Consider the following 121,896-nt stretch of genomic DNA (forward strand, 5'->3'; position numbering starts at 1 on the left):
CCGCTGCCTCAGCAGAGCTAAGGCCATCTCAGCGGACAGCTCCCACCCTGGCTCCGCCCTGTTTGACCTGTTGCCCTCTGGGAGGCGCTACAGGCAAATGAAGACCAGGGCAAACAGACTCAAAAACAGTTTCTTTCCCAAAGCCATCGCCGCCCTCAACTCCAACCGGCACTGATGACACTTTCCTCCATGCACTATCCGCACTACTGTTTCCTATTATTCATTTACTTTCCTATTATTCATTTCCTTATTGTATCCCTCCTTGGTTTGTGGTGCTCCTAAGGACGGGGACACCGGGGCATCCTTCTTCTTCTGCTGATAATTTGACTTGTACTTTTATCTACCTCTCATGCACTGAATGGAGGCCTCCAATTTCATTGTACTATGTAGAATGACAATAAAGGTTTTCCGATTCTGATTCTGATCTTTTAGCTGAGACCACAGTGCTGAGGTGCAAGGCCCAGTTTGCACGGCACCGTCAGTCTGACCGGGTAATTACAGACTGTGGTGCCCAGTTCGACTGCGAAACGTTCAGGAGGTTTGCAAGAGACTGGGACTTTGACCATGTCAAATCCCCTCCCAGGTACCCAAAATCGAATGGGAAGGCTGAGTCAGCCGTGAAGATAGTTAAGAGCCTGTGCAAGAGGGCAGCAAGGGCGGGGACTGAGCCTTGGGTGGCCATCTTGCAGTGGAGGAATACGCCTACGGAAGGCATGCTGAGCAGCCCCGCACAGAGGCTGATGGCTCGCAGACTGAGAACGGCACTCCCGGTTGCTGACACACTCTTGGAGCCGAGTGTGGTGGTGGGGGTTCCAGACAGGCTGCGAGTAAAAACCAGACAGCCAAACTCTGGTATGACAAATCGGCTAGAGATCTGCCTGAGTTGTGTATTGGACAGAACGTAAGGATGAAGCCCCTGCCTGGGGACAGGATGGGCAGGTGGCGAAGAGGAGTGTGCTTACGGCTGGTGGGCCCCAGGTCATACCTGTACCGCCGTAACAGGGTGGATGTGCGACCTGCGGAGAGTAACGCTGCAATGCCTGGGCAGCACGGAGTGCAGCACAACAGCCCACCAGCTGACCAACCCGGGGATCCACCTGACGACGCGATTGACACTAATGATGACACTGACACAGTTGCCCAGGAGGTCACACTGCAGGGGCAGAGTGATGTCCACCAGCCTCAGAATGGATCGCCTCTACATACACCTGTGCCAGGGCGCAGGACGCCCAGTGGCAGGCTTGTAAGAGTGCCGAAGAGACTGGACTTGTGAGCTGTGTAGGTACTGTGGGGCCTTGAGGTCAATTAGGTTGTTGACGGAAACAAATGTGTAAAAAAAAAGAAAAAAAAAAGAAACATGTTGTACACTGTTCTTTGAAATGTGAGTTAGGAGTTGTTTGTTCGCTGATACGTAAAAAAAAGAGGAGGAGACATATTGTTGGAATTTAGATTTGATCTGCATGTATAAATTACCATCTATAAAAGGGGAGATGTTAGAGATGTTATGCTGGGTTGTGTGACGTCATGAGGGACGGCCGCCAGTTGAATACAGACACAGACTTGAGCACCAGCTGTCGTGCTGGGTCTCATTCATATCATTACATATATACACACAAACAAAGATTCTTCGATTAGCAACGCATGCACAATTAGCAAGTGGCTGACCAGGCCTTGCGCTAACTGACCAGTGGTTTGGCAATCCTATTTACAATGCACTTCATAATTAATATTGGTCAATTTCCCACAGCACAGCTGAATGTGCCGTGGCACAGTGGTTGGAAAACACTAGAGGATGTCAAAGCCTGAATGTCAAGGAATATTCAAAATTTTATTGAAACACACACACGCGTGGCCTCCCTTGGAGGAGGCTCTGACCGTGCATCCCTGGTACTGAGCATGTGTACATCAAGATTTCCATCTGCTGCAGTCACATTGAACTCCTGGTGGTGAGCCTGCATCCTTATTATCTGCCCAGGAAGTTTGGACAAGCCATTTCCGTTCTTGTTTACATTCCTCCGCGTGGCGACACCAGAGTAGCGTGTGATATCATCCACTCGGCGGTTGCTGACCACGGTTGCTGACCTGACAAAACACCCTGATGCGCTGCTGCTGATTTCTGGGGACTTTAATCATGTGACCTTGAACAAGACTCTTACCTGCCTTTACCCAGTATGTGGATTGTTACACCAGGGGAAATAAGACAATCGACTTGCTGTATGCAAACGTTGAGGATGCATACAGTGCCACCCCTCTGCCTGCACTTGGGAGGGTAGATCACAACTTGGTCCTGCTTCAGCCGTGCTACAAGACTAAACTGAGGAGCTTTCCGAAGACCACTCGCCTCTTCAGGAAGCGGTCTGCTTTGAGACTACCGACTGGGATGTGTTGCTGGGGCCAGGCATTGAGGACCTTGAGGAGGCTATTGAGGCTATTGAGGCAGGCTATTGAGGATGCATGCTCTCTCACCTGGACATCAACTTCTGCACGGATGCTGTGGTTCCAGTACAGACAGTGCACTGCTATGCCAACAACAAGCCATGGATTACAAGTGGTATCAAGGGCATCCTGAATCGAAAGAAGCAGGCCTGCAAGGACGGTAATAAGCAGGAGCTCAAGCGAGTGCAGAAGGAGCTCAGGGCCCAGCTCAAGGTGGCGAGGTCACTCTACAGGAAGAAGTTGGAACAGAATCTGCAGCGGAACAGCATGAAGGCGATGTGGGACGGGATGAGGCTGATCACCGGGTGTGGTCCAAGGCAAAGTGTCACCGCTAGTGGCGGTGTGGAGAAGGCGAATCAGCTGAATGACTTTTTTTAACAGATTCAACAACACCTGCTTGTCTTCGCCCTTGCTCCCGCCACCCCCTTCTGCTCCCTAGTCTGCCCTTCTGCCCAGGGTGACGGCAGCTCAAGTAAGCCCCGGTAAGGCTGCTGGTCCAGACGGTGTTTCTCCTCGTCTGCTGAGGGCCTGCGCTCTGGAGCTGTGTGACCCTCTCCAGCGTGTTTTTAACATCAGTCTGGAGAAAGGTGCGGTGCCTCAGCTGTGGAAAACATCGTGAATCATCCCTTTCCCCAAGAAACCGCGACCTACGGAGCTAAATGACTTTAGGCCAATTGCGCTGACGTCTTACGTGATGAAGACTCTGGAGTGTGTGCTGCTTCACCACCTTAGGCCTCATGTTCGCCATGCTCTCGATCCTTTACAATTTGCATATCGAAAAGGTGGGGGTAGAGGATGCTGTTGCCTATATGCTGCATCTCTCTCTCTCTCTTTCTCTCTCTCATCTGGAGAAGGGAAAGGGGGCTGTGAGGATTACCTTCGTGGATTTCTCCAGCACCTTTAACACCATTCAGCCTGCGCTCCTGGATGACAAGTTGTTGATGGGCGTGAGGTCACTCCTGAGGGCATGGATCATGGACTACCTGACGGCTAGGCCTTAGTATGTGCGCTTGGGTGGCTGTGAGTCAGGCATGATGAGGACCAGCGTGGGAAGACCGCGGGAAACGGTGCTCTTTGCTTTCCTGTTTACCCCGTACACCTCTGACTTCCAGTTCTGCCATGTGCAGAAGTTTGGGGACGATACTGCTATCGTTGGCTGTATTAGAGATGGATGGGAAGAGGAGTACATGGGCCTCGTCCAGCGCTTTGCTCATCGGTGGGGCTCCAACCACCTGCACCTCAACACCACCAAGTCCAAGGAAATGGTGGTGGACTTCAGGATGCCCAGGCCTTGTCCTGAGTCTGTGACTATCAACGGGGACTATGTGGAGATAGTGCAGACCTATAAATATCTTGGTGTTGTTGGATGACAAACTCAACTGGTCTGCTAATGTGGACGCTTTATGCAAGAAAGGACAATCCCGGCTGTACTTTCTCAGGCGGTTGGCATCCTTCGCTGTCTGCCGGGTGATGCTGCGGATGTTTATTTCCTCTGTTTTGATGAGCACCCAATTCTCTGGGGTGGCATGCTCGGGGGGTGGTGTCAAGAAGAGGTATGCCTCTCGCCTGGACAAACTAGTGCGGAAGGCGGCTTCTGTTGTGGGCACGGAGCTACCTTATCTGGTGTCTGTGGCAGATTAGCGGGTGTTGGCTAGGATGGTCCATAAAAGATTTCCCCGAACACCCACTGTACAGCACCGTCACTGGGCGGATGAGCAAATTCAGTGACTGGCTGCTGACACCGTCTTGCTCCACTGAGAGGCTGAGGGGTTCATTCCTTCCCTATGCCTTTAGACTTTTTAACTCGTCGTCGGGGTTGGGGGCGCGCTCACCATCGTGACATTGTTTATTGTTTATTTAAGACATTACTTATTAATCTATTTATTTGATCTATTTATTTATTATTTGATGTATTTATTATTCATTAATATTAAGTTATCTTCTGTTGTCGATGTATTGTCTATCTCAGGTATGGGCAAACTACGGCCCGCGGGCCACATTAGGCTTTTTAATCCGGCCCGCCGAACTCTTCCAAATTATAGTAAAAACCTCCTTTTTTTTTCCCCCTTTGCCTGCAATGCCCACGTTGGCGCACTCAAAACACATGTTGGAGTGGCGCGTATTTCTCTTTATTTCACTTTAATTTTCACTTCATTTCACGTCACCATTAAGCCCTTCTGTAAAAATGAGCGAACCAAAGAGAAGGAAAGTGGACAGCGAATGCCGAGTGTTTAATAAGGAGTGGACATCAAAATACTTCTTCACTGAAGTCCGATCAACGGCTGTATGTCTGATATGCCAAGAAGCTGTTGCGGTTTTCAAAGAGTACAATATCAGCCGTCACTTTGCCACAAAGCATGCAAACTATGCTAGCAAGCAGTCAACACAAGAACGGGCGGCTACTGCTCAGAGGTTGGCAGCTAATTTACAGAGTCAACAGAAGTTTTTTCACCGACAAACTGCAATTCAAGAGTCAAGTACCAAGGCAAGTTATTTGCTGGCATTCAAATTAGCAAAGGCTAGTAAGCCTTTCTCCGAAGGCAAGTTTTTGAAAGAGTGCATGGTAGAGACAGCAGGCCTCTTGTGTCCGGAGAGCAAAGCCAAGTTTGAAAAAATAAGTTTAGCACGCAGGACAGTGACTCGCCGCGTGGAACTGATTGACGAAGATATAGTCAGCGAGTTAAACAAAAAGGCGGAGTCCTTTAAGTTATATTCACTAGCACTGGATGAAAGTAACGACATAAAAGACACTGCTCAGCTCCTAATTTTTATCCGAGGGATTAACGACAGTTTTGAGATAACGGAGGAGCTTTTGAGCATGGAATCACTGAAAGGGAAAACGCGAGGAGAGGACTTATCTAAACAGGTGTCTGCTGTCATCGAGAGAATGAAGCTACCTTGGAGTAAACTTACCAATGTCACCACGGATGGATCGCCAAATTTAACTGGAAAAAACATCGGGCTGCTGAAAAGAATCCAGGATAAAGTGAAAGAAGAAAACCCTGACCAGGATGTTATTTTACTTCACTGCATCATTCATCAGGAATCTCTGTGTAAGTCTGTATTGCATCTTAATCACGTCGTGGATCCAGTTGTAAAACTTGTTAACTTCATACGAGCAAGGGGACTTAATCATCATCAGTTCATTACGTTCCTGGAAGGAACTAATGCAGATCACCAGGACCTACTTTACCACTCTCGCGTCCGCTGGTTAAGTTTGGGGAAAGTGTTTCAACGAGTCTGGGAGCTCAAAGATGAGATTTGCTCATTTTTAAATTTAATGGGGAAATCCGAAGAATTTCCCGAGCTGAGCGACACAAACTGGCTTTGTGACTTTGCGTTTGCTGTGGACATATTTTCACACATGAATGAGCTGAACGAAAAGCTTCAGGGGAAAGATCAGTTTGCGCACGACATGTACACAAATGTGGGAGCCTTCAAATCCAAGCTGGTTTTATTCTCCAGGCAAATGTCAAACAAATCTTTCGCACATTTCCCCACACTAGCCGTGCAGAAAGAGGCTGCTCTAAATGCGAAGAAATACTGCAAATCACTGGACGATCTGCACAGAGAATTTTGCCGTCGGTTCTGTGATTTTGAAAAAATTGACAAGTCACTTCAACTGGTGTCCTGTCCCCTGTCACAAGACCCCGAATCAGCACCGCAGGAGCTGCAATTGGAACTGATCGATCTTCAGTCTGACTCCGTCTTAAAGGAGAAGTTCAAGTCTCTTAAACTGAATGACTTTTACGCTTCACTTAAAGAGACCGCGTTTCCAAACCTCCGGAGGTCGGCGCAGAAGATGCTGGTGTTGTTTGGCTCGACCTACGTGTGTGAGCAGACGTTTAGCGTCATGAAAATCAACAAAGCCCATCACAGATCCAAGTTAACTGACCAACACCTCAGATCTGTCCTGAGAATTGCCACAACAAAACTAACTCCAGACTTTGATGCACTGGCAAAAAAGGGAGACCAACAACACTGTTCCCACTGAAATAGTGAGTTTTTCTGCTGTGTTATGAAAAAATGCATATGGAAAGTTTGGAAGTGCGTCTTTTAATTAAGAGCAATGCGCATTTACGCACAGCAGCGGTACAGTAGCTTAATTAACATGCCGCACATCGCTCTTAATTTAAATTTAAATTTTCAGCTGCAGGTAGGATATTTAATACAGCCTATGTCTGTGTGCTTGGCAACGATACACATGTACTGTGCACGTGAAGGCGAGGGCGTCCGTGGCGAGTTTGTAGAGCGCGCGGTCAGGACAATCCATCCATGATTTTGCGGAGTTTAACACAAGTAGTATTTCGTTGTGTAATAATATGTTTTGAATGTTGAAAGTGATTCCATTTTTCAATAAATGTTGATTTCTTTAACTTTGCACCTTCGATTGAAACTTATTAAAAACAGACGCAATCTTGATAAATCACAGTGCGTATGTTATTTTGATCTATTTACATTTCCTCCTCACAGTATCTGCGAAATAGTATGTAAATGCCATATCTTGCATATTCCTTGAGACAAATTTATTAATTGATAAGGGCTATTTTTCACATTTGAAAGACAGTTAATAAATTGGGTTCTAGTGTTCTTACTGTGCTATGAGGTTTGCACACACTACATTTAATGCTTTAGTATATTCCGCCCAAACACTCCCTCCAAATGCACCTGGCCCGGCCCCTCAGTCAAATTTTAAAACCAATGTGGCCCGCGAGTCAAAAAGTTTGCCCACCCCTGGTCTATCTGGATATCTATCTGTGTGTTTCAGTATCTAACTGCTGGTTCCTGAATTTCCCCCCCGGGATCAATAAAGTATCTATCTATCTATCTATCTATCTATCTATCTATCTATCTATCTATCTATCTATCTATCTATCTATCTATCTATCTATCTATCTATCTATCTATCTATCTATCTATCTATCTATCTATCTATCTATCTATCTATCTATCTATCTATCTATCTATCTATCTATGGGATTTAACAGCTCCATATACAATAGGCTGACCAGACGTCCTCTTTTCCCCGGACATGTCCTACTTTTCAGCCCCAAAAATCTGTCCGAGGGGAATTTCAAAAACTGTCCGGGATTTTGTTCGACTGCCTCACATATACAGTACATTGTCAACAGAATTGCCACTCCACTGCTAGCGAGTGGAGACAATGCCGAAACGAAAATGCATCTTTACGGAGGAAAAAAAAAAAATGTGTGTGCTTTCGCCAGGGTCGTGATGCATATGAAGCTAGGTGCGTAACGTGTAAGACAGGCACCCCCCACCCCCACTTCCTCCCCCCCAAAAAAATCTCCGCAACGCCGCCCCCACGGGCATCCTCGAAACATCCGTGAAAATATGAGAAGGTGTCCTCTTTTTCAGTAACCCAAATCTGGTCACCCAATAAAAAAAACGTTATTTGTTTCACAAATACACAGCTTTAAAACTGTTGAATTTTGGACAATACAGATGAAGCTCAATTTTACGCGCTTCCATTCTTCGCGACTTTATGTCTAATGCGATTTGGTCATGGACCCCAAAGTTTTCCGTTGTAAATACATTTTCAAGTAGTATTTTAAATGGATGATATAAAGACCGTATAAAGCAAAATGACGAGAGCGTAAACATTACAGCTAGCGATTTAATTTCCATGGCCTTTCAATTTCCATGGCCTTTTAATTTAAAGGCGTTTGATAAGTAGTCGGGCTGTTTGATCTTCATGACTGCTTCATTACAGTGTTACGGATAGCTAGGACAGTATATGATTCGGAAAAGGGGAAGGTCGCCAGAACAAAATAATCACAAAATAAAGCTTATCTTTCGACCAAAACGGCTTTCTTCCTGCAGACTTTGAGGCCTCTGCATGTCAGCCAACGTTTGAGTTGTTCCACACTATTTTTGGCAATAAAACCGTGTAGGATTTCGCTCATGGGACGTCGTCCTCCTCCAAAATGATGCATGCAGCTGTTGTCGCCATTCCAACGTTTGTCCGACCCGCTGAATGAGGAAACGTGACGTCATTTGAGATCCACCCCATAGGTGGCCTTCCGTCCGCTTCACATAGAATCACAATTACCGTAATTGCCGGACTATGAGCCGCACTGGATTATAAACCGCACCAGCTAAAATTCAGGGATATTTCAGTTTTTTTCTTACATAAGCCGCACAGGACTATAAGCCGCACGTGCACACAAGTTTTTTACAAAGAAAGACAGTACATAGAAAGGTTTTTTAACGTTTTAATAACATACTTGAACATGTCTTTCTAAACGTTGCCTGTGATGTACCGCAGCAACGCGGAAGTGTGCACGCGAGTTATTAGCAAAGAAAGACTGGACACAGTAAGTTTTTCTAAAGCTTTAATAACATACCTTAACATTTCTTTCCAAACACTGCATGTGACGCGGCAGTAATACCGCAGCGACACGGAAGTAACACAGCAAAGTCACTGAGACGCGGCGGTAACACAGCAGCAACACAGCAGCAACACGGTAGCACAGCAGTAACAGGGCTGGTTAAAAAAAAACATACCGTAAAAGTAAATAAAGAGACGTCTTCATCTTCCACCTGTGCACTGAAACCATCGAAGTCTTCCTCCTTAGTGTCCGATTGGAATAGCGTTACATATCCTTCGCCTCACACTTTCTCAGTCTCTCTTTCGTCGTCGCTTTTATGCATTTCTTCGAGTGTGATGAGGGTCTGTTCATTCTAATCTTATTCATGCACGAAGAGCTAAATTACATCAAACTAGCGACACGTATAGCTTAAAAGCGGCATCATATGCATTTCTTTTGTCCCTCATAATGACGGTTTGTGTATAAAAGCTTCCTTTCAGTAATGTCCGTCTTGATCGCGTTCTGCGTGATGCGCGAGACGATCAAAACACAAACTAGCACGTCTTCTTCGGCGCATTATCTCTTCTTCGTCTGTCTCGCTCTTGCTTCCTGTAGAGCGCCCCCTGGAGACCGGAGGCCGTTAAAATCCATAAGTACGCTCCAGAGACAGAGACGCAACATAATGTCATCAACATCGACTGCCTTTGGCTTAAAAGCGGCATCATATGCATTTCTTTTGTCTCCCATGATGACAGTTTGTGTATAAAGGCTTCCTTTCAGTAATGTCCGTCTTGATCGCGTTCTGCGTGATGCGCGAAATGTAAACACAAACTAGCGCGTCTTCTTCGGCGCATTATTTCTTCTTCGCCTGTCTCGCTCTTGCTTCCTGCTAGAGCGCCCCCTGGAGGCCGAAGGCCGTAAAATCCATAAGTACGCCGCGCCGCCGTTTAAGGTTCAAAGTAACCTTCTGAATAAAATGCATTAAAAGCTCACATTCATTACAACTTGTTTTTGGTGAGCAAAACGTCAGAAGAATTGAATTTAAATGCTGACTGATTGGGTTTTAATACAATGCAGATGGTCCAAACAGCGCCACTGCTTTGTGTAATCTCTGAGTCACATGGCAGAGTAAGAGAAAGGGTTTAGAGCACCGGTGTCAAACTCAAGGCCCGGGGGCCAGATACGGCCCGCCACATCATTCTATGTGGCCCACGAAGACAAATTGTGCATCAAATTTGTGTCATTACTAGAATTGCAAATTGTCTTCACTTTTAATATCTTTTTTTTTTTAATATTTGACCAGTTTTTACTCGTCTGATTTGAAAACGAGTTATTTGTCAGTTTGTTTTGTAGCTTTTACTGTATATAATAGTGTTAAGAGTAAAAGTGATCAAGTCATCACAAAAATCACGAAAAAAATCTTATATAAGCCGCACCTGACTATTAGCCGCAGGGTCCAAAATTTTGGAAAAAAGTCGCGGCTTATAGTCCGGAAATTACGGTACTGATTCAGTCCGCCTAATATTGTCATCTGCATATACCTTCTCTTTTAATAAAATTTCAACAGACTTCGATGTCGAGGGGAACATTCATGGCAACGAACGTCGAAATAACCCCTTAGCCTGCCCAACAACATGGCTGACGTAAATTAGCGTGACCAAGGACCCCTTCAGCTGCTTATAAACATGCCTTTCTAAAAGAAAAAAAACAAGACTTTCCATACAATGCGCTTTTGGGGTTAACGAAATTCCCAAATTCTAAACTCCAAAATGTATGTAAAATTGAGCTTTAGCTTTACAATGAAGTTAATGGAGTTACGATCTTTAAAATGTGCTACCAAGATTGTTTCTCAAACTTAATGATTGATATGTTCGATACTTCAGTTGTTTGAAGTACTGAATTTGTATCATAGCAGAAAGAAAGGCTGTACGTCTATCAATTGCAGGTTTACACAATGAGCATGTGAGGCGCACAGTGACAGTGTCTGCACAGTAAAAGAAAATTAATACTGTACATCAGTTCCATAACTGGTTAGCACATCCACCTCACAGTTCAGAGGATGCAGGTTCGATTCCACCTCCGGTGTGTGGAGTTTGCATGTTCTGCCTGTGCCTGCATGGATTTTCTCCGGTCACTTCGGTTTCCTCCCAGATCCCAAAAACATGCATGGTAGGCTGATTGGGCACTCCAAATTGCCCATGGGTGTGCGTGCGGATGGTTGTTCGTCTCTGTGTGCCCTGCGATTGGCTGGCAACCGGTTCAGAATGTCCCCTGCCGACTGCCTGATGACAGCTGGGATAGGCTCCAACATGCCCGTGACCCCCGTGGAGAGAAGTAGTTCTCAGACGTAGGTCCGGCGGGCGCCCGGACCTACACCAGACGGTCACCGAGCAAGTGGAGCGGGATGGTGAGCGCCGCAGCGAAGCGAAGCGAAGCGAAGCGAAGCGGCGCGTGCCCCCATACCTGACCTGACCCCTGGAGAGACACGTGGTACGGACAATGGATGGATGGATCAGTTCCATATTGACAGGTCACACACCAATATATATCATGGTAGGCAAATTACAGCTGTGAAACCACTGACACAGTATATATGGGAAACACTGAAGCTTTAATCTCTTAATTTACAGATCTGATCACAAAATTAACATAATATGCAAAATACAGATGGATCTGATATAACTCATTTGATTGGTGAAAAGTGTCGTGCCTGCAACCCCAGAAATGTTTTGATATCCAATACATCATGCCACTTGGATCAGGTTTGTGTTGACTTTTTATCTCTGGTAATACATGAAGCTGTTGGCACAGTCTGCTTGACTAGACTATGTGCAAGAGAGAAAGAAGGGCACTATTACATCTTGCTATAATGATAAAAATGTGATTCACCCACAGGTCAGAACTTTAAAAGTGTCACTGTGTGTGTTTGCACATTTTTTATTGTACTGTACGTGTGCAAGAAAGTGTAAAAGGGGTCAGCTTTTTAAAAGGTTTTTAAAGGATTTGGAGGAGTGAAGGTCAGGTGATGGAGAAAGCGTGAACAGCACAGCTCTCTCACCCCATCTCTTCAACCTGCACTTCTTCTCTGCTGCCCATGAAAGTTTCATGGTAGAATTAGGTTGTTGACTCATCTTGCACCTCCGTGCTCATAGTATTGACAGGCTGCCGCCAGTGAAATGCAAGGTGGGCCAGAATAGTCACTGAGTATACAGTCATTCCTTCACTCAGTCTCTCTTTTTTTCATTATCCTTTTGCTCTACAGCAGCCAACAGCATCAGAAGTGTTTTAACAGAGCTTTAATGGCCTCTGCCCCAAACCTCACCTCCAGCATGCATTTACTCAAACACTCACTCGCACGCACGCACGCACGCACGCACGCACGCACACCATAGGTTAGAAATAGCTTGCTCATAGTGGAAAAAAAAAGAGTAAAGGCTTGCTTGAATATGCTGCTGAACAGAAAAAGGGAGTAAAGGCTTATTGGGCTGATGGAGAATGACCTGCTATACTTTTCTCACCTTCCTTCGCTATAATACTACATACGCAAACGAACTAAAGTGATCAGCCTTCCCGAATAATTTTTTTTTTCCTCACATTCTTTGTGGGCCAAATTTTATTTTGTTACAGATGTATTTGTATTCTTAGACATACAATGAAGCTAAAGGTTTGCTGAATATATTGCTGAACAGAAAACAATTGTAAAGGCTTAATGGGCTGATGGAGAATGACCTGCTATACTTTTCTCACGTCGCTTCACTATTCTACTACATACGCCAACGAACTAAAGTGATCAGCCTTCCCGTATAACGTTTTTTTTTCCCCCACACATTCCTCAAAAATTCTTGGACCAAATTTTATTTTCTTACAGATTTGTATTTTTGGACATACATGCATACTCAGAATGTGTGGATGGATTTATATTCAATATTTTTAATTTTATCTTAAAATCATTCTCTCTCTCTCTCTCTCCCCTTTTCTCAGACACACACTCACACACACACACACACACACAAGCACACACACACACACACACACACACCGACACACACACAAGCACACACACAAGCACACACACACACACAAACACACACACACTCATACATGGACGCCCACATAGATGAATAAATAAATTATATACAAACCAAATTTCGACTTCCGACTTTTCTGTAATGTAATTAAAAAAAACAAAAATGTAATACATTCTGGATTCATTACAAATCAACTGGAATGTTGCAAGCCTTTTATTATTTTAATATTGCTGATTCTGGCTTACAGCTTAAGAAAACTCAAAAATCCTATCTCAAAAAATTAGAACATTTCCTCAGACCAAGTAAAAAAAATAAGATTTATAACAGCAAAACAAATTCAAACATTTGAAAATGTCCATTAATGCACTCAGGACTTGGTTGGGAATCCTTTTGCGCGGGTTACTGCATCAATATAGCGTGGCATGTAGTCAATCAGCCTGTGGCATTGCTGAGGTGTTATGGATGCCCAGGATGCTTCAATAGCGGCCTTTAGCTCATTTGCATTGTTGGGTCTGGTGTCTTTCAGCTTCTTCTTCACAATACCCCACAATTTCTCTATGGGGTTCAGGTCAGGGGTATTGGCAGGCCAATCGAGGACAGTAATGCCATGGTCAGTACACCATTTACTGGTGGTTTTGGCACTGTGGGCAGGAGTCAGATCATGCTGGAAAATGAAATCATCATCTCCATAGAGCTTTTCAGCAGACGGAAGCATGAAGTGCTCTAAAATCTCTTGATACACATCTGCATTTACTCTGGACTTGATGAAACACAGTGGACCAACACCAGCAGCTGACATGGCTCCCCAAACCATCGCTGACTGTGGGAACTTCACACTGGATTTCAAGCAACTTGGATTTTGCTCCTCTCCAGCCTTTCTCCAGACTCTGGTGCTTTGACTTCCAAATGAAATACAAAACTTGCTTTCGTTTGAAAAGAGGACTTTGGACCACTCTGCAACTGTCTAGTGCTTCTTTTCCATAGCCAAGTCAGACGCTTCAGAATTGACTTGACGATGGGAATACGGCTATTGTAGCCCATTTCCCGGACATGTCTGTGAACAGTGGCTTTTGATACCTGGACTCCAGCTTCAGTCCACTGTCTTTGAAGCTCCCCCAAATTCTGGAAGCGAGTCTTTTTCACAATGCTGTTAGGGCTGCGGTCATCTCGCTTGGTTGAGCAGCGTTTCCTGCCACATTTCCCCCTTCCAACAGACTTTTTGTGGATGTGCTTTGAAACTGCACTCGGTGAACAGCTTGCTCTTTGAGAAATTTCTTTTTGTGTCTTACCCTCCTGATGGAGGGTGTCAATGATGGTCCTCTGGACAGCAGTCAGATCAGCAGTCTTCCCCATACTTGTGATTTAGTTTACTGAACCAAGCTGAGTGTTTTTCAAGGCTCAGGAAACCCTTGCAGGTGTTTCGAGTTAATTAGACGATTCAAGTGATTAGTTGAATACCCTACTAGTATACTTATTTCATGATATTCTACTATTTTGAGATACGATATTTGAGTTTTCTTAAGCTGTATGCCATAATTAGCAATATTAAAATAATAAAAGGCTTGCAATATTTCAGTTGATTTGTAATGAATCCAGAATGTATGACATTTTTGTTTTTTTAATTGCATTACAGAAAATAAAGAACTTTATCACAATATTCTAATTTTCTGAGACAGTCCTGTATGTACACGAATGTGAAACAGAAAGTGGTATCGCCTGAAAACGGCCATCAAAATAAAGCACCCTACCTCAAATCAAAGCACGACTGAATAACATAACATGGAAAATTCTTAACACATACTGTAAGTATGTATTTAGAACAGCTTTTATTATTATAACATTTTTTATAACGAGGTACAAGTGTGCATACTGTAAATACGTTTTTAGAACAATTTTATTATTATCACAATTTTTCTATAACAAGGTACAACACTGTAAATATGTTTTTAGAACTCTTATTATTATAACAACTGTTTTTATAAAAAGGTACAAGTGTAAGCATTGCAACTGTGTGGGCACTCCCTGCCTTCTGCTGGGGTGTGGGCAACTTTCATGCCATAATTAGAAGTTTTATTTTGAATTTAAATGTATTTTTTAATTTGTAAAAAAAATCCGTGATGTAGTGAAACTGCGATAAACAAACCACCATGTAGCGAGGGATTACTGTAATCAAAGCCTATAGGCTTACATGTACAGAGTCCAGCTTGAAAATAGAGAACATATTTTAGAAAATGAGTGCAGCAGGAATTTGGATTCGATTGTATGAAAAAGAAAGCGTTTACAAATACGTTTCATGTCTTTGAATGAGAAACAGCTTGAAGACAGGTCCAATCAAGTTGTCCCTCTCGTCTAATCAGCCCCCTCACCCACTAACCGCTTCCAATTCATTGCTCTTATTTATTCATGTATGTGCCTTCTTATTTTTACTTTTTGTATTGTTTACTTGAATGTGTAATATGTCTTGTCACCGTGGGATAGTAGGAAACGAAATTTCGATCTCTTTGTATGTCTTGGCATGTGATGAAATTGACAATAAAGTAGACTTTGACTTTTTCTTGTTTTAATGTTTTTTTCTGGTTTGTCACATTTTTCTTGTTTGTCTAGTACTTTTTCTGGTGTGACATTAATCTTGTTTGCCTGCCTTATTTTTGTTTATCACCTTTTTTGTGTGTATGCTCTCTTATTTGCATTTGATTTTTCTTATTTCTATGCCATTTTGTTTGCAATTTGTGTTTGGAATTTACACTTTCTCGTTTTTCTCCTTTCACGTGTCACATTTTTCTTGTTTGCCTGTTTTTTCTTTTGTCACCTTTTTTGTCTGTATGCTCTCTCATTTGCATGTGTTTTTTCTTGTTTGCATGCTTTTTTGTTTGCAATTTGTGTTTGGGATTTGCACTTCAGGACTATCGTATGAAATTCTACATTTCCCCTAATAAAATACCCACAAAGAAAACAAAAATAGTTGTTTTAATCTCTAATTTCTACATATTTTGACCAATTCAAACCTTTCCAATTTTCAACTGTTCAGCTTATATCAGCCAACAACAATAATTGCCACGTACCAAAAGCAAAGTTTTCCTCTATTAAAATACACACCCAAAAATCCAAAATGATTGTTTTTTGGAGTTTTTTTCTCCTTTAATTTCTTCTTTCTTTTTGACCGATTCAAACCTTTTAAACTTAAAACTGGTCAGCGTATCCTTACCATGCTAAAAATGTCCACTTACCAAAGGTTTTACATTTTCACTTTTTAGTACCCACAAAAAGGGAAAACATTTGCTTTATTAATTTTGTTTTGTCATCTACAATTCCTGCATTTTTTTGGCCGATTCAAACCATTCCAACTGTGAACGGTTCAGTTTATCGGTACCATTGCCAAAAAATCACATTGGCAAAACTTTTCACTTTTAAAGACCCATAATCATACAATTACCATTTTGGCCCGAATATAAGACGATGTTTTTTGCATTGAAATAAGACTGAAAAAGTGGGGGTCATCTTATATTCGGGGTCTAGACATTATACCCATTTTCACTTTTGCGCTGCGGTAAGTCAAAGGTTGCTGTTATCGCTTGAGTATGTTGCTGTGATCGTGTGCGTCTTTGACACAAAGTGAGTACCGTAATTTTCGGACTATAAGTCGCGTTTTTTTTTTCATAGTTTGGGTTTGGGGGGGCGACATACTATACTCAGGAGCGACTTGTATGTGAATTTCTTCGCAAATTTTCAAAATTCAAAAATCCGTGATGGAGTGAAAGCGCGATAAACGAACCGCGATGTAGCAAGGGATTACTGTCATTTGACTTGCAAGTGACGTCAGCAGCGCGGCGGTTGTTTACATAAGGAAAAAAGAGTCTATCACGTGATGACAAAGATGACGAAGGGCCCCACGTTTGAAGGATTTAATGATTTGGAGTGACACAAGGTTTGAAAAACGTATTTATGTTATAGTTATTTGATATATTTTATTTCGTGTAGCAACTTGTATATGTTTTTATCGTTACAGTTCAGTAGTTGTTGGCTCGTTGAACTCTTGTTTTGTTAAATAAAGAGCCGTTTACCAAACCCACATGTTTCCTGGTATTTTGGTAACGCTACAATATAGTTGTATACTAGATCTGTGTGGCGCGCACGCGGCGTTGTTGACATAAAGGACGAGGAATTTGATTGATGGATTTAATGATTAGGAGTGACACAGATGGTTTGATAATATTGTTGTTGTATGATAGTTATTTGAAATATACTTTATATATCATATGGGTCTGTGGAATAATTAGAAATGCAACTTACGAGTCCGACGTCAGCGGCGCATATGTGGCACATAGGCGGCATTGTTTACATAAAGGACGATCGATGGATTTAATGAATTGGAGTGACACAGATGGTTTGATAATCGTGTCATTTATGTAATACTTATTTGAATAACTCTGAATTAAGGCCCATTCTCAGCTCCTCGTTTGTGTGTATGTCACGTTAGCATACCGTATTGTTTAACCTGTTGTTGCTGGTTCATGTCTGTTCTTGGTGTTGGATTTTGACAAATAAATTTGCCCCAAAAGTGCGACTTATACTCCGGTGCGACTTATTTATGTTTTTTTTCATGTTATTGTGCATTTTATGGCTACTGTGACATATATTCCGGAGCGACTTTTTTCACTGTATTGTGCATTTTATGGCTGGTGCGACTTATACTCCGTTGCGACTTATAGTCAGAAAATTACGGTATATACATTTCATTGTTTCTACTGTCCACTGTTGTACCGTTTGTCCGATCATGGTTTGCCTCGCATCGTACGAGTAGCTGTTACGCAGCGGCACGGCGATAAATGGTAGCCAGCAAATGTATTTTGTTGTCTCGATCGATGACTTCCGTTTGGTGTGTTGCTGAGAGTATTTCATTTATGGTTATTTATTATTATTCTTTTTGCCAATAATTCAGTAAAGCAATCAAAACTGAACCACGTCTTCCCTCCTGTGTTCTGACCGACACCTGGGGTTGAAAAGAGCGTAACCATCCGAGCCAACCCCCTATACAGTCCTCAGCCTCCCCAAAATAGCGGTAGCAGTTTGCATTAATTTAGTTCAAAAAATACGGTACTATATACCAGTGGTCCCCAACCACCGGGCCGCGGACCGGTACCGGTTTGTAGGTCACTTGGTACCGGGCCGCCAAGCAGCACAGAACATTTTTTTTATTTTATTTTTTATTGACGATCAATTAATTCAGGTCAAGATGCTCGTCCCGATCACTTGACATGTTTCCCCAGTCGAGCCTCCCCATTACATCCATCGGATGCCCACTCTGCATCCTGCATGCTAGCTAACGAGGCAATGAAGCCGACAAAACTGCTTCGGCACATGGTCGCCACAAAAGCGCTGAAAACCCTGCTTCCTTTTCCAACAACCTATCTTTGTGAAGCTGGATTTTCTGTGGTTAAAGCAACCAAAACAAAGCTGTGGAGCTGATTGGACATCAACACCACACTTCGGGTGTCTTTGTCTCCGATTACGCCTAGATGGGACCGGCTCGTTTCTGAGAAACAAGCTCAGTGCTCCCACTAATTCAACGTAATGGTGAGTTTTATGTCATTTATACTTGTTTTTATGCCAGTCGTATCATTTTATTTCATCGTATTCATATATTTATTATAAATGTATTATTTATTTATATAAATGTAATATTAGGCGAGGCCTTCACACTTGTTATTAGTGTGAAGATGAAGACCTTCACACTATTGTTATTCCTGTCCTTTATTAGTGTGAAGGTGAAGACCTTCACACTGTTGTTATTCGACAATTTTATTGTGTGAAGGCCATCGCCTTGACACATATGTTATTGTGCTTTATTATTATTGTGTGAAGGCGATGGCCTTCACACATATGTTATTGTGCTTTATTAGTGTGAAGGCGAAGGCCTTCACACTTATGTTATTCTACACCAGGGGTCACCAACACGGTGCCCGCGGGCACCAGGTCGCCCGTGAGGACCGCATGAGTCGCCCGCAGAACTGTTCTAAAATTAGCTCAAAATAGCGGCACTTGTCAGTGAGCTGCATCTATTTATTTTACAGTCAAACCTCGGCTTTCGAACGTCCCGGTTCTCGAAATAATTGGAATTCGAACCAAAAAAATTCGAGATATTTTTGCTTCGGTTGTCAAACAAAATTCGGAGGTCGAACCTCGCGAGATGAGCCGGGAAGACCCGAGAAAACCCGACCGCGCGGCCTGGATGCCGACTGAGTCCGTTGTTATTGTATTTTCGTTACTTTGAGGATTGTATTAACCCCTAATCATGCCTCCAAAGAAAGCAAGTGGAAGCAGTAAAGCCATCCTAAAACAAAAAGACGCTCTTAAAGCAATGCTACAGTGGGCGCCCGGCGTGCGGCGGTTGCGCGATCGGACCAAATTAAGAGCCCTGCGCAATGAGTTCCACTTAAATTTTGGAAAGTACATCAGGACTTTAAAAATATCTAGTAAATTTTTGCGACGGCTCTGTCACAATAATGCGACCAACGCGGTGCAGTTGCGCGGTCGGCGACGCGCTACGGTTGCGCGTTCGGCGGTGCGCTGCGGTTGCGCGATCGGACCAAATTAAGCTCCCTGCGCCCTGAGGTCCACTTAAAAGTTTTAAAGTACATCAGGACTTTAGAAATATTTTCTAAATTATAGCGACCTCTCTGTGACAATAATGCGACCAGGGCGGGGCAGTTGCGCGGTCGGCGACGCGCTACTGTTGCGCTTCGGCGGTGCGCTGCAGTTGCGCGATTGGACAAAATTAAGCTCCCTGCACACTTAGGTCCACTTAAATTTGGGGAAGTACATTAGGACTTTAAAAATATTTTCTAAATTTCAGCGACGGCTCTGTCACAATAATGCGACCTGCGCGGTGGGCGACGCGCGACGGTTGCGCGTTCGGCGGTGCGCTGCAGTTTCGCGATCCGACAAATATGCGCAAATGAAAAACTGCTTAAAAAAGGCGGGTTTTTTTTTGTCTTGAAACGGATTTAAAAAAAAAAAAACATTATTTGTAATGGGAAAACCAGATTCGGAATTCGACCAATTCGCTTCTCGAACCGCCTTCTGGAACGGATTGTGGTCAAAAACCAAGGTTTGACTGTATTTTTGCTATTCTTGTTAAAATCACACTTACATGTGAACTGGAAATGACAATAATAACACATAGTAAAAGCCAAATTAAGCAAATTGGCTATTTCAGAATTGTGTGTCAAACTGGTAGCCCTTTGCCTTAATCAGTACCCAGGAAGTAGCTCTCGGATTAAGAAAGGTTGGTGACCCATGTTCTACACCATTCACTTTATTAATGTGAAGGCGAAGTTTCAAGTTTAAAATTTGCGCAAAATTTCACAAAATTTCATTTTTCACTTACTGTTTCTACATTTTTCAACCGATTCAACCCATTCCAAAGAATTTATATCCTTCCAGTTTGAAATTCACATCATTTAGCACATTCAAATCACATTGGGGACATTCCCAAAGTTGCCAAATTAAAAAAATTCATGTTTTTACGTTTAAAATTTGTGCAAAATTTTGCAAAATTTCACAAAATTTTATTTTTCACCTCTAATTTCTACATTTTTCAACTCATTTAACTCGTTCCAAATTTCAACCGTTCATCTTTTGCCTACCTATTCCACACCTTCCCACTTACAAAAAATCCAAATTTAAAATTTTGAAATTCACACCAAATTTTCCAAAATTTAGTGTTTCACTTCTAATTTCTACATTTTTTAACCAATTCAACCCATTCCAACTTTATTCACTTTGTTCACCTTATGCTTACCATATTCACCCCCTTCACCCCCACTTCCACTATGCTTACACAATTCAACCCTTGACCCCCACTTCCAGTGTGACGGCCATCTTGGATTGACCCTGAAGTGCCTCTAAATGAACTCAGAATGAACTGGAAGTGCTCCAATTCTAACCGGAAGTGACCCCAACTAAACCGGAAGTGACCTTCACACATATGTTAATGTTGTACTTTATTATTGTGTGAAGGCGAAGGCCTTCACACTATTGTTATTGGACAATTTTATTCCCCCCACTTTTTTGACGCTTAACTAGTTCCACATACTTCAACCGATTCGCTCCGTTCCACTTTTAAGTTATTCCAAATATTCATGACACCGTTGCTTACATTTTTTTCATTCCAAAAAATTTCCCTCTTTACAAATTTCCGGCAAATTTTTCCCCATTCATTCTGAATGGCAGATTCAACATTTCACATTTACGTCGTTCCAGTTTGAAATTCACATCCTTTAGCACATTCAAATCACATTAGGTACATTGCAACATTGCCTAATTGATAAATGTCATGTTTTCACGTTTAAAATTTGTGCAAAATTTCGCAAAATTTCACAAAATTTCATTTTTCACCTCTAATTTCTACATTTTTCCACTGATTCAACCCGTTCCAACTTTCAACTTTTCATATTTTGCCTACCTATTCCACACCTTCCCACTTACTGAAAATTCAAAATTTTCAATTATGAAATTCACACCAAATTTTCCAAACTTTGTTTTTCCCTTCTAATTTCTACATGTTTTAACCGATTCAACCCATTTCAACTTTATTCACTTTGTTCACCTCATGCTTACCATATTCACCCCCTTCACCCCCACTTCCACCATGCTTACACAATTCACCCCTTCTCCCCCACTTACACAGTGTGGCGGCCATCTTGGATTGACCCTGAAGTGCCCCCGAATGAACTCAGAATCAACTAGAAGTGAACCAAAACAAACAGGAATTGCCCCAAAATGAACAGGAAGTGGCCCAATTTCACCAGGAAGTGAACCGGAAGTGCCCCAAATCAAACCAGAAGTGACCTAAATTGAACCGAAAGTGCCCCTAATAAACCGGAAGTGACATCAACTAAACGGGAAGTGAATCCAACTAAACCGGAAGTGCCCCAAATAAAATGGAAGTGAGCTCAACTAATCCAGAAGTGGCCCCAAACAAACCGGAAGAGCCCCAAATAAACCGGAAGTGACCTTAATTCAACCAGAAGTGTCCTAAATAAAACCAGAAGTCCCCTAAATTAAACATTTGCTCTAACTTTTACAACTTTTGTCCGATTCAACCTATTTCAACTTTAGAACTCCAAAGTGAACATCTTAAACCCGTAATTTTCGTTTTGTTCCAAATTAAAAAAAAATCGGGCATAATTTTTGTTTTCTAAATTCCCATTCATTCTCTATGGGGACTCAACATTTGCTCTGACTTCTACAGTTTTTGTCTGATTCAACCCGTTTCAACTTTTGAACTCCAAAGTGAACCTCTTGTACCCGTAGTTTTCGTTTTGTTCCAAATTTAAAAAAGTTTTGGCCCATTTTTTTTTAAATTCCCATTCATTCTCTATGGGGATTCAACATTTGCTTTAACTCCTAAAATTTTTTTCCGATTCAACCCATTTCAACATTTGAGCCCCAAAAGTGAACCTCCTGAACCCGTATATTCCATCTGAACCCGTAAATTTCATTTCGTTCAAAATTTCAAAAGTTTTTGCCGAAATCTTTTTTTTAAAATTCCCATTCATTCTCTATGGGGATTCAACATTTGCTCTAACTTCTACAATTTTTGTCCGATTCAACCCTTTCAACTTTTGAACTCCAAAGTGAACCTCTTGAACCTGTAGTTTTCGTTACGGGTTACGAGTAGCAATTGTATTGACAATGTACATGTATTATGTTTGAGGCAGTCCAAAAAAATCCCGGACGATTTTGAAATTCCCCCGGACATTTTTTTAGGGTTCAAAAGTAGGACATGTCCGGGAAAAAGAGGGTTAGGGTCTGGTCACCCTATACTATTACCACCACTACTACTACTACTACTACTACTCCTACTTCCACGACTACAACATAGTACACTTCTAAGTACAATTAAGGTTGATTTGCCCTCTACTTTCAAAATATGTGGACTGTTTCAAGCCATGCCACCTTTTACATGTTCTGCTCAATTCATTGTACAGGTATGTCATCCACATCATTCAAAATCATTTCAAATCAACTTTTCATTCAGTCTTCCTCCCTTCACATTTTCTCTAGAAATTGAATACTTTCATTTAATGGTGTATTCATTTATTAGTTTGATTCATTTAATTCCATATGTAATTAAAACTGAAACAATTATTTAATCAGTTAATGTCATTTTAATAAAGATTTATCCGTGTATTTTTTTAATCTAATTTTGGCACTTCCATTCGCCCATAGTTTATAACCCATCCATCCATCCATCCATCCATCCATCCATCCATCCATCCATCCATCCATCCATCCATCCATCCATTTTCTATACCTCTTGTCTCCACGGGGGTCGCGGGCATGCTGGAGCCTATCCCAGCAGTCATCGGGCAGTAGGCGGGGGACACCCTGAACCGGTTGCCCGCCGATCGTAGGGAACACAGAGATGCACAACCATCAGCACTCGCATTCACACCTAGGGGCAAGTTGGAGTGCTCAATTGGCCTCCCAAGCATGTTTTGGGGATGTGGGAGGTAACCGGAGTGCCTGGAGAAAACCTACGCAGGCACGGGGAGAACATGCAAACTCCACACAAGGAGGGTCGGGGGTGGAATCGAACCGGCACCCTCCTAACTGTGAGGTGGATGTGCTAACTAGTACCCCACCGAGCCGCCCTAGTTTATAACCATAAATTCAATATTTGGACCTCACGACACATTACAATATCTTGTACTGTTCAATAGCTAAATTATTTTTCTACTATGTGCCATTGTGCACTTACAAATTAATGTGTTATTCTTTCTGAAACTATTTGTACTGATACACACGTCAAAACAGCTAAACACATTTGAGATTAAACTATTAATTCTACGGATGAAAAAGTAAATTACAGGGTCAAGATTCTTGACATGCAAAATGCTTCTCTGACTTCATTTTACAGTGGGTATGAAACACACTCATTAAAGTGCCAAGTTTTTGTGATATAGAAATAATTTCTAAACTTTGTTCATCATTGTATTACCTGTGTAACTTGGTTGAATTTGTTTAGCATTACCTTGGCTTTTGAAATTAATTCTCAACTGTTATATTAGTATTGTTCGACAATAATACAAATGTGCAGCAGTGGTTCATATTATCACTGAGACATTTTCCAAACAATATCCCGATCACTCAGTCCTTCAATTGACTGGTGATCTAATGTGTTACCACTCTCATCAAAGGTTTCAGGGACAGACTTTATTGCCCAACATGATGACAAATATAAAAAAGCAAATAGGTGAATGAATGACAATTGTGCCTTCAGGAGAGGGGCCAGCATGCGGGCTAGCATGGATGAGAATCTTTGAATCTTTTCAGCCGTGCCATGATTTTTATGTTTTGTTGTGTATTTATTTTCCTGTTCCGCTCTAGTAATAATTCACCCCGTGGTTGCAGAAAATCATATCTAAAGCTCAAACTGAATATGAAAAACAGATGGACAGGCAGCTGCATGTGGACCTTGGAAAACCGGTCTGTGTAAACCATTACAAAAGCCTTCAGTGACACTCAACCAATACGCAAAGAACACAGTCTTCTCATCTTTTCTCCCCCTTTGCTTCCTCACCATCTCTATCTCGGGACCGGTTGCTTTTGATATCCCAAGTGGGTTTTTTCTCCTCCGTTTCCACACGTTGGCTGTCTGGTTCTTCATTCACTCCTTTGTTCAGATCCACATTTTATGACATCCAAAAATTAGTAATTATTTAACAACGCTTGTAAATACTTATGTAATATACTTTGTTTATAAGGAGAAATGTCCAATCCACAACACTTTAATAGTGTTATAATATACAACAGATTAACAAAATGATCTTTTACATATATTTTTCCCCAAAATAGTTATAGTTTTTGGCTATGCTTTATTTAATGCTCATTTTCACACATTTAATTGTAGATGGAGTAATGACTGATGGCGCATGAAGACCAGCCTGAAAAGTAACAATCATCTATTCATCCATCCATTTGAATCCACTTCAGGTTACAGGGTTAGCAACTTAAGTATGGAGGTTCGGACTACCTCCTCCCAACCAGCTCCAGCTAGCTAGCTATCTACGTCACAGGTGTCAAACTCAAGGCCCAGGGACCAGATACACATATTTTTATGTGGCCCGTGAAGACAAATTGTGCATCAAATTAACGTATTTGCCCGAATATAAGATGATGTTTTTGTGCATTGAAATAAGACTGAAAAAGTGGGGGTCGTCTTATATTCAGGGACTAGACATTATACCCATTTTCACTTGTGCGCAGCGGTAAGTTAAAGGTTGCTGGTATCGACTGAGTATGTTGCTGTGATCGTGTGCATCTTTGACACAAAGTGAGTATATATACTTCATTGTTAATACTGTTGTTTCGTTTGTCCGATCGCGGTTTGCTTCGTGTGCGCGCCGTTTGATTGACAGCTCCGGCACGCTCCTTTAAGTTTGCCTCGCTTCGTACGAGTAGCCGTTACTGTCTTATGTTTGGTGTGTTGCCGAGAGTATTTCATTTATGGTTACTTATTATATTTTTTTGCCGATAATTCAGTAAAGCAATCAAAACTGAAACACGTCTTCTTTCCTTTGTTCTGACCGACACCCGGAGGCAAAAAGAACATAACCATCCGAGCCAACCCCCTATACAGTCCTCAGGCTCCCCAACAATAGCGGTTGCAGTTCGTATTATTTTATTGCAATGTTTTTCCTTATTCAGATTTGTTTCAAGACTACAGTTAGACTTCACTTTGATGGTTAATGCAGTTATTGCAATTTTGTTGTTTTATCACAGTAGATTGGTTTATTTACATTTCAAAAACCAGAAGCCATTCATTTACAAATGTGATTGCACTTTAGTTTACATATTTAAATGTTCAGATATTAAGATGTGATAAACAGTATTTGCACGATTTGAATGAGGCAAAATAACATGCTTTTTCTCTCGAATATATTGTTATAATCATTTGTTTCAGATGTAATTATTTTCTGTATAAAAATTAAATTTGGTGTTCAAAAAGTCTTATTTCAAACTTGAGTCTTGAAAAAGAGGGGGTCATCTTATAATCGGGGTCGTCTTATATTCGGTCCAATACGGTACTAAAATTGCAAATTGTCTTCATTTTTAAAAATATTTTTTTACCAGGTTTTACTAGTCTGATTTGAAAATGAGTTATTTGTCATTTTGTTTTGTAGCTTATACGGTATATATTATGATGTGTTCATACATTTATTTGGGTTGACAGTCATATAGGCTCTCTGAAAGAAACTATGACTATGATGTGGCCCGCGAAGAAAATTAAATGAAAAATGACACCCCTGATCTACGGCATCCCACACCCCAGGTATCAACAATTGGTCTGGGGATTGCTGCCACCACAGGGACTCACCACATTACGGCTACAGCAACAGGTGAAGGCTTGGAACTCGCTTTTCTGGTTTATCAGAAGTGTGAATTGATGGTCCTTCTGAAAGAGGATTCTCTCAGACCTTCCCAGTGAAGCCAATCCTTTTAGGCCTCACAGGTTGCACTTACACCACATTCTGAGCCAACAAGCCACCAGATGGTTGATGGTTGCAACCCTCTCTTCATCCGAGTGTCCAAGACATGCGAGTCCAAATTTGTGCATGTTTGTGTATGTGTGTGCACTCTGCATTGTCAAAACCAAAGTGGCTATTTTAATAATGTTTTGATTTATTTCTTCTTTGAAGGATTCATATTACCTTGGGCAAAAGTGTGTTTGATAACCATCCATGCAATTGTACTCATAATAAGTAGTAATTATTAATAATTATATCAAGGATGGGCAACTTAACTGCTGGATACCGCCACTACTTTTAATTTGTGCTACTGGATGTTAAACATTATCTTCTGATTAGCCAAGGGATTCCAGCTGGGACTGGGTCTAACGTAAATTACTGCCATCTGGTGTTTACTGTGAATATTACATTACCAACTGTCCAAATGTCCATAGTTATTGTTTACCAACAACTCAGAATATGTAATTGTATCAAAATACGGAACATCTAATGCAACCACAATTGTCATGACAATGAATTTAAAAAAATATCACATACGTACCCCTTTCTTTTTGCTCGCTTGTTATCTGTTGCTGAGGGGCCGGAGTGTGGAGAAGTCTTGTTATCTAAGGAGTTTGGGGTTGGTCTTCATACCCTGTCTTTATGGCCCAACACTGAAGTCTTGTCTTGTGTATTATTTAGTGTCATCTACTGGTGACCCAATAGAATGCAATGACCTAAATACAAAGGGCATGCATTTTGAAGCACACACACTACGGTGCCACACATACTGTAGTCATGGATCCAGTCATTTTTCAAAGTCGCTATATTCGTCCTCTTCTGGGATCCAAGATGGCGGCGGGACATGTCAGTGAGGTGCGACCCATGTAATATAATTTTGAGATTAAGTGACCTACTGTTAGAGATTTGCTCACTCCAATTTATTTTGCAAGAACCACACGGGAGACAAGCAAGTCCTTTTAGACACCTGCAGGTGGAGAGTTCACTCGCTCAAGGAATGAAGTCTGAAACTCTCCCAACTGCAAGGACATATTTATTAAGAGAAAGAGTGGGGGCAAGAGTAGACTGAATAGGAAGCCCTTGTCCTCTAGTCTAAACATCTCAGGGGATGTTTTACGACCTTGTGATAAGGAGGACAAGGTAAGGTATTTATTACCTGTTGCATTCCAACATAATCCTATGATAAAGATAACCTGGAAAACCCTAACACCTACCATCACATACAAAAATGTTGATGTAATCGGACACATTTCTAGTCTACAGCATCTTCTATGTTTGTGCTTCAGCTACAGAAAGTTGATGTTTTTGACTTGTTTTGGTCATCTGAGTATTGTGACACTCTTTGCTGTGTTTTAGTCCATTTATGATATTGTATGTTCTGAAACGCGATTGGATGCGGAATTCTATGAAGCAAGTCTAAATAGTAAATATGAAATATTTCAAACATATTCAGAAATGATGCACATCATGATTTCACTTTCTCAAACTAATTAAATTTATTTCCAAGCCCTCCTCCCTAATTCTTCTCATAAAGTTAAGTCCCAATGATCATCGTCACACACACATCTGGGTGTGGTGAAATTTGTCCTCTGCATTTAACCCATCCCCATGTGATTTTGATCCATCCCCTGGGGGAGAGGGGAGCAGTGAGCAGCAGCGGAGCCGCGCTCGGGAATCATTTGGTGATCTAACCCCCCAATTCCAACCCTTAATGCTGAGTGCCAAGCAGGGAGGCAATGGGTCCCATTTTTAGAGTCTTTGGTATGACCCGGCCGGGGTTTGAACCCACAACCTTCCAGTCTCAGGGCGGACACTCTACTACTAGGCCACTGAGCTGGTCACATAACCCTTAAGACTCCATGTGGAAAGGGGAATAAAAGATGGAGAGCCGAGAGACTTGAGAAATTGCAACGAAAGGGTGTGACAGGGCAAACTTTGTTTATCTGACAGTGTACAGAAATAGCATAGGGTAAACACAAGCTTTCATGGGAAATCCCTCAAGTAGTTATGTATGCTACTATTACTATAATCACAGCTAAGACTTGATGGTTTACCCATTTTCTCTTCATAGGATAACCAACATAGCATTATTCATTGATAAACATGTTATGTCAACACACACTGAGGTGAGGTGTTGTCTTTCATGGTCTCTACCAGTTTTATTTTTTTACATTAACTAAATTACACAGCTGTGAAAGGAAACACATCTAGAAATTTATTGAAACAGACAAAAGTAAAAAACTAACTTTAACAAATAAATTAAATGTGAAAAATCAAATAAGACTGAATGCGTGTGTGTGCTTCCATCCTTTCATTATCTGTACCGATTGTTCCCACAGGGGATGCAGGCTGCAGTAGCCTATCCCAGGAGTCATCTTGCAGCAGGCGGGGGGACACTGAACTAGTTGCCACCCAATCGTAGGGCACACACACTCTGAACTGGTTGCCATCCAATCGTAGGGCACACATCCGCAAATGCACCCACGCCTATGGGCAATTTGGAGTGCTCAACCGGCCTAACAAAGCATGATTTTGGGATATAGGAGTTCTCAGGGGAAACCTACACAGGCACGGGGAAACTGCAAACTCCACACAGGGAGGGCCGGACGTGAATCGAACCGACGTCCCTGAACCGTGAGGCGGACGTGCTAACCAGAACTGTGCTGCCCTGGAAGATTTGCAATTGAATTTAATTTGTTCACCTGAAAAGAACAGCCTAAGGAGCTGTAACAACTACAAATTGCCACTAAAATTCATATGCACATTCCTCCTTGTGTCCACTTTTTCTTTTCCTTTCGGCTTTTCCCCTCAGGGGTCGCCACAGCAAACCATCTGTTTCCATGGTATGGAATGAACAGACTGGGTTCTCATCATGAGAAATTTTGGCAAATGTTTACGCCGGATGCCCTTCCTGATGCAACCCTCTGCATTTACCCGGGCTTGGGACCGGTGCAGGAAAGACACTGGCTGCATTCTCCTTGTGTCCACTTAAAGCTGTAAAATTAATTTGAAATCCGGTCAAAATAATACTTTTGATTTTGTGGAGATGATAAAAGGTTTTGCGCATGGGCGCTAACAGTAAATCCAAAATATAGTAAGTAAATCCAATGTATAGTGTACCGTGTTCATATTTTTAAAGGATGAAATGAAAGAGTGGGACCATGCGTTTGAATTTTGGTGGCAATTATTCACCATTTCAGATACTAGGTGATGACAGAATGTGAAAAATTAAGCCAGGAAACAATACACATTACAATTCTTGCCTCCCTCTTTTTATGTAGAAAGGCTGAGGTAAAAGAAAAAAAAAACAGGAAGCTGCATATCATGGAAAATATACTTTTTTTGCTTTTAAAATGATTTTCTTCTCTGCCAATCTGCCAATCCTGATCCCTCAACAGTGTGGAAAGGCCTGCAGAGCATCACGGGCTTCAAGAACCCAAGGCCTGCAAATCAGCTAAATAGGTTTTACTGCAGGTTTGAACGGTCCACACACACAACAGGACCTCCTGCATTACAATCAACATACACACCTACGCCCAAAACCCCCCTGTTCACACCTCAATCGTCGTTATCACCTACTCGCTCTCTTTCAGAAGCCGCGCCCCCACTCCAGATCCGCGAGGAGGAGGTGTGTCAGATGTTCCAAAGACAAAAGGTCAGAAAGGCACCAGGCCCAGACAGAGTGTCCCCCTCCTGCCTGAAAGTCTGTGCTGAACAACTGGCACCCACCTTTGCACGGCTCTTCAACCGTTCCCTGGAGCTATGTGAGATGTCCTCGTGCTTCAAAAGCTCCATCATCGTACATCGGCCAAGAAGCCCACCATCACAGGTTTGAATGATTATAGACCTGTCGCCCTGACATCTGTAGTCATGAAATCCTTTGAGAGGCTAGTGTTGAGCCCCCTGAAGGATATCACAGGCCCCCTGCTCGACCCCCTGCAGTTTGCCTACCGGGCAAACAGGTCGGTGGATGATGCGGTCAACATGGGACAGCACTACATCCTGCACCACCTAGACACCCCAGGAACGTACACCAGGATCCTGTTTGTGGACTTCAGCTTGGCGTTCAACATCATCGCTCCCAACATCCTCCACTAGAAGCTCATCCAGCTCGCGGTGCGTGCCTCTACCTGTCAGTGGATCACCAGCTTCCTGACCAACATGTGAGGCTGGGGCCCATCACATCCGACACCCGGACCACCAGCACCGGCACACCCCAGGGGTGTGTCCTCTCCCCACTGCTCTTCTCTCTCTACACTAACGATTGCTCCTCAGGCGACTCTTCTGTGAAGTATGCGGACGACACCAATCTCATCGGACTGATCCGGGACGGTGACGAGACTGCGTACAGACAGGAGGTGGAGCGGCTGGTCCACTGGTGCAGCCAAAACCACCTGGAGCTGAACTGTGGAGATGACAGTGGACTTCAGGAGAGACCCTTCACCACTTCCACCCCTCACTATCCTCAGTAATGCTATTCCCTCCACAGACACCTTCAAGTTCCTGGGATACACAATCTCTCGGGACCTGAAATGGACCGGCCACATAGACTCTGTCTGGAAGAAGGCCCAGCAGAGGCTGTACTTTCTGAGACAGCTCAGGAAGTTCAACCTGCCACAGGAGCTGCTGAAGACCTTCTACACTGCCATCATCCAGCCTATCCTCTGCACCTCCATCACTGTCTGATTTGGATCGGCCACCAAACAAGATAAGCACAGACTGCAACAGACAATCAGGACTGCGGAACAGATAATCGGGATCAACCTCCCATCTATCCAAGACTTGTACCTGTCCAGGACCAGGAAACGTGCAAGCAACATCTCTACAGACCCTTCTCACCCAGGTCACAGTCTGTTCGAACTGCTCCCCTGCAGACGGCGTTACAGAGCGCTGTACGCCAAAACCAGCAGACACAGACACAGCTTCTTTCCCCAGGCTGTCGCTCTGATGAACTCACACCACTCATAGCGTCTCAGAGACATCACTGGGCAATTATATCCTGTTCTCGCCACTTAAATCTTGTTAGTCACCTGAAGGTTGTTCGTCACTTAAATGTTGTACAGAGGCTGAGATCAACCAGAGTCAAATTCCTTGTTTGACATGCACAAACTTGGCCAATAAAGCTGATTCTGATTCCGATTCTTCTGGAGTCTCCAGGAGTGTAGATTACCACAGCAACTGAAATAAACAAGGGGGACACATTTGCAGTAGATATAATAGATACCCCTGAATAAGTAAATAAACAAATTATACTAACATGTCAATATAACAAAAGAGATGATAGCAGACTTCATGTTAAACATGAGAAACCCAGATCAATTTGACCGTGAACGTAGCCTGTCCCCCATGTCGAGTTAAAAACTCTCACGGCATGGGGGAGAAACGATCCCCTCATCCTTTCCATGGAGCAAGGGTGCCAACACCCTGAAGCTATTACTCCGCTCGGAGACGGTGCTGTACAGTGGGTGGACAGGGTTGTCCTTGATGGACAGCAGCCTGGCCAACACCTGTTGTTCTGCCACAGATGTCAGATTAGGCAGCTCCGCGCCCACAACAGAATGCGCCTTCCTCACTAGTTTGTCTCGGCGAGGCATCTCTCTTCTTGATGTTGCCCCCCCAGCATGCCACTGCAAAGAAGAGGGCGCTTGCCACAACAGGTTGATAAAATATCCGCAACATCACATTGCAAATGTTGAAGGATGCCAACCGCCTGAGGAGGTAGAGCTGTCCTTTTTTGCACAAAGCGTCCACGTGAGCAGATCAGTCGAGTTTGTCCTCCATCAAAACTCCAATATATTTACAGGTCTGCACCACCTCCACTCAGACTCCATTGATGGTCACAGGCTCCGGACGAGGCCTAGGCGTCCTGTAGTCCACCACCAATTTCCATAAAGCTTGATATTACTAAATAACAAATGAATCAATAATAAATAACAAATACATAAATAAATTGAGTAAAAATCATTAGATAAACAATAAATAGTGTCACGACGTGTCCGATTTTATGCTGTCATCACGGTGGGCTGCAGAGAAACATGATTTCAATTCTTTGTATTTCTGGAACATGTGAAGAATTGACAATGAAACTGACTTGGCTATTTATTCACAAATGAAGAAAAACTAATAGAAAATTAGAAAAAATACTATTTCGTGAAATTTTAAGGAACAATGTTATATTGGTCTGTCAATCATCGGTCTTTGTGTATTTGGAAAACTATTAATGTCGTTCACAATGGTCACACTGTTAGACTACAAGATAAATATTGTTCCATGCCCAAAAAACAATTGAAGGATGACAGAATATATCGCACATGCGGCAAGGCGGACAATAATTCTGACATGCCATACTTTAGTCGTTGTGAAGCGTCCCAGATGCCAGCCCACCAATCATTGAATGTCACAATTTAGTTAGACCTGATTTATTTACCAGCTAATTTTGTGAATCATTTACCCATCCAAATTATGTCAAATGTAGCAGAGATTCCCTAAATAGACACACAGATGCAAATAGCCTGTATAGGTCTATCCTTTTTCGGTGCAAAAAAAAAAATATTCCGCCAAAGCAGTGGTCACGGAGTTGCTTCTTGGTTATAATGGTGGTCCCTTGGACAAAACCAGTTGAGAACCCCTGTCTTATGACACATAATATTTCATAACTGTAAACAACGTTGTCTTCTTCTCTTCTCTATTTTTGGCAAGACAGTCCAGTATCCAGGGTCCATTAAGAACCTCTCTCTCCAAAGTTCACATTTAAGAGTATTTTATCAACTCCTTGTGGCTTGTGGGAGAAAAATGTTGGTTCTTAATGAGGTGAAATATTTACTTTTTTTCCAAAACCCAAAAGCAAATGTGTCACAATTCGTCCCCGGTTGCTTTACTATGTCTATATGTTACCATGGTTTCTGTTCGCGTCGACCCTCCCCTCCTGTGTTTCCTCAATCAATGTAATCACAGTCACCTGCCTCTTGTTACCTGTCTTGTATTTAAGTCCTGTCTGCCCCTCACTCCCCTGTCGGATCGTTGATGTCTTCTTATTTCTTGGTTCCTGTTTTTCTGTTCTGTCTGTTAGCCAACTCTGTCGGTCGGTCGGTCCCGTTGTTTTGTTAGGAAGTTATGTTAGTTTGCCGGTTCTGTTGGTCTTGTTCCCCTCATCCTACCTTCCAACTACCTTTTCCCTTAATAAACCCTGGTCCAAGCTGCATTTGGTCGCCCTGCTCCATTCCGATCCTGACAAAATGATCCGGAAGGAGGAAGCAGTATTCAAGGAAAGCACAGAACCAAATGGTCTCACATTGCTCATCTCATCTGAGGCTCATTTTATAGAATACATGGCTACAAGGATTTTATAGTGGCACTTGACCCTTTTATGTGATCATGTCTGCTATTTAGTCAGCATTAAAACAACATACTGGCTGACATAGTGTGCGACTGCATGAGGCCATGGGAATGACTCAGAGCAACCCATCACATACTACAAATATGTTCAAAAACTGTCAAAACCTTCATGAATTTTAATAAAGTAAATTCTCCATCACTTATTCCCACTTTCCTTGTTTTTTCCTCTACTTACTAGTCATAGTAGAATATTACTGATCTGCTTTTTGTTTTGGCTAGTTTTAATCATATATAAACAAATTATTCACATTTCTTTGGGATATGTGATGCTGTCCTTTGAGTGTTCTAATAGTTGAGCTTATGGTGTAGAGGTTTTTTTGGCAATGATGTTGGTATCATGGATGTTTGGGAAAAAACATCACTGCCAACAATTACTTCGAGACATGGGAAGTCCATCTTGAGTTTCTGAGTTTTTGCAATCTTATTATTATTTACTGGATTGTGTGACAACATAGACCAGAAGAGACCATAAACATACACTGTCAGACTTCGCTGCTGTCTAACATATTATTTTGGGACTATAAGGAAACGCATTTAAATTTAGCACTGAAAGAGAGAGTAGGCATAATAATCAAATCTCTTGTCACCAGAGTCCCAGTGCATGATGGTGCTCTGAAGGAAAAATTGTACCCAGTGGAGTGCTCCTATTTGTACATACCGTAAAGCAGAACTGAAACCTGTTTTCATTTACACAACCAATTCTATAAGATTATTTCAAAAACCACAAACTAATACTGATTTAACAGTATTAGTTTGTGGTTTTTAAACCATAATTCCAATGAAGTTGGGCCGTTGTGTAAAACATAAATAAGGACATAATACAATGATTTGCAAATCCTTTTCAACCGGTCTCAATTGCTCACTGCAAAAACAAAGAAATTAACTCATTTAATCCCAGCCATTCTGACCAGAGTATCACCTCAATCACAGCCGTTCTACTTAATTTTGACTGATTTTGACACACACACACACACACACACACACACACACACACACACACACACACACACACACACACACACACACACACACACACACACACACACACTCGCGCACGGACGAACACACTCTCTCTCTCTCTCTCTCTGTCTCTCTCTCTCTCTCTCTCTCTTTGTCTCTCGCTGCCCGCCCGCCTGCCTGCCTGCCTGCAGTTGGGTAGACAGTAATCCCTCGCTACATCGCGGTTCGTTTATCGCTGTTTCACTACATTGCGGATTTTTATACCCAAATCAAAAAAAAAAAATAAAGTAAAAAAAAAACCTTCTAAATTGAGGAATTATGGGACAAAACGTGTCCACATCCCAGCAGAAGGCAAGGAGTGCCCACACAATTGCAATGCGTACACTTGTATCCATCCATCCATCCATCCATCCATCCATCCATCCATCCATCCATCCATCCATCCATCCATCCATCCAGCTCATCCCGAGGGATCCTAAGGCGTTCCCAGGCCAGCTCAAAGACATAGTCTCTCCAGCGCATCCTGGGTCATTCACGGGGTCTCCGACCGGTGGGACATGCCCGGAACACCTCCCCAGGGAGGCGTCCAGGAGGCATCCTGATGAGATGCCCGAGCCACCTCATCTGGCTCCTCTCAACGTGGAGGAGCAGCAGCTCTACTCAAAGTCTCTCCCGGATGACCGAGCTTCTCACCTTATTTCTAAGGGAGAGCCCGGACACCCTGCGGCCGCTTGTATCCGGGACCTCGTTCTTTCGGTCACGACCCTTAGCTCGTGACCACAGGTGAGGGTAGGAGCGTAGATCGACTGGTAAATTGAGAGCTTTGCCTTTTGGCTCAGCTCTCTTTTCACCACGACGGGCCGGTACAGAGTCCGCATTACTGCCAACGCTGCACCAATCCGCCTGTCGATCTCGCGCTCCATCCTGCCCTCACTTGTGAACAAGACCCCAAGATACTTGAACTCCTTCACTTGGGGCAGGATCTCATTCCCGATCCGGAGAGGGCATTCCACCCTTTTCCGACCGAGGACCATGGACTCGGATTTGGAGGTGCTGACCCTCATCCCGACCGCTTCACACTCGGCTGCGAACCGCTCCAGTCAGAGCTGGAGATCACGGCTTGAAGAAGCCAACAGCACCACATCGTCTGCAGAAAGCAGTGACGCGATGCTGAGGTTCCCAAACCAGACACCCTCAACGCCTCGGCTGCGCCTAGAAATTCTGTCCATAAAAATTATGAACAGAATTGGTGACAAAGAGCAGCCTTGGCGGAGTCCAACCCTCACTGGGAACGAATCTGACTTACTGCCGGAAATACAGACCAAACTCTGGCATCGGTGATACAGGGACCGAACCGCCCTCATCAGTTGGCTTGGCACCCTGTACTCCCGAAGCACCCTCCACAGAACCTCCCGAGGGACACAGTCGAACGCCTTCTCCAAGGCCACAAAACACATGTGGACTGGTTGAGCGAACTCCCATGCCCCCTCGAGGATCCTGCCGAGGGTGTAGAGCTGGTCCACTGTTCCACGGCCAGGACGAAAGCCACACTGCTCCTCCTGAATCCGAGGTTCGACCTCCCGATGGACCCTCCTCTCCAGCACCCCCGAATAGACCTTATCAAGGAGGCTGAGGAGTGTGATTACCCTGTAATTGGAACACACCTCCGGTCCCCCTTCTTAAAGAGGGGAACCACCACCCCAGTCTGCCAATCCAGAGGCACTGTCCCCGATGTCCACGCAATGTTGTAGAGGCGTGTCAGCCATGACAGCCCCACAACATCTAGAGCCTTTAAGAACTCCGGGCGGATCTCACCCACCCTTAGGGCCTTGTCCCCCGAGGAGTTTTTTTTAACTACCTCAGTGACTTCGACCCCAGAGATTGAGGATCCTGCCGAGGGTGTAGAGCTGGTCCACTGTTTCACGGCCAGGACGAAAGCCACACTGCTCCTCCTGAACCCGAGGTTCGACCTCCCGACGGACACTCCTCTCCAGCACCCCAGAATAGACCTTATCAAGGAGGCTGAGGAGTGTGATTACCCTGTAATTGGAACACAGTGGGGTATAGAGGGCTCTGGAGAGAGATAGTACCTTTGATGGCTGACTGCTGATTCCCTTGGGATTGTCAGGCTCACTGGTTCTCCTCCATCTCCTAATCTCTCACACGTGGCTCCAAGCGCCATACCCCGGTCACTCGCTTCAGCAAGCGTGCCAAACCGTGTGAGGGGGTGATGTTAACACAACATCACTGGGCGAATCCCCCTAGTGGGGGCGAACGGCCAAGGCGGAAGAGGATCCAGGAGGAATCCAACGGCTATGTGTTCGGGACCAGGGCAAGCCTCCGAGTGGGAGGACATCGGCTGTGGTCTGGCGTGGAGAGGGATGGGCTCCGCCACGCGAGAATGCCCAAGACACACCGCAAGAGAGAACGACAGTTACAAAAAATTCCATACTGGCTCGGTCGTCGCCCGGGTTGAAAAGGACCGCCTCCTCCGTCGAAGGCTGTCAGGGTGGGAGTGGAAAATATGCTACTGATGGATCAAATAAGAGCATCCGTGCCAGGAACAACATCGTCATTGGCACATGGAATGTGTGGACCCTCAGGGGTATTGGGAAGTTGGAACAACTGGACCATGAAATGAAACGATACAGATGGAACATCTTAGGTCTATGCGAAGTGCGCTACAAGAATTTTGGAGAAAGAACCACACCAGAGAATCATACACTCTATTTTAGTGGCAGAGAAGACTGGCATGAACATGGAGTAAGGTTCCTTGTTAACAAAGAGATCACAGGGGCAGTAGTTGCATGCCGACCCATCAACAGCCGGATCATAACCATACGATTGAAATCACTGCCTTTCAACCTCACCATAATACAAGCGTATGCACCAACAACAGACCACCCAGATGAAGAAGTCGAAGACTTTTACCATCAACTACAAAAAGTAATTGACGAAACACAAAAAAAAGACATATTAGTCGTGCAGGGTGACTGGAATGGAAAGATACGAAAGGATGCCTTCGACAACTGGAAAAGTACATGTGGACCCTACTGTAATGACATCTCAAATGACAGAGGGCTGCGGCTTCTTGAATTTGCCAGCTTGAATGAACTTAAAATCATGAACACTCTGAGGCCACACAAGAAATCAAGAAGAATGACCTGGCTCAGCCCAGGAGGACTTTACCAAAGCCAAATTGACTATATTATGATTCAACAACGCTTCAAATCTAGTGTAAACATCGCAAGGACAAGAACATTCCCAGGAGCAGATATTGGAAGTCACCACAGCCTCGTAATGATGACCTTTTCCCTACGTCTGAAAAAGATCCAGAAAGCTGGGGGCACCAGACTAAAATTCAACCTAGAAAAGCTGAAAGATCCTACCATTTTGGAATCCTTCAAGGCCAACATCGGAGGAAAATTTGCACCACTACTCGCATTGAATGAAGATGTAGATGTAGAATCTTTAACACACTCCTTTACCTCAGCCATCACTGAAACAGCTAGTGACATTATCGGAAAACACCGCCCGAAGAAGAAACCATGGATAACTGACGAAATATTGGAGCTATGTGATAAACGCAGAGAGCTGAGATTGAAAAAGAACACAACAGAGGGCCTGACACAATACAGAAAGACCAACCTACGAGTTAGAAAAGAAATAAACCAAGCTAGAGAAGCGTGGATTGGAGACCAGTGCAAAGATATTGAAGACAGCCTACTCAAAAACAACAGTAAAAAGGCCTTCCAGACAACCAAAGACCTCACCTCCACAAAGCAATCAAGGACCACAATAATACAAGACTCCAAAGGGAATTGCTTAACCGAAGAAGCACAAGTGAGAAAGAGATGGACAGAATACTGCTCCGAACTATACACACATAAAATAAAAGGCAACCCAAAAGTCCTTACTGCCCCTGCAGCAACAAACAATCACAAGAACCCTATACTGCGAGAAGAAATAGTTACAGCAGTACAGTCACTAAAACCAGGAAAATCACCAGGCGTGGATAACATCACAGCGGAACTGATCAAGGCGGGGGGGTGACCCGATCATAGATGCACTTTTACTTATCTGCAACAAAATCTGGGCAACAGGCGAGTGGCCAACATCATGGACACAATCACTTATTATCACCCTTCTCAAAAAAGGCAACGTCCAGCTCTGCCAAAACTACCGCACTATCAGCCTCATCAGCCATCCCGGTAAGGTAATGCTAAAAGTTATATTAAGAGGACTAATGCCCCAAGCCGAAAAGATAATAGCAGAAGAATAGGCTGGATTCAGACCAGGTCACAGCACCACAGAACAAATATTCAATCTTCGGATACTGTGCGAAAAGTACCAGCAACACCAACAGGATCTTTACCACGTATTCATCGACTTTAAGAAGGCATTCGACCGTGTGTGGCATGAAGCGCTTTGGGCAACCATGAAACTCTATAACATCAATGAGAATATAATTGCAGTCATTGAGAACTTATACAAGACAGCCACAAGCGCGGTATACCTACAGAACAACATAGGAGAGTGGTTTAGGACAACAATAGGAGTGCGTCAAGGTTGCTTGCTATCCCCCATGCTCTTCAACATCTTCCTTGAAAGAATAATGACAGAGGCCCTTGAACAACATGAAGGCTCAGTGAGCATTGGAGGCAGAAAGATCACCAATCTCCGCTTTGCAGATGATATTGATGGTCTTGCCGGCGACGAACAAGAACTAGTCGACCTGATCCACCGATTAGAAGAGACAGCCACAGACTATGGCATGGAGATAAGTGCAGAAAAAACAAAACTAATGACCAACAACCCCAACGGATTCACCGGAGACATCAAGATTAACAACCAGACCCTAGAGGTAGTCAACAACTTTAAATACCTAGGTGCTGTGGTCTCAGATGAAGGATCTAAACCCGAAATACTTGCCAGGATTGCCCAAATGCAATGACCAAGCTGAAGACCATCTGGAACAACAAAAATATCTCTACCAGCTCGAAGATCAGACTAATGCGCTCCCTAGTAATCTCAATCTTTCTATATGCTTGTGAATCCTGGACCCTAACAGCAGACACTGAAAAGCGAATCAAGGCACTGGAAATGCGATGCTACAGAAGACTCTTTGGAATATCTTACAAAGACCACATCACAAACGAAGAGGTAAAATCATGTGTAAAGAGGGCAATCGGACCATACGTCGACCTACTAACGACAGTCAAAAGGCGGAAACTGGAATGGTACGGCCATGTCACAAGATCAACAGGACTTGCCAAGGCGATCCTGCAAGGCACAGTGAACGGAGGCAGAAAGAGAGGGAGACAGAAAAAGAGATGGGAGGACAACATAAAGGATTGGACAGGCCTAAAAACATACGAGCTATTGAGAACAGCGGAGAACAGAGAGGAGTGGAGAAAACTGACTGTCAAATCCTCAGCGGTGCCCCAACGGACAAAGGTCTAAGGGATTGGAAGTGGAAGTGGAACACAGTCCCCCTTCTTAAAGAGCGGAACCACCACCCCAGTCTGCCAATCCAGAGGCACTGTCCCCGATGTCCACACAATGTTGTAGAGGCGTGTCAGCCATGACAGTCCCACAACATCCAGGGCCTTTAAAAGCTCTGGGCAGATCTCATCCACCCCTGGGGCCTTGCCCCCGAGGAGTTTTTTTAACTACCTCAGTGACTTCGACCCCAGAGATTGGAGAGTCCGCCTCAGAGTCTCCAGGCCCTGCATCCACAATGGAAGGTGTGTCGGTGGAATCTTCGAAGTATTCTCCCCACCGACTCACAACGTCCCGAGTCGAGGTCAGCAGCACGCCATCTCCACTGTAAACAGTGTTGATGGTGCACTGCTTCCCGTTCCCGAGACGCCGGATGTTGGACCAGAATTTCCTCGAAGCCATCCGGATGTCGTTCTCCATGGCCTCGCCAAACTCCTCCCATGTCCGGGTTTTTGCCTCAGCAACCGCCGAAGCCGCGTTCCGCTTGGCCATCCGGTACCTGTCAGCTGCCTCCGGAGTCCCGCAGAACAAAACGGCCCGATAGGACTCCTTCTTCAGCTTGACGGCATCCCTTACCAGTGGGTTCGGGGATTGCCGCCACGACAGGCACCAACCACCTTACGGCCACAGCTCCGGTCGGCTGCCTCAACAATAGAGGCACGGAACATGGTCCACTCTGACTCAATATCCCCCGCCTCCTCCTGGACGTGGGAAAAGCTCTGCCGGAGGTGGGAGTTGAAGCTCTTCCAGACAGGGGATTCTGCCAGACGTTCCCAGCAGACCCTCACAGTGCGTTTGGGTCTGCCAGGTCAGACCGGCATCTTCCCCCACCATCGGAGCTAACCCACCACCAGGTGGTGATCAGTTGACATCCGTTGACAGCTCCGCCCCTCTCTTCACCCGAGTGTCCAAAACATGCGGCCGCAAGTCCGATGACACGACTACAAAGTCGATCATCAAACTGCGGCCTCGGGTGTCCTGGTGCCAAGTGCACACATGCACATGGATGCACATGGATGTTTGATGTCATGTTTGAACATGGTGTTCATTATTGACAATCAGTGTCGAGCACAGAAGTCCAATAGTAGAACACCACTCGGGTTCAGATTTGGGGGCCATTCCTCCCAATCACGCCCTTCCAGGTCTCACTGTCATTGCCCACGTGAGCATTGAAGTCACCCAGTAGATTGATGGAGTCCCCAGAAGGAGCGCTCTCTAGCACTTCTTCCAAGGATTCCAAAAAGGGTGGGTACTCTGAGCTGCTGTTTGGTGCATAGACACAAACAACAGTCAGGACCCGTCCCCCCACCCGCAGGTGGAGGGAGGCTACTCTCTTGTTCACCGGGGTGAACCCCAATGTGCATGCGCCCAGCTGGGGGGCAATAAGTATAACCACACCTGCTTGACCCGTCTCACCGTGGGCAACTCCAGAGTGGAAGAGAGTCCAACCCCTCTTGAGACCCCTTTGGCCCCTCCCGCAGGGGGTGAGCCCATGGGAAGGGGGACCCACGTTTCCAGTCCCCATGGGCGAAGGCCCTGCCACCAGACGCTCACCTTCGAGCCCCACCTCCAGGCCTGGCTCCAGAGGCGGGCCCCGGTGACCCGCGTCCGGGCGAGGGAAATCTGAGTCCATATATATTTTTCATCATAAGGTTTTTTTTGAGCCATGCTTTGTCTGGCCTAGGACCTTTTGCCATGGGTGACCCTACCAGGGGCATGAAGCCCCAGACAATATGGCTCCTAGGATCAGTGGGACACGCAAACCCCTCCACCACGGTAAGGTGACGACTCAGGAAGGGGACACTTGTACCATTTTAATAAAAAAGTTGTTATAATAAGAGTTCTACAAACATATTTACAGTGTTGTACCTTGTTATAGAAATATTGTTATCATAATGAAAGAGTTCTAAAAACATATTTACAGTATGTACACTTATACCTTGTTATAAAAAAAATTCTTAAAACATATTTACAGTATGTGTTAAGAATTCTCCATGTTATTTATGTTATTCAGTCGTGCTTTGATTTGAGGTAGGGTGATTTATTTTGAAGGCCGTTTTCAGGCGATACCACTTCCTGTTTTACGTTCGTGTACATATATCGGTTACGGTGGTACAGGGGTCATTGACGTAAGTGGGTCTCCTGACAAGAGAAATGAACGATCACATGTGTCTAACCTTTAGGAAAATGTAGTATTGCTCCAAATGTTCGTTTAAATCCCTTTAGAGGTCCGTTTTCGCGTGTTAGCACGATCGCGAATTGTCATCTTTCCGCTAACTCGTTAGCCTGCCCAGTACTTTTTGTTACACGCACACATGTATAATATTTATATTTTCAATATTTATACAAAAAGTTCTGAATGTTATTGATACTATTAATGTATTATTTACATGTTTGAAACAATTATTTAATGTTCTAATCATAAAATATGCACTTAAATGGTTTCATATACATTTATTGACACACAAAATGTACAGATAAAAAAATAAAAAAAAATATGTACAGATGAGAGGGTGACCGTACTTCGCTGATTTCACTTATCACTGGTGTTTTTTTTTAACCAATTGTCCGTGATAAACGAGGGATTATTGTATCAACAACAACCACAAATGTCGCCAGCTGGTCTGGGCCCAAGGTCATCTGAGTTGGACTGACAAAAAGTATACGAGTGTTCTGTGGTCAAGTTTACATTTCAAATTAATTTTGGAAATCATTGGGATGTTGTGTCCTTCGGTTGAGGAAAAGAGAAAAAGGACCATTCAGTATAATTTACTTTAAAAGAGTTAACGTTAAAACAGTTTACTTCAAAAATATACATTTAATTTACATTGTTAATAGCATGCAGCCGATTGTTAGTAGAAAAATCCACCACAGAGTTCCACATTTATTGAAAAGCTTGACACAGCTTAACAATTTATTGTAGATGTTTGATGCAGTGATGAATCTGCTGAAAGAAAGAACAAGATTCCCTACTATCACTAGACCAACAGCCACAGGCAAATTTGGAAGTCAGTTAATCTGGAAACCAGTTCATTTTAAACAACGGTCCTCTAGGGGTTAACAATAGAAAATTAGTTCCAGCTACATTAAGTGATAGTTTGGATGTCTTTAACCACAATGTTTATTTGTTTAATCAATCAATCAATCAATCAATCAATCAATCAATCAATCAATCAATCAATCAAATCAACCAATCAATCAATAAATCAACATATCAATCAACCAATCAACCAATCAATCAATCATAAGATAAGATAAAATCTGTGCAAAAAAACAGGGCTGCATCTTTAAAAATTTGGAGGAGCTGCTATTGAGTCATTTCTTACCAAACAGCATGTTGTCAGAGCAACATTGTTTGACAACACAAAAAGCTACGAACAATTTATTATGATAATATAAAATGATGAATCATCATGAAATAATATACATAGGATAAAATAGATGAAACAAAGTAAGGATGAGCGGATCAGTTCATTTACATCTAACTTGTAAAAAAGGACAAATTTAAGCATTCAGGATCAAGAACACTGTTGTTTGAGTAATAATCCAACTATATGAGCAATGCGTTTCATTTTTTATTAATCACTGAATTAAATTCATGCCATACTCATCATAATTTGGTGTCTGTAACAATAACCTGTTATAACATTCAAAGAGAAGACCTGCACAGAAAATAATAGTTGGCAATTACTTATAGTACAAAAATATTGGCCTCACTCTCCCCATACAGTCATGGGCCAAAAATACAGCGGAATTGGAGTGCCAGAAACAAAGATTATCACTCCTAACCAGAGGGCTTGAATAGCAAGCTGTTGTTGTCAATCAATAAGGATCCAGATTTATGTCTTAATCTCAAACAGCACATACACTCAGCACCAAATTTTTAGAACAGAAAATTAAATGAACCAATGTTCGTCACTTGAGGTAACACCGTGCTTCAAATGATCTCTATAGTGGAATTTAAACATTAAGATAAGGTATCCCAAACTGAAATATTTTTCATCTACTACAAACTGAAATCAATGAGGTACTTGATTGAGTTTCCTCAAAGTAGAAAAAATACACAATCTGTGATTTGCTGTCATTTTGAACATTACAATATATACAAAATACTACGTAAATATTCTGTTCATTTTGTATATGAAAACAGTCTTTGTTAATAAGCTACTCCTTGCTTTATATTCCACTTTACACTGTGAAAATTATTTGGTGCCAAAATATGAAATGCATTTGTGTTATTGCAACTTGTCAATGAACAAAGCTGCTTAATTCTTCAAGAGGGAGTGTTGTCGTGCAATTCGGGGACATTTTGGATTCACAGTAGTGCCAGAAGAGGTTACCAGGGTTAAGAATCTTAGCTGTCCAACTAAAGCCTTTGGGAGCGGATCCATATTAATCTCTCTTACACCCACAACAAAATATTAGCTTCAGATTTAGGCCGATTTCCCTCTGCTGATAATGTACCCAACAATTCTGTTAAATATTTTTATTGTCTACATTTTGTTTATCATTGTAGCAACTATGTATATTCTACTATTCAACTGCGTGGTTCTTTTCATGTTCATCTATCATTGTACTCCCTCTAATTGAGTACATATGAAATTTAGAAATGCTATGTCGTTCCATTACCCTTTGCCATGTTAACATTTCTGACCTTATGAAGGATATCCACTTATGTCACAGATCGGGGCGGCCATTATTGTTTGCGTGGCAAAAAGCCTCGTCTGCTGCCACTAAACTCCTGAGGATGGCGGCCTGGGTGGGTGTCGTGAGTGATTATTTCGTTCAGTTGGACCAAGAAAGCCGCAAGAGATACATTGAAAAGTTGAGAAAATATAACATTCGTGTTGATCCGCTGTGGAAACCAAGTAAGAACGCCACCAGCTCAAGCGTAACAGGAGCTGGGACAGCAAGCGTTTGGTCCTCTGATAAGGCGACTTTTCCACCAGTAATATATCCAGACATTTACAACTATTTGATAGATTGTTCAAGTCCATATAACAAGGAAGACCTCAGAGCCTACAAGAGTTTGCAAGGATATTGCTACCTGACTGCTGGTTATGTCCATTCCGTTGAGGCACAGCCAGTCGAGCGAAACGGAGAAGATGCCAGCCATGGCAGCACATAATATAATAATAATATATTATAATTGTAGATATGTGAACAATCCAATTATTAGAAACTAGCAATTGGACAAACATACTGTAATAAAGCTGTGTAATTATGCATTCCTTAGGTCGTGGCCGAGTAGCAACAAGAAAAAGGGAATATCCGAGCAATGATAATAAACTTTATTACAGGCTCTTGGCCCACAGGGTAAAAAACAAACATCTCATACATTAAAATAAATAAAAAGAGTACATTTCAATTGTTATGAGAGGCACTCATGCCAGTGTCCTCTGATGGTGGATGGGTACCTTATAGCACTACATCCAGTAAACCTCACAGATGAATGTTGACGTCAATAAAACAAAATTATGTACTTCCCACAAAGTGATCTGAGCAGATGTAAGAATGGATAGTTGGCTTCCAAACCTTGGAGCTGTTGCGGCCATGTTCCGCCCTACGAAACGCTGCCACCCAGCTATCCTTTCTGGTCTGGTCTGCAGGGAACCGATATAACTTCTTGGTATCGCTTTTTTGGAAGCGATAGGCACACCCTATGGCACAACAACTCTTCACCGTGGTTTAAGTTGCCTACGTAACAACTCTGCCACGATCTGCAACCAATAAAATGCTAAAAAATGCTCCAGTACCAGCCTTGGCCCTATTAGCGTCCGCCGCTTTTTGCCACCCAAACAAACCGTCGGCTGGTCTGTGACGTCACGTGCATATCCTACATTGTGAATGCGCTCAAGCCCTTTCCATGTTTTTACAACATTAACTTATTATTCCATGTGGTATTCATTTCTAAATAAATCCTTCAATAACTGAGAAAACGTTTTTAACATTTATTTCTAACCCTCATCCTCACCGCCTCTCCCTCTCTCTGTCTCTGTCTCTCTCTCGTTGTCTCGCACTCGCTTGCACTCTCTCTCTCTGAAGTTCCTCCTGATGGTAAAGAATTAGTTGACTTTAGTTGACCTTCCTATGGCTCTAATATACGTATGAACACATTGCCAAGCAGACAGTAATGTGCTTATTTTCACACCTCAAATTATACCAACCAGCCACACCCTATATGTTAGTCTGGTGAGTTAATACCCTGGACTATCCTAGATTATCCACCACATAAGAGTCTTAGCTCTGGCTAGAAAAAAAAAAAAACAGTGTCGTCACCATCCCCTTAAACATACAAAAAAAACAATCTGACCTCAGATAAAGGGGTGGCACAACACGCAAGAGTAAAAACCAGCGCAATTAAGAAGACTATATGATACCTTATTGTTAGTCTAAATCTTGACACATTTGCATTCATGTTTATTTAACGGTTCTAATTCACTTGAGTCCCACCTGAATGAAGAAACAAACTTTTTTTGTTTTAACATTCACTTACTGTCAGTAAGGCAAAGTGGAAACAGAAATCCCTACCTTTAGCAGTATGATTGTTTGTTTGTTTATTTTAGCTTGTACGTTGTCACACTTATTCACAATTTCATTACACAGGCTGTCACTTGAATAGCTTGTATTACATATACTGCAAACACATCAAAATAGGAAACAGGATGAAGCAGACCTGCTTAAAGGAAGCATAAACCGAGGATGAACCACCCTGAACCGTTTGCCAGACAATCGCAGGGCACACAGAGATGAACAACCACCCGCATTACCACTCATACTTGGAGTGCTAAATCAGCCTACCATGCATGTTTTAGGGAAGTAGGAGGAAACCGAGTGCCCGGAGAAAACCCACGCAGGCACGGGGAGAACATGCAAACTCCACACAGGGAGGGCCAGAGGTGCAATCGAACCCGCACCCTCTGAACTATGAAGCGGACCATGCTAACCAGTGTGACACAGTGCCGCCATTAACTGGAAATTATTTTTGAAAATTTGATCTTATAGTTTTGTTAAATCATTTCAGTTAGGGACCTTTTTAATAGAGATTGCTAACATCGAAGAATGACTGTAGTAAATGATTTAAACAAATTAGCCCTAACTAGCCCTAAAGAAAGGAGACATCTTTCAAAACTACATGTGCATCTACACACTCGTGCACGTGTGTGATCACACACACATGCGCACACACGCGCAAACACGAATATACACGCGCGCACACACACACATACACACGCACACACCCGCGCACACACGCACGCACGCACACATAGTTTGGCCGAGGGTGCGACTTATAATCAGATGCGACTTATATGTGAAATTATTAACACATTATTACTTGATCATGAACGCAATACTTACTAGTATAGTTGATCACTTCACATGTTATTGTCACTTTAAACCGCATGAGTTCGCACTAGGCCTGTAGAATAATTGGAGCAGCCACTGACAATGAGTTCTATTCACTGACTTCCGGAGTTAGGAGTTTGTTATAACACAGAGGACAGAGATTGACACAGAGGACGAAGATTTCAATGAATTTAATAATTTGGAGTGACACGGTTGGTTTGATAAACTTGTTATCTACGCTATAGTTATTTGATATTTTATTATATCAATGATATAGTTTATTTAGTGTCGCAACTTGTATATTGTTACAGTTCAGTAGTTTACGACTGTCTAGGGAAACAATGGAGGCAGCAGGGCGGAGGAGACTGGAAGAATGATTGTTGGAATAATTTTAAGTGAAGCTTTGGCCTGCCAGACCTGGAGGCCTCGACTTTACGAGTTTATCTTTCCTTTTATCTAGGTTCTTCCTTTTTAGTGATAGGGATGTCTTTTGATCCCTGTCAGCCATTTGTATCCTTCCTGTCCTTATGTTGTCTGTGTGTTTTCGTTCCCGTAAGAGGCCTTCACTAACAATGAGCAGGGCTTATTTGCATAGGTGACATGTTCTTTGTTTGATTCACAGGAACTTCATTCCTTTTCATTTAGCGGTAGGTTTGGTTCATAGCGTGTAGTTTATTAGACCTGTTTTTCTTTGTTAAAGGTTACATACAGTTAGAAGTAGTTGCATAAAAGTTATCCCATATTTACTCAATGTTTGTTTAAGGAACTGCATACCGGTTACCTCACGTTTGTTTAATGTGTGTTGAAGTGTTTAGGAATAGTTACTTATTATTATTATGTGTTAATTTACCAAGTAGATAAAGTTAGCAAAGGTCTAGTTGCGTTTGTTCCACAGCAAAGCGGCAATCAACGTACTTCAAGGTATTTGACCACAGTCGAGGACGAGTCAGCCAACTGTGAGGGAAGACGGTTGGGGACGGCCTCTGCGGGGGGTTCAAGAGACAACAACGAAGTGCTAATTCACACCACACTACATTCTTTTGCTAATCAGCGTTTGTACAGACACGATCCCCCCTCCCTTTAGTGTAGCAACGCCTCTGTAACCAGGGAAACCATAACATTAAAAAGAGGGGCACGTGGAGAATGGACTCAGAACTGATGGAGGTTGTAACTGAGATTGCTTTCTCTATCGTTCTCCTCGCGAGTAAACCTGTTCTGGTTGTCTTCTCCTCTTCATTCCAGCGAGTGATTTAATGTCTAATCGTATTTAGACCCAACATTTAATTGGTCCTTCGAGCCGGATGCCAACACACCTGAGGATTCCAGCGGACGGCAGCAGAGATCCAGAAAGACCGCGCGCGGCAGGACCTCCCTAGGTGGGGTCCTAGAATCCTTTTCAAAGGCTGGCTGTCTGCTCGTCAGCTGGGATCTAAGGGTTGAAGGCAGTCCGAGGTGCAGAGGTGAAGAGAACCAGAGGGTGAGTTTGTTTTTTTTTATAAAAGGAATGAGCGGCCGAGGGCTCGTTGTGTCCTATAAAAGTCCTAGGACAGAACGGAAAGGTTCGTTCTAAAGGTACCAAAACGGAAAGGTCCGTTTAAATAAAAGTTACACGACGCAGATGTAACAAACCGGTTAAAGACAGAACGGAAAGGTTCGTTCTAAAGGTACCAAAACGGAAAGGTCCGTTTAAATAAAAGTTACACGACGCAGATGTAACAAACCGGTTAAAGACAGAACGGAAAGGTTTGTTCTAAAGGTACCAAAACGGAAAGATCCGTTTAAATAAAAGTTACACAACGCAGGTGTAACAAACCGGTTAAATAAAAGGACAGAGGTGTCCGACGGAGAGGCCCGTCTAAAAAGGTCAGCGGAAGTCCACGTGATGCCGAAAATTCCGTAATACTGAGTGATTGGGAGTGTGAATGGGAATACGTATCACTAGATACAGTATTCCATATTAAAGCAGTGGGGAACACATAACGTGGTTCTGTGGATGCAATAGGCAAGGATTCTCCACCAGAACGCTGGTAGAAGTGAGAATCACCACAGGATCTTTTCGTTATCCCACTGGAAACACCCGACTTTAGAAACCCCTATGGTTTTACAGTTGGGACCAAATTGATTAAAATGGGGAACGGGAAGAGTAAAAATAATATCCGAGATAATCTTAAATGTAAAGATTGGAAAATAATTGAAAGGCAGGATCCCGACCAACTTAAAAACCTCGATAAATGGGTTAAGAAATATAAATTTGAGGGACAACTAAAAACAACCAAATTGATAGAACTTAGAGGCGCCATGAAAGAGAAAACAAAGAGAGACCCTAGAAAGATGAAAAAAGAAGGAGATGAGGACAGCGACACTTTCTACCAAGATACAGGCAGAGGGTGGAAAGGTCAGAGGGGGCGAGGAGCCACTATTAGAGGAGGCTCCAAGGGCCACGGGAGAGGATTTGTACCTTATAGTGAACGTGAATGTTGGAATTGTGGAGAAAAGGGACACATGGCGCACAATTGTCCATCAAAATAATTGAGAAGTGGATGATGGTGTGCTTAAGTTGGTTGGAGAACCTAAGATGAGCAGTGTGTGGCAGTAGAGAAAATAAGACGTGTGTGGCAGAAAGTGACTAGAACGGTGGCTTGATAGGATGAAAATAAGAGACAGCAAATGTTGTGTAGAAGACAGTGAAAGATGTTGTATGTGAACATGATGAAAGGGGGCAACAGCAAAGTTGGCCTGCCCTTTGAGAGGGTGAGACTGACAAGCGCGTAGTCGCGGGTCGGGGCTGTGCGCGTACGCCTGTGCTATGCTCGTGTGGGCGGTGGGCCGGCATCATGATTGTTGCAGGAAATGGCCAGCCTGTGACCAATCAACATTGATGCCGCGTCCCCCCCCCTCGCACGGGGTGCTATGGCTGTGGGCGAGGCAGGGAAAGTGTGAGTTTCTCAGAGAATGTTTGAAGCAAGGTGATGCTTAAGGAAGATGTGACAACATTAGCATGAAGGATAAAAGGCACTGATGGAAAAAAAAAAGGTATACCCAAAACGTCAAAATAGAGGATGACGTTTGCGCAGCGTTGTTTGTTGGTATTGTTTGTGATCTGTGTCTCTGCTGTTTTTGTGTTGTCTGTGTGCTGTCAGTGTTATGTGTTAAAAGGATGAAATTGGCTAATATACGTAGGTGCACAAAATAATTTATTAGACTGTAGTCTATCTGATTTGCACCGCAAAACAAAATCAATTTTGAAAAAATAGGAAGTAAAGAAAAGCAAGCAATTTGTTTATGGGCAGAAACTGGTCCACACTGCATTAATGCCTAGCCTTGATGAAACAAAATTTGAGAGATGGAAAGAACTTGCTTTCTGGAATTGGATGAAGAAAAATTATGTAATAACGACATTTCAAAGCTAAATTTAAAATCTGAGAATAAGAGAGCGATTGAGCTAGTTAAAGTTAAGAAACAACAACAATTAACTATTATATTAATTCACTGGCAGTTATTTTGTTGATTTTTTTTTCCGATTGGTGGATTGGTTTGTCACTTTGAGAAAGAAAAACTTCCGATGCAAATGGGCAGCCATATTATCTGCCCGTACAAATGAACCGATACATATGGGCAGCAATATTGAGCCATGAAGTTGTCACGTGATGTTGACTTGACACATGGCTCAACAGGGGGGATGAAAGGGCAGTTCAGTCGGCTTTATACAACATATGGATTTGATTCATATTCAAAACATTTATAAAAAAAAAAAAAAAAAAAATTGTAGAGCTTGTTTACCATGTGCTAAACTCAATCCACAGGGTTATAATGCCTGGTCATAATAGATGCATTCTCAAAATGGATTGAATTGGCTTCAAAGTAAACACTGAATGCCTTAACAGTGGCAAAAATGTTATGTAACAAAATAATACTTTGGCAACAACAGCTGTAGAACTTAAAGAATGAAATTAATATCTCTAAAATGAATGTTTGATAATTGGTTTCAGGTAACTACCTATAAGAGTAACTGGTAAAAGAAACGATTGATTGCTAATGGCAAAACAAGCTGCAAACCAGAGAGAAATAGAAAAAAAAAAAAAAGAAAAAATTGAATATGTCATGTGTATGGGTTTGCGACCGATTCTTTATGTTGTACCATTACCATTGACCAAAGATTGTGTGAAATCTGTCACGTCTACTGATTGTGAAATGTGCAACAGAGCGTTCTATATAATATCCGTTGAGGAAAAGAAAAGAAACCATTGCTTCTAGAGAATGTAGTCAAGCAAAATTGTATATGTATCGACACGCCAAGATCTGGGGAAAAGCTGGTAAAAACCAAAATGTCTTTAAATTTGAGAGGCGACGATGATCTGACTTTAATTGATGCAATTAGAGTCCCCAGAGGAGTTCCTGATTAATAAGAATTAACTGACCAAATTGCAGCAAGATGGGAGTCTTCCATTTGTTGGTGGTGTTCGATAAACAAAAACGTAGACAGGATAAATTACATCCATTACAACGTGCAAAAATTGGGCAAATGGACACAAGCGGGGCTTGAGGCAGTGCATGAACAGCTAGCAACGACTTCCCTAATGGCCTTCCAGAATCGCATTGCTCTTGATATGTTGTTGTCTGAGAAAGGAGGGGTCTGTGCAATGTTCGGAGAACAGTGCTGTACCTTTATCCCCAACAACACCGCCCCTGATGGGAGCCTGACAAAGGCCATTGCAGGCCTGCGATCCCTCAACACGAGGATGAAAGAGCACTCTGGCGTGGACACGTCAATGTGGGACAACTGGATGCATGCCTTTGGGAAGTATAAAGCACTTGTGTCCTCAATTATAATATCAGTTGCAGTATTTACTGCTATACTCACCTTGTGTGGATGTTGTTGTATTCCATGTCTGCGTGCTCTGTTTAATCGTCTCATCACTACAGCAATATCGCCCATGGAAGACAAGATGGCCCGGGTATGCCTAATGTCTGAACGCCAACATGTTGATGATAACGATGGAGATGAAATTTTTGCACTTGAGTTTACAGACTTTTCCCCAGATCTGTGTGTTTCCGAATGATGATGATGCAACAATTGACCTTTTAGTGTAAACATATTTGTGCTCATACCTGTGATCCGACAACTGAAAATCGAGTGAAGTGGGTGTTTTTGGTGATGTAAAAATTGAGCAAATATGTGATAAACAGGGGGAAATGTTGGAATAATTTTAAGTGAAGCTTTGGCCTGCCAGACCTGGAGGCCTCGACTTTACGAGTTTATCTTTCCTTTTATCTAGGTTCTTCCTTTTTAGTGATAGGGATGTCTTTTGATCCCTGTCAGCCATTTGTATCCTTCCTGTCCTTATGTTGTCTGTGTGTTTTCGTTCCCGTAAGAGGCCTTCACTAACAATGAGCAGGGCTTATTTGCATAGGTGACATGTTCTTTGTTTGATTCACAGGAACTTCATTCCTTTTCATTTAGCGGTAGGTTTGGTTCATAGCGTGTAGTTTATTAGACCTGTTTTTCTTTGTTAAAGGTTACATACAGTTAGAAGTAGTTGCATAAAAGTTATCCCATATTTACTCAATGTTTGTTTAAGGAACTGCATACCGGTTACCTCACGTTTGTTTAATGTGTGTTGAAGTGTTTAGGAATAGTTACTTATTATTATTATGTGTTAATTTACCAAGTAGATAAAGTTAGCAAAGGTCTAGATGCGTTTGTCCCACAGCAAAGCGGCAATCAACGTACTTCAAGGTATTTGACCACAGTCGAGGACGAGTCAGCCAACTGTGAGGGAAGACGGTTGGGGACGGCCTCTGCGGGGGGTTCAAGAGACAACAACGAAGTGCTAATTCACACCACACTACATTCTTTTGCTAATCAGCGTTGCTACAGACACGATCCCCCCTCCCTTTAGTGTAGCAACGCCTCTGTAACCAGGGCAACCATAACATTAAAAAGAGGGGCACGTGGAGAATGGACTCAGAACTGATGGAGGTTGTAACTGAGATTGCTTTCTCTATCGTTCTCCTCGCGAGTAAACCTGTTCTGGTTGTCTTCTCCTCTTCATTCCAGCGAGTGATTTAATGTCTAATCGTATTTAGACCCAACAGTGATCGAGGCGCTTTGTTAGAGCACACGCTGTGTGTTGGCTCTTTTTTTGTGATATAAAGAGCCGGTTACCAAACCCACGACTTGCCAGGTACTTTGGTCTGATCTGTGGAATAATTGGAGCCGCAACTGACGACGAGTCTGACCTCAGCGTTGCAGCGTTTTGTTGTTGTTGTTGTTGTGACACAGAGGATGAAGATTTCTATGGATTTAATGATTTGGAGTGACATGAATGGTTCGATAAAATTGTTATTTATGTTATACTTATTTGATATATCGTTTATTTATAGTTTTATGGGCCTGTGGAATAATTTGAACTGCAGCTGACGACTTGTCCGACGTCAGCGCTGCATGCACTTCCGGGTTCAAAAGCGGCGTTGTTTACACACAGAATGAAGATTTTGATGGATTTAATGATTTGGAGTGACACGAATGGTTCGATAAAAATTGTTATTTATGTTATAGTTATTTGATTTATAGTTTATATAGTTATATGGGCCTGCGGAATAATTTGAACTGCAACTGACGTCAGCGGCGCGCCACACACACTTCCAGGGTCAGAAGCGCCGTTGTTTACACCAAGGACGAAGATTTCGATGGATTTAATGATTGGGAGTGACACAAATGGTTTGATAAACGTGTAATTCATGTTATAGTTATTTGAATAACTGTTAATGTTACGTCAGGCACGTTCTCAGCTCCTCATTTGTGTTCATGTAACGTTAGCATACTGTATTGTTCAGTGTATGTTGCCTGCTCATGTCTGTTCTTGGTGTTGGATTTTGTCAAATAAAGTTCTCCCAAAAATGCGACTCGTACTCTGGAGCGACTTATATATATTTTTTTTCTTCTTTATTATGCATTTTATGGCTGTTACGACTTGTAGTCTGGAGCGACTTATAGTCCGAAAAATTTGGTACAACAATTCCCTAACTAAATTGCGGTTGAAGTCAGGCTGTTATAATCACTAAACTTTATTAACAGTAACTTTTAAGATATAGCAGTTTAACACGTTCCTTGCCAAGCATTTTCTGGAAAAGAATCTGTGTGTTTATCAGTTTATCTTTTTTTCAAACCTAATATTTTTATGGGGATGCGGCACGGGGCTGTACTGATCAGCCCGTCCGCTTCACAGTTCATATGTAGAGTCTGGCTAGAGTTTGATTCTCTGGCCTTCCTGTGTCGAGTTTGCATTTTGACCCGGTCCTGCGTGGTTTTTCTCTGGGTATTCCGGTTTCCTCAAATTCGTAATGGTCTAAGGGTTGAAGTTGTCGAGTTACAGGGTGGATAGGATGGTAAAAGATGGTGCGTGAGTGTGTATTGGATTTGGCCCAGACGAATTGGCTAAGGTGAAATTCCAAATTTCAAAGCTTGACATGGAAGACCTGAAGAAGGGGGCCTGAGTAAGGGTTACTGAAAAAGTTAGCTCTTCAAAATTAACTATTGTTAAATTGGTAAAGGGGAATTTGTTGGTTGAACCAGTAAACCTTCACTCCCGTTCCAAATTTCGCCAGAAGATGGTGCCAAAGTCAGATTGATCTAACATAGTAAATTAATAGTTTAAAAAGTCACCGATTAGATGAAGACTTGTTCTGAAGCACAGCAATACACAATTTTGAAGTATGCACAGCAACTATGGCGCCATAGAAAAAAACTGGTACGTGACCAAGCAGGCATAATACCCATGAACTGAACTGGTATAAAAGGTTCGTTCGGACAAAGAGCATCGCTCTCTCTCGCCCGGTGGGCTCTCCCCGTCAGGGGTTTGCCCCTGCAGGCTACTGCCGTGGGTCGAGAGCGCCGATTAGACAAAGATAGATTTCATTCTTTCCCATTAACCCAAGGTCCGTTAAGATGAATTTATACTATCTTCAAATTGGACTTAGTCAAATTTTAGCTTAAAGAAAGGTTAGGAGATGCAGACCTCGGTGCAGAAGAGAGGAGCCATTTTTAGGGCGTCATCATCTCCATTCTTTAGGCCAGCCTGTTCTTTTAAACAGAATTCGGATTTTGGAACAAGGAGAACTGATCACTTGACTTTTCCACCGAACAGCATTTTAGACCTCTAGCCTCTTACCCTTTTTTACTATATTTTTGAGTTTTCAATCGAGAGAACTTCGAGACTGAATGTTTGCTCTATTGAGAAGGGTGAGTGGAAATTATTGTTAGTTGGTCAAACAATTGACACTTGTAATTCTTTTTCTTGCTTATTCATTAAATTTCTACTTTATAATCATTTAATTTCGATTAATGATTATTTTGATCTCTTTTGTTTCTCTATCATAGTCATACTGTAAACCGTTCAGTTCTTTTCTAAATGCAGACAGCTTTAATCCTTGACATCAGGGGGTGTTAGAATCTGGTTCGAAACCGTTAACTTGAGCTCAGCTAGTGTAGGTGCACGCTAGTGTAAATAAACGAGTTCCTACGGTCTTAACAAAGACAGCTAAATCTATTCCGAGCGGTTAACAAAACCCCAATCATTATAGGAAAGAAGAGACGCTGAAACAGCCGCGATGGATTTGATCCCGGGTCTCGAAAATAAATTACTCAACACCGGGATCCTGTTGCTTTAAAAAGGGACTGGCGTCCGGAAATGACGGAATTAATCTAATAATAGCTTAGTTACCTGAACAGCGGTTAGACTCGGAACGAATCTTCTTTCTGTACCGGCTTAAATCGATTCTCGTCTCCCCTACATACTGCGTTACTGCAGAGGGGCTAAAGTACAGAATTTAACCCTTTAAACGGAGAGCCGGTCACTTACATCAGATAAGTGCACGATTGACATTGCTAATTACACAATATTGCAAAGCAGAATAAATACAGGAATGCGTGGTTTCCAGCTAACTTCATGCCATATAAAATCACGACCTGAAATAGAACTTTAAGCAAATACTGTACCATATCTACCGTATTGGCCCGAATATAAGATGGTGTTTTTTGCATTGAAATAAGACTGAAAAAGTGGGGGTCATCTTACATTTAGGGTCTAGACATTATACCCATTCATAACGCTAGATGGCACCGGAAATCTTTAAAGCGAATGCTGAACTTAACTCCCCAGGCCAAAGCGAACCCCTGTCACGAAGAATAAAAATAAAAATAGCGGTAGCAGTTTGCATTATTTTATTGCAATGTTTTTCCTTATTCAGATTTGTTTCAGGACTACAGTTACAGTTAGACTTCACTTTGATGATTAATGCAGTTATTGCAATTTTGTTTTTTTATCACAGTAGATTGGTTTATTTACATTTCAAAAGGCAGAAGCCTGTCATGCGGTCGCGTTTATTTTTCCGGTTTTCTGTCTCGTCGGTGTCGTAACTTTACTTCCTGTTTTATTTTGTCATCCGTTCCGTTTCAGTTCGTGTTTCCTTCCTCGGTGTTTGGTTGTCTTGTCTTCCCCGATCCCGATTGTGGCACCGGCGTGATTGGCGCTAATTGTCAGCACCTGCCTCCCAGCCCTTTTGTGTGTATTTAGTCCGCGTCTTCCCCTTGTCTTGTGCCAGTGTGTCTTGCCTCGTCCCGACCACCAGCGATTCTTTGACGTCCGAGCTCTCAGTAAGATTGCTCCTTTTTGTCTCGCCACAGAGCGACGCTTTTTGTTAGTGCCTTGATCCCCATAGCCTTTTTTGTCTCGCCCCAGTGCGACGCTTTTGTTTGAACTTTTTGCCACGTGTTTCCCTCGCAAGAGGTGTTTTGAGTTGTACTTTTGATCAGTGTGTGTGCTGGAATAAATCAGAGAAAGAAACGACTCTGCATCCGAGTCCTCCGACTTGTTCCCTGCCTGACAGAAGCCATTCATTTACAAATGTGATTGCACTTTAGTTTGCATATTTAAATGTTCAGAAATAAGATGTGATAGACAGTTTTTTTATGATTCGAATGAGGCAAAGTTACATGCTTTTTCTCTCGAATATATTGTTATAATCATTTGTTTCAGATGTACTGTAAATATTTTCTGTATAAAAATTACATTTCAAAACGTCTTTTTTTCAAACTTGAGTCTTGAAAGAGGTTGTCTTATAATCAAGGTTGTCCTATACTCGAGCCAATATGGTATTTTACTTTTACTTTATCTGTTCATTATTGTATTTTTTGTGAATACCTTTTTGCTCTGCCAAATTGGTTGGGAGTTGTACTGATAAATTACAGAAAATTAATAGATACTAGATATGCACAGTGGCGCAATGGTTATCACATCAGCCTCACAGTTTAGAGGTGGAAGTTTCAATTCCAGTTCCGGCCTTCCTGTATGACATTTCCTTGTTCTCCCCGTGCCTGCATTGATAGAGAGATCTAAACAAAATGCTACGTCAGGCACTTAAGCTGTTTGTTACTGACGGATCGCCTACCTTTCACCATATTGTCCTCTTTCTATTCTCCCCTACAAAGTTGTTCTTTTAAGTCAAGGTGGATCACCAGACATTATTTCTTTTGCTTCTTGTTTTTCACCAAAGAAGGCACCATGATATCTATTTTACTTTTATTTTATCTGTTTATTTGCCATAAGGTGGTCACGGTTAACCATAAAAAAAACTCCTCAAGCTAAATTACGTCTCATTCACCATTTCCTAAAAAAAAAAGAAATTCAGTTGATGACAAAATTTGCCAGCGGCATGCCATGTGATGATTTTACTTGATGAGTTTTCTCTTTCAGAGCAAAAAAAAAGACAAACATTAAAAAAAACATTCATGAACATACAAGTTTAAAATGAAGATAACCACATTGACTGCGGTTACAGTCCATTTTGGGGTGCTGGTGAACAGCTATCTGGTGAACAGTAGCTGGGTGTATATGGAGCTTTGTATTTTGATTAGAATTAAACTGCAACCGAATGAAAATGTTCCACACAAACACTTCAATCTGATTGGACAAACCCAATTCAAATGGAATTTCATCCAGATTCACATGGGTCATATATTCATTTTGCCGACACAGACAAAAGTCATATACAATCGGTTCAACATTTTTATTTTTTTAATGCCACAGGCTACTAATGGCCCTGCGCTGTCGTCTGCATACCCCTAAACCGAATTTAAACAATTTATAAAATTTACAGTGTTTTCTTCCACTCAATTACACATCCTTGCATGCACAGACCATTACACAGAACCTATAATAAAAAAAATTACATGTTCAATTAGCTACCCTGCATTAAGGTACAATGGCATTTGTACCTATCAGACACTGTTGTCTTAACTGCCTACGTAACCCAGAAACACAGGCATGACACCCTAGTAATAAACTTCTGCGCAATGTGTGTTGAGACACATGCCTACATTGTGAGATGCGATTCTACAGAATAAATTGTGACATATAATTCATATACAGCAAGAGTCCTCGTATTTATAGCTGTAACTCAGTGGTTCTTGACCTTGTTGGAGGTACCGAACCCCACCAGTTTCATGTGCGCATTCACCGAACACCTATTTAGTGAAAAATAAAATTATTTTTTTCCAAATTCAAAACAGATGTTTTTTACTGGTGCACAAAATGAGCCGTGCATGAACATCACCTTGTTCAAAGAGCAAAGCCAACACAATGCATGAACTGACAACAAATTACATACCAGCAAATCAGTGTGACTTCTGCGTCATCATAAATTTACAGGACATTCAGGTGCGTTCGGATCGCTGCAGTTAAGGCTCTGCTGGACCCCTGAGACCAACCCACCAAACCCCTAGGGTAAGAACCACTGCTGTAACTACTACAGTGAAACCCTGTTAAATGACAGTAAACCTTCTCTCTCTCTCTCTCTCTCTCTCTCTCTCTCTCTCTCTCTCTCTCTCTCTCTCTCTCTCTCTCTCTCTCTCTCTCTCTCGAAAACGTTTTTAACATTTAATTTTATCCCTCATCCTCACCGTCTCTCTCTCTTTCTCTCTCTATGTAAATATATTGGTGCTGGTAATTAATTAATCTATGTAACAGACGATTTTTGGCGGGCGTTTGCAGCCTTTTGTCTGGCGCACATGAGTGTGTTTGTTGTCAACAGACATTACCCCAACACATGAGATATAGAGTAGGAATAGCACATCAGGCGCATTCTGAAGTATTGGATCCTGGGAGGCAAAGCATCCAGGGCTTGAGACCTCAGTTGGCTTACGATAGCTTATGATCTGTCTTCAACTGGAAATTTTTCCCGATCAGAAAGTTGTGGAAGCTCTTGCAGGCCCAGGTCAGTCCAAGTGCCTTTTCCATCTGTGCTTATCTCTCCTCGATTGGAGTGAGTGATTGTGACATAGAGGCTATTGACTTCCACTCCCCATCCCATTTTTGGAGAAGCACACCTCCTAGCCCATGGGTCTGCAACCTGCGACTCCGAAGCCGCATGCAGCTCTTAACGCTCATTGTACTCCCTTTGGTCTTGAAAAAAAAATAATGAACATAAATGGTATTTCTTAATTCATTTTTATTCATATTACTAGTTTATTTTGTTGGACTTGGAGTTTGAGTTTATGTCATCTTTTAAAATTTTAAGTACAGCCCCGACATATATTTTGTATATCTGCAGCAAATTTTAGACACAGAACTTACATTAAACAGGCAAGAACAATAGCATTTAAAAAGCTATATTTCTTCCTCCAAAAAACTGAAACATTTATTACAGAATCTGATCAGATGAAGTAGTTTTTGTATACTCAGATGCTTAGTTGGTTGCTGGCTGAGCAAAAAAAAAACAAAGACCAGAAAACACTGACATGGGCTTGTCAAAGACGCTCTTAATTTTATATTTATTTTTAAAGCTGCTAAGGTGCAGCTAAATGTTTTATTTATAAGAAAGTAGGGTAGTTTTTATTTTACTTTTACACAAATATAGGACCTAAATAGGCCTTCAACTCACAGTTTAATTCATTTCAACGTACGCCTACAAATGCACACTGCACTTTTGATGTTATATTCAGTGGTTGTAACAGGTAAAATAAATAAAAGTTTAAAACTTTTAAAAGTTTACAAGCTCTGTTATTCTTTGCAGCTCTGGACGATTTTTTGGGGCGCAGAAGAGGGGGCAAAATGGCTTTTTTTGATAATAAAGGTTACAGCAGACCACTGTTCTAGCCCATATGCTGGCGCAGAAAACCAGCAGCTTATTGTTAAAGTATGGTGCTTTCACAAACAAGGCACACACTCTGGTCTCAATTCGACCCAACGTGGTTGTAGCTTTTATTTACTCTTCAGTGGTACACTTACGGAGTCATGCTAACCAGACCCGTAACCGGAAGTGTCCACCCTGAAAACGTTTCCCCGTTCCCTCAACAGTTTCCAGTTGCCCAACATTAGATCATATTGTTACATCCTTTCTTCAAGTTATGAGTTGTTACCTCCCCAAAATATTTTCTTTCACCAATGACCAAATACTATACTGACAGTGTGTATTCACAAATCCTAAATATTTGTATAAAACTGCTCACTTCGAGTGAAAATAGTTAACACTGGACTGCTGCATTGAAAACACAGAACCATTGAAAACACTGAAAACACATAACTTTTGTTGTTGCTTGCTTACTCAGAGTAGAATGTGCGAACATAAAACAACATAAATCGCTGTGGTTGTACCACCTATTTCCGTTCCCAGTTCCTCTGGGGGTATGTCCTACTGCGATCATGTGAGGAACAGGAACTGCCTCTGCATTTTCCCTGGCCTGTGGCTGATTGGGGATGTTGATATCCATCTCAGTTGGGTCATTGAGGGTCACTCCCTGTGCCCGCCTGAGGTGCCTGCGATTTCTCCTTATGACTCCTCCCAAGAGCAACTGCACCTTGTAGGACCTCCCATCCAGCGGTTTCAGCACCTGGCCCAATCTCCAGACAGTGTGGGGTGGGAGTAGCTGCATCCTCACACAGTCACCTGTTTTAAGTATGTCCAAGTCATTAGCTGCTCTGTTGTAGTATGCACTCTGACACTGCTCTTTGTTCTTTAGATTCCGACTTATCTGCACCACTTGTGGTTTCAGCAGGCTTTCTTTTGTTGGTAGCAGTGTCTTGGTTCTGCGACTGAGTAGTCTCTGTGCTGGGCTGCTATCCAGGCCCTGTGACGGTGTGTCGCGGTGGTCTAGAAGAGCCAGATAAGGATCCCTGCCGGTTTAGCTTTGAGCAGGTACATTTTTGCGCACACTACGCATAGGGCAATACCCTGTGCATCATAGTTATTTGTGCTCATGGCACAATATTGCTTTTATTGCCTGTGAAGGGTATGAAATACAAACAAATAAATGAACAATACATATGTATGGATAGGTCTCATGCCACTGAACATTTTGAGTGGTTGAAAGTAAAAAAGTATTCATGAATTACTGAGTTGTCACACTTCAGTGTGCCATTTCCTGGACAAAATAATGCATTTCATGGTCAATTATATTTCACTGCACAAGGGTTCTAATTAGTAATTTTTTAGTTGATTGTTAATTATTCGCATTTTAACAAATGCAAATAAAGATGGGAAAATTTCCATTATTACTTTAGTTGCATAGTAATTCTGCACACCAATAGTTGCCTAATAATTGTGCACACATGCATTTTCCTAGAAAACCAGAATCTTACTTTTTCCATTAAATATTGAAGTCCATCCATCCATCCATCCATCCATCCATCCATCCATCCATCCATCCATCCATCCATCCATCCATCCATCCATCCATCCATTTCATGTACCGCCCACGGGGGTCGTGGGCGTGCTGGAGCCTATCCCAGCAGTCATCGGGCAATTGGCGGGAGACACCTTGAATTGGCTGTCAGCCAATCGCAGGGCACACAGAGACAAACAACCATCCTCACTCGCACTAACACCTACGGGCAATTTGGAGTGCTCAATAAGCCTACCATGCATGTTTTTGGGAAGTGGAAGGAAACCGGAGTGCCTGGGGAAACCCGTGCTAAAGAGTCCTATGGAGACGAATTGATGCAAGCTGAAGAATTTGATTATTTGAAGCCTTGCATGCTGGGGGGGAGGAGCTGCAGATCCAGTGACGGATAATGTCCCCACTGTCTTCTCCATTGTCTTCAGAAGGGACTGCTAGCTATATGCCCCCATACACCCAGGTCCTCCGAATCAGGCGAAAAAAAGGAAAAGCTTGCACACGAAGAAAAGAATGTGAAATTTAATGTCTGGCGCAGGGGGTAGTCGCGATTGGAATCTCAAAATCCTGTGAAGTACTACTTTAATCAGCTTCAGCTAAGACATCCATCCATCCATCCATCCATCCATCCATCCATCCATCCATCCATCCATCCATCCATCCATCCATCCATCCATCTGTGAAACATCTCAAAGCATTGATAGGCATCAGTAGGGCAGTAGGTGGGGGACACGCTGAACTGGTTGCCAGCCAATCGCAGGGCACACAGAGACGATCCCAATGTAATTACGTTAATTTCTCTGGATTCTTCTTTTCATAATTTAGAGAAATCTGATATTTTCCTGAGATGTGTTCATTTCTCCTCAGTCGGTGTCGGTAAAATCAGACTTAAGTGCCTTAATCACGACGATTGGTGCCACAGGAGGCAGCTCTCTAATAGCTATGCGATTACACAGGCCTGTCACGTTTTTGGAGTTTGCACTCTGGCATTCACTACCTATGATGCTCCAGCCCAAGTCAGTCTTTATAGCAAAAGGCTCGCTGTCATTTTCTGTAATAAATTGGCGTGGTGCTAGTGCTCTGAAGCAGTTGTAGCCTGCATAAATTGGGGGCAGTAATGGGGGCATTTCATGGGCTATGGCTGCAAGGTGGTTCCACTTGTTTGCAGTTGTGCAGGAAGGAAAGTGTGCTCGTTCGAGTGGAATGAAGTCCCTTGAATAGGCAGAGGTAAGCTGATGATGGTCTCTGATTTTAAGTCCACTAACGTTTGTACTTTTTATGGTTGAATCCTTTCCCATCATTGTGGAAAGCCGTGTCTCCTATTTATGCCAGGGTCTCTGGTCCAGTAGTGCCCGAGAAGGAGATGCAGATTGAAACTATCATTGATGTGCTACTCTCAGCACCTCCACTCACACTGCATGAGTGTGCAGGAGTATCCTCTTCTGCATTGTGCACTTCTTGTGAAGGTGATTTGTCCACAAATAGCCGGTCTTCATGTAATAGAGTTGGATGGCTTCTTTTACATTTGCTGCACATAGCTTTCGCTTTCCAGTCCTTTGACAGATGACCTTTCCTCAGGCATGCATAACACAACTTATTGTCTCTTACAAACTTTTTCTTTTCTTCTACAGACTTTTCCATTAGATTTTGGCATTTATGAATGGAGTGATCTTCTTCACAAAACATACATTTCAAAGGACCCACTTTCTGTGTGGTTGCGATCTCTCTTTTGGATTTGTGCTCAATGCTAGCGTGGGATTTGTCTTTGGTGCTTTTAGTATGTGAGGGCTGTGCATTGGTGACACAGGTGTTTTCCTTTGACCCTTTTTCTCTCGTCTGCTTTTCTTTGCTGGGCTTCAGGGCATAGAGTGAAGAAACTTGGTTGCACGCTATATGTGCTTCTTTTGAGATGAAGGTCGCAGACTCCTTAAAACTGAGGTAGTCCTTAGGATTATCCAGCTGTTCGGTAACATGATGAGTCTAGCTAAAAGTTATCCACTCAGGGAGCTTGGCCAGCAACTTTTGGTTCTCTTCACAATCGTTAAGCACCTGCAGACCTTTGACATGAGGCATAGCAGAGTCACATGCTTGTAGGAACTCACCAAATTTTCTCAACTTTGTCAAACCTGCACTTTTTATTAAAGTGACTGGCTTCCCATTAAAGGGTTCGATAAGCCGGGGTGAAGGGATTCGTCCGTCTCTGACCACCCGAGTTAAATTAATTCTAAAAGAATCAATACAATCTCTTTATGACGCCAATCCCTCTGAAGTCAAACGGCGCTCGTGCTGAGTAACACAAATTTGAGGCACGTCTTCAGAATAACAGCGCCATAATGATGGCTCCCTTCGGTTGTTTGATGCTTTTGTTATGTTACGGATATTTTTACATGTCTTTGTTAAGACCTCAAGGATTCATTAATTTACTAGAGTGCACTCGCCCTAGCTGAGCTCAAGAAAACGACTTCGAACCAGATCTGACAATTCCTGATGTTAAGGATTAAAGCTGTCTTCACTCCAAAAAGACTTGAACGGATTGAAAGAATGACTATGATAGGGAAATAAAGAAAATTTAAAATTCTAATTACTGCATATGAAACCATGCTCAACATAGTTAATACGAAATAATCGATAACCGAATTAAGGATTAAGAAGAAATTTAATGAATAAGCAAGAAAAAGAATTACAAGTCAAACTTACAACAATGAATTCCACTCACCTGTCTCAGAACAAAAGACAAAAGGTCTAAAATCCTATTTGGTTGAACAAGTCGAGTGATCGGCTCTCCTTTGTTCCAAAATCCAAATTCTGTTTTAAAAAGAGGAAAGGTCTGGCCATGTGGAGCTTAGCCAACGCCGTAACATTGGCGTCTTCCCCTTTCTGCCCGAAGCGGCTGTTTCCCCTGCCTTCCTTGAAGCTTAAAATTTGACAAATTTCGATTTGAAGATTAAAATTTGAAAAAGTCCAATTCGAAGACTCTGGAAATTAATTATAGTATATTTTGGTCAAATCTCAAAAAGAATGAAAAATCCATCTTCGTCTAAACGGCGTTCTTTACTCCGGGCAGCGTCACGGCCATCGCCCTGACTAGGAAGAACCGCCTCGCTCTGTGTCAGGACGACATATTTATAGGCTTCTGGCATTACCTCATCGGAATATGTAGGTGAAAGGTCAGAATCCCTGCACCAGGACATAGGAATATCTAGGTGAAAGGTCAGAATCCCAGCTCCAGGTCATAGAAATATCTAGGTGAAAGGTCAGAATCCCAGCACCAGGTCATAGGAATATCTAGGTGAAAGGTCAGAATCCCAGCACCAGGTCATAGAAATATCTAGGTGAATATCTGGTTAATTCCAATAGTGTAGCAAACAACCTCTTTTGTCTCCCAACAACTTAATACATTCATGTATCGATGGAACAACAATGTTAAATACAGGTTGGGTAAAACATTGCAACATTAAAAACATACATCTTGTCTCATAAAGATCAATCTTCACACATAATCATACTTAACCATAATAATTCTTCTAACTTTAACATATATATTGATATTGCTCAAGCTGTTACATCTTAAAATTATGGCATAGCAAACTCATATTCTAAAATTGCGCATTGCTACATGTTTAAACAGGTCGTGTCCTCCCAATTGCTAACAATTTAATTTATTAGATTTGTTAGTTTCTATCAGGTCACCCCTATGTCAAGCTTTAACACCATCTCCTGGTGAAATTTTGGAACTACTACATGTTTTGCGATAGCCAATGTGCCTGGGCCAAATTCTATACCCAATTTTACACCATCTTGTACCACTATGCCACTTGACAACCTGCATAATGTATCATAAACAATGTGACGCATCATCACAATGTATGCACCTAGGCACACTTACAACACCAAGAGTAAACATCTCATCACTGGAAAAAAACAAAGGCTGAAATGTGCTAAGATTATTATTTTAAAGCCTTGGAATTGATGCATAACACAAACCAATGTAAATGTTCAGTGTGCATATAATAACAGGACCCTATTATCTTCATTTTGCCCATCACCCAAATGAGTTTTGCCGCCCAAGTTTGGGACAACAGTGCGCCTCTATGGAAATTCACACAGACAGACAGACCCTCTCACATACACGCACACACGCGACAATCTCCAAACTATTAGTTCATTTTATACCCAGAGGGCCATGTTGTTCCTTTTGTTTAACCAAATAGAGTGAAGAAACTCAGAGGAGACAATAAATGTACTTCACGAAAGACCTTAAAACTGCTGTGAGAGTCTGATAAATAAATAAATAAACAAACAAACAAATGAATAGAAGACTAATAAATTGAAGCCTGAGACAGCATAAATGAACAGAAAAGGATACACAAGGTCTATTAGAGATATAAAGGATGTGAAAACAAAGTGTAACCTCAATATCTGTTCCTTAGCACAACCTTTCACCTTTATAACCACCCTTCCCCTGCTCTTGTTTGGTCTTACTTTTTGTCCTTCTCTGCAAAGCAAAAAGAGTTTGACTATAATGTGTACCGACAGTGTGAGACAATGAATAACTCTTGTCTTCACTTGAATCCAAGGCCACTAATCCAAGGCCACTACCACTTATCCCGACTTCCTTTTATCCTTTCAACTCTACAGACAAGTCAAGCCTGGATATCATTGTATCATTTATCCAAGACTCCATTCTGCCAGTTTTGCCTTGAGGGAAACAATAAAAAGTCCGCATGTGTATGAATTTTGAACATAAAAAGCAAAAATATATTTATAAAGTAATAAACTGAACAAGATTAAAAACTATTATATAAATCTTGTGAAAATGGTAGACTGAATTTAAAAAAATCTTTAGTAGATGCATGATTCTTTAAAGGCCTCCTGGGTTGTTACAATTTATTCAAACAAACAATGGCTGATTATTCAACTATTATACTTGAGCTTGTCCTTTTGAAATCATTATTTGCATTTTATCGGTTGAAAACAATATACCGTATTTTTCAGACTATAAGTCGCGTTTTTTTCGTAGTTTGGGTGGGGGGGAGACTTGTACTCAGGAGCGACGACGAGGCGGACGACGAGGCTGACGACGAGGCTGACGACGAGGCTGACGTCAGCGGCGCACGTAGGTCCGGAATCAACAGCTGTTGCTTTTTTTTTTGGACACAGAGGATGAATATTCCAATGGATTTAATGATTTGGAGTGACACGGATGGTTCGTTAAAATTGTTGTTTATATTGAATTTATTTGATATATCTAGTCTGACGTAAGCAGCGCACGTAGTTCCGGCGTCAACAGCTGTGTGATTTTTTTTTTATTATTGACATAGAAGATGAATATTTCGATAGATTTAATGATTTAGAGCACAGGTGTCAAACTCAAGGCCCGGGGGCCAGATACGGCCCGCCACATCATTTTAAGTGGCTCGCGAATACAAATTGTGCATCAAATTCGTGTCATTACTAGAATTTCAAGTTGTCTTCACTTTTAATAATATCTTTTTTTTTTAATATTTGACCAGATTTTACTCGTCTGATTTGAAAACGAGTTATTTGTCAGTTTGTTTTGTAGCTTTTACTGTATATAATGAGATGCTCATACATTTATTTGGGTTGACAGTCATAATGGCCATCCAAAAGAAGCTATGACTACAATGCGGCCTGCGAAAAAAAATGAGTTTGACACCCCCGATTTAGAGTGTCACGGCTGGTTCGTTAAAATTGTTCTTTAAATTACATTTATTTGATATACCTAGTCTGACGTCCGCGGCGCACGTAGTTCCTTCCGGCGTCAACAGCTGTTAAGTGGTTTAAGTGACACAAGACGAAGATTCTGATGGATTTAAAGATTTGGAGTGACACAGATGGTTCGATAAAATTGTTGTTTACATTATTGTTATTTGGTATATAGTGTATATATTGTAATATGGGCCTGCGGAATAATTTGAACTGCAACTGACGACAAGTCCGACATCAGCGGCGCGCTACACACGTGGCGTTGTTTACACAAAGGACGAAGAATTCAATGGAGTTAATGATTTGGAGTGACACAGATGGTTTGATAAACGTGTTATTTGTTATAGTTATTTGAATAACTGTTAATGTTACATCGGGCCCGTTCTCAGCTCCTCGTTTGTGTTTATGTCACGTTAGCGTACCGTATTGTTAGCCTGTTGTTGCTGGTTCATGTCTGTTCTTGGTGTTGGATTTTGTCAAGTAAATTTCCCCCAAAATGCGACTTAAACTCCGGTGTGACTTATATATGTTTTTTTCCTCTATATTGTGCATTTTATGGCTGATGCGACTTGTACTACGAAGCGACTTATAGTCCGAAAAATACGGTACATTGAAACATTATTTCAAAATGTATTTTAAACAGAAAGCGTGGTTTGATTTCCATGATCATCACCCTGATTCGATTCAGGGTATTCGGACACAGACACTGGATCAGTGACGTGCGGTGAGGTTCATGACTGGGGAGGCACTGACGTCACCCCCCCGCCCACCGGTAAAATTTGTTCGGCACCTAACCGTGTCACAAAAAAGGGTGGGGAACGCTGCTCTAGTGTGGCTTATTCATTATTTAATTTGAACTATTTTAATTAAAATCTCATATCAGCAGTCTTCACACATAAAAACACTCAATAAAGCACATGAAATCAAAAACTTGTTTTCGATTGTGCGTACCACTCCGTTCCGAAGTCCCGTTGTCCGAATCAAACCTTTTAACTACGGAGTTGGTCTTCTTTTACTAATGACCTCCTGCTTCGACCGGAAATCAATCGTTGAAAATCGTTTGGATATGTAATCCTCCATTGTAAAATGAAATGTAAAAACGGAAAAACAAAACAAAACGAATGTAAAACGAAACAAATGGACGACTGCTCCTCAGTTGTTCACTGTAAATTTGAACTGGAGATTTCTTATTCTACAGGTAGGCGCATGAAGCATCCCGGGATCACTAGCACCCCCTGCCATAAGGCTGGAGAACCTTTTTTCGTAGCCTCCGTAAGATCTCTTTTCAAAGCCATTTTGTTCATCTAAAGAAACACAACGTTACAGACAGATGACAAAAAATAAAAGATATTATATACACCAGCTTGACTACGGAAATGAGTTAATATAGCCACAGTGTTTAAACACTTAAACAGCGACATAGAGACAGACAGCAGTTCAGTCTAACTCAGGGGTCACCAACCTTTCTTAAACCGAGAGCTACTTCCTGGGTACTGATTAAGGCAAAAGGGCTACCAGTTTGACATACACTTCTGAAATAGCCAATTTTCTCAATTCGGCTTTCACTGTGTTATTATTGTCATTTGCAGTTAACATGTAAGTGTGATTTTAACAAGAATAGCAGAAATACAGTCAAACCTTGGTTTTTGACCACAATCCGTTTCAGAAGGCGGTTCGAGAAGCGAATCGGTCGAATTCCGAATCTATTTTTCCCATTACAAATAATGGAAACATTTTTAATCCGTTTCAAGACAAAAAACCCGCGTCTTTTTTAAGCATTTTTTCATTTGCGCATATTTGTCTGATCGCTCAAATGCAGCGCACCGCCGAACGCGCAACCGTAGCGCGTCGCCCACCGCGCAACTGCACCGCGACGATCGCATTATTGTGACAGAGCCGTCGCTGAAATTTAGAAAATATTTTTAAAGTCCTGATGTACGTAGTTTCCAAAATTGAAGTGGACCTAAGTGCGCAGGGAGCTTAATTTTGTCCGATCGCGCAGCTGCAGCGCACCACCGAACGCGCAACAGTAGCGCATCGCCGACCGCGCAACTGCACCGCGCTGGTCGCATTATTGTGACAGAGCCGTGGCTAGAATTTAGAAAATATTTTTAAAGTCCTGATGTACTTTCTAAAATTTAAGTGGACCTCAGTGCGCAGGGAGCTTAATTTGGTCCGATCGCGCAACCACAGCGCGCCGGGTGCTCACTGTCGCATTGCTTTAAGAGCGTCTTTGTGTTTTAGGATGGCTTTACTGCTCTCACTTGCTTTCTTTGGAGGCATGATTAGGGGTTAATACAATCCTAAAAGTAACGAAAATACAATAACAACGGAGTCAGTCGGCATCCGGGCGGGGCGGTCGGGTTTTCTCGGTTCCTCCCGGCTCATCTCGCGAGGTTCGACCTCCGAATTTTGTTGGACAACCGAAGCCAAAAAATCTCGAATTTTTTTGTTCGAATTCCGATTTGTTCAAGAACCAGGACATTCGAAAACTGAGGTTCGACTGTAAAATAAATAGATGCAGCTCACTGACAAGTGCCGCTATTTGAGCTAATTTTGGAATAGTCCTGCGGGCGACTCATGCGGTCCTCACGGGCGACCTGGTGCCCGCGGGCACCGTGTTGGTGACCCCTGGTCTAACTGCATAGTCAACATAGGCAGCCGTGTGATTACGCAATCCTCAGAGGAGGCTACACAAGAAGTTGGCTCCTCCGAGCAAATCGTCTTCGGTTTTAAAATAATTATAAAAATTATGCGATTTTGGTTCAAAATGATACAAAATTATTTAAATTAAAAGGAAAATGACTTCATAATAAAAACAATTGAATTTGTTTTTCCCCTTTTCATGATGGCAGGGGAGATCTAGCCTCCCTTGCCTCCTCTGACCGCATGTCCCTGCTGTGGATACATTTTAGTACTACAGGAGACAAGCACTTGCACTGGGATAGATGTATTAAAGGCATTTTAATCAATAATCTCTTGGATGAATCTGGAGTTTTTATACATTTAAAAAAATATATATATATACTGATTCCCTAGATTATTTAAGATTTAAAGATGCACTCCGCAGGATTTTGCTCCAAAGTATCTTTACCTTTTCACTTTAACCATCATTGCAGCTGGACTGACGAAGGTGGTGGAAAAAAGAGGCAAGTCTTCCTGGTTTCTGGCTGATGTCCCACTCTGAGCGTAGCGGGGGTGCAAAGCAGAAGGGCCGTGTGCTGGTTGCATTGTTTGGTCAGTTCGTACTGTAAGGGACGAGGCAGAGTAGCCAAATGAGGCCCAGACCTTTATTGAGGAGGGTAGGAAAAGGGAAGTGGATTGCTAGAATGCGGGGATAGGACGTGAGGCTAAGTTGTGGTCAGAGACGGTCAACCGGCCGGGGCCTTACGGCGCCTGTACGCCGTCGGCTGGTTGGACGGGTTAACGCAATCGGCAACAGAAAACAGACGGGCAGCAGAACAGGATAACAGGTAGGGCAACAGAAAGAAGTGACCAGATTTTAGGGGCGGTTAATGAGAACAGGTGCCAGTAATTAGTTGATTACGAGAGCGTGGCTGTTAACGATTGACGTCAACGAAAATCACTGGTTGGATGGCAGGTGGCCACCATTTATGACTCACATCTCATAAATAGCAGATTAACACAGCTATATAAAATGGGTATTCATACAAGCCTCTGGAAATAATTTTCAGGCTGGCATCAGGTTAGAATTTCTCACGCTCTTTCTGTGGCATCAAGCATGTTCTCATGTGAGCCTCTTGTCTCATAGACCAGACGCTATTATTTTGTCATAATGTTGCCATTTTGTTCAGAAGAGACTGCCATCTTGTATGCCCCCTAACACCGAGTCCCTCCGAAGCAGACAAAAAAAATGGGAAAACCTTGCATACGAAAAAAATATGAATGTGAGATTTCATTTCTGGCGCAAGGGATAGTAGCGATGGGAATCTCAAAATCCCATGAAGTACTACTTTAATCAGTTTCAGCCATCCCTAAGACATCCATCGATCCATCCATCCATCCATCCATCCATCCATCCATCCATCCATCCATCCATCCATCCATCCATCCATCCATCCATCCATCCATCCATCCATCCATCCATCCATCCCAGCAGTCATTTGGCAGTAAGCGGGGGACACCTTGAACTGGTTGTCAGCCAATCGCAGGGCACACAGAGACAAACAACCATCCACACTCACACCTACGGGCAATTTGGAGTGCTAAATAAGCCTACCGTGAATGTTTTTGGGAAGTGGGAGGAAACCAAAGTGCCCGGGAAAACCTGTACTAAAGAGTGCTATGGAGACAAACTGATGCAAGTTGAAGAATTTGATTATTTGAAGCTTCGCACGCTGGGGCGGAGGAGCTGCATCCAGTGACGGATAATGTCCCCACTGTCTACTTCATGTATTGTCCAGTGTCCACTGATATGCTTCACTCAAAGGATCGATCTGTTGCATGTTTATTTCTCATTTAATATAAACTAGGATAATGAACATTTTGGAAATGCAATGAAAAAAGTCTTGTCACTTCGTGTGATTTCCAGCCAGCATATTGAAATTAAATGAATACAAATGTCTCCAAGCATCCATTTTATATACCCTTTACCCTCACTATCGGGGTCACAAGTGAGCTTTCTTTTAAATGTCTTTTTATTCATTTTCAGGTAGACAACAACAAATATGACACCAAATCAAATATAATTGACAATTTCAGTTATTTTAACAAAACAAATCTCTTCATCAGCAAGTACACACATGCACACACACACACACATGCACGCGCACGCACGAACGCACGCACACACCCACACACACAATATTCAAAGGGAGCTTGAGCCTATCATTGACTTTAAGCAAGATGGACCCAGAATTAAAACTCAAATGAAAATGTAATTTGACTCAATGTTGGACTATTTACATACATCATATACAGTAAATAAATATGGTTACAGTATTATAATTGTGTCTTTCACAATTGAATGTTATTATTTTTTTATACAGCATTTAGTTTGTAGCGCAATGGTTAGCACGTCCGCCTCATAGTTAGGAGGGTGAGGGTTCGATTCCACCTCCGGCCCTACCTGTGTGGAGTTTGCATGTTCTCCCCGTGCCCACGTGGGTTTTTTCCGGGCACTCCGGTTTCCTCCCACATCCCAAAAACATGCTTGGTAGGCCGATTGAACACTCCAAATTGTCCCTAGGTGTGAATGCGAGTGCGAATGGTTCTTCATTTCTGTGTGCCCTGCGATTGGCTGGCAACCAGTTCAGGGTGTCCGCCGCCTACTGCCCGATGACTGCTGGGATATGCTCCAGCACGCCCGCGACCCCTGTGGAGACAAGAGGTATAGAAAATGGATGAATGGATGGATTTAGTTTGTATATAAATTACCGTATTTGCCGGTGTATAAGTCGACTCGGTGTATAAGTCGACCCCCGAAAATTCGACGGAAATTTATGATTTTATGATATATCCTTTGTATAAGTCGAGCTCAATTGTTGCATTATATTAAACTTCAAAATTCAATCAGAAATATGCGAAATTTATTGACGAAATGTATTCAAATTCGCGAGTTTGTAGCGAGCGATCTATACGCCATTTTAAATATTATTTACTTCATGACCCTGTGATATTACGCGCCGAGAGAGACTAACAACAATGAATACTCTTAGAAACTGGTTTATTTTTAGTTAAGAAACAACAAATTATAATTATAAAGTGATTGCCGGTACATAGAGTCCAAAATTCGTCTTCATCGTCGCTGTTTCCGAAAAGCGTTTGGCGAATATTTTCTAAGTGCCAACGGCTCTTGCGCCATAAAGAGTCCGCCTCGGCTGGTTCCCCATGTCGGCCAGAACAAGTGAAAATTCGGCCTCTTCCCCTGGAAGTCTGGCAAAGTTTGGCGAATATTTTCTAAGTGCCAACGACTCAACCGCCGTAAAGTGTCCGCCTCGGCTGGTTCCCCATGTCGGCCACCATAAGTGAAAATTCGGCCTCTTCCCCTGGAAGTCTGGCCAAGTTTGGCAAATATTTTCAAAGTGCGAACGACTCAACCGCCGTAAAGTGTCCGCCTCGGCTGGTTCCCCGTGTCGGCCACCACAAGTGAAAATTCGGCCTCTTCCCCTGGAAGTCCGGCCAAGTTTGGCGATTATTTTCTAAGTGCCAACGACTCAACCGTCGTAAAGTGTCCGCCTCGGCTGGTTCCCCATGTCGGCCACCACAAGTGAAAATTCGGCCTCTTCCCTTGGAAGTCTGGCCAAGTTTGGCAAATATTTTCAAAGAGCGAACGACTCAACCGCCGTAAAGTGTCCGCCTCGGCTGGTTCCCCGTGTCGGCCACCACAAGTGAAAATTCGGCCTCTTCCCCTGGAAGTCCGGCCAAGTTTGGCAAATATTTTCTAAGTGCCAACGACTCAACCGCCGTAAAGTGTCCGCCTCGGCTGGTTCCCCGTGTCGGCCACCACAAGTGAAAATTCGGCCTCTTCCCCTGGAAGTCCGGCCAAGTTTGGTGAATATTTTCTAAGTGCCAACGACTCAACCGCCGTAAAGTGTCCGCCTCGGCTGGTTCCTCCGGGCGGCCAGAACAAGTGAAAATTCGGCCTCTTCCCCTGGAAGTCTGGCCAAGTTTGGCGAATATTTTCTAAGTGCCAACGACATTCATTTAGACATGGCGATTGAATGTTTACGTACCGGTAGTTATTGTCGTTGCTTGACGCGCGATGACTCGCACATTCGCTCAATACCCAGTACTTCCCCCTAGCAGTCATCGTCGCTGCCTGGCTTTTGATGTCCGTTATTGAGGTGAGAATATTTGAAATTGTTGCTGAGGATGCGTGTTAATGCGACGAACGCTTTATAATGATTCAGTTTCTCGCTGTTTGATGAGCCTGACGGACGCACACCCACGCACAATGAGATGCATGAGAAACGGCCTTGGTTACCATCACATTTGAAGCGATGAATACGAAGTTAAATTTTATGACTCGGTGTATAAGTCGAGGTCGATTTTTTTCGGTCAATTTTGGATCGAAAAAGGTCGACTAATACACCCGCAAATACGGTATTTGATTCATAATTCACATCTCAAATTTCAAATTCCATTACCGTAATTTCCGAACTATAAGCCGCGACTGTTTTCCAAAATTTTGGACCCTGCGGCTTATAGTCAGGTGCGGCTTATATAAGATTTTTTTCGTGATTTTTGTGATGACTTGATCACTTTTACTCTTAACACTATTATATACAGTAAAAGCTACAAAACAAACTGACAAATAACCCGTTTTCAAATCAGACGAGTAAAAACTGGTCAAATATTTTAAAAAAAAGATATTATTAAAAGTGAAGACAATTTGCAATTCTAGTAATGACACACGAATTTGATGCACAATTTGTCTTCGCGGGCCACATACAATGATGTGGCGGGCCGTATCTGGCCCCCGGGCCTTGAGTTTCACACCTGTGCTCTAAACCCTTTCTCTTACTCTGCCATGTGACTCAGAGATTACACAAAGCAGTGGCGCTGTTTGGACCATCTGCATTGTATTAAAACCCAATCAATCAGCATTTAAATTCAATTCTTCTGACATTTTGCTCACCAAAAACAAGTTGTAATGAATGTGAACTTTTCATGCATTTTATTCAGAAGGTTACTTTGAACCTTAAACGGCGGCGCGGCGTACTTATGGATTTTTACGGCCTCCGGCCTCCAGGAAGCTTCTAGCAGGAAGCAAGAGCGAGACAGGCGAAGAAGAGATAATGCGCCGAAGAAGACGCGCTAGTTTGTGTTTACATTTCGCGCATCACGCAGAACGCGATCAAGACGGACATTACTGAAAGGAAGCCTTTATACACAAACCGTCATCATGGGGGACAAAAGAAATGCATTTGATGCCGCTTTTAAGCCAAAGGCAGTCGATGTTGATGACATTATCTTGTGTCTACTCTGGAGCGTACTTATGGATTTTTACGGCCTCCGGTCTCCAGGGGGCGCTCTAGCAGGAAGCAAGAGCGAGACAGACGAAGAAGAGATAATGCGCCGAAGAAGACGTGCTAGTTTGTGTTTTGATCGTCTCGCGCATCACGCAGAACGCGATCAAGACGGACATTACTGAAAGGAAGCTTTTATACACAAACCGTCATTATGGGGGACAAAAGAAATGCATATGATGCCGCTTTTAAGCTATACGTGTCGCTCGCTAGTTTAATGTAATTTAGCGCTTCGTGCATGAATAAGATTAGCATGAACAGACCCTCTTCACACTCGAAGAAATGCATAAAAGCGACGACGAAAGAGAGACTGAGAAAGTGTGAGGCGAAGGATATCTAACACTATTCCAATCGGACACTAAGGAGGAAGACTTCGATGGTTTCAGTGCACAGGAGGAAGATGAAGACGTCTCTTTTTTTACTTTTACTGGTATGTTTTTTTAACCAGCCCTGTTAGTGCTGTGCTACCGTGTTGCTGCTGTGTTACCGCCGCGTCTCAGTAACTTTGCTGTGTTACTTCCGTGTTGCTGCGCTATTACTGCCGCGTCACAGGCAGTGTTTGGAAAGAAATGTTAAGGTATGTTATTAAAGCTTTAAAAACACTTTCTGTGTCCAGTCTTTCTTTGCTAATAACTCGCGTGCACACTTCCGCGTTGCTGCGGTACTACTGCTGCGTCACAGGCAATGTTTAGAAAGACATGTTCAAGTATGTTATTAAAATATTAAAAAGGCTTTCTATGTACTGTCTTTCTTTGTAAAAAACTCGTGTGCACATGCGGCTTATAGTCCGGTGCGGCTTATGTAAGAAAAAAACTGAAATATCCCTGAATTTTAGCTGGTGCGGTTTATCATCCGGTGCGCCTTATAGTCCGGCAATTACGGTATGTTTAATTGTAATTTGTAAGTTCACCTCTGTTCTGTCTGTCCACTTTTTAGTGGACAACAAAATATGGACATAAAACAATTGTGTCTAGACTTCGACCAACTGTATAATGTAAAAGGAAAAAATGACACAGCAGTAAGTTCAAACAGTCTGACGAATGCTTAAATGTTTCTACGTCATCATAGTCAATGTAGGCATATGTGTTGACAAGCAACCAGTGTGTCTGAGACTCATTCACCCGTCTTGTGTATATAGTGTATTGTGTGTGTGTGTGTGTATATATATATATATATATATATATATATATATATATATATATATACGTGTATATATATAGCTGACTAGCTCAATCAGTAAGTGACATGACTTACAAACGGAAGACCCGGGTTCGATTCCCGGCAGGGGCACAATATGAGCAATGAGCGATTACCTTACCAACAGTCAGTGTGGGTCCTTAGGCAAGACCCTTAACGATACCGCCTACCTCAGAGATAATGAGAGTACAAGAAACGAAAGACATGCCGGCTCAGACGTCGCCCGGACAAACAAGGTCTGCGTCAGCTGCTGGGGAACCAGAGCACCCTGATGAAAAATGGGCTACTGGAACAAGACACAAATGGGCGAGATGCGAGAATAAGGATCTGTTGGAATGCTACTACTCCAGCAACCCAAGCGAGAGGTGTTACATGCGGAGAATGCGGGAACAATGGCAACTTCAATACCCACAGTCAACAGCAACTAGTAGCTCAATGTTCCAATATCCATAAACGGCACCTGCTATCACACCTCGAGATTGATGAGATACAACACAAATGCCATAGCAAAGGCCAACCAGAGCACCAGGTCAGAGACGAGCTAAATCCATGTAAAAGTCCAGAGGTTGGGCACGAAACCCCAATAAGCACAATCAAGCTGAACGAGGCAGCAACTGACCTGAAGAACAAGATCACGGTGAGAATGAATGCTCGGGAACCTAGATACACACTGCAGAGGCTAAGTTAAGTACCCTCAGAAAGTCTCCTAGAAGATGTGAACAATTGACAACAATTCCTACGGCTACCATCACTGAAACCAATGAGCTGATATACACCTCAGCAGCAGTGATCCTAGAAATGCTTGGCTACAAGAAGAATGACCATATGCGACCACAACACTGCCCACCATGGAAGAGAAGGCTGGAGGCCAAAATCAAGATAGCACGGAGAGAAGTGAGCCAAATGACAGAGGCCCAGAAAGGTGCAATGAAAAAGCAAGTTCCCAAGAAATACAGCCAGATGCCCATACCTGAAGCACTCGAAACTGCCAAACAAAGACTCCAAGCCTTGGCCAGCTTGGAGGTACACAAGAGGTACACAAGAGAGAATGAAGCCAGACGAATAAACAGGTTGTTCACAACACAACCAGCGAAAGTGTACGCTCAGTAGCAGGGGAATAACAGCAGAGCAGACCCACCAAGGCTGGAAACTGAACAGTACTGGAAGGATATATGGGAGCGGGAGGCATCACATAAGAGGGGTGCACAGTGGCTGGTGGCTCTGAGAAAGGACCACAGCAAGCTCCCTGAACAGAACCCAGTAACCAGTGGCAGACATCCAGAGAAGAGTCTCAGGAATGAAAAACTGGACAGCACCAGGCCCTGACATGATCCACAGCTACTGGCTCAAGAAACTTACAACTCTCCATGAGCGCCTGGCAGCACAAATGAACCAGCTGCTAATGGGACTCACCCTGAATGGCTAACCCAAGGGCGTACGATCCTGATCCAGAAGGATCCATCAAAGGGTACAGTCCCATCCAACTACCGGCCAATCACCTGCCTCTCCACAACATGGAAGCTGATGTCGGGCATAATATCAGATAAGATCAGCAGGCACATGGATCAATACATGAGCACTGCTCAGAAAGGGATTGGTAAAAATACCAGAGGAGCAAAACATCAACTCCTGGTGGATAGAACAGTCACCCAAGACTGCAGATATTGATCCTGGCTGCACAAGAACAGGCCTTGAGCACCAGAGCAATAGAGGCCCAAATCTACCACACCAGACAAGACCCCAGGTGTAGATTGTGCAAAGAAGGTCCTGAGACAATCCAGCACATAACTGCAGGGTGTAAGATGCTGGCAGGTAAAGCATACATGGAGCGCCATAACCAAGTAGCTGGAATAGTGTACAGGAACATCTGTGCAGAGTATGGACTGGAAGTCCCAAGATCCAAGTGGGAAACACCTCCAAAGGTGGTAGAGAATGACCAAGCCAAGATCCTCTGGGACTTCCAGATCCAGACAGACAGAATGGTAATGGCGAACCAACCAGACATTGTGGTGGTGGACAAAGAGCAGAGGAAGGCCGTTGTGGTTGACATAGCCATCCCAAATGATGGTAACATTAGGAAAAAGGAACATGAGAAACTTGAGAAATATCAAGGGCTCAGAGAAGAGCTGGAGAAGACCTGGAGAGTTAAGACTTCAGTGGTACCTGTGGTTATTGGAGCACTAGGGGCAGTAACCCCCAAACTGGAGGAGTGGCTGAAACAGATCCCAGGAAAAACATCTGACATCTCAGTCCAGAAAAGTGCAGTGCAAAGATACTGCGTAGAACCCTCAAGCTCCCAGGCCTCTGGTAGAGGACCCGAGCTTGAAGGGAGAAAGAGACCACCCACGGGGGGTGAGGAAAAGTTTTTTTTTTATATATATATATATATATATATATATATATATATATATATATATATATATATATTATATCACTATATATATATATATATATATATATATATATATATATATATATATATATATAGTGATATATATATATATATAGTGATGTATATATATATATATATATATATATATATATATATATATATATATATCACTATATATATATATATATATATATATATATATATATATATATATATATATATATATATAAATATAAAAAAACTTTTCCTCACCCCCCGTGGGTGGTCTCTTTTTTTTTATGTACGTATATATATGTACGTATATATATATATATATATATATATATATATATATATATATATATATATATATGTACGTATATATATATATATATATATATATATATATATATATATATATATATATTAAAAAAAAAAAAAAAAAAAAAAACTTTTCCTCACCCCCCGTGGGTGGTCTCTTTTTCCCTTCAAGCTCGGGTCCTCTACCAGAGGCCTGGGAGCTTGAGGGTTCTACGCAGTATCTTTGTTGTTCCTCGTACTGCACTTTCCTGGACTGAGATGTCAGATGTTTTTCCTGGGATCTGTTTCAGCCACTCCTCCAGTTTGGGGGTTACTGCCCCTAGTGCTCCAATGACCACAGGTACCACTGAAGTCTTAACTCTCCAGGTCTTCTCCAGCTCTTCTCTGAGCCCTTGATATTTCTCAAGTTTCTCATGTTCCTTTTTCCTAATGTTACCATCATTTGGGATGGCTATGTCAACCACAACGGCTTTCCTCTGCTCTTTGTCCACCACCACAATGTCCGGTTGGTTCGCCATTACCATTCTGTCTGTCTGGATCTGGAAGTCCCAGAGGATCTTGGCTTGGTCATTCTCTACCACCTTTGGAGGTAAAGCATACATATATATATATATATATATATATATATATATATACATATATATATATATATATATATACATATATATATATATATATATATACATATATATATATATATATATATATATATATATATATATATTGTTATCTCAATGACTTATGTTTGGCGTGTTGCCAAGAGTATTTCATTTATGGTTATTTAGTATAGCGGAACCGTTACGCACAGTTAGTTATGTAACGTCACGTCTACTAGTGTTGTGTAAACGTCAGAAGTTGAGCATTGACTTACGTGCTGTATTTCTGTCTGTTGCAGAACCACACACCACACACACATACACACACACACACACACACACCACACACACACACACTCCACACACCCTTCACACGCTTCATACAATAATCACACACACAAGAATCACATTCACGCAACCAAAGTGCAACCCATGTACACTACACACACCAGCAACCTTTAACTTACCGCTGCGCACAAGTGAATGGGTATAATGTCTGTACCCCAAATGTAAGACGAACCCCACCTTTTCAGTCTTATTTCAATGCAAAAAACATCGTCTTATATTCGAGCCAATACGGTAATTTTTTTTCGTCACTCACACACACATACACACTGTCACTCACACACATTCACACCGTCATATGTGGGAATCGAACTCACGGTGTCAAGACAAGCGCGTGTACCCCGACACCACCAGCCACTCCCAGATTAATCACATTTAGTTACCGTATTTGCCGGTGTACAGGTCGACTCGGTGTATAAGTCGACCCCCTAAAATTCGACGGAAATTTACGATTTTATGATATATCCTTTGTATAAGTCGAGCTCAATTGTTGCATTATATTAAACTTCAAAATTCAATATGCGAAATTTATTGACGAAATGTGTTCAAATTCCGGGAGGCCGTGCGCATGCGGCTGTTTATAAGCACCGCGGAGGAGATCGCGGCCGGCGAGCTCGCGCACGCCACCCGGCACCAACGGGAGGCCGGAAATAGCTCCAAGCCGAGCGGATCGGCACTTTATAAGCACCGCGGAGGAGATCGCGGCGCCTCATTGGACTTCCAGCGGCCGGCGAGCTCGCGCACCCGCCCGGCACATCCGGGAGGCCGTGCGCACGAGCCAAGTGGCCGAAAATAGCCCCCGCCGAGCGGATCGGCTGTTTATAAGCACCGCGGAGGTGGTCGCGGCGTCTCATTCGACTTCCAGCGGCCGGCGAGCTCGCGCACCCGCCCGGCACATCCGGGAGGCCGTGCGCACGAGCCAAGTGGCCGAAAATAGCCCCCGCCGAGCGGATCGGCTGTTTATAAGCACCGCGGAGGTGGTGGCGGCGCCTCATTCGACTTCCAGCGGCCGGCGAGCTCGCGCACCCGCCCGGCACATCCGGGAGGCCGTGCGCACGAGCCAAGTGGCCGAAAATAGCCCCCGCCGAGCGGATCGGCTGTTTATAAGCACCGCGGAGGTGGTGGCGGCGCCTCATTCGACTTCCAGTGGCCGGCGAGCTCGCGCGCCCGCCCGGCACATCCGGGAGGCCGTGCGCACGAGCCAAGTGGCCGAAAATAGCCCCCGCCGAGCGGATCGGCTGTTTATAAGCACCGCGGAGGTGGTCGCGGCGTCTCATTCGACTTCCAGCGGCCGGCGAGCTCGCGCACCCGCCCGGCACATCCGGGAGGCCGTGCGCACGAGCCAAGTGGCCGAAAATAGCCCCCGCCGAGCGGATCGGCTGTTTATAAGCACCGCGGAGGTGGTGGCGGCGCCTCATTCGACTTCCAGCGGGCCGCGCACTCGCGCACGCCGCCCGGTTCAAATTTTCTAAGTGCAACGCACAATGAGATGCATGAGAAACGGCCTTGGTTACCATCACATTTGAAGCGATGAATACGAAGTTAAATTTTATGACTCGGTGTATAAGTCGAGGTCGATTTTTTTCGGTCGATTTTGGATCGAAAAAGGTCGACCAATACACCGGCAAATACGGTAGTCACAAGAGAAATGTTAACCCATAGTGGTACATTTCTTGTAAAAACAAAGTCCGTGATTTTTTTGTGCCATTATTTTAGCAAATTTTGATACCCTAAATATGTCTATGATTTTGAAGTTAAAGTTGTGGGAAAATTGCGTGAAGAAATTTAAATATTCTGTATCTTATTATAAATACTTACATAGGGTGAATATATTCTTTGTAAATATTCATTTGTTCATCTTAAATCTCACTATGAAGGACTGAAAATATTCATTTGTTCATCTTAAATCTCACTGTGAAGGACTGAAAACTTGAGGCAGAGTTTTTTTTTGTGTGATTTTAGATTTGTATATTTGGGAGTAGCTTATGGAAATGAAAAACATGAAAATGTGCGTTCCTGAAGACAGCTCTCCACATTCATGTGACAGGAATGTGCCCCTTTTCAATCTATTTAAATATAGCACCCCCATATGGTGGACTGCCAGCGAGGCCATTGAGAAGAAGGGTTCCAATTTAAATGTCCAAAATTTTACCTCTAGAGCTGCCAGGTAACTTGTGGTAATGAAGTGATATTTCATTAGATTAGAATCACGCCCCTGTGTTTGTGTGTGTGCGTGCGCTGATGCGGAGATGGTGATGAAGGGGAGAGGAGGAAATCCTTGCAGCAGCAGGAGAAAAGGAAGAAAAGGAGGAGGTGACGACCCCTGGTTGTTGGGTGACAAGGGGAAATATGACAGACTATGACATGTCTTAAACTGTCTAACGCCATGACTTCAGTCTACCAGCTAAATATAGCAGAGGATGGTGCAGGATGTGGAAAGAGAAGATGAGGAGATAAAAGAAAAACACCTGTCAAAGGCAGGAAAAAGACGATCTTCGATAATTGATGGAGCTGAATGAATGAACACTATGTTGGGGCAGTGTAAATTTGAATATATTTGTATATTTATATTGATATAGGCTACTGACAATGTAAATTTACGATAATTCTACTCTCTTTCCATCCCAGTTTTTGTATTTATGTTTTTTATAAATGCTGAAGTTATATACTGACTGCCAATAAATTATTGTCAAACCAGGAGCTTATACATGCGTTCGTCACGTCGCGCCTGGACTACTGTAATGTATTATTCTCTGGTTTTCCTAAGTCCCTCATCGAAAGTCTACAGTTAGTGCAAAATGCTGCTGCGAGGCTGCTCTCACGGACTAGAAAATTTGATCACATTACCCCAATATTAGCCAACTTACATTGGCTCCCGGTCCATTTAAGATGTGACTTCAAGGTTCTTCTACTAACCTATAAATCACTGCATGGCTTAGCGCCTTCATATCTCGTCGACCTAGTCGTTCCTTATGTTCCGTCTCGTAACCTTCGTTCGCAAAACGCTAGTCTTTTAGTTACACCGAGGGCCAAGAAAATGTCTGCAGGTTCTAGAGCATTCTCTATTCGGGCTCCAGAGCTTTGGAATGCCCTACCAATGGATATTAGAACTACTACCTCAGTAGAAACATTTAAGAAACGTTTAAAGACACATTTCTATGAGATGGCCTTTAACTAACTTGTAGTGGCCGATTCGGCCGGAGTTTGTTTTGTTCTCTCTGCCCACCCCCTCCCTGGCTGGGGAGGGGGTTAGGTGGCGCAAAAGCTGATAGCGGCTAGCTGGGTTCTTGGGGACCAATTCAAGATGAGGAAACTGCAGCTCAACCTCCTTGAAGACACTGCCAGGACAATCGAGGGCACCTCCGACATCCATTTATTCATTGATTTTCATATTATGTATTACTTGTGCCCTCTCTGCATCCATTACAACCTGGTGATCCTGAAAGGGGGATCCTTCCATCTGTGGTCCCTTCTCAAGGTTTCTCATTTTCCCCTGGCAGGGTTTTTTTGAGTTTTTCCTTGCCCTTTTGGGAGCTTAAGATCAGGGGATGCTTTGAGAATAATTGTCAATTTTTGTCTTTGTGAAGCCCTTTAAGACTGTTTGTGATTTAGGGCTATACAAATAAACTTGACTTGACTTGACTAGGAGCTGAAAGCTCAGAACAACTCAGAAATGTGACTCATCAGTAAGCCTATTTTTTCTTCATTCACCCTGCATGATTGTTTATAAATCCAAGACAGAGCATAAACAGTACATACTTTGGCGTAACTACACAAAGGGGAGTAACCATTCTTTCTTCGTTCGGATTGCCTGGTCAGTCTGTCATTCCAGTCATGTCATACAAGCCAGGTGCAGGATGACAATCATGTCAAATTCAGTCGTTTAATGATGATGCAAATCCCACAAACATAAAGTCCACGAAGTATTATATACGTACTACCTCTGATTTATTTGAGTTCAATAATAATAATAATAATAATAATAATAATAATAATAATAAATTACAAAACATTTTTTGTAGTAATTAATGTTAGGCACATAGGATGCAGTGCAACTAGTGTTGTGTAAATGAAATTATCAAATATTTTTTGGTCTACCCCAATTCTTCCAATAATAATAATAATAATAATAATAATAATTTTTAGTCTCCCCCTAATTCTTCCAGCGGTCTTGTGCTGTTTACATTTGGGATTTTGGGATTCCTAAACAGCCTCACATTGAGCCTGGGTTACGCATAGCAGATTTTATTCACAAATAAACCACACGGAATGTTGTGTAATGCTGATTAAGCTTACAGCATTTTATGCTATTCCTTGAATAGAACAGTAATTACATTGACGTGTAGTGTCATTTAAAATAATCAACAAATGTTTCGAAACTAAGTGATGGCCAAAGAAGAATGGAGCCGCAGATGCAGCTGTTGATGATTGCACGGCGTTACACACACGCAGGACCCCAGGCTAAATATGAAGAGACAAGCAATTGTTCAAACTGCGAGCTGACTGGCGCCTCTTAAGCTATAGCAAAGTGAGCGACCTACTTTGAAGAGCTTTATGTATATATATATATATATATATATATATATATATATATATATATATATATATATATATATATATATATATATATATATATATATATATATATATATATATATATATATATATGCACAGCAATTCCATGCACGTAGAGACAATGAAATAAATCATATTACATAAGATTTTCAGTGTTTGCAGATTGACCATTATATTTAAATAAAGAGCGAACTCTTTTAATAATAATAACCTTGCACAAGATCAAAGAATAAACTCACAGTTCTCCTTTATGTTCAATTAGTAATTCGGTAGCTTCGTTTCCCCTGAATGTTGCAATTTTTAGTTTCAATATTAAGATGTTACTACTGCTTCCCGCTACAGCTGCTGTCTCTGTCGTTCCACGACAATCACGCAATGTTCCGTGCCCGAGTAAATTTGGACCTCCGATGCCAAAACAATCTCAGCAGAAAAAAAAAATCATAATCACATGAGAAGGTGAAGTACTCCGCATTCAAAATATACGTAAAGTAACTAAAATAAAATCAGGCATGAAAATGTACGTACAGTATATCTGCTTTCCTCACTTTGGGATGACACGACTCACGGGTAAGCACAAGCACATCTCTGCTGAATTTGAGCAAAAGGCGGGGAACTCCTTGAACTAATTGCCAGTGCTTCTCCGTTTTGTAAAAGTAATTATTCAACACTGAAAACTGCTTGCTCCGCTGGTGGACAATAAAGGGAGTGAGGTGACGCCTAATTTGGCCCACAGCTGAGTACTGACCCGATTAGGCTCCAAGATGAGGGTGGGATTTCATGATCTTTCCTGTCATTGGTTACTTATTTTGTCATGTTTACATGTTTTCTCACAAGTAATGCTTCCGACACTTCTTGTCGCTACTCTTCTGATAGAGCCTGACCAGAACTGTCATAGCCACGCCTATAGAGGCCCGCAATTGGTCCAGAAAGCGTAAAATCAGCAATCAAAGGCATTTGGTTCATTAAGTGGGGGTAGAGGCAGGAACATCCTTCCAATATGAGATTGGTTCCAGTCCCGCAGTGAACGGGGACACGTCTCTCCTGTCAGCGTGGGATGACTGAAGCAAAGGAACGGTTCACTTCCTTCGGAGGGAGACTGCACAACTGGGATCTGGCAACGCTCCGCGAATCACACTAAAGGACGGGAGACTATAAGGAAATCGAGTAGAAAATCGAAATGTTTGAGTAACATGCAGTGTAACGGACAAGGCCATTGTACTGACACTGACTAAGATAGCCTATAATAGGTAGTGATTTAATAACAATTTTGATTTTGATTTAGATTTGTTTTTTGTTTTTTTGATGCACCGATGAGAGATCCATCTTTTACTGGGACTGAAATGGCATATCACCCTTTCCACGCGCACCGGCCCACCGACTTCCCTATGTCCGCTTTCTTAGCGGCCGCTCAACCCTCTTTCTTCCCGGCGCTCAGCCTTACCCCTCGGGCACTCACCAAGTCTATCTCGGAACACAGTTTAGCTGGCGCGGAAACGGGACTCCACCCGGCGCTGGACCACCACCAGGCTGCTCAAATCCGCAGCATTAAAAGCTTGGAGCCTGAAGGAGAAGTGGACGATGATCCCAAAGTTACTTTGGAAGCCAAGGATCTTTGGGACCAGTTTCATAAACTCGGCACTGAAATGGTTATTACTAAATCGGGAAGGTAAGAATTATACAGACTCGTGACCCAGCACTACTTTTTACTGTATAAAAAAAGTAAAAGGAAAGATTCGTCAATATAGAAGTAATGTGGATTAATGTGTGTATTGTAAAGGGAAATTAGTCTTATTTTACCATTTCTACTTAATTATTATTTTTAATCCGTCAAATAATTGCGTGCGTGTGGAAGGGGGGGGTACTTAAATAGTAGAACAAATAAAAGTAAAATGAAATTAGCATTCATTACATTTAAATTACGGCTGATACATTTATTGATTCAGATTAAATTATTAACTACATTTGGTTAGTAAGAATTTAGTACAAAAACAAACACTTGGAAACAGCGACGATTGGAGCAATAAATAAGATACAAGGACACACAATGATGCAGATAAATCAAATCTTGATAAATCAAGAAACACTTGCAGAGACAAAAGAAACACCAACGCGCAGCTTTCACCAATTGCGTTTAATTAAATTATTTCTCTTGGGCCTTTGGTCGCATCTGACATGAATGTCTTTCCTTTATAGGAGAATGTTTCCACCGTTCAAAGTGCGAATAAATGGGCTAGACAAAAAAGCCAAATATATTTTGCTAATGGATATCGTGGCAGCGGATGACTGCCGCTACAAGTTTCACAACTCCCGCTGGATGGTCGCGGGCAAGGCCGACCCAGAGATGCCGAAGAGAATGTACATCCACCCGGACAGTCCAGCCACTGGGGAGCAGTGGATGGCCAAGTCTGTTGCTTTTCATAAACTCAAACTCACCAATAACATATCAGATAAGCACGGATTTGTGAGTACAAGTCTTTTTTTTTTTCTTTTGAATTCTCCTAAGGAAGCGCATATCTTCAGATTATGATTGTTTTTTGCTGGGTAATTAATTATTTGGTGTTAAATCGTTTTTATGACAATTTTTGATGATTAAATGAAAGAAAGCACTTGAATGAAACAAAAAAATATTGACTCATATTATATTACATTATATTATATTATATTATATATTATATTATATTATATTATATTATATTATATTATATTATATTATATTATATTATATTACTGCCAGTAAAGCAAAATCAGTCCAGTGGGACAATTATGAGAAAATATGGGAATTTTGGTCAAAGCAATCTAAGTTGGTGTCTTCTTTAGCAACAATTTATCTTATAATTATTCATAAAAATGAGATGCAAATTCCATAGATTTATTTGTTCTCTCAATGTAATAATTAATTGCAATTAACATTATCAAGATTTTTAATGTCCCTCTTTTAAAAAGTAATACTATACTAATAATAAATGTATATATATATATATTATATATATATATATATATAATATATATTGCTTGCTTGCTTGTGTCTTTTATTGTTTTGTTATTGCCGCAGACCATCCTAAATTCAATGCAAGTTGCATAGATTTAAATTCACAAAATTTGTTCTCTCAATGTATAGTAATTAACATTATCAGGCTATATATATATATATATATATATATATATATATATATATATATATATATACACACACACACACACACACATACAAACCGGGTTCAGTTGAAGTTGGGAAATTTTGTAAAATGTAAATAAAAACAAAATACAATGATTTGAAAATCCTTTTCAACCTATATTCAATTGAATACACTACAATGACAACATATTTAATGCTCAAACTCAAAAACTTTATTTTATTTTTCAAATAATAATTAACTTAGAATTTCATGGCTGCAACACGTGCAGTAGAAGTTGGGAAAAGGGCATGTTTACCACTTCGTTACACCACCTTTCCTTTTAATAACACTCAATAAACGTTTTGGAAGAGAGTAGACTAATTCTCTTAGCTTCTCATGTGGAATTCTTTCCCATTCTTGCTTGATGAACCGCTTCAGTTGTTCAACAGTCCGGGGTCTTCCCTGTCCAAATTTACGCTTCATAATGCGCCACACATTTTCAATGGGAGACAGGTCTGGACTGCAAGCGGGCCAGGGGAGAACCTGGACTCTTTTACTTTGAAGCCACGCTGTTGTAACACGTGCAGAATGTGGCTTGGCATTATCTTGCTGAAATAAGCAGCGGCGTCCATGAAAAAGATGTCGCTTGGATGGCAGCATATGTTGCTCCAAAATCTGTATGTACTTTTCAGCATTTATGTTGCCTTCACAGAAATGTAAGTAACCTATACCATGGGAACTAATGCACCCCCATACCATCACAGATGCTGGCTTTTGAACTTTGTGTTGATAACAGTCCGGATGGTCCGCTTCCTCTTTGGTCCGGAGGACACAACGTCCAGTGTTTCCAAAAACAATTTGAAAAGTGGACTCATCAGACCACAAAACACTTTTCCATTGTGTATCAGTCCATTTTACATGAGCTCGGGCCCAGAGAAACCGGCGGCGTTTCTGGATGTTGTTAATAAACGGCTTTTGCTTTGCATTGTAGAGTTTTAACCCGCACTTACTGATGTAGTGACGAACTGTATTTACTGACAGTGGTTTTCTGAAGTTTTCCTGAGCCCATTTGGTGATATACTTTACACACTCATGTCGGTTTTTAAGGCAGTGCCGTCTGAGGGATCGAAGGTTACGGTCATTCAGTCTTGGTTTCCGGCCGTGGCGCTTACGTGCAGGGATTTCACCAGATTCTCTGAACCTTTTGATGATATATTGGACCGTAGATGTTTGCTTTGAATTTTGCTTTGAGAAATTTTTTTCTTAAACTGTTCAACTATTTTCTCACGCAGTTGTGGACTAAGTGGTGAACGTCGCCCCATCCTTGCTTGTGAATGACTGAGCATGTTTGGGGAGGTTCCTTTTATACCCAATTATGGGTATAATACCTGTTCCCAATTAGCCTGATCACATGTGAGATGTTCCAAATAGGTGTTTGATGAGCTTTTCTCAGCTTTCGCAGTATTTTTTGCCACCTTTCCCAACTTCTACTCGACGTGTTGCAGCCATGAAATTTTTATTTAATTATTCTTTGGCAAAAACCTTAAATATGTTGTCATTGTAGTGTATTCAATTGTATATGGGTTGAGAAAGATTTTCAAATAGTTGTATTTTGGTTTTATTTACATTTGACACAATTTCCCAACTTCAACCGAATCCGGTTTGTATATTGATTATTTGTGTCTTATTTCTTTATTGCCACAGACCATCCTAAATTCAATGCACAAGTATCAGCCAAGATTCCACATTGTGCGTGCCAACGACATCTTGAAGCTCCCTTACAGCACATTTAGAACATATGTTTTTCCGGAGACTGAGTTTGTGGCTGTGACAGCATATCAGAACGACAAGGTGAGTCAGTTTGCATACTCAGGTGCCTCTATTGGTACTGTTATAATTAATATACATGATGATCTTAATTATTTTTTCCCAATTCCCTAACATTACACAAAACACTATGTCCATTGTCTGCAATAATAGAAAATATTAGCAGTAAATATTGTGAGAAATCATATTTATTATTCATACAGCAAAATTTTCGGCTTTTCAGAAATTACCCATTTTAATGATCTAGACCTAATGATTGAAAATTGGATTGAAGATCAAAACTGAATTGAAGTGAAGATTTAGATGGGGGTTATTTTGCTCATACCAGATTTTCACCTCACAAACGCTCATTGGAATTAAGTCTGGCGAAATTCAAATATAAACGAGGGATTATGTCGAGGACTCTTGATCAACAAAGGACTGCAGCTAACGAAGACTGATACTAAAACTCTCCTTGTTGAAATAGAAAACGCCTTAAATGCTTTGTTTAAGAAACATATTGGAGTAAAGCATCCAAGTATTGATAGTAAATGGACTGACACTGGAATTTAAAGATTTCTGGAATGCCTTGCTATATTCGTAATACAAGCAGCAGATTAATTATTCACGCCACAGTTATCTGTCGAAGTATTGCAGCCCGTGCGTGTGCGTGCGCATGTGAGCGAGAGAGAGAGTGTTTCAGAGCGTGTGTCAGAGAGTGTGTGAGTGTGTGTATGCACGGGTTTTCTTTGCTCTTTGGAGTAACAGCCTAAAAGAATTATTTTGTTGGCAAATGTTTAATCAGAGGCCCTATGAGTATAAAGCCTTTTATGTAAATCCAAAAGTGTTGGGCTCTCTATTTTAATCTTTATTTGTAGGAAACGTGAATAAATCTAAGAGTAACAACAAGACAGTGTTTTTTTTTTAATCTTTGCTGCTCTTATCACTGACAGATAACACAACTTAAGATTGACAACAATCCATTTGCCAAAGGATTCAGAGACACTGGGAACGGAAGAAGAGAGAAAAGGTTATCATCATTATAATTATTATTATTATTATTATTATTATTGGTCGACTGGTTAGCGCATCTGCCTCACAGTGGTCAAGAGTTCGAGTTCGGCTCTGGTCTTCCTGTGTGGAGTTTGCATGTGTTTCTTCTGTGTTCTCTGGTTTCCTTTCACATCCCAAAAACATGCATGGTAGGCCGATTGAGCACTCTAAATTGCCCATAGGTGTGATTGTGAGTGTGAATGTTTTTTTTTTTTGTTTTTTTTTGTCTATGTGTGCCCTGCAACCAGTTCAGGGCATCCCCCAACTACTGCTCAAAGTCAGATGGGATAGGCTCCGACACGCCTGCAACCCTCAAGAGGGAAAGCGGTTCGAAATATGGATGGATATTATATACTTTATGTCAGGGGTCACCAACATGGTGTCCGCGGGCACTAGGTCGCCCGTGAGGACAGCGTGAGTCGCCCGCAGGGCTGTTCCCAAATTAGCTCAATTAGCTGCATCTATTTATTTTATGTTATTTTTGCTATTCTTGTTTAAATCACACTTACATGTGAACTGGAAATAACAATTAATAATAACACGTAGTTAAAGCTAAATTGAGCAAATTGTCTATTTCAGAAGTGTGTGTCAAACTGCTAGCCCTTTGCCTTAGTACCCAGGAAGTAGCCCTCAGTTTAATAAAGGTTGGTGACCCCTGCTATATATACATACTACTATATGCTATTATTACTACTATTACTATAAATGTTGTCGTTGGCAGGAAACAATTAAGTCTGCCATCGATGCGGATGTTTGACGACCAGCGCAGGGATGGCGGGGACTCAGATGCGTCAAGTGAAACTCCAACTGTTCGAGACGCCATTCATTCCCCACTGGGAGCGGGTAGAAGCCCACCGTGGTTCAACATGCCCGGTCGAGGTGAGAAATGGGTTATTTTACAATTTATTTTACTTGACTTGCTCTAATATATTTGAAACCAGCTCAGTGGCCTTGTGGTATGAGACTGGGAGGTTGTGGGTTCAATCCCCGGCCGAGTCTGTATAGAGCGAGAGAGCGAGAGAGAATGTAAAAACATGGCAAGGGCTTGAGCCCATTCACAATGGAGGATATGCACGTGACGTCACAGACAGCCGACACTAATATGTATATTGCTGTGTGTATGTCTCACTGGTAGTGTGAAGTTGTGATACTTTTGACAGTTCAGCATTTTAAGGGTTGATGTATATATTTTTGATACATTCTTAGGTGGACAACCAACAATGGTCTTCAAATAAAATTTGTGTAAATAAATTTCAAATTTTAAAACATCGGATCTTTACAACTGTATTGTAACTAGTCAACAACGTTGTCTACAATACTACAAATACACGCATTTTGCGTGCACAATTACTAGGGACATTTTTGAGGATTCATTTTGTTTTTAACTAAACCTGGTCAACCAAAGTGTAAAAAATTAAACTTGAATATTTAAGAGAGCAAAAGTGAGATTCTGGCCTATCTAGAATATTTAAGAGAGTAAAAGTGAGATTCTGGCTTTCTTGGAAAATTTCCGTGTTCACAATTATTAGGTAACCATTAGTGTGCAAAATTATGCAACTAAAGTAAAAATTAAAATTTTGCCATCTCACTTGATTATTTTCATTTGTTGAAGAAAGGATAATAAACAACTCAAAATTTACAAAATCACTTTTTTAAAAAAAGTCAATGACCAATATAGCCACCCTTCTTTTTAATAACAGTTATAAGACTTTCATCCATGGAGTCTGTCACTTTCTTGATCTGTTGACCATTGACTTTTTGTGCAGCAACAACCAGAGTCTCCCAGACATTCCTTCACCACTCCATAAGATCTTTGAAAAATTTGTCTTTTGATATTTCCTGGCCCAGTCGATATGTTTCAACATGTATGTCTTGTTCTGTGGTGGTCAGGTGTCAGCCTTCTGTACCCTGGACATGTCTCTGTGCACTAAACAGTTGGTATTTCTGGGCACTCCAGGTAGATTGACGTTCTGGAATATGGTAGCACTGATGCATTCTTGGTAACTTCATGTTTGAGTTTTCTCAAATCTTTGGCAGTTAATATGCGTCTTTTTTACCGAAAGACATTTCTTGACATTGTTGACAATTTGCAACATTTGATGGATTTGTGGTCGCGCCCCAATATCTTATCAATTTTAAGAGTACTCTGACTCTTCTGACTTTTTACAATTTTCGACTTTTCAGAGTCACTTAAACCTCTTTTTTGTCCTTTTTTGTCTGAGGAAAACAAGCTGCCGAATAATTATGCACACTGTGAAATAGGGTGTTGATCTGCTGAGGCCCCACCATCCCTCATAACACAAATACACATCATCTCCTCCCTGACCCGGAGATGGCATCCCACCTTTTTCCAACTGAACACTACGGTCTCTGATTTGGGAGTGTTGATTTTCATCCCAGCCGCTTCACACTCAGCTACCAACCACTCCAGTGAGAGCTGGAGATCATGGCGTAAAGAAGCCAACAGCACCACATCATCAGCAAAAAGCAGATATTCTGAGGTCACCAAACTGGACACCCTCAACGCCTCAGCTGTGCCTAGAAATTCTGACCATAAAACTCATGAACAGAATCGATGACAAACTCTCAGCGTAATCAAATTCCTCTTACTGGTGGCAATGCGGACCAAACTTTGACACTGGTGATATAGGGACTTATCAAAGGGTTCGGTACCCCCCGAAAGCACCCCACCCCCCAAGCACTCCCCCCAAAGAACTCCCCGAGGGACACGGTCGAACGCCTTCTCCAAGTCTATGAAGCACATGTAGACTGGTTGGGCGAACTCCCATGCACCCTCATGGGCCCAGTTGAGGGTGTAGAGCTAGTCCACAGTTCCACGGCCAGGACAAAAACCAAGTTGATACTCCTAAATCTGAGATTCGACGTCCCGACGGACCCTCCGATTCAGTGCCCCTGAATAGACCTTACTGGGTAGGCTGAGGAATGTGATTTCTCTGTAATTGGAACACACCCTCCAGTCCCCCTTCTTAGAAATGGAAACCATCACCCTGGCTGCAGCCAGAGGCACTGTACCCGATGTCCACGTGATGTTTTAGAGGCCAGGGCAGCCCCACAACATCCAGAGCCTTTAGGGACTCCGGGTGGATCTCATCCACCCCTGGGGTTCCACCAAGGAGTTTTTTAACCATCTTGGTGACTTTAACCTGAGAGACAGGAGAGTTCGCCTCAGACTCTCCAGGCTCTGCTTCTTCAATGAAAGGCATGTTGGTAGAATTGAGAAGGTATTTTCCCCACCATCTCACAATTTCCTGAGTCGAGGTAAAAATTACCCATCTCCACTTTACACAGTGTTATCGGTGTACTGCTTCCCCCTCCTGAGATGTCGGATGGTGGACCAGAATGTCTTTGAAGCCGTTCTGGTGTTGTTTTCTATGGCCTCGTCAAACTCCTCCCATGCCCGGGTTATGCTTCAGCAACCGCCGAAGCCTCGTTTTGTTTGGCCATCCGGTACCTGTCAGCTGCCTCCAGAGTCCCATGGGCCAAAAAGGCTCAATAGGACTTTTTCTTCAGCTTGATGAGATCCCTTACCGGCGGTGTCCACCAGCAACATTAGCAAAATGGAACAAACCCAACGGCAGCAAATAGATTTTATGTAAAGACTTCTTATAATTTTTAATATTCATATTTTATTAATTTTCACCCAGTTATTTTTTTATTTTACTTAGTTTATTAGAATCGTTCTAAGAACAAATGAAAACAAATTATAAATAGGTGCCTACAAATTGCTGAAATCAGTATTTTTACTGTGTTTGGAAACGTATTGTGCATTCACCTTGCCTTGTGTATCACAATCACCTTGCTAACCGTTTTGCCTTTTTGTAATATTTGTTGTTTTAGATGAGAAAACATGCACTGACAGTGAACAGGAGCTTGAAAATCATGGTGAACGTTGCACAAGCTCAAACAGCCTGGGGACTGAACCTGTGTCTCCCTATAGCACTCGATGTGAGGAGCGGATCAGAGAAAGGCCTGATATGGACATGAAAGATGACCACACACTCAATGTAAGGTACATGGATCAATACAAAGCTGAGATGAGGCATCGTAAAAACACAGCTGATATGTCGTTTAAAGACTCTGAACCTGGAAGCATCAGTGCTATTAAGGACAACTTCTCCCCACTCGTGGTCCAGACCGAAAGCCCTTCACACTTAAAGTCAGGTCATTTACAAAGCTTGGCACTGACTGGCGTCCACAGCCAACAGTTCTTTAACACTCTAAACACCGGATCACCACTTTTGTTTCACCCTGGGCAGTTTGCCATGACCCATGGAGCCCTTTCTGCTATGGGAATGGGTCATTTATTGGCCTCTGTATCTGGAGCAAATAGTTTGGAAAATAGCCACCTTTCTTCTCAAGAAGCAGGAGGAACCACCAATGACTTCCCCTTCCATTTCTCTCAGCATGTCCTTGCCTCTCAGGTAAGGCTGACAATTCATTTTATAAATGATCTAGCACACCTATACACCTGCACCGTTAAGTTTGATATCTACTCTATGGCTGTAACTGTGAGGTGTTTTACTTTACACTGATTCAGCAGTACACTAACCTGGCACTATTAGGGGATAGGTTCATCAGTTCTCAAAAATGTACTTTTTCAATCAAGGAGCATGGCAGAATTTTGCATGGCAAAGGCTTACCATGACTCGAATTTGTAAATCAGTACATCATTAAAATATGTGAATATGAATCAACATCGTAGGATTACAGTTTAGTCACAAAAACTACCAGCACTACTACAAATGATAATGATAATGATAATAATAGTAGTTGTAGTAATAATAGTCATAGTATTGATAGTAGTAGTAATGATAGTAGTAGTAATAATAATAGTAATAGTAGTAGTAATCCTTACTTTCAACAATAGTTTGAATTGAATATTAATAGTAGTAGTAATCAAACATTTCAACAAAAGTTTTAATTAAAAAAATACTCGTTCATGTAATTAGTTGATCTATTGACTAGACTGTATGGTTGAACAATAATTATCCACTTTACCCTGTTGCATTTCAGGGCATCCCCATGCCTCAGTTTGGAGGTTTCTTTCCCTATCCCTACACCTATATGGCAGCAGCTGCAGCCTCAGCCATCCCAGCAACCAACACTTCCAGCCCATTCTCCAGAAACCCTTTTCTGGTCACATCTCGACCATGTCTCCGCTTCAACCCGTATAGGCTCCCAATGTCTTTGTCTCAGAGTTCTAGCCTACTTACAACCAATCTGCAATGTAACCTCAACCGAGGCTCTAAATCATGCAGTCGGGAGACCAGCCCAGCCCCAGTACACAACAGCCACAACAAGAATGGGGGATCCTACGGGAGGGTCAAGTCTCCCAAAACGAAAGACTCTCTGAATGAAATACAGAATATTCAGAAACTTTTGAGTGGCCTGGAGGGTCACAGTGATCCATCCCCAGCAGAACATTCTCCAGAGTGATATACGACTCAGTATGTTATGGCTTGGCTTGCAGATGCGAGGACTATTCTGTTATTTTTAGCAAACTACAACAACTAAGGTGATGTTTTGATTAAGAATTGCTATTGAAACAATTCTACATTGGTAAAAAGCCCAACACCAAAACTGTGATATAGAATGGAAAAATTTATAACAAACCATGTCCTCCCAATTTTCATCCCCTGACTGAATCTTCCTGACAGGTAACATAAACCTATGTATGTTTAGGGTGGAGGGGGGTTATTTGGTTAAGTGGCCTCATAGTATAAAACAAACAAAAACATCAACAAAACTAGACCAGTTTGAGGCTGTGATCTTTTAATTGCATTCATGGGAAATTTTATTCAAGAGAAATGGATTTCTGATCAATTTATGTAATGCGAAGCTAAATAAATCTGTAAATAATTATATGCAATTGGTATTGAATTATTTAAGTGTGTGTACTAGTGTGTATATATTTTGAATATCACACTTTGCTCTCTAACCCACTCCGTTACATAAAGGCTCTTCAACAATTTAAACGTGTTTTGAGTCACTGATTGTGGGACATGTGTGCCATATTTGGTCTACGGTATATCCAGCAATATTTTCAGAGCAGCGGAGAAACCGGTTCATGTGATTTAAAACACCTCAGGTTACTTAACTTCAGTCAGGCTATTGACTATCAAAGCAATCCCTTATTTAAAGATACGTCAGTTGATGGATTTATTTAATGAGTAAATGTTTCTAATTATCCTGGTTGTCCGTTTTTCTGATTGTCTCACACTTTTTAATAAAACTTCTGTGTTGAAAATGTGTGTGTGTGTGTGTGTGTGTGTGTGTGTGCGTGTGTGTGCGCGTGTGTGCGCGTGTGTGTGCGTGTGCGCGTGCGTTGTGTGTGTCATTTTAGTAATATTTACATAATTTACAAATTGGAGAAACATCGTCAGTTTACATATGAACAACTGTTGGACAGGAGCGCCCTCTGTTGGCCATATGCAAGTAAAAAGTTGTCTTGGAGTTTATTCAAGAGCGTTTTAATGTATTTATGTACAGTTAACTATTCACTTTTATTTTTTTATAGGGTCAAATGAATGGATGGGTGGATGGAATTTTTGAACTGTGGGGGGTATATAGTATATCTATATAAGCAGTATGAATGATCAATTATAATGTGTATGTATACCAAAAACCCATTATACAACAACACTTTAACCACATTTGACCAGAGATTATTTTATTCATTTATTATTATTATCCATACATCCATTATCCCATAGCGCTTGTCCCCACGGGTGTCACGGGTTTACCAAAGCCAATCCAGCATTCATGGCGCAGCAGGCGGAGGACACCCTGAACTGGTTGCCAGACAGTCGCAGGGCAAACAGAGACAAATAACCATACACACTCACACTCACACCTACGGGCATTTTGAAGTGTCCAATCAGCCTACTATGCATGTGGAAGGAAACCGGAGTACCCTGTGAAAACCCACGTAGGCACGGGGAGGGCCGGAAGTGGAATCAAACTCACAACCTCTGAACTGTGAAGCGGACGTGCTAACCAGTGCTGCCTGTTATTGTTATTATTAATATTATTATTATCCATCCATCCATCCATTTTCTGTTCTGCTTTGTCCCCACGGGGGTTGCGGACGTGCTAGAGCCTATCCCAGCCGTCCTTGTGCAGTATGCGGGGGACACCCTGAACTGGTTGCCAGCCAATCGCAGGACACACAGAGACGAACAACCATCCGCACTCACACCCACGGGCAATTTGGAGTGCTCAATCGGCCTACCAAGCATGTTTTGGGGATATGAGAGGAAACCGGATTGCCCGGAAAAAACCCACGATGGCACGGGGTGAACATACAAACCCCACACAGGGAGGGCCGGAGGTGGAATCGAACCCACAACCCTAACTGTGAGGCAGACATACAAACCAGTGCGCCACCGTGACACTATATTATTATTATCATTATTATTATTAACTTAATGTGATGTGAAAAACCACTTATTTTCTTATTCAGTTTGTTATGGACAATGTATTTCATTCTTGGCTTTCCCGCAAATCCTGTCATTTGATAAAATTGTAAATTGTTATAATGAATCCAGCCCACATATTTCACTCCAAATGTGAGCCAAAAATCCATAATCAATTTTTAGGTTTACCTATCTAGCTTCTTGTTGATTTACCTATACCTGAAAGGTCTCACAATGGGTGATGGTGTCAGGTTCGGAATGGAGCCAGGCGACCAAATGCAGCTTGGACCAGGGTTTATTGAGGGAAAACGGAGTTGGGAGGGAAGATGAGGGGGAACAGACTGACCGAATCGCAGACAGGAACAGAAACTAACAGAGACAAAGACTGGCGACGAGAACAGAGACGAGAGACAAGACTACAGACGCGAATAGTCGGACAGGGGAGTGAGAGGCAGACAGGACTTAAATACACGACAGGTAACGAGAGGCAGGTGACTGTGATTATATAGATTGCAAGATATATATCAAATTCCTATTATACAAACAATATTATCAAACCACCTGTCTCACTGCAAATCAGTAAATCCATCGATCGTCCTTTATGTAATCAACGCCGCGTGTGCGCTGCGCCGCTGACGTCATCAGTTGCAGTTCAAATTATTCCACAGGCCCTTATAATTATAAACAATTTTATCAAACAATTTCTGTCACTCCAAGTCATTAAATCCCGTGATCGAATCCTTTGTCCTTTATGTAAACAATGCTGCGCGTGCGCCGCTGACGTCAGTTGCAGTTCAAATTACAGTAATCCCTGTCTACATCGTGGTTCGTTTATCGCGGTTTCACTAGATTGCGGATTTTTGAATTTTGAAAATGTGAATTTTCACATATACTGTAATTGTCGGACTACAAGACGCACCGGATTATAAGCCGCACCTGTTAAAATTCAGGGATATTTATGTTATATTCTTACATAAGCCGCACCGGACTATAAGCCGCACGTGCACACGAGTTTTTTTTACAAAGAAAGACAGTACATAGAAGGCCTTTTTAACGTTTTAATAACATACTTGAACATGTCTTTCTAAACATTGCCTGTGACGCAGCAGTAGTACCGCAGCAACGCGGAAGTGTGCACACGAGTTATTAGCAAAGAAAGACTGGACACAAAGTTATTTTAAAGCTTTAATAACATACCTTAACATTTCTTTCCAAACACTGCCTGTGACGCGGCAGTAATACCGCAGCAACACGGACGTAACACAGCAAAGTCAGAGACGCGGCGGTAACACAGCAGCAACACGGTAGCACAGCACTAATAGGGCTGGTTAAAAAAAACATACCAGTAAAAGTAAAAAAAGAGCCGTCTTCATCTTCCTCCTGTGCACTGAAACCATCGAAGTCTTCCTTGTTAGTGTCCGATTGGAATAGCGTTTGATATCCTTCGCCTCACACTTTCTCAGTCTCTCTTTCGTCGTCGCTTTTCGTCGTTTGCATTTCTTCGAGTGTGGTGAGGGTCTCTTCATGCTTATCTTATTCATGCACGAAGCGCTAAATTACATTAAACTAGCGATATAACGTATAACTTAAAAGCGGCATCATGCGTTTCTTTTGTCCCCCATAATGACGGTTTGTGTATAAAAGCTTCCTTTCAGTAATGTCCGTGTTGATCTCATTATGTATCTTCTTTGTGAGTGTGAGTGTGTGCGTGATGCGCGAGACGATCAAAACACAAGCGAGCACGTCTTCTTCGGCGCATTATCTCTTCTTCGTCTGTCTCGCTCTTGCTTCCTGCTCGAGCGCTCCTTGGAGGCCGTAAAAATCCATAAATACGCTCCAGAGTAGACACAACACAATGACATCAACATCGACTGCCTTTGGCTTAAAAGCGGCATCATATGCATTTCTTTTGTCCCCCATAATGACGGTTTGTGTATAAAGGCTTCTTTTCAGTAATGTTCGTCTTGATCTCGTTGTCTTATTTGAGTGAATTATACTGCACTATTCGCCTGGCGGATGGACATGCGATCAACACACCACTTTTCTCCCCAGTGACGTGTATAAAAGCAGGTGTCCACGTTGTAACATGAGATATTTACACAGAAAGATGATACACACAATTTTTTTTACAGTAATTTTTAATTACTGTAAATATATGCATTTTTTCCAAAAAGTGCACGGCAGTAACAGCAGCAACAAGATTCAAGAGATTCAAGAGTTAAAGAGTTTTTTATTCGCCATGTTTGAATTTGACTTCGGTAAATCACAGCCTCTGTTCAACATTTAGGTGACTAACAACAACACTCAGGACATGTGAAGAACGAAAGATATTCTCAAACACCCCCTGATCTTAAACTGATCTTAAACTCCCAAGAAGGCAAGGAAAAACTCAAAACTCCAGCTAGGGGAAATGAGAAACCTTGAGAAGAGACCACAGATGGGAGGGTCCCTCTTCTAGGATGACCAGGCTGCAATGGATGCAGAGAGGACACAGTACAAACAGTGTAGACAAAAAAGGTGTGGAAAGCGGGATGTTATTGCACAGTAATGACTCTGAAACTCTAAGAGTGGTGTGAGTTCATCAGAGCGACAGCCTGGGGGAAGAAGCTGTCTCTGTGTCAGCTGGTTTTAGTGGTAGTTCAAACAGGCTGCAACCTGGGTGCGAAGGGTCTGTTGAGATGTTACTTGCGTTGGCAGTACAACGACAGTAAAACTGCAGTAACACATCTGGTTAAAAAAATAACCAGCCTACCAGAAAAGTAATTGATCGCTTACTGTAAATAAATGTCTTTTTTCAAAAAGTGCCTGTAACACGGCAACAACACGGCAATAACACAGCAGTACAACGGCAGTAACACCGCTGGTTAAAAAAATAACCAGACTACCAGAAAAGTCATTGATCGCTATCTTCATCTTCCTCCTGTGCACTAAAACCACTGAAGTTGTCTTCTTCAGTGTCAGACTTGAACAGACTCAGGATGACTTCGTCAGACACTTTTACACCGTCTCTCTCTTTTTCGTTGTCGCTCTCACTGTCACTTTCGTCTCGAGGCGAAGATGTGCTCGCACCGTTCTCTTCCTCACGCAGCAGTCCAGCCTTTCGAAAGCCGTTGGTGATCGTGGATTTTTTCACACTGCCCTACGCAGTCAGGATCCACTGGCAGACTTGAGCAAAAGTTGCTCTTAGCATGCGGCCAGTTTTGGTGAATGATTTCTCGCCGCTGGTCATCCACGCCTCCCACTCAACTCGGAGTGCCACTTTAAATGCACGATTCACACTGATATCGAGTGGCTTCAAATACTTTGTTGTTCCCCCAGGAATCACAGCTGGAATTGAGTTTGTCCTCTTGATGGCAGCTTTCACAGAATCTGTGATATGGGCCCTCATGCTGTCCAAAACGAGCAGTGTTTTTTTTTCTGTGAAAAAATCCTCCTGGTCGCTTGTCGTAGCACTCCGCCAGCCATTCCTTCATTAGGCTTTCCATCATCCACCCTTTCGTGTTTACTTTCACGACGATGCCTTTCGGGAGGTTTTCTTTTTGCATAGTCATTTGCTTAAAAATCACCATTGGTGGAAGCTTTTGTCCGGATGCTGTGCAGCTCAGAACACAAGTGAAATGCATTCTCTCATGGCCAGTTGTTTTCAGCGTGACGGAGGATTCACCTTTCCTGTTTACAGTCCTAGTGAGAGGTAAGTCAAACGTCAAAGGCACTTCATCCATATTTATGATCTCGTCTGGTCCGATGGAATTCTCAGCTATCTATGTTTGTGTGAATTTGTGGAAGTTTGTAATTTTTTCCTCGTAGTCGGGAGGGAGTTGCTGACACACAGTCGTGCGTGCCCTGATTGACAGGCCCTTTCGTCTCATAAATCTGAGACACCACGATGGTCCACCTTTAAAATCTTCAATCTTCTTTTCGGTGGCGATTGTTTTGGCTTTCAGTCGGATCTGCACGGTGGAAACACCTCGGCCGTCTGCTCTCTGTGTGTTCACCCAGTCTTCAAGAATGTTTTCAACTTCGGGCCATCTGCCTTTATTGCCTCTGAAAGCTTTTGTCGTCTTTTTGCATTGTGTCAGTTCTTCACTCTGCCGTCTCCAACGTCTCACCAACGATTCATTGATGCCAAGCTTACGTGCCGCCGCTCTATTTCCGTCTTTGACAGCCAAATTGATTGCTTTTAATTCAAAAGCTGCATCAAATGAATTTCTTCGCGTGCTTTCCGTGGTGAGGGTGTGTGCGTGATGCGCAAACTAGCACGTCTTCTTCTTCTGTCTCGCTCTTGCTTCCTGCTAGAGCACCCCCTGGAGGCCGTAAAATCCATTAATACGCCGCGCCGCCATTTAAACCTCAGGGTTCAAAGTAACTTTCTGAATGAAATGCATTAAAAGTTCACATTCATTACTTGTTTTTGGTGAGCAAAATGTCAGAAGAATTTAATTTAAATGCTGATTGATTGGGTTTTAATACAATGCAGATGGTCCAAACAGCGCCACTGCATTGTGTAATCTCTGAGTCACACGGCAGTGTAAGAGAAAGGGTTTAGAGCACAGGTGTCAAACTCAAGGCCCGGGGGCCAGATACGGCCCGCCACATCATTCTATGTGGCCCGCGAAGACAAATTATGCATCAAATTCGTGTGTCATTACTAGAACTGCAAATTGTCTTCACTTTTGATAATAGCTTTTTTTAAAAATATTTGACCAGTTTTTACTCGTCTGATTTGAAAACGAGTTATTTGTCAGTTTGTTTTGTAGCTTTTACTGTATATAATAGTGTTAAGAGTAAAAGTGATCAAGTCATCACAAAAATCACGAAAAAATTCTTATATAAGCCGCACCTGACGATAAGCCGCAGGGTCCAAAATTTTGGAAAAAAGTCGCGGCTTATAGTCCGGAAATTACGGTAAGTCACTCCTGAGTATATGTCGCCCCCCCCCCACCCGAACACCTGCGTGAAGCTGGCCCCCCACGCAAAATTTAAGGAAAATGGTACCGTTCGTTTGTGCTTCGTTTGTGCTGGTTTGTGCCGTAAAAATTTTCGTTTGTGCAGTAACGTTTTTCTAGTTATAAAAGATTATTTTATAGGTCATCCAGAGTTCACCCAGCCCCCATCTGCTCCAAATGAACCCAAAATGGTACCGTTCGTTTGTGCTTCGTTTGTGCTGGTTTGTGCCGCAAAAAGTTTCGTTTGTGCTGCTTCCGTTTCGTAGATATTACACATTTTATTTTATAGGTATGGCGTCACCCAGCCCCCCATTTTACTCCAAATGGACCCAAAATGGTACTGTTCGTTTGTGCTGCAAAAAGTTTCGTTTGTGCTGCTTCCGTTTCGTAGATATTACACATTTATTTTATAGCGATAACGTCACCCAGCCCCCCATTTTACTCCAAATGGACCCAAAATGGTACCGTTCGTTTGTGCTTCGTTTGTGCTGGTTTGTGCTGCAAAAAGTTTCGTTTGTGCTGCTACGGTTTCGTAGATATTACACATTTAATTTATAGCGATGACATCACTCAGCCCCCATTTAACTCCAAATGGACCCAAAATGGTACCGATTGTTTGTGCCGCAAAAAATGTAGGTTGCGTTCAGTGAATCATTCAATTTATCATTTATTTAATATAAATTTATTTTCTAGAGATGTCAAATCCTTGCTCCATGGATCGTTAATTAATTTGTTTGTGCCATTGCAATTTTTTATGATTAAAATCATGCATCTTCATTAACCCCCTGTCATGTATTTTATTCTAACAATGTTTCACTTGACATCCTGATAACTCCTCAATTCTTACACATGTATTATCCAACTAATTACCATGCAAAGTGCAGGCCGGTAAGACATATCGCAACAGGATGGCGAAAAGCAAAGACGCGCAACTTTTTCAAGCGACAAATGCACAACTATCTCCGAAGATTTGAGAGGCCAAGCGCTACTGTGTGGACAGATCTGAGTGACCAGTTGGAAAAGAAGATGTCTGCAAAGGCTCTGTACACCTTTGTAAAAACAAACAGACACAATATCTGGTCAGCTCTGGGATTCAGTCATGATGAAACTGATCCTGAAACTAGCAGTGAAGCAAGCCCGGAATCAGGCCCTGAACGGTCATTTCAGCTTCATATTCCTTTTGACAAGAGGATGGAATTTATTCCGGAAAAGGCTGAATACAAAGATAAGAACTGTCACACCCAAAAAAAGAGAATATACAATTTTGAAGCCTGGCACCTGGACCCACATCATAAATGAACAAATCTGGAAAACAGTCAAAATTCCTTGCACATTTGTTTTTAAAAGAGCCAAGGTCTATCCATTGGTCTCAAATAATTATATCAAAATCAGAGGATACTGCAAGGAGTGTCATGGCCTTCTCAACATTAATTGTGGCGGAGAGCCAGAAATTAACAGCCCAATAATATTGAACTGTTTCATTAAGAACAGTGATGAATCCCAACACACTGGTAGCTCAAAGTGGTTTCTATCTGGACAGTTGTGTGTGCAGGTAGCCAAGGAACTTTGTGAGGGCAGGATGGAACCACATGTATGGCAAGCATCACAGGCAAATAAATGGATGGACTTCAGAGACACTGAGCCAAGCCACCTGCCAAATTTGGCCACCCTGTGCAAGGCAAAGCAAGAGAAAAATGATTTGGCATTAGGTGACAAAAATTAAATTTTCTCATTGCAGATATTGAAATACAGTGCACCTCACAGTGGCAGCATCAAAGACATTGGACTTGACAAGTTTTTCTGTCACTATTGGAGTCAAACACATATGCATGTGTACAAGAGCTGAAAGAAATCTCACCCAATATTATGTGTTGATGCAACTGGCTCAATAGTTAAAAAACTGATGAGACTGAATGGCATGTCTGGCCACATATTCCTGTATCAGGGTGTTATGACAGGGCATACCAGCTCTAGTATCCCAGTCGTGCAGATGCTGTCAGAGAAGCATGATGTTAATGCTATCACACAGTGGCTGAAGGAATGGATCCATGCAGGTGCATCTGTTCCTAAAGAAGCAGTGAGTGACTTTTCTCTGGCGAGCCTTGGAGCTCTAGTCAAAGCTTTTACTCCTCATCCTGATCTGAAGAGCTACATCAATGAGTGCTTTGATATTTCACGTGGGAATCAACCTGGACATCCACCCCCATGTTTTGTCAGGGTAGATGTAGCACACTGTATTAAGATGATCTGCCGATGGGACTGCCTGAAAAACAAAAGACCTCGTGTTAATAAAGATTTCTTTGTCAGGTCAATAGCACAGCTTCTTAAGTCACAATGTTTGCAACATGCAAAATTACTTCTTCGTGCTATCACCATTGTGGCACTGAGTGAGACAGAGGGTAATGACAATTCTTGGCTGATGGGGATCGAGACAACATCCACTTCCTCCCTGAGATTATTGGCCACATAACAAGACTTGGAAGTTAATTGCCACTCTGGACTGCAATAATGGTCCCTCTCATCAAACGCACCAGCATCACTGCAAGTCTCTCTGCCTCAGGCCAATTGAAAATCCTTTCCAGTGTCCGTCTTCATTCAAAACACAGGACAACAGTACAGGCAAGGCTCTGTGTTCAGGTAATGTTACTCACAGCTACAATGTGGGAGAGTTTGTGTGGATTGACACTGACCTTGGTAGCAGTTGCAAGGAAGTTGCCTTGCTTGAATTTCCCTCCAGTCTGGTGCTAAAAGAGAAGACTTTTACTTTGAGAGCAGTCACTGCCTTTGAACCAGGACTGACCCAGGATTCTCTTGGGCATTATGTGGCACACTGCAGGAGGAATGCATATGCCTGGGAGATCTGTAATGACCTGGGAAGTGGAGTGAAAGCAGCATCAGTAAATACTAAGATCTTCCCACATGCTGTGTTCTACACAGTGCAGTGATGCATTGTTTGAATTGTTGGACAAAAATGTTGACAAAGAAAGTTATTTTTTCACATTTTCAAGTTTCTTTTTCTGGCTGTCATCAACTTCATATACATGTATTAATTGTTGCAATAATTAATGTTTTGGAACAGACGTAGACTCACCAGGTATTTAGGTTGCGGTGAACCTTTTTCACGTTAGATGTAATTGAAAAAAAAAGATCATATAGGCTTATTGATAATAAGGAAATTAATCAATGAGCACGATAAAAACATAAATACAGAAATATCCTCATATTAAAAGCCATTTCCCGCAGTGAAAGTTTTCAGTAAGCTAGTGAAGGAATGGGGTCGAAATACAAAAAGTCCTGCCTAGCTACAAAAACAGATATGCTCAAACCTCATTGAATAAAGTACATATACAAGTATATTCACATATTAAATCAATAAAAGAAACATTTTAACCATAACATTTATACCTACACACCAAATCAATAAAGAAGACATAACTAGACATTTTTGATAAGTGGTAATGAGAAAGGTTTATATAACTATGATCTGATATATATTTCTGAGCACTTGGAAATAACAAATGTTTTTTGATATATTGCCTGAATAGCTTAATGACCCTTAAGGAACTGTTTAATGCATGCCTGATGATTTTCTAAATCATGGACACTAACAAAGTCGTCTAAAAATGTTCAGTACTTGATTGTATCTTATGGTTTGACTAATGCTAGACGCCAGTTTTCGATTACTACTGAACGTTCTGGACAGAGGGAAATATTTTGCCTAACAAAAAAAAAGATATGGTTGAAAGTATGATTAAACTAAGAATATGATGACGTAAGCAAGTACATGGAGTATCAAAAGATCAAACAAACAAAAACATGGTAAGTGGTGAGTACAAACTTTGCATGGTCAGGGAACATCAATAAATTGATGATGTCACAGCCAAAAGCTCACATAATTCCGTACAAAATGACAAAATTGAAAGAATGATGAATGGATGAGGTGCGACAGTGTGTGTGCAAGAATGGAGGAGAATGTTTACAGGAAGGTAATTTGGAGATAAAACCAGCAGAGGTGCCAGAGGGAGAACGCCAGGAGGAAAACAGCCAAGGTGATCGCCAAGGCCGAAAGATGGGATGGAAAACAACAGCCCCCACACACATCGAATCGCCCATAATCAGCACCCAACCCCACGGAACCAGTTCTCACCGAACCAACACCCACTCCCATGGAATCAAACTCTACTGCGAACTTGCCCCACCCCAAAGACTCATCACCCATCAAACTCGGCCCACAATGTGCAACTGAATAAAAGCTGACCAAAGAACCTTGAACGTTGCCTTTCTGAATGGAGACTTTCTGCTCTTGATCATGGTCGCAAGAAGGGCCCAGCGCCCTTGTATTGTACTTTCCTGAAAACAGAGCTTTCTCAACAAGAATTGTGATTGAACTCAACCAACCTGTGTAAGTCTAATTTCTGCTTCAGTGTCTTCGCATTTTCCTAAATCTGAAGAAATCAAACGAGCACGCAGTGAGTAAATTGGATAACAGGTAATTGGCAATGACTTTTGCCGTGAGGCGCAGATCGCGCGCTCCCTAAATTGTGGACAAAATTCAACACTAAAAAGAAAAAAAAAAAGGCTAAGAACATATTTACCTGCATCAGGAGCATTCCAGGAGCTTGAAATTCGCAACGAAATACGGTGACGTCATCGCTATAAAATAAATGTGTGATATCTACGAAACGGAAGCAGCACAAACGAAACTTTTTGCAGCACAAACCAGGACAAACAAAGCACAAACGAACAGTACCATTTTGGGTCCATTTGGAGTAAAATGGGGGGCTGGGTGACGTCATCGCTATAAAATAAATGTGTAATATCTACGAAACGGAAGCAGCACAAACGAAAGTTTTTGCAGCACAAACCAGCACAAACGCAGCACAAACGAACGGTACCATTTTGGGTTAATTTGGAGCAGATGGGGGGCTGGGTGAACTCTGGATGACCTATAAAATAATCTTTCATAACTAAAAAACCATAGCAGCACAAACAAAACTTTTTGCTGCACAAACCAGCACAAACGACCAATACCATTTTGGGTCCATTTGGAGTAAAATGGGGGGCTGGCTGATGTCATCGCTATAAAATAAATGTGTAATATCTACGAAACGGAAGCAGCACAAACACATTTTTCTGCAGCACAAACCAGCACAAATGAAGCACAAACGAACTGAACCATTTTGGGTCCATTTGGAGTAAAATGGGGGGCTGGGTGACGTCATTGCTATAAAATAAATGTGCAATATATACGAAACCGAAGAAGCACAAACAAAACTTTTTGCGGCACAGACCAGCACAAACGAAGCACAAACGAACTGTACCATTTTGGGTTCATTTGGAGCAGATTGGGGGCCGGGTGAACTCTGGATGACCTATAAAATAATCTTTTATAACTAGAAAACGGTTACTGCACAACTGAACATTTTTACGGCACAAACCAGCACAAACCAGCACAAACGAAGCACAAACGAAACTGACTATTTTCCTTAAATTTTGCGTGGGGTGGGGGGCCAGCTTCACGCAGGTCACCCAAACTATGAAAAAAACGCAGCTTATGGTCTGAAAAATACAGTATTTTATTTCTATTTTCTTTATTCTCAGAGTTTCTGAAGGTCATCGTAGAGCCCCTTCTGGCAATCCACGGGCTGAGGAGCCTCAACTCTTGTTCAGAATGTGACGCGGAGAGTGGACGGTGCCCATGACTGATCTGGAGACCTTTGACATGATGTCCAAGGAAATAAATGACAAACAGGACGCAAGACTGAATGACAGAATGATTAAGCTTGGCACTGGTTAGACAAAATTCAGGATGCCACCCCCCCTCACTCTTGATAGCTTATAAATGGAACCTGTAGGGTTCTGTTTGGTTTAATTGCTGTACTGTCAAAGTTACTGACTTCAGTTATTTTTTGCTTGATTTACAAGAAAAAAGTCCAATTCAGTTTTGTCTACTCTTAGTTCCACTCTTCTGAGACACTATTCATAATTCCTTGTATACAGATTGCCAAGCAGTCTTGTGTTATGAGGCCGCTGATTTGAAGACATGCATGTTTCCAAGACCATGGACAGGTATGATTAGTTTGACATTCGTAGTGTAGATTAAAAAAAGACAACAGTGAAGGCTTACGATGTGGTGGCTGCGCTCAATGTTGAATTTTTTTTTTCTGTTGTAGACTCTACATAAATGACAATGACAATGTTCAATATGCGTGCTTGTGTGAGTCTTGCAGAGGGCCCTCAGGAAGACTGCTTTGATAGCGCTGGTAAATAAAAAAAAACCTGTCCGCTCGTTCCTGTGCGATTGCTTCTGTCAAGTGGCATGGTGGTACAAGATGGTGTAAAATTGGGTATCGAATTTGGCCCAGGCACATTGGCTATCCCAAAACATGTAGTAGTTCCAAAATTTCACAGGAGATGGTGTTAAAGCTTGACATAGGGGTGACCTGATGGAAACTAACAAATCTAATAAATTAAATGGTTAGCAATTGGGAGGGCACGACCTGTTCAAACACGTAGCAACGCACAATTTTGGAATATGAGTTTGCTATGCCACAATTATAAGATGTAACAGCTTGAGCAATATCAATATACAGTGGAGCCTCGGTTTTCGAACGTCCCGGTTCTCGAACAAATCGGTATTCGAACAAAAAAGTCGAAATTTTGTTGCTTTAGTTGTCGGACGAAATTCGGTCGTCGAACCTCGCGAGATGAGCCGAGAGGACCCGCATGCCAACTGACTCCGTTCGTTGTTACGTTCTCGTTACTCTGAGGATTGCATCAACTCTAATCATGCCTCCAAAGGAAGCAAGTGGGAGCAGTAAAGCCATTCGAAAACACAAAGACGCTCCCAAAGCAATGCGACACTGAGCGCCTGGCGCGCTGCGGTTGCGCGATCGGACCAAATTAAGCTCCCTGCGCACTGAGGTCCACTTAAATTTTGGAAAGTACATTAGGACTTTAAAAATATGTTTAAAATCTTAGCGACCGCTCTGTCACAATAATGCGACCAGCGCGGTGCAGTTGCACGGTCGGTGGAGCGCATTGGTTGCGCGTTCGGTGGTGCGCTGCAGTTGCGCAATCGGAAAAAATTAAGCTCCCTGCGCACTGATGTCCACTTAAATTTTGGAAAGTACATCAGGACTTTAAAAATATTTTCTAAATTTCAGCCAGGGCTCTGTCACAATAATGCAACCAGCGCGGTGCAGTTGCGCGGTCGGCAACGCGCTACGATTTCACGCTCGGCGGTTTGCTGCAGTTGCGCGATTGGACAAAAATGCGCAAATGAAAAAAATGCTTAAAAAGGGCGGGTTTTTTTTTGGCTTGGATCGGATTAATTTTTTGCCCATTATTGTAATGGGAAAATATGATTCGGAATTCGTACGATTCACTTCTCGAACAGCCTTCTGGAACGGATTGTGTTCGAAAACCGAGGCTCTACTGTATATGTTTAAATTAGAAGAATCCATTATTATGGTTAAGTGTGTTATGTGTTAAGATTTATCTTTACTAGACAAGATATATGTTATTAATGTTGCAATGTTTTGTCCAACCTGTATTTAACATTGGTGTTCCATCCCTACCTGAATGTATTAAGTTGAGAGGAGACATCAAGGACTAATAGTGAAAGAATGAGCAAATCAGGAAACAGCTGCATCCAGTGGTGTAGTACAGTCATGCGCAGTGGTTGGTGCTTTAAGCAAGGTTGCCAAGACAACCAGTGGTTTCCAGCTGGCCTGGACAGGGATCAGCTAAGGAACATTCTCGAAGCTTCCAGAAACTTCCAGAAAGTCCACCTCACGTGCCGTTGAGGTAATTCCGATGAGGTAATGCCAGAAGCCTATAAATGTGTTGTCCTGACACAGAGCGACGCGGTTCTTCCTAGTCAGGGCGATGGCCGTGACGCTGCCCAGAGTAAAGAACGCCGTTTAGACGAAGATGGATTTTTCATTCTTTTTGAGATTGGACCAAAATCTACTAAAATGAATTTCCAGAGTCTTCGAATTGGACTTTGTCAAATTTTAAGCTTCGAATTGGACTTTGTCAAATTTTAAGCTTCGAGGAAGGCAGGGGAGACAGCCGCTTCGGGCAGAAAGGGTAAGACGCCAATGTTACGGCGTTGGCTAAGCTCCTCATGGCCAGACCTTTCCTCTTTTTTAAACAGAATTCGGATTTTGGAACAAAGGAGAGCCGATCACTCGACTTGTTCAACCAAATAGGATTTTAGACCTTTTGTCTCCTCTTTTTTTTCAACTTGTAATTTTTCTTTTTTTGCTTATTTATTAAATTTCTTCTTAATCCTTAATTCAGTTATCGATTATTTCGTATTAACTATGTTGAGCATGGTTTTATATGCAGTAATTAGAACTTTAAATTTCCTTTATTTCCCTATCATAGTCATTCTTTCAATCTGTGCAATTCTTTTTAAAGTGAAGACAGCTTTAATCCTTAACATCAGGAATTGTCAGATCTGGTTCGAAGTAATTTTCTTGAGCTCAGCTAGGGCGAGTGCGCTCTAGTAAATCAACGAATCCCCTCGGTCTTACCAAAGACAGATAAATTTATCTGAGCAATAACAAATGCTTCAAATCAAAAAAGGGGAAGGATCCGCTGGTAAATCTTGATTAAGGGGCTCAAGTGGTTACTCTACACCGGTTTCAGAGTGACTTTAAAGGGATTGGCGTCCTAAAAAGAATAAATTAATTCTGTCCGAATTGATATCTTAGACTCGGACGAATCTTTCCCCGCCCTGACCTGGAAACTCTCGTCTCCCTATGAGGGCTGCGTTACAGCAGCGGGGTCGAAGGGGAGTTTAACCCTTTAAACGGAGGGTCGGGTCACTTACGGTCGATAAGTGCGGATTTTTCACTTCATGTTCGAAATGTGCGACTGACATGAGCTGCATCAAGGAAAAACTATTTTACAGGTAGTCGTTTTTTTCCCCCATATTCATAATTCTTTTATAGATTAATACCAAGGTCTACAATGGATGGTGCCTGATGTCCATCGAGTTCATCTTTGTAGAAGCTGTTGGCGACACGCACAGAGGCCATGGATGATGAAACAATGACCGCAATGGCTTTAAATTTAAAACGGGCTCAAGCGCTGAGTAGCAAAGGGGGCTATAAAACCCCCGCAAGAGATTGATGTTTATATTGTTTCCCCCTTGTGTTTCGCCGAGCTGGTTGTTTTATTTGATATGTCCTACATAAAATATGTATAAATTTATATTGTAACTTAGTAGTTTTGTTCTATTAAATAGTCCCCATTTTTTAATATTGTATGTATATTTTATATTATTAAACATATGATTTAAAAACATTTCACATTTATATTTGTGGTGGTTGGATAATGTTTGAAGATTTTTTTTTATTTAGGTTCAATTATCGTTTTGGTTAATTTTAACATCAAAAGGTGTATTTATATCTGCAGCTAACTGTTACTGAAACCTATTTTTAATATTAAAAAATGTGAATTTTCACACCTTGGACCATCTCTAATCAAATTCATTTTCACAACATCCTGGAACTACACGAAGGTAAGGCTCGCAGGTTAAATGTATTGAAGAGAACTAATCGCGCTCATAGCTATTAGCCATCATTCGAACATCTACTCAATAAACGTCTAAAAATGTTTCACATACAGACGTCTAATAGATGTCTAATAGACGTCTATCCCGTCGACGTCTAAAAAACTTTTACATATAGATGTCTAATAGACGTCTAATAGACGTCTACAGCATAGACGTCTATTTTTATTTCACTTTTAGACCTTTTTTAGACGTGTTTTAGCCGATACGTCTGGGTAGCATATAGACGTCTAATAGACGTCTATTAGACGTCAAAATGCTCGCAGGGTTGTTATTTTGTTATTATGAAGTACTTTGTTGTGTATGAAGTTGAAATAAAAAACAAAATGGAGAATGATTTAATTTGGATTAAAAATCTGACATGATGCAACCTGGCCTGTTTACTGCAGTCACAAACACCAATATCACCCTTACTATTAATACAACAATAACAATAATAAAACAAATGTAATATATCTAATGAAAAATTCATTCAGCTTTCATAAAAGTGTTCATTTGTATTTAATTTATCCATCCATCCATCCATTTTCCGTACCGCTTAGTCCCCACGGGGTCGCGTGCTGGAGCCTATCCCAGCCGTCATCGGACACCCTGAACTGGTTGCCAGCCAATCGCAGGGCACACAGAGAGAAACAACCATTCGCACTCCCACTCACACCTAGGGACAATTTGGAGTGATCAATCGGCCTACCAAGGATGTTTTTGGGGTGTGGGAGGAAACCGGAGTGCCTGGAGAAAACCCACGCGGGCCCGGGGAGAACATGCAAACTCCACACAGGGAGGGCCGCAGGTGGAATCGTACCCGCACCCTCCTAACTGTGAGGCGGACGTGCTACCCAGTGCATCACCGAGCCGCCTATTTAATTTATTATTATTTTAAACTTGAACTTTTCTGGTAGTGCAATTGACAACAGATTCTCATTTGCAACATCAACCTATCTGCAGACAGCAAAGAATATAGTTACATATTTACAAGTTCATTTACAATGGTAATGGTTCGAGGAGTCTCGGTGCGAATGGTTGGCCCCTATACATTTTCATCTAACCAAATCTGGCCCGCTTTGCAAAACGTTTGTACACCCCTGCTGTACATCAACGAGCAGAAAAGAGATTTCTTGTCACCACTAGTTGACACTTTAGGTATAAGAGAATATTATCATTTAGATGTCTTCAGGTCGGGACTATTTATATACATGTGAAGTTTCAGATTTTTTGGAGCATGTATAGGGGAGTTATATAGCATATACTCTTGTGCGACGAAGGAAAAACAGAATGCAAAATTTGCAGCCCTGCCTCCGTCATATAAAAACTTTGCCAGTTGTTGTTTCAGGTCTTAATCTGATACAATTGAGGTTTGAAGTTAATCAGATAAATCCTCTTGGACAGCGGGCCCCAACCACCAGGCCGCGGACTGGTACTGAAAAAAAAAACTGAAAAAAAAGAATAAAAAATGTTATTGACCATCAATTCAGGTCAAGACGTTCGTCCCGGTCACGTAACATGTTTCCCCAGTCGAGCCTGGAAAGCTAGCAAAAATAAGTAAGAATTTATTTTGAAAAATGTAAAAAAATTGGGGATTCTCTCATCCGTCGGTGCATCTGTGCTCTTGACACAGGTTAATTCAGGTCAAGACGCTCGTCCCGGTCACTTGACATGTTACCCCAGTCGAAACAGCGAAGCTAGCAAAAATGAGTAAGAAAAAGACATGTTTGGAAAGCTTCTTTGGAAAGAGGAAAAGGCCCAATGAGGAGACAGAAGAAGAGGCTACAACTTCCAAGAAAAAAAAAGCTGGATTAGAATCAAGGCAGAATGTCCTGAGATCGCCATAAAAAGCACTGAAAACCCTGTGTCAAGGATCGGATGGAGCCGGGCGACCAAGTGCAGCTTGGACCAGAGTTTATTGAAGAAAACAAACGAACAGACTCGGCAAACTGACACGACTTAACAAAACAACAAAAGGACTGACCGACAGGGACGTGAAACAAAAGACGTGAAGACATTAAGACATGATGAAAACAATGATCCGACAGGGAGTGAGGGGCAGACAGGACTTAAATACACGACAGGTAACAAGAGGCAGGTGACTGATTACATTGATTGTGAGGTAACACAGGAGGGGAGGGGCGACACGAACAGAAACCATGGTAACCTAGACATAATAAAGCACCCGGTGATGAGTTGTGACACCCTGCTTCCCTTTCTAACATCCTATCTTTGTGAAGCGGGATTTTCTGCGCTTACAGCGACCAAAACAAAGCTACAGAGCAGATACTTAATGGTGAGTTTTATTTTTATGTGGTTTGTACCGTATTTTTCGAACTATAAGTCGCACCGGAGTATAAGTCGCACCAGCCATAAAATGCACAATAAAGTGAAAAAAAACAACATATATAAGTCGCATCGAACTATAAGTCGCAGTTTTGGGGCAAATTTATTTGACAAAATCCAACACCAAGAACAGACATGAACGAGCAACAACAGGCTAAATGATACAGTGTGCTAACGTGACCTAAACACAAACGAGGAGCTGAAAACGGGCCTGACGTAACATTAAGTGATCCAAATAACTATTAGATAAATAACACCTTTATCAAACCATCTGTGTCACTCCAAATCATTAAATCCATCAATCGTCCTTTATGTCAACAATGGGTGCGCGCCGCTGACGGCACTTGCACTTCAAAATATTCCACAGGCCCATATAACGATATATAAATTATATATAAAATAACTATTATATAAACAACAATATTATCAAACCATCTGTGTCACAGCAAATCCTTAAATCCATCGATCGTCCTTTATGCAAACAACGCCGCGTGTGCGCCGCGCCGCTGACGTCGGACTCGTCATCATTTGCAGTTCAAATTATCCCACAGGCCCATATAGCGATATATAAATTACACATCAAAAAACTACTATATAAACAACAATATTATCAAACCATCTGTGTCACTGCAAATCATTAAATCCATCGATCGTCCTTTATGCAAACAATGCCGCGAGTGCGCCGCGCCGCTGACGCCGGACTTGTCGTCAGTTGCAGTTCAAATTTTTCCACAGGCCCATATGATTATAAACAACAATTTTATCAAACAATCTCTGTCGTTCCAAGTCATTAAATCCCATGATCAAATCCTTTGTCCTTTAAGTAAACAACGCTGCGTGTGTGCCACGGCGCTGACGTCAGTTGCAGTTCAAATTACAGTAATCCCTTTCTACATCGTGGTTTGTTTATCGCGGTTTCACTACATCGCAGATTTTGGGAATTTTGAAAATTTGTGAATAATTTCACATATGAGTAGAAGTCGCCCCCCCCACCCAAACTATGAAAAAAAAACGCAACTTATAGTCCAAAAAATACGGTATTTGTTTTTATGCTAGTCGTATCATTTTATTTCATCGTATTTATATATTTATTATAAATTTATCATTTACTTAGTATATATTTCTATAAAGGCCGGTCCGTGAAAATATTGTCTGACACGTAACCGGTCCGTGGCGCAAAAAAGTTTGGGGACTGCCGCTCTAGGACAAGGTTGCAGATGTTTGACCTCTAAATGAGTAAAAGTGCCTCGCCACTTTTGAACCCCGCCGCAAGTCACTGCTACGGAGGCATGTCAGCCATCAAATCTGTAATCACAGTCCACAATCACAATGATGCTCTCTCCTTACGGCTTAATCTTTAGCTGCCAACCTGGTCAGGCTCAAGTACTTAGTTTGATAAGTACAGTTTACCGGGGATCACATGCTGCTGATGGATAGTTAGCCAAAGCAGGAACAATCCTTCTGGAGGTGATTAAGTACCTAAATAAAGGCTGACTGGGATAAGCCTACTTGTCTTGTGCATACTGTACAAGTCATGCTTTAGACAAGTCAAAGATAAGACAACTATAACTAAAAGATTATAGAACCTGGATTTAACGCCCCAGAACCAGCGGACTCTGGAATTAATGAACAGAAAATAGTCCAGTCCATTCCAAACGCCTCTTTGTACAGTAGTTATCCAGTCTGTTATTTCAAGAATTGTTTGTGTGTCGCAATAAGCAGAGACTGGTAAATGTATTTATAAGTTTGCCACTATTGTCACAGTTCTGGGTGGTTCTCAGAAAGTATGGATCATGCAGACATATACAATTGCAGATAAAGATGGAGGTTTTATATTGTTGGGCAAAATTAATAACGTATTTTTATAACGTCTTTGTCACTTTGGTGAACATCAATGCCTCAAATATTGATGCTGAGTTTTTTGAAAAGGTCATTGGTTTTATACCAGATATTTCACAAATTAACTAATAATATATATATATATATATATATATATATATATATATATATATATATATGCACATTTAAAAATTCAGATATAGCAGTATATATATAGCAGTATATATATATATATATATATACACATATATATATACATACATACATATATATATATATATATATATATATATATATATATATATATATATATATATATATATATATACACATACATACATACATACATATATATACATACATACATACATACATACATACATATATATATATATATATATATATATATATATATATATATATATATATATATATATATATATATACACCATCAAGCTGAAGAAAAAATCACCGAGGTGGCTGAGATCTGCCCGGAGTTCTTGAGGGCTCTGGATGTTGTAGGGCTGTCCTGGCTGACACGTCTCTGGAATGGCAATGGCAGACTAGGATGGTGGTCCCTCTTTTTAAGAAGGGGGACCGGAGGGTGTGTTTCAGAGAATCACACTTCCTTACCTCCCTGGTAGGTTTATTCAGGGGTGCTGGAGAGAAGGATCCTTTAAAGTCCCAATGATTGTCACACACACACAACTGGGTGCGGTGAAATTCAGGTGGAATCTCGGCTTCAGAAGTAGCAGTGTGGTTTTCGTCCTGGCTGTGGAACACTGGACCTTGAGGGGAGTGTTTTGTGGACTTGGAGAAGGCATTCGACCTTGTCCCTTGGGGTGTTCTGTGGGGTTTGTTTTGGGAGTATGGGGTACCGAACCACCTGATAAGGGTGCTTCGGTCCCTGTATAACTGATGTCAGAGTTTGGTCTGCATATTCGGCAGTAAATTGGATTTGTTTCTGGTGAGGTTTGGACTCTGCCAAGGCTGCCCTTTGTCAAAGATTTTGTTGATAACTTTTATAGACAGAATATCTAGGCGCAGCCGAGGCGTTGAGGGGGCCAAATTGGCAGCCTCAGGATTGCATCTCTGCTTTTTGCAGATGATGTGGTGCTGTTTGCTTCTTCAAAGCGTGATCTCCAGCTCTCGCTGGAGTGGTTCGCAGCTGAGTGTGAAGCGCTCGGGATGAAATCTGAGACCATGGTCCTCAGTTGGAAACAGGGTGGAATGCCCTCTCCGGGTCGGGGATGAGATTCCTCCCCAAGTGGAGGAGTTTAACTATCTTGGGGTCTTGTTCACGAGCAAGGGCAGGATGGAGGGTGAGATTTGACAGGCAGATTGGATGCTGTGATGCGGACTCTGTACCGTTCTGTTGTGGTAAAAATGGAGCTGAGCCGAAAGGCGAAGCTTTCGATTTACCGATCGAGCTACGTTTCTGCCCTCACCTATGGTCACGAGCTATGGGTCGTGACCGAAAGAACAATATCTCGGATACAAATGAGTTTCCGCCGCAGGGTGTCCGGGCTCTCCCTAGGGAGCTAGAGTGAGAAGCTCGGTCACCTGTTAGGGACTTGGAGTCGAACCACTGCTCCTACACATTGAGAGGAGCCAAATGAGGTTGCTCGCTTGGACGCCTCCCAAGGGAGAGAGGAGACGTGGAGAGCAGTAGTGCATTTTTTTCTTTTTAAATAATTTGAGACAAATGTAAAAAAAAATCACAATTGTAAAATCTAAATTGAAATATAAAAGAATATTGGCCATGCTATCTACAGGAAGACTTGTACACTTCCAGTATTCTTTTCCCATACACAGAATGACTCTCTAACTTGCCAACTAACTTAAAACTCACAAGAAACGCTGAAAATGCCTAAAAGGCAGCGCAAGGTTTGGAGTGTTATTATAAACTAACGATACATTGAATGACGTTATCCACAAAAAACCTAGTGCTCATTTGTCATCGGTCATGTGATTTTCTTGGAAACAACATACCCTGAATTGGGGCTTCATTGGGCACATCCAGTCTTGCCCGAGACATGCGCCAACGCCTCAGCACATGTCATAAAATCACACCAGTTTGCCTTTTTGTTCTTTCAAAAGTAAATTCTTATTTTGTGAGCTTCCCTGCTTTCACTCCCTTAATATTAATTAGGCCAGCCACGTAAGGTGTAATGAACTGTCCTTACCTTGAAAATGTAATCTTGGGTAGTATGGACACCAGGTGTCTTAACAGCAGGTGTTGGATTACTGAAGAATCTTTCCCGGTACGTAACCTTGTGTCCTGCTCAGTTGACATACAGTAAGAGGACTAGGCACGTTAAAAAAGGTAAACTAGGGTATTATGGTCCTTAGCTCTGACTGCAAAGAGTCTTAACAGATGATCTGTACCTAATCCCCTCAAGGTTTAGGCTGTGACGATCCGACAAAGTTCACTCATCAAATCAGGCATTTGTTTAACACAGCACTGCCAGGTTGATCTGGGCGACAGCCGAAGAACAAGTTGCTAATTGTTAATGTCACTGTTTCAATTTGCATTTACTTAGTGATTCCATTATGCATGATTGAAAGCTGACAAATGTGTTCCAAAGAGGTCAAAGAAGGATTGTCATGTGCTGACATGACAACATTGAGCATCAGCAGACATTTAAAGAGTGTGTGTGTGTGTGTGTGTGTGTGTGTGTGTATGTGTGTGTGTGTGTGTGTGTGTGTGTGTGTGTGTGTGTGTGTGTGTGTGTGTGTGTGTGTGTGTGTGTGTGTGTGTGTGTGTGTGTGTGTGTGTGTGTGTGTGTGTGAGGTGTGTGTGTGCGTGTGTCTGTGTTTGTGTGTTTTAATGGATTCCTTCATAAATTTTCAAAGATTATGCCAGTTCATTTTACGGCTTATTCTCACTAAGGTTGGAGGTGTGCTTGCCTACCCAAGCTTACTATAGGCAAAATTGAGGTTCACCTCAACTTGTTTCCCAGCCAATAGCAAGGCATAAATAGACAAATTCACACAAAGCAGGGGTGTCAAACTGATTTTAGTTTAAGGGCCACATAGAGGAACATTTATTCCCAAGTGGTACAGTATGTAAAACCGGTAAAATCATGGTATATAACTTAATGAAAACAGACTTTTTTAAAGGCCAAAATAATTTCAAAAATATATATAGTGCGTGAAAAAAATAAAAAAATCCCCATGCATTTCAATTGGCATCAATCAATTATATGATCCTTCATGAAGTTGCAGCTGCTGCCAACTCCTTCTCTTCCTCGCCCCACCCCTCCCTCATTTGACAGAGCTGAGGGTAATGATTCAGAGACAGTCACATACCATACCATACCATACCATACCATACCATACCATACCATACCATACCATACCATACCATACCATACCATACCATACCATACAACTTTATTTTTCATAGCACATTTTACAACAATATAACGTTAGCGCTCGGTGGCGCACTGGTTAGCACGTCGGCCTCACAGTTAGGAGGGTTAGGGTTAGGTTAGGGTACGATTCCACCTCCGGCCCTCCCTGTGTGGAGTTTGCATGTTCTCCCCGGGCCCGCGTGGGTTTTCTCCGGGCACTCCGGTTTCCTCCCACATTCCAAAAACATGCTTGGTAGGCCGATTGAAGACTCCAAATTGTCCCTAGGTGTGAGTGTGAGTGTGAGTGCGATTGGTTGTCTGTCTCTGTGTGCCCTGCGATTGGCTGGCAACCAGTTCAGGGTGTCCCCCGCCTACTGCCCGATGACGGCTGGGTTAGGCTCCAGCACGCCCGAGACCCCCGTGGGGACTAAGCGGTTCAGAAAATGGATGGATGGATAACGTTAGTTTTCAATGTTACGCGGATGACACTCAATTATATATGCCGTTATCGATGACAAATCCGCGGGACTGTTGTCATCTTGAGGCATGCCTTGCAGAGATCAAGCAATGGATGTCACTCAATTTCCTCCGTCTTAACCCAGATAAAACTGAGATGTTGATAACTGGTCCAGCACGTTACCACCACTTATTTAAGGAAACCACTATAAAATATGGATAACTGTACTATCACTCAGAGCGATACTGTAACTAATCTCGGGGAACTATTTTACCAAACGCTCTCCTTTCAAAAGCACATTAATAACATAACTAGAAATGCGTTTTTTCACCTCCGTAATATTTCTAAGATCCGTCTGATTCTCTCGACCGATGATGCAGAAACTATTATACATGCGTTTATTACGTTGCGCCTGGACTACTGTAACACATTAATCTCTGGTCTTCCTAAATCGAGTATCAAAAGTCTACAGTTAGTGCAAAATGCTGCTGCAAGGCTGCTCTCACGGACAAGAAAATTTGATCACATTACCCCAATATTAGCCAACTTACACTGGCTCCCAGTCCATTTAAGATGTGACTTCAAGGTTCTCCTATTAACTTAGAAATCTTTGCATGGTGTAACACCCCCCCCCCCCCATAACCCCC

At 42.1% G+C, this 121,896-nt stretch overlaps 1 protein-coding gene, 1 long non-coding RNA gene and 1 pseudogene across 2 annotated transcripts; 2 read left to right on the forward strand and 1 right to left on the reverse strand.

Annotated features, from left to right (window-relative positions):
• The first annotated feature begins 4,996 nt into the window (after window positions 1-4,996).
• On the forward strand, window positions 4,997-6,430 carry LOC148394787 (general transcription factor II-I repeat domain-containing protein 2A pseudogene; annotated as a pseudogene).
• A 54,333-nt stretch (window positions 6,431-60,763) lies between these two features.
• Window positions 60,764-86,195, reverse strand: LOC148394788 (uncharacterized). Its single transcript, XR_015859511.1, has 4 exons — window positions 85,852-86,195; window positions 73,020-73,265; window positions 71,025-71,178; window positions 60,764-61,680 (listed from the first exon to the last, which is right to left on the reverse strand). It is a non-coding gene; the product is annotated as an uncharacterized LOC148394788 (long non-coding RNA).
• Window positions 86,192-97,210, forward strand: tbx2b (T-box transcription factor 2b). Its single transcript, XM_088381282.1, has 7 exons — window positions 86,192-86,992; window positions 87,520-87,787; window positions 90,147-90,293; window positions 91,202-91,278; window positions 92,023-92,180; window positions 95,160-95,743; window positions 96,336-97,210. Exons 1-7 carry the CDS (start codon window positions 86,637-86,639, stop codon window positions 96,756-96,758), a joined length of 2,013 nt encoding a protein of 670 aa, XP_088237408.1. The 5' UTR covers window positions 86,192-86,636; the 3' UTR covers window positions 96,759-97,210.
• Window positions 97,211-121,896: the final 24,686 nt, after the last annotated feature.

This window comes from Syngnathus floridae, chromosome 7 (assembly GCF_059516105.1).
Source record: "Syngnathus floridae isolate MCC-2025c chromosome 7, RoL_Sflo_1.0, whole genome shotgun sequence".
In the NCBI taxonomy this organism is placed as follows: domain Eukaryota; kingdom Metazoa; phylum Chordata; class Actinopteri; order Syngnathiformes; family Syngnathidae; genus Syngnathus; species Syngnathus floridae.

Excerpts from the sequence above, each read along its gene's own strand:
- tbx2b (XM_088381282.1), top strand. The coding sequence starts at position 86,637 with ATGAGAGATCCATCTTTTACTGGGACTGAAATGGCATATCACCCTTTC. Across the intron at positions 86,993-87,519 it reads GTTATTACTAAATCGGGAAG|GAGAATGTTTCCACCGTTCA; the intron begins GTAAGAATTATA and ends TTTCCTTTATAG. Across the intron at positions 87,788-90,146 it reads TATCAGATAAGCACGGATTT|ACCATCCTAAATTCAATGCA; the intron begins GTGAGTACAAGT and ends TTATTGCCACAG.